The following is a 144,179-nucleotide window of genomic DNA, read 5'->3' as shown; positions in this document are numbered from 1 at the left end:
TGAGTTTTAGTGTTAAAGGCCTAACCAAAAAAGACCTTAGCACTTGAGGTTTTAATGAGAAACCAAAAGGACCTTAATACTTGGGGTCTTAAAGGAGAAACCAAACTGGCCCTAAGGCCCAACTTGAATTAAATGGATTCTTAAGTTTAAGGACCTAGGCAAATGGACCCTAAGGTCCATTTTAATTATAAAAGGAGGAAGCTCTTAAGCTTTTCCTCATTTCTCCAAAGAGCAAAAACGTGGGATGGAGAGGAGAAAAGGAAGAGAAGAAGAAGAAGAAGGAGAAGGGGGGGGGAAGGGAACTCCCTCACTCACACTCTCTCCCTCCCCTCTTACTGTCCGGACAAGGAAAGAAAGGAAGAGAAGGAGGAAGGAGAAGAGGAAAAGGAAAGAAAAGTAGAGAAGAAGAGTAAAGAGGACTCACCTAGCCTTGTCCTTGCTGCCTCCATTGAAGGTAAGTCATCTATCCTTCTCCATTTCTCTATTTATTAGCTTAGGGTTTTGGATTTTGGGGTTGGGGATGACCTTGGATTCCACTTGGGACTCAATGCTCTTGTGTGGGGCTTGCTCTTATTCCCTTTGGGTGCCATTGCACACCCTTACTCATCCCATTGAGGTACCATATGACCCAATCCATGAAAACTTATGTTTCCACCTAAAAACCCAAGGTTTAGGTGGGTGAATGGGATTGAACCTTAGGTGCTTTGTTCTCTTGTGCCATTAGGGTTAATAGGACCCTAATGAACTTTAGAAACCATCCCTACAAGTCCTTGAAGCCATTGAGGGCTTTGGGATCGACTTGGATGAAGTTCGGAGTTGAAAACTCATTTCTGCTGCGAACAGACTCAGCGACGGACTCACCATCATGCCTATGTTCATGCCTCCGTCGGCCTCTGTTCATTACATCTGAGAATGGAGCCACGGATGGATTCACATGAGTGCCTCCGTTCGTGAATCCGTCGGCTGTTGACAGCTTGACTGCTACTTAGTATTTTGGACATAACTTTGTCTATACATATCGTATCGATGCAATTCAAGTTGTGTTGTAAAATAGACTCAAAGGGCTATATTTTTTATGAAAGATACTTAGACCCAATAGAAATGAAATACCCTCAAAAGTGGGCCCAAACCTATCTGATGTGTTTTGATAGCAACGTTAGAACATAACTTTAATCCGGTGACCTCACCCAAGTCGTGGCTGCTTGTGTAAGACTTGATAAATTGTATTGGGGGTTAAGTACCACCTAAACTATCCCCTCAGTATACTAATTAAGTGACCTTTTGTGGTGCCAAGGTCTACCCTTGATACCCTCGAAACCCCCCTTGCTGTCCTAAGGGACTTGTGACCTCAACTTAGAAATGGAAAACCCTAAGGTGAGACCAATCCATGGGATCTCTAAAGACCAATGAATGATATGAGACATTATGCCCTTAGGAAGGTTTAGAACACCCCGTAGCTCTTGAGGCTGTTGGACCTCAAGGAAGAAGGCTGGGAATCAGACTGACTTAACGATTTCATGTTTAGAATTACTTGTCTATAACACTTGGGGCTCCTCTTGGGACCCGTTCACAATTTCTAACTTTATGTTTCACGTATCACCAGGCTACCTAACCAGTATGGGAGAGCGTATTTCAAGATAATCCATACCAAACACATCGAACGATATCCGAATTATTGTGAGTGGGTTTTGGGTGATTGTTTGGGTTTGCTATTTATTAAATATTCATTATCATTCTATCTATATAATTATTGAGCATTTTGCACAATTGCATTATTTATCTAAATTGTCAACTGATTGAAAGTGGATATGTGTACTGATTCATTATTGTATCGGGTTACGGTGCTGGGTGTACCGGTACCAAAACCCTATAAATGTTTATGAACTCTTATTGATTGTCATATTGACCTGTATGCGCCATGTCGTGCTGGTAGCTAGGTGCTAGATGGAATGGGACGTTGATGCACCCAGAATACCTCTCGAGATGATAGGATTTGGATGTAATATATCTGTGGTTAAGATTCTTGTTCCCTTATGCTACGACCCTTAGCAACAGGGGTTTATGTATTGGGTAGTTAGAGCACCTGTTGCCTGTGGGGGAGAGAGGCCAGGTCAGAGGTAGTGATGGCTATCAAGGTCTGCCACTGGGTGGCCTTGATGGCTTCGACCGGCGTAGGTTCCCTTGTGATAATTGAGGTTTCACTGTGGCGATAAGTTAAGTGACCCACAATGTCTCCCAAGTTATCATAGTAGCATATACCTGACTTAGATTTGTGTGATAGGTGGAGAATGAATTTAACATGTGCATGCATTATAAATAGATTTCAAATTGTGTGTTTATGTGTATGTGCATTCCCCTTTGCTCTCTCACTAGCTTGTGGAGCTAAACCCGTTGTGCAACCTCTTTTAGTTGATATGTAGGTAATCTCTTGATGTGCTCCTTTTGATGCGAATCGAGTGGATCTAGTGGCTGGACTTGGATGTTGATGTACATTCAAGGGTGATGCCCTTGTGGCATAATCTTACTCTTTATTTTATGTTTATCATTTGTCGTGTACAAACTCAGTGTAAATCTTGGAGTAATTATTTGATGGTTATAGGAAATTTGTACCTACTGTATATGCTATCATTAGCCAATGAACACCTTACAACTATTTGATTTTAATTGATTTACGCTTCAGCTGACTTCGATCTATCTTGGAATGTGTCATTCCATTGGTTTTTGTACTCTGATATTATTATGTTTTTAATATTGGTTATAGACTATGGATTGAGACTCTATATCTGTGATCTTGATAGTTTTGGGATGATACTTGTCGTCCTAGTCACCCCTTTTCTTGTACTTTATCCTTTATTGAGATGGGGTCATGACAACATGGTATCAGAGCGTGATGCTCTACACCAACTACAGTCTAGCAGAAACAATTGATTTACTCTATACAACTAGGTTCTAACTTAAAAACTTTCAAGAGAATAACTGGCTTGTGTGTGAACTTAGGGAGAAGACACTGTTGTGGAAAAATAGCCGACAAACAATAGCATATAATCGGAGAACAGTGTACTTTAACCAAAAAAAAAAAGAAAAAAGAGATAGGTTCTATTAATAGTTCAATTGTTGCTACATAAACCTCCCCTTGCCCTCTAGTGTGCAGCAAAAATGATTATGTTATTCTATTGCATATTAAGCAATGGGCCTAACACAAAGTGGTTAAAGGTTTTGCCATGCACTCCAACCTAGGGAGAGTCATTAGAATAGATTTTCATAAAACTTAGCATGTTGGGTGTAATGTTTCTTACTAAGAAAAATAGTAAAGTAAGAGTCATTACAACTAGAAGACTAGTTAGTTAAAGAGAGAACATTTATTTCAACCCCACTTATAACCCAAGGACATAAGACATACCAAGCTAGTGGTACAAGTCATGAGGTGATCATGAGTAAGCCAAAGCAGCAAAATTTGGAGAATCTCAAGTCTAATTGGTGATCCTTGTACACCATAACTTTAAGAAACAGTTGGGTATGATTTGATATAACTTTAGACACAATAGAAATCCTATTTTATGCAAGGCATGATGGAATCACAACATGGGATATTTACCACTATAAATCCAATCCAAGAAGACAGGTATAACAGTTGTATAGTGGTATGCCTGAATGAAGCTCGGATGATTGAGTCGAATAATACATTCCAATGATGTCTATGAAAGAAGTATAACTGTGATTAATTGAAATGAAGGCTGAACCCCAACATTGAAACCTAGTAATGGGCTGTAATGAGTAGACAAAAGTATGAATGCTATCACACTTTTGGTTCAAAAAAAAAATAAAAAAATACAGCAATGAGAAGTGCTATGTCTCCTAAGTGCAGTGTGAAGAGAAAAGAGGGGGTTTGTTGTTAAATCCGTGCCCAAAATCCAGTTTAAAACTCGGTCTGACCACCGGTCTGGTTTGAACCTTTTATGTAGAACCGGGAGCGGAGTACGCTTGTGAACTGTGGACCATGATACTCAAGCCATCCCACAAGATTGTTGACCGTGACTTTGGAGAAGTCATCGAGGATAGGTACATCGACAGAGGTAGGGGAAAGTTTGTCTTCGAGGGTGCATTCCTAGCATTTTCTTATTTCGAGGATCCGCCCGGCCCTCGCCCGGTGTACCCGTTCCCACTTACAGATGATTGGGAGTAAGTTAATATCCTAATAACTCATGAGTATAAATACTAGAATGGGCTTAGGACCTGATGTTCATTCTAATCATATTATGGGCATAGTAGTATAATGGGCCCAATAACTTAAAATTGACCTAAAGACCTAAGACAACCAAACATGACTTAAGACTAAAGTGAGGTAAATAGGGGTCAATCCACTATTCACCTCACAATAGAAAACCTAAATCGTGGAGAGGAAAGGAGAGAAGGAAAGAAAGAAGAAGAAGAAAAAGAAGAAGAAAAAGAAGAAGAAGAAGAAGGAAGAAGGAACGAAAGAAGAAGAAGAAGAAGGAAGAGAGGTGGAACCCAAGCTTGCTCTCCTACATTGGTGAGCATTCTCTCTCTCTCTCTCTCTCTCTCTCTCTCTCTCACCTCCTAATTTATAGACCTAGGGTTTGGACTTATGAGCCATGAGTGCTTCATCTACCCTAATGGAAAGGCCATTAATGGCTAATCTTTGAAGCTTAGTTATAAAGACACCTAATCCTACCTTGAACCCCCTTTCACCCTTTCTCCATTTATGAACCCTAAGTTGGGGATTCACCTCCATTTATGGGTTTCACCAACCCTTATGGAAGACCATAGAGGTGTGGTTTGTGGGTTGTTAAATAACATTGATTAAAGACCCTTTGAAAACCCCAATACCCAAACCCATGAGTTTCCTTTCCATATGTATTTAATGGAGGAAAACCTAATCGATCATGGGGTTTACAAACCCATGTTGGGTGTGTGCTATGGCACCTTGGTTGGGGTTGTTCTCATGGCCAAAGAGACCCCTAAAAACCCCTAAGAATACCCCATTTTAGCCCAAGACTTTGGGGCTGCAAAACCATTCTCGGAATGGCATGAACAGTAAGACTGGCACATGGACAGGCACATGCAAGTGCCAGTCCCTGAGAAACTAGATCTGCCGGTGGGAAGTCCGAGAGGGACAGGCACATGGACAGGCACATGCAAGTGCCAGTCCCTGAGAAAGATCTACCGGTGTGAGGTCCGAGAGGGACAGGCACATGGACAGGCACATGCAAGTGCCAGTCCCTGAGAACCTAGATCTGCCGGTGGGAAAGTCCGAGAGGGACAGGCACATGGACAGGCACATGATATAGCCTTGCTGTATGTGCCGGTCCCCTATTTTAGCCTTGTTTGATAACTTATGGGGCCCAACTCTTCTAGCCCTGAGGCACTAATCTCTCCCCACGTTGTACACTCTCTTTAGGTTGACTGACCCGGCTCGGGGGCATATTAGTACGTGGGACAGTGTACTTGGCATCGAACGCCGATTTGAAGAGCTCCGTACTGACGATTGACTGAGAATCAAGGTGAGTGAGTTAAGCAAACGTCTTAATTTATGGAATGTTTGTGTGTCGTGTCTTGCGAATGTCATTCATGCATGTGTGCTATAATATATAATTATTAGTAAGATATAGGACGATATAAATGTTTAGATGTTGATAGGACTTTACATTCTTGTCTTGCGATATTATTTATTTTACTGCACTATGGTGCGAATGGTGTTGGATTTAGTTATGGGACTCGGGTGCCGGTTGGTGCTGGACCTGAGGATTCCATAATATGGACTCACTCATGGCATGTAGATCTAGGGCTTCGGAAGCGGGATCCAAGTGCCGGTGGGTGCTGGGCTTGAGATTGCCGTACTTGAAATTGCATTAGAGTTGTCCATTGCATTAGGTGGAAACGGGATGGTGACCGACCGACTGCCTTCGGTATTCACATCTCGTACTTGTATACGTACGTATGGGCTAGAGGGGCGAGAGGATAGCCGGCCGACCGTATTTCGGTATCTATGGACTCGGCCTCTGGCCTATGCACATGCGTACCTCACTCATACAATAGGTGAATACTGGCTAGGATAAATGTTTACCCAGTACTATGACCCTTACCGACGGGGTTAGGTGTCGGTCAAATCCGTGGGTTCCGACCGTTATTCGGGTATACCCACCTGGGAAGTTCGGGCGCCAACCGTATTTTGGGACGAACGCCGGGCGGGATTTGACTCGGGGTTTGCGTATATCTCTTGGTGGAGACCGTGCAAGAGGCTTCGGTAGCGACTCGGGTTTGTCATCGCCGGTATACCATCCGTTTATGGTACCGATGTCGGGATGCTACCTAAGGTGTTGCTATAGTACTATACCTGACTTAGTTGTGTGTTAGGTGGATAACAATAAAACTATACATCATCATTCATTCATGTAGCATGATTGTAAATTGTATGTGATGTACGGTCTACCTTGGTGGTATGGGACACCTTGGTATCCGTCCATCATGTATAGTTTGCGATCAACCCCATTCATTATTATTATTGTGTATGCTTGTGTGGCTTAGCCACTCATTGGGCTCGATTGGAGCTCACTCCTCGAGGAAACATATTTTTTAGTTGATGCAGGTACATTCGAGCATGACGGCACGGAGTTCAAGACTCGATGAAGGTCATGAAGAGTGGTGGACTTCGGAGTATGCGGATCATGGACCGGAGTGCTCTTGTGAGATGTGTTCCACGAGGGAACAGTGATTCTTGGCTGGTGGCCATCTTTTGTTACACTTTGATAAACTATTTTCCGATTCAAAGGTGTATTCTTTTATTCCTTTCTTGATAAGTGTATTTATTATACAGTGATAATACATAGATCCTGATTAGAACCCATTGATATGAAGGGGTAAATTTGAATAGACAATATTTTATATGCTATCACCTAGCTTCTGCTAACTCTGATGTTATTAATATTAATCCTTTCCTTTTACCTATTATTTGTCGTTGTGAATGAGTTAGTCTTGGGTACTGCATCAGTGATTCTGGTGGTTAGAGAGCGTATTGGTATGCTCCAGTTGCATTCCCCGTGGTTCAGGGATGGGGGTGTGACAGCTTGGTATCAGAGCGCGATGCTCTACCTCCTAGACTAACTCAGTGTTCACACGACCCGATTTACTCTAAATTAGGGTTAAATATTAAAAACCTTATCCACAAACAAGAATTGATAGAACAAGGGAGAATATATAAATTTTACTGATAGAACATAAACCAGTTTAGAAATGAAGAAATGATGAGAAACTACATACTAAACCCTAGGAGTAAAAAATAAAAATAAAAATAAAAAAAATAAAAAAAAGGATATACACTTAAGTTTATGAGGGTAAAGTCATGAACAATGATGTAAAATATAATGATAATTGGGATTAGCCTAACCATAAAGAGCTATTGTATATATTAGGAAAATTTATACATCATAGGATTGTTGTTGCATAAGCCCAACGACTTCAAGATACACCAATACCAATCAAGAACTGGGGCTCTTGGTCTACCAAAAAAAAAAAATGTTGTGGTTAGGCACATTACGAATAACATTTTGAATAGAGAATCATACCATAAGCAAGTGTAGGAACGGGAAGAAGCTTACACATTGAGATGGATTAGCAAATAGCTAATTTATACAAAAGAAAAGCTCACCTGAGCCTTTTCACAAACACCTCAAACCCATCACCTAGGCATTCGTTGCTACAACTGCAACAAGCGGGGGCATATGTCCAAGACTTGCTCGTACAGTAAGCCCGTGTATGTGTCAAACCTGCAGGCCATCGGTCCCATGCAACCCTAGGGGAGTGTATTCAACATGCCTGCAGATGAGGCGAGAGTCATCATCGGCGCAGGGCAAGTACCTTACCTAACTCACTAACGCTTAGCATTCATTATTTTTCTTACATTGTTAGCATGACAATAAGGTAAATTTCATTGCATCAGGTACCTTATGTCTATACCTATCACCTGTGCATGTATTATTGATTTTAGAGTTGATGACTCAATTTAGTCACCCACAGTTGTTAGTTGTAATTCCAACTTGCGTAAGCTAGCTGTCGGTGAGAGACTCTTCGCAGGACTTGTTACGTAGGCTAATGATTAGGTGGAAATTATCTTTCATTTTTCTCGTGGCCTCGATGGTGCCCGGGCTTTCTTTGGGAACCACCTAGAAATTTTGAGTATTGGTCCTAAGTACCCTTGGGTAAGCCTATGTCCCTACATGTCTCTCAGGAGAGCCATTTTTAGGACTTGTTGGTAAATCTACCGGGAATGCTGGGATTGGCTTGGTGTATGGGCCTGGTACGTTCAGGGACCTTGTCCAGTAGGAAACCCCAGAATTGTGTCTAGATTCTGAAGGGACGGTGAAAAAAATATATATATAGGCACGTAGTTAAATCTCGATATGTCTATACACCCACGAACCGATGGATATCTAGAAAGGATAATTTAGGACGGATGCTAGGAGGTATGGATTATATCATGTAGTTGGAAGAGAATGATAGATCTAGCAATTTAAGTTGATGAACAGTACTATATCGGGTGTTAGTGTAGCCAAGTGCAGTCAAGAACAAAAAGGAATTGGAACTGAATGATTCAATAAAACTTTGCTCAATAATAGATATGAGTGGAGTAATGGGTCCCTGAATGTCCCCTCCGTTATTGGGAGTGAACAGTAGGGATTCCATCAATATTCCAATTCATTCTAAAGCTGAGTTAGGTATTGGAGGATCGAAAGTGAAAGTCCTCATAGAAAAAGCCAGGTAAGCAAAGTAGTACAGCCTTGTGTCATTCAACCCAAAATTTTAGGAGTACAGATATTGGACGAAGTATATGGAAATAGTTGCATCTCTCTATTTCTAGAAGTATAAGCTCAAAGTTTGATTTTCACTGGGTCCTTATATACACTAGACTTTATATTAACTAAACCGGAATTGATTTATACCATTATGTAAGGTGGATACTATTAGAGGACAAATCAATACAACTTAGTTTAAGCTAAATAACTAAGCAGTCCCGGAGCGGAAGTTGAGCATAGTTTTAACCCCTCTATCCGGCACTATCCAATACCATTTAAGCAAAGCCAGTGTGGTGGCAGATGCACTTAGTAGGAAATCACAAACCCTTCCTTGCCAGCTCTAACAGTCAATGAGAGGCTTATAGAGGAAGCCAGAAGAATGGGGCTGGAAGTGTTGATTGATGATGCTACTATGTTATTTGCCGCTCTGACAGTACAACCCTCATTGGCGGAGAAGATTAAGGAAGTCAACATACCGATGCGGAGTTACAGAAATTGATAGATGACATTCAGGAAGAGATGCAGGAGGAATCAGATTTTACCTTATACGGAAATAACATCCTTCGGTTCAGGGATAGGTTATGTGTACCCAATGGTGAGCGAGTTAAGGTGGCATGGAGAGGCAATGACCATATGGACTATTGTAATCACTTCCTATTCCCGAACGAGAGTGGAAATACATCATTATGGATTTTGTCACTAAATTGCCCGGTATAGCTAAATGTATTGAGGCTGTTTGGGTCATTGTTGACCGGCTTAGCAAGTTAGCACATTTATCCTAATAAAGGAGATCTATCCAATGGACAAGTTGAATAAGCTATACATGGATAATGTGACTCACTTACATGGAGATCCAGTGGATATCATTTCTAATCGTGATCCTGAGTTTGCATTGAAGTCCTGTGGCGGTTTTCAGAAGGCTATGGGTACACTGCTGAATTTTAGCACGGTTCTCCATCCACAAACTAATGGTAAGTCAGAGAGGACTATTCGGACCCTAGAGGACGTGCTCAGGGCTTGTGTCATTGATATGAAGGGTAGTCGGGATGAGCACATCTCACTCGTAGTGTTTGTTTACAACAACGGCTACCAAACTACTATAGGTATGACACCGTTCAAAGCACAGTACAATAGAAATTTCCGAACACCACTATATTGGGAGGAAGCTGATTAGCAAAGAATATTAGGGTCTGAATTGATACAAGCCACTTGTGGAAAAGTAGATTTGATAAGGGACCGAATCATGGCAGCTTAATCTAAATGGAAGAGCTATGCCGATTATGTTTTCTTACAAGTATCGCCAACTAAGGGAGTAATTTGCTTCGACAAAGAGGGCAAAGGTGTTAATGTATTTTACGTAATGACGTGAGAAAGTACACCCCTACATTGATATTGTCAAGACTAAAAAGCCACATCAGCTTGTCATGGACTGACACATAAAGAGCTACCTGAAGAGAACTTTGATTATAAGGACAGCAATCCTCACAATCGAACTGTAACTTTTGATAAAGTTCGGTCGGGCAATCTCATTGATTAAAGGGGCATCTCGTTAATGAGAAGGTGAAGTGCAGTCGAAGTATCCTCACCTATGCAGATACCTAGGTACGTCTCAATTTCGAGGACGAAATTCTTATAAGGTGGGGAGGATGTTAAATCCGTGCCCAAAATCCAGTTTAAAACTCGGTCTGACCACCGGTCTGGTTTGAACCTTTTATGTAGAACCGGGAGCGGAGTACGCTTGTGAACTGTGGACCATGATACTCAAGCCATCCCACAAGATTGTTGACCGTGACTTTGGAGAAGTCATCGAGGATAGGTACATCGACAGAGGTAGGGGAAAGTTTGTCTTCGAGGGTGCATTCCTAGCATTTTCTTATTTCGAGGATCCGCCCGGCCCTCGCCCGGTGTACCCGTTCCCACTTACAGATGATTGGGAGTAAGTTAATATCCTAATAACTCATGAGTATAAATACTAGAATGGGCTTAGGACCTGATGTTCATTCTAATCATATTATGGGCATAGTAGTATAATGGGCCCAATAACTTAAAATTGACCTAAAGACCTAAGACAACCAAACATGACTTAAGACTAAAGTGAGGTAAATAGGGGTCAATCCACTATTCACCTCACAATAGAAAACCTAAATCGTGGAGAGGAAAGGAGAGAAGGAAAGAAAGAAGAAGAAGAAAAAGAAGAAGAAAAAGAAGAAGAAGAAGAAGGAAGAAGGAACGAAAGAAGAAGAAGAAGAAGGAACCCAAGCTTGCTCTCCTACATTGGTGAGCATTCTCTCTCTCTCTCTCTCTCTCTCTCTCTCTCTCTCACCTCCTAATTTATAGACCTAGGGTTTGGACTTATGAGCCATGAGTGCTTCATCTACCCTAATGGAAAGGCCATTAATGGCTAATCTTTGAAGCTTAGTTATAAAGACACCTAATCCTACCTTGAACCCCCTTTCACCCTTTCTCCATTTATGAACCCTAAGTTGGGGATTCACCTCCATTTATGGGTTTCACCAACCCTTATGGAAGACCATAGAGGTGTGGTTTGTGGGTTGTTAAATAACATTGATTAAAGACCCTTTGAAAACCCCAATACCCAAACCCATGAGTTTCCTTTCCATATGTATTTAATGGAGGAAAACCTAATCGATCATGGGGTTTACAAACCCATGTTGGGTGTGTGCTATGGCACCTTGGTTGGGGTTGTTCTCATGGCCAAAGAGACCCCTAAAAACCCCTAAGAATACCCCATTTTAGCCCAAGACTTTGGGGCTGCAAAACCATTCTCGGAATGGCATGAACAATGAAGACGGCACATGGACAGGCACATGCAAGTGCCACCCCCGAGAAACTAGATCTGCGGTGGGAAGTCCGAGAGGGACAGGCACATGGACAGGCACATGCAAGTGCCGGTCCCGAGAAAGATCTACCGGTGTGAGGTCCGAGAGGGACAGGCACATGGACAGGCACATGCAAGTGCCGCCCCCGAGAACCTAGATCTGCGGTGGGAAAGTCCGAGAGGGACAGGCACATGGACAGGCACATGATATAGCCTTGCTGTATGTGCCGGTCCCCTATTTTAGCCTTGTTTGATAACTTATGGGGCCCAACTCTTCTAGCCCTGAGGCACTAATCTCTCCCCACGTTGTACACTCTCTTTAGGTTGACTGACCTGGCTCGGGGGCGTATTAGTACGTGGGACAGTGTACTTGGCATCGAACGCCGATTTGAAGAGCTCCGTACTGACGATTGACTGAGAATCAAGGTGAGTGAGTTAAGCAAACGTCTTAATTTATGGAATGTTTGTGTGTCGTGTCTTGCGAATGTCATTCATGCATGTGTGCTATAATATATAATTATTAGTAAGATATAGGACGATATAAATGTTTAGATGTTGATAGGACTTTACATTCTTGTCTTGCGATATTATTTATTTTACTGCACTATGGTGCGAATGGTGTTGGATTTAGTTATGGGACTCGGGTGCCGGTTGGTGCTGGACTGAGGATTCCATAATATGGACTCACTCATGGCATGTAGATCTAGGGCTTCGAAGCGGGATCCAAGTGCCGGTGGGTCTTGGGCTTGAGATTGCCGTACTTGAAATTGCATTAGAGTTGTCCATTGCATTAGGTGGAAACGGGATGGTGACCGACCGACGCCTTCGGTATTCACATCTCGTACTTGTATACGTGCGTATGGGCTAGAGGGGCGAGAGGATAGCCGGCCGACCGTATTTCGGTATCTATGGACTCGGCCTCTGGCCTATGCACATGCGTACCTCACTCATACAATAGGTGAATACTGGCTAGGATAAATGTTTACCCGATTACTATGACCCTTACCGACGGGGGTTAGGTGTCGGTCAAATCCGTGGGTTCCGACCGTTATTCGGGTATACCCACCCGGGAAGTTCGGCGCCAACCGTATTTTGGGCCGAACGCCAGGGCGGGATTTGACTCGGGGTTTGCGTATATCTCTTGGTGGAGACCGATGCAGAAGCTTCCGTAGCGACTCGGGTTTGTCATCGCCGTATACCATCCGTTTATGGTACCGATGTCGGGATGCTACCTAAGGTGTTGCTATAGTACTATACCGACTTAGTTGTGTGTTAGGTGGATAACAATAAAACTATACATCATCATTCATTCATGTAGCATGATTGTAAATTGTATGTGATGTACGGTCTACCTTGGTGGTATGGGACACCTTGGTATCCGTCCATCATGTATAGTTTGCAGTCAACCCCATTCATTATTATTATTGTGTATGCTTGTGTGGCTTAGCCACTCATTGGGCTCAGTTGGAGCTCACTCCTCGAGGAAACATATTTTTTTAGTTGATGCAGGTACATTCGAGCATGACGGCACGGAGTTCAAGACTCCTGATGAAGGTCATGAAGAGTGGTGGACTTCGGAGTATGCGGATCATGGACCGGAGTGCTACTGTGAGATGTGTTCCACGAGGGAACAGTGATTCTTGGCTGGTGGCCATCTTTTGTTACACTTTGATAAACTATTTTCTGATTCAAAGGTGTATTCTTTTATTCCTTTCTTGATAAGTGTATTTATTATACAGTGATAATACATAGATCCTGATTAGAACCCATTGATATGAAGGGGTAAATTTGAATAGACAATATTTTATATGCTATCACCTAGCTTCTGCTAACTCTGATGTTATTAATATTAATCCTTTCCTTTTACCTATTATTTGTCGTTGTGAATGAGTTAGTCTTGGGTACTGCATCAGTGATTCTGGTGGTTAGAGAGCGTATTGGTATGCTCCAGTTGCATTCCCCGTGGTTCAGGGATGGGGGTGTGACATTTGTTCCCTTTGAAATATCAAACTAATACACTTAAGAATAATAGATTGAAAGCAAATTGAGATGCAATCCGATGAACTATCTTTCGCTCACCTTAACTCAGAAGAATTGGAAAGGATCCACTCTAGAGAGAGATTTTACTTCCAAGCATTCCTCTAGGAACCTATCTAAATTGCCCAAAGCATGTGTAGATGGATCTAAACAGCAAGTATATGAGATATAAATGGTGGATGTAGGCATAAGCTTGAGGATATAGAGACAATCAAATCAAATAAACCACAGGTTGGTGTTACACAGTGATTATTGCACACATGGTCCAAGTAATATGTAAAAATCTCAGTCAAGGGTTGGAAGTTTTCCCAAAACAGAGCACAAAATCTAGAATAGTTGACCAGTGCATGATTGAAGTATTAGACAACTTAAATATCTAGTAGTCTATGGAAAGATGGCCTCATACATGCCTTGTGAAATGTGAAACTTGATTGTACATTGATTTGTACACAATGAAGAGATTACAATGAGTAATTTATATATAAAAAGATCACATGAAAATATAAGAAAATCCTTAATACAAAAACATTACAAAAGCTTTAGTGGGAAGATGGGAAGGATATAGCCTGATATTGAGGTTTTTCATTCTAAACCCAACTCAGAACTCATGTAAACAACCAAGAAAACAAACAGGAGAAAATGGAGTATAAATTAGATAACCATCTAGACTATAATAGTAGAAGTTATCTCACATTTGGGGGATTATAATTCCCAAACCCTAATGCATTTTTCCTTTTTTCCCCTTTCCTATAAAAAAATAATAATAAATATAAAGGGAATTTTTTCCCCTTACTAAGACTAAAGGAATTGGGGAAAATATGCCAAAGATTTTACACTTTTCCCTCATGTTCAATTGAAAGCACAACTTGGGATAGGTGGTATAAGTGTTTGCTTGAGTGAAGCTAAGCCTTATAGACGAATGAACTTAAACTAATCAAGAACCATGAACACAGTCCAATACACTTGAATAAAATGGGATCATTAAGCTCTCAGTCTAAGATTGAAATCTTTCCCCAAATCCAAGTATGAGATGTAGAATAATTGATCAAGTACAGGGTGGAGATATTATGCAACCCATCTAATTAGTAAACAGTGGAAAAACAAAATTTATGCATGCTCCATTACGTTTTCCCCAAAACAGTGGATAAATTTTACTAGAATAGATATAGAATCTAAAATTAATGGCATATATGGTGTTTTAAACTTCTAAGTTTAAGCAACCAATGGAAACATTGTGCAAGTGAAAGCCTACTCACGTAATTCCCCAAATCAGTAACAATTTGTATTTCATTTTGGGCTTGGTTTTTTCCAAACCCTTGCCTAGGTTCATGAATGGGAATGCTAGAATGTGTTTGGAACTTATAAATAACCTTAATCACGCGAGCAATAAAACTATCAATGATAATGTGTGAATGATTTCAAACAAATTCCCAAACAAGAGAGGAGAACTAATCATAGGTTTCCCCGTTTCTATGAAATTCATTGGACCCACGCCCGAGTTCTGATCCGTACTTACATCCGATCCATCTGTGTTTGATATCTTTCGGTCCAGATCCTCCTAACACTTTTGTACCTTGTTGTTGACCTTTCTTCATGAATTAGCTTTGTTTAGCGAGTGCATCAATTATGGATGTGATCATATTCTTTTGAATTTATCTTATGATTTAATGTTTTGACGAAATTAAATTGAAACAGGAACCTTTTATAACTCTTTAATGCTTGACATGTATTGTTTCTTTATGTTGCTAGTGTGGCTTTAGTGTAAATCTTATTGTGGTAGGTATCATAAGCACCAACCTTTGACTTACATTTGTTTTGGTAACTCTTGGGGTTTAGTACCCAATCCAGTTGTTCACTGCCATTGGATGTAATCTCTTAGTTCTTAGTCTAGTTGTCGGTGAGGTACTCACCAAAGTGCTTCTTGTAGTCTAGTGTGGGAAGAATCGCATCGTCCCCGTTTATTTTGGTCCTTATGGGTGTGATCCCAGGTTTCCTTGGGGAAAACACCTGGAGCATCTAACTTTTGGTCCCACGAATCCTCGGAGAGTGAGTGTTGTTTAGGGAGGTCTAGTGGCATTGTATCGAGTGTTAGTGTAACCTAGTGCAGCCAATAGGATGTGAGACTTAAACGGAAGGATTTGACAAAACTTTACTCAACAATAGGTATGAGTGGAGTAATGGGTCACCGAATGTCCCCTCCGTTATTGGGAGCGAACAGTAGGGATTCCATCAATATTCTAATTCATTCTAAAGTTTAGTTAGGTATTGGAGAATCAGAAGTGAGAGCCTTCAGAGCAAAAGATGGTAGAAAAAAGGGTAGTACAGACTTATACCTTACAACCCAAAACCTCAGGAATATAGACATTGGGCATGTTATATAGAGATAGTTAGATCTGTTAATTCTCGAGGATTGTTCGAAGTTCAATCCTCATAGAGCCTTGGATGTGTTGAACATAGATCAATCGAACTCAAAAATTTTCAGGTCACCGGTGTAAGGATGGATATTATTAAAGAGAGGATTTTTGGACTATTGATAGAAGGTACTGCTAGGTCATTTACAACTTTAGTGGTACAATCGTCATTGATGGAGAAGATCACAGAAGCCTGACCTACTGATGCAGCGTTACTAAAGTCGATAGATGTATTCGAGAAGAGAAATAGTAGGAGTGAAGCCAAAATGTACGGGTTGGTACTGTCACCATCCTTGACAGGTAATTATGATGTGTTCCATGTATCGATGTTGAGAGAGTACACTCCCAGCCCGACGCTTATCTTAACTCGTGAGCCACATTAGCTTGTTATGGACTTAACAATGAAGAGTTTTATCCCTACGGAAAGGGAGGACCTGGAGTTTGCCATAGGAGACGATGTGTTACTTCGGGTATCCCCAACCAAATGGGTGATGAGGTTCAGTAAGAATGAGAGTTGAGAAGATCACTAACCAAAGGCGTACAGATTGGCACTACCTCTAATTGGCAAGAGTCCATGATGTATTCCATACATTGATACTGAGGAGGTACATCCCAGACTCAGCTAATGTTTTGATTTGGGAACCACCTAAACTTGTTGCCGTCTTGACCTATGGTGAGAACCTGAAGAGAACCTGGGGTGCAACAAGCTCAATCTCCACGACCATACTATCTCATTGTGAAGGTATCGTATAGTAAGCACTTGATCAAGGAGCGTTTGGGTGATGAGAAGATGAAAGGCGGTCGGAGTACCCTCATCTATTCGAATCCCCAGACACGTCAAATTTTGAGGACAAAATTTCTTATAAGGTTGAGAGAATGTTACACCCGTGCCCAAAATACACCCTAATATCCTGGGCCAAATTGATTTTTTGCTGACGGGTGTCGCCACGATGTCAACGGTCAACACCTGTGACCTTGGAATAACAGTCAAATGGAAAGCTCAAACACAAGGATTGTATTCATACCTTGATGGGCGAGTGGACCACACAATGGGTAAGCTTTGAACCCTAAATGTTTGGTGTACATACTCCCCTTGAAGTCCTTGATGTGTGGGCCCCACATCCCCTACTGTTGATTTCAGCCTTGACAGTAGGAATGGAACCACGGACGGATCCACTGCTGGTGAATCTGTCCGATAATCTGTCTATGCTGTCATGCTGGTTCTATGTGTTTTCTCGTGTAGGGCCCATGTGCCAGTGTTTCGGACACCATGGCTAGGTCCCTGGACATGGTGGACCCCCACCCTTATCCTCTTTTGCGTTGTTGGACCTTGTTTGTGGGTCCACAAGGCCTAAATCTGATTTTACTGAGTTTTAGTGTTAAAGGCCTAACCAAAAAAGACCTTAGCACTTGAGGTTTAAATGAGAAACCAAATGGACCTTAATACTTAGGGTCTTAAAGGAGAAACCAATCTGGCCCTAAGGCCCAACTTGAATTAAGTGGATTCTTAAGTTTAAAGACCTAGGCAAATGGACCCTAAGGTCCATTTTAATTATAAAAGGAGGAAGCTCTCAAGCTTTTCCTCATTTCTCCAAAGAGAAAAAACGTGGGAAGGAGAGGAGAAAAGGAAAAGAAGAAGAAGAAGAAAAAGAAGAAGAAGAAATGGGGGAAAGGGAACTCCCTCACTCACACTCTCTCCCTCCCCGCTTGCTGTCTGGACAAGGAAAGAAAGGAAGAGAAGGAAGAAGGAGAAGAGGAAAAGGAAAGAAAAGTAGAGAAGAAGGAGAAGTAGAAGGGAAGAGTAAAGAGGACTCACCTAGCCTTGTCCTTGCTGCCTCCATTGAAGGTAAGCCATCTATCCTTCTCCATTTCTCTATTTATTAGCTTAGGGTTTTGGATTTTGGGGTTGGGGATGACCTTGGATTCCACTTGGGACTCAATGCCCTTGTGTGGGGCTTGCTCTTAGTCCCTTTGGGTGCCATTGCACACCCTTACTCATCCCATTGAGGTACCATATGACCCAATCCATGAAAACTTATATTTCCACCCAAAAACCCAAGGTTTAAGTGGGTAAATGGGATTGGACCTTAGGTGCTTTGATCTCTTGTGCCATTAGAGTTAATAGGACCCTAATGAACTTTAGAAACCATCCCTACAAGCCCTTGAGGCCATTGAGGGCCTTAGGGATCGATTTGGATGAAGTTCGGAATTGAAAACTTTTTTTTGCTGTGAATGGACTCAGCGATGGACTTACCATTGTGCCTCCATTCGTGCCTCTGTCGGGCTTTGTTCATTACATCTGAGGACAGAGCCACCGATGGATTCACATGAGTGCCTCCGTTTGTGAATCCGTCGGTTGTTGACAGCTTGAATGCTGCTCAATATTTTGGACATAACTTTGTCTATACACATCGTATCGATGTGATTCAAGTTGCATTGTAAAATAGACTCAAAGGGATATAATTCATATGAAGGAACCTTAGATCCAATACAAATTAAATACCATCAAAAGAGGGCCCAAACCTAGCTTATGTGTTTTGACAACAACGTTAGAACATAACTTTAATCCGGTGACCTCACCCGTGTCGTGGAATAAATTTTATTGGGGGTTAAGTATCACCTAAATTGCCCCCTTAGTATACTAATTAAGTGACCTATTGTGGTGCCAAGGTCTACCCTTAATACCCTCAAAATCCCCCTTGCTGTCCTAAGGGACTTATGACCTCAACCTAGAAATGGAAAATCCTAACGTGAGACCAATCTATAGGATCTCCCAAGACAAATGAATGATATGAGACATTATGCCCTTAGAAAGGTTTAGGACACTCCCCTAGCTCTTGAGGCTATTGGACCTCAAGGAAGAAGGCTGGGAATCAGACTGACTTAAGGATTTCATGTTTGAAATTACTTGTCTATAACACTTGGGGCTCCTCTTGGGACCCATCCACACTTTCTACCTTTATGTTTCACGTATCATTAGGCTTCCTAACCAGTGCGGGAGAGCGTATTTCAAGGCAATCCATACCAAACACATCAAACAATATCTGAATTATTGTGAGTGGGTTTTGAGTGATTGTTTGGGTTAGCTATTTATTAAATATTCATTATCATTCTATCTATATGATTATTGAGCGTTTTGCACAATTGCATTATTTATCTAAATTGTTAACTGATTGAAAGTGGATATGTGAACTAATTCATTATTGTATTGGGTTACGGTGCCAGGTGTACCAGTACCGGAACCCCAGAAATGTTTATGAAATCTTATTAATTGTCATATTGGCATGTATGCGCCGTGTCGTGCTAGTACCTGGGTGCTAGATGGAATGGGACGTTGATGCACCTGGAATACCTCTCGAGACAATAGGATTTGCATGTAGTATATCTGTGGTTAGGATTCTTATTCCCTTATGCAACGACCCTTACCAACAGGGGTTTATGTGTTGGGTAGTCAGAGCACTTGTTGCTTGTGGGGGAGAGAGGTCAGGTCAGGGGTAGTGATGGCTATCGGGGTTTGCCACTGGGTGGTCTTGGTGGCTTCGACCGGCGTAGGTTCCCTTGTGATAATTGAGGTTTCACTGTGGCGATAAATTAAGTGACCCACAGTGTCTCTCGAGTTATCATAGTAACATATACCTGACTTAGATTTGTGTGCTAGGTGAAAAATGAATTTAACATGTGCATGCATCATAAATTGATTTGAAATTATGTGTTTGTGTGTATGCGCATTCCCCTTTACTCTCTCACTAGCCTGTGGAGCTAACCCCGTTGAGCAACCTCTTTTGGTTGATATGCAGGTAATCTCTTAATGTGCTCCTTTTGATGCGAATTGAGTGGAGCTAGTGGCTGGACTTGGGTGTTGATGTACATTTAAGGGTGATGCCCTTGTGGCATAATCTTACTCTTTATTTTATGTTTATCATTTGTCGTGTACCAACTCCGTGTATATCTTGGAGTAATTATTTGATGGTTATAGGAAATTTGTAACTACTGTATACACTATCATTAGCCAATGAACACCTTGCAACTATTTGATTTTAACTGATTTACGCTTTCGCTGACTTCGATCTATTTTGGAATGTGTCATTCCGTTGGTTTTCGCACTTTGAAATTATTATGTTTATAACATTGGTTATAGACTTTGGATTGGGACACTGTATCTGTGATCCTGATAGTTTTGGGATGACACTTGTCATCCTAGTCACCCCTTTTCTTGTACTTTATCCTTTATTAGGATGGGGACGTGACATGTGGTCCTAGCCGCCGTACCATTTGGATGTGTTGGCTGGCTGGACGAACTAGCACAACCAACCTGACTAAAAATGCCACCGCCTGAGCAAACGACAGACTGATTTCGGTCCCTACCGCACTACCCACCTATACAACTGGGGTCTGGCCTATCCAGAGTTGGGTGGCCTACAATGGTCACTGTTGGGCCAAAAACAATGTGACTAACTCTTCAAACCGGGCCTGGGTGCCATTATAGACTTGGGCCATGGAGGCAACAATTGCTTTCATGTCCTCCACTCCCGTTTGCAAGTACCCTTGCGTTTCGGCGGCCATACGGGCCTGTCCCTATAGCAGCATTGTCACGAAAGGGGGAACCTGGGTAACCACCTTCTTTCTCTGTGGGATAAATACCATATCTACTGGGTCTTGGTTCTTGATGATGGAACCTTTGAAGTCTCCTTCCCTCACTCTTCTGATTGTGACTTAATGCTAAAGAAAGCTGCATGGTGGTTAAATAACTTTCTTCTCTATGTTTTCAAAGAAAAACCCTCCAGTGATAAATCCCCAAAAAATTGTCATTCTTTTCCTCTATGGATCCAACTCATCTCCATTCCCACAGAATGCTTCTCGGAGCAAATAATCCTTAAAGCGGCCTCTGCTATTGGTCCACCCATTATGGTCAACCTGAATTGGAAACACTTTAACCTCCCACCATACTCAGCCCGTGTAAAAATCTCCCTCCCAACCAAACGACCCATATCTCAATACACTGCTATTGTTAGCCCTGATGGATTGTTCTACAAAGCCCAGATCAAATATGAAGTCTTTCTGTTCTATTTCTGCTGCGGCCGCCTTACACACAGCCTTCCCAATTGCCCGGGCAATGCTGCGGTTTTTCGGACACCTAAAACTGAAGAAAATTTTAAAGCAATGGCTACGTTCCCGGATTGGCCTGATGCAAAGGTTAATGGCATCACCACCACCCCCTTCAAGGATGATGTGGCCACTGAGGGCATTTTAAACAATGGCCCGCCTATCACTTCCTGTGAGCTTGCTCCCTCGGCCTCTACTGCAACTGCAGCCTCTATCACACGACCTACAAGAGACAAGATTCCTGTTAATCCTCAACCTGAGCCAAACCAGGACAATAATGCTGGAGTACCTACATCCGTCTCTAAACCTTTGGACAACCACAACCAACCACCACACCACCACCGTACAGACAACTCCTTTCTCCCAACCCTACAAGAAGGGGACTTCCCAGCTTCCCCGGACCTTATTAACCTGGAAAATATCTGGACCGAGGATTTCTGTCAAGAAATATCCAGCATTCTAGACCCTCTCCCCAGTACCCCCAGCTACTCCCCCTTAACCCAAAACTACCTACCCTCTCCTTCCCATGGGGTTAACTTGAACAAGCTAGATAATGGGACCCACTACTTACATGACCTTCACACCTTGGAAACTTCCCCCTTTTACAACTTGAACTTCTTACCCACCCCATCATCACAAGACACCACCCCAGAACAATACAACCTAGCACCACCTACTATACCACCTATCGAGCCACCTAACATGCCCACGCCACCTATCCCATACCCCTGTGGTAATTTCCACCCTTACTCCCACTATATACCCTTCACATACCTCTACCCCTTTTACCCCTACTATACCCCACCACCCCTACTGTCTGAACCTCCACTTCACCACCATTTAAATACCCCCTCAAGCCATTGCCCAACTCAACAATCTCCATCTCCATACACCACTAAAAACCTACCAGAGCACCCCACCCTCTGTAACCCACAACCCCTCCCTTGCGAATCACCCAAACCTCTAAAACATAAGAAAAAACTGAGGTTGCGGGTACTCCCCCTGGTAAAGGGGCTCAACAAACTCCGTCGAAAAAACATGTGGTGGGATTCCCTTTCCATTAAAGATCTGCATCGAATGGCAGGATATACAAAGCAGCAGAATTCGACTGAGGTGGAGCAACCCAACCTTGCACCCACTAGGAAAGAGGAACCTATGGCTTCTGCTATGGCAGGAACGACAGGAACCGGAAAAAGGAAAAGAAATGAGACCAACTCCAATGATGAGCAGGTTGATAACCCTTCTGAGCTTGATATCTTCCAAAAACTCTAATCAAACCTTATTACTCTTTCTCAAATCCCGAGTATCCTACCCACTCAGATGAAAACCTGGTTTGTGAGTTAAGATCTGAAGAAAAGCACCATGGATCTTCCCAAAAGAAAAGATTCATCTGCATTGGAGAAGACAATGGGACGGGTAGTGAGCACAGGGAGCTAGCAAACCCCGACAAACCGGTAACCTCTCACCTTTTTATCTCTCAAGCTGCCATACTATTTGTATTTTTTATTCTTGTATTGTCCTTTTGATTTCATATTTTTACTTTCTCCAACCGTTACAACAAGCGTGTTTCCTTTTCTTCTGTTAAGCATGATCATCTTTAGTTAGAATGTACGAGGTCTTAAGAATAAACTTACAAAATGTTCACTTAGCTCCCATATTATCAAATTTAACCTGGATTTTATTACATGAGACTAAATTAACATCTCCTAATTTCAGTGTCTTATCGGGTGCCTGCAAATTTTATTCCTCTATTGCCTATATATCTGGGACTAGCTCCAGAGGGTTTAGTGGTGGACTTTGGTTATTAGGTAAACCTAATATTTTGGTACAAAATGTGAACCCTTACGACCATTTTATTTGTGTCACTATCCGTGATCTGAGCACCAACACTAACTGGTGTCTTGTTTGCATTTACTCACCGCCTCAAGCCTTAGACAAATTTTCTGGGATTCTTTGCACTCCACGTTAACCATCCTATTGCTACCTTTTGCCCTTAGTGGGGACTTCAATGAAATTCTAGTACCGAAGGATAAATTTAGTGGGAGGGATACACCCATTAACAAGGCTTCATTTGAAGCATTAACCCAATTGATATCCTCCCTCGAGCTTAAGAAATTATGCCCCTCTGGATCTTGGTTTACCTGGACCAACAAGCAAAACCCCCCAACACTATCCTGGAACACCTTGATAGATGCCTAGGCTCCAATAACTGGCTAACCGTCTGGTCCAATGTGACCCTGTGCACTCTACCCTCCACTGGGTTTGATCATAAACCTCTACTCCTCAATACATCCCCTAGCCTTAAATCATACAAAAAACTCTTCCATTACCAAGCTGCCAGGTCTAAACACCCCGAAATTCTCTCATTCTTCAACTCAAATTGGGATACATCGAAGTATGTTAACCTGGCCACAAAACTTGCTGGGATGATGAACCTTCTCAAAGCTTAGAACAAGCACACTTTCAATAGTATCCCAGCATTGAAACAATCACTGTTTGATCTTATTCTTCACCTTGAATCTATCGCCCCCCTCGACGCTTCGGCCTTATGCCTACGTGAGGCTGAATCTAAACTAAACACCTTACTGGAAGCTGATGAGATTTTCTGGATGCCAAAATCTAGACTGTCCTATGTTGCTGATGGGGATCAAAACACCAAATTCTATCATTCCATTGCAAAAGGAAACATTTGATTTAATAATTCTTTCTTCCTTGTGGATGAGCATGGGGAAAAGATAATGGACCCCCCCTTTAATGGCTAAAAAATTCACTGAATATTTCCAACAAATCTATTCCTGCTCCAACCCCCTCGATCCTGATTTCGTGTCTAGCCTATTCTCAGGGTGAACTCCTAACTTCTATACCATCTGAGGATGAAATCCGTGATGCTGTTTTCTGCTTAGGGGCATTCAAAGCTCCTAGAATTGACGGGTTTCCAGCTTTCTTCTATTAGTTCCATTGGGAGCTAATAAAAGCTTATGTAGTCAAATTGGTTTGTGATTTCTTCCAAACCCAAATTCTACCCCCAGGAATTAACCATACTCTTCTCACCCTAATCCCTAAAAAGGCCAATGCTTGCATAGTCGAGGATTTTCTCCCCATAAGCCTTTGTAATGTCTCTTACAAGATAATCGCGAAAATTCTTGCTCTCCGTCTCAAGCCACTTCTTACCTCCTTCATCTCCCCTCATCAATCAACATTTGTGAAAGGTCAACAGATCACCGACAATATCATCATTACCCAAGAGATCTTCCATTACCTAAAAAATAAGAAAAAGGGGAAAACAGGATATATTGCTCTTAAGCTCGACATGTCAAAGGCTTATAATAGAATTGAGTGGGGCCTCATTCAGGAAATTTTTAAGTTCCTTGGATTCCTGGATCTCTGGAGTGATCTTATAGGTAAACTCTTTGCATGTACTTTCTCCATCAAAATCCAGGGCAGCTGCTTCAATAATTTCAAACCTAGCAGGGGGTTATGACAGGGATGTCCTCTTAGCCCCTATCTCTTTATCACGGCCATGGAATGCTTCTCAAGGCTAATCCAGACCTATAGGGATCTCAACATGTTTGGGGGTATTAAAATTGCAAGAAGGGCCCCTGAAATCACACACCTCTTCTTCGCCGATGATACTCTTTTATTCTGTCGATCGATGCCTGAAGATATCTCCACTCTGCAATCAATCATTGCATTGTTTGAAGACATTTTTGGGCAACAAATCAACCTAGCTAAAAGCAGTATCTTCTTCAGCAATAACATCCCTTTGTCGCAAAAGCTTGCCATTACCAAACAATTGGGGATTAAGGAAATGGAAGTGGGTGCAAAATATCTGGGAACCATCATTCTGCACCCCTCACCTCGAACTCTAAACTTCAATAGCATTGTTTCCAGAGTTCCCACAAAACTTACCTGCTGGCATAGTCACCTCCTATGCCAGGCAGGAAGAACAACCCTCATTAAATCTATGCTAAACTCCATTCCCTCTTACTTAATGTCTTGCTTCCCCTTCCCCAACTCAGTTTGCAAAAAGTTAGACACAATTAATGCACAGTTCTGGAGAGGATTACATGATGACAAAAAGGGTTTGTCGCTGATCTCTTGGTCAACTATATGCTCTTCATAATGGTTTGGAGGACTCCGACTCAGAACCTCCAAAACCCACAACAAGGCTCTTCTCATGAAATTGGGCTAGAAACTCATGACTGAATCTCACCCCCTAAGGATCCAGATCCTCAAAGCCAAATACTTCCCTAACTCTTCCCTCCTCAGTAAAACTAAACTGAGAAGAACAAACACTTCTTGGGTATGGAAAAGTATATGCTCAATTATACCAGATCTTCAACAACTTTGTTGTTGGAAAATAGGAAATGGGAAGGAGACTCTAATCTGGGAATCACCATGGATCTCGACCTTACCCTATCACTACATACTAGACTCTATCCCCCCCCAATCCCTGCTATAACAAAGTCTGCGATCTCATGATTGACCAAACATGGAACAGCCCTCTAATCTCTACACTTTTCCCAACATCATTAGCCCAAGCCATCCTCAAATTTCCCTTACCACACAATCCCCACCCTGACTATCTACTCACAACCCTAACCAAATTAGGGAAATTCACTACCAAGTCAGCAGCCAATTATCTCAACCATCCTGAGCCAGGCCATTCCGTGGTATGGAAAGCAATTTGGAACCTCAAGACACATCCAAAATTCAAACTCTTCAAACTCTTTGCTTGGAAAGTACTGCAGAATGGCTTACCAACCAGACATAGAATCAAATCTTTCCTCTCAATTGAAACCCTTTGCCCGATATGCAACTAGTATGAGGAGACGAAGTGGCACTTATTCATAGCATGTGAATTCTCAAAACGGATATGGGCATCAGGCACTCTCGACCTTCGAACAGCTTATTTCCAAGCCCCAGATATCAAACACCTCCTCCTATCACTCATTCAACAAAAGGAAATATCCAAGGCACAGAGAAGCTTCATTCTAAATGTGGCATGCATCACAGGATACTTCATATGGCAGGCAAGGAATCAAGTACTGTTTCAAGGAACAAGAGTTGATCCACTAAACTTAGTAAACACTATCCAAAGATGGGAAAGGGATCTCAACATTTTAGCCAATCCAAAGGAACAGGAGGAAGCTATGGAAAAACAAACTCCAATCACCAAAGCTACATCCATCGGGGGATGGGCAGCAGTTCTATTTTATAATCATAAACTCATATCTGCATCAATGGACTTCGGATGTATAGGTACAACGCAGGAAGCAGAGACAAGAGGAATCCAACAGGAAATCCAAAGTGCAATTTCATTGGGAAGAAGGAGTATAGAGATTTGGACAGACTCGACAGAGATACCCGGGTGGCTACAGAACCAGCAGGACGATCCATGGCCATGGAAACTTTTTACATTACTCTTTGACATTAAGTCTTCTTCAGTTCAATTTGATGAGGTTTCTATAATTAAAAAACCAAGACAGGATGTTCACATTGCACACCAACTAGCACGTTCTGCTCGATCACTGTGCTATCAAGGGAATGTAACTGAAGACATCAATCTTTTCTTTTAATAAAGGTTTTAAGTTTCATAAAAAATAAAAAAAAAAACAAGGTCAGGTTGGGTTGGGCTTTATAAAACCCTAGCCCAACCTTGAGTCCCCTTATCTGGGCCCAGGCCCGACTTGCCCCTAACTTAGGGCCTGAAAAATCCAACCCTAAATTGCCCTCAGGGTCGGTCCGGGTTGACCCTGATTGATCCTGATCATGGGGAGGGGTAAGCGAGATGCATGGGTTGGACTAGGCCGGGGAGAAAATTATCAATTTTAGGTAAAATAACACTAATAAAATGTTTATCTTACTTGTTATCTACATATATAATATATTATATTACAAAATGTGGTTGACATTTAACATTTATAATATGTATATTGTATCAATATATTTTTTATAGTATAACTTAAAATAGGGTTTGACCGGGCTGGGCCAGTCTCAGTCCGAAGCCTCAATCTTGACCCGTCTCGACCCTAACTCAGGGTTAGAAATTTTCAGCCCTGACCCGCCCTCAGGGCCAAGATATCTCAATCCAAGCCCTGTTCGGGCTCAGGGCGGACCAGGATGGGTTCGGACTGATAGGACCAAATGTGCACCCCTAGTAAGAAGAAAGTGTCAGTGTGGAATCCATTGGTCAGAAGGTGAGACAACATCATGGGGTTCTTTTTTCTTTAGGCTTTGTTTGGCTGTCAAGAAAGGAAAAGAAAAGATTAAAAAAAAAAAAAAAAGAATTTAAAGGAGAGAGATAGACCACATAAATTAATTATTGCATTATCATGACTTTTGTCTCATTATGTTTTTTTTTCTTTTCTTGACATCCAAACGTAACCTTAAAGAAAAAAAAAAAAAAGTTACATTGAAAATTCAATCAATTCTCCATGGGTATTTCAATTTTCTCTTTTAGAGCCTTTTTTTTTCCCCCCCCCCCTCGGTTGAAGGAGGTGGTAGTTAGGTTTGCTACTTTATGGACCAATTTTATAGTGGGCCCATGTAAATATGTAATACTTCTACATGACAACATGATAAAGAGAATATTTGCAGTTTAGCACTGCCCACATCATTCTACTCTCAAACTCCCAAGCATGTCTATTTACTTTAAAGAAAAAAAGTTCTCTGTGGGACTGCGTACCGCCCATGCCGACAAGGGGATGAAATGACTGTGCCCCATCCCCCATGAAAGGTGGAAACCCCACCCCCTCCCATGAGGCCAACACGCACACTCTCATTGGCTCCCATGCTCGCGCAGGGCCACATTCCCCCACAGAGAACACCAACCCATAGTTAATTTGTCCATGTATTGTCATGTACCCTGTTATATTCTTAGATTTTGAAAGCTTTAATAAAAAAATTTTACCACCTGGCCAATTCCAAAAGGCTTAAAACTCAGGTTGATAGGGGAACTTGGGGTCTACAGCTACAAACCTATGTTAATCATATAAAGGATTGATTCCACATCGGTTACAAAAGAGATTTGGCATGAATTGATATGGCCTTGGGGTTGCTTCACTGTATAAGCTGATTTATGGGGTTGAGTTTTCTAAAGGTTCGAAATTGAAATTGTTTAATTGCATTCATTAAAAATAGTTTTAAGTTGACAAAATATGATTTTCATGGCCACAATTGGAGAACCAGGTAGAACATTGAACTGACATACCTATTCCAAATCACAACCCTTGATTCCCCTTTTTTTTAAACTGATCACAACCATTTTTTATCAACACAACTCTTGGTTTCAGAGAGGGAGGAAGAGGGAACCCTAGCAATCTCCATCGGAATTGTAGAAACCTGCGACGTCTAACCCCAGAGGATTCTTCGACTGCAAGTCCACCATTGGCTTTGATCAATAATTCCATCCCCATCTTCCCCTTCAACGATTTCACCAACTGCAACATTTCAGCCTAATGCAATTCCCCCATCAGACTACCCTGTTATTGCCACCACCACCATTGAGTGGTGCCCCCCCCCCCCCCCTGCCCCACACCCCATATGAATCCTATTCTAATTGCAAAGATAAATTTTCAAGCAAGAAAAGAGGATACCGATTAATTTGTTGCCATTGTGTATGCTTTCTCTGCCGCTCCTAAAACATTAAACCAATGTTGTGTTTGGTATGCATTCTTGGAATAGATACTGAACCTAGAAGACATTCTGAAACAAGAAAACAGAGACGAACCAGGTTTCAAAATGCATTATAGAGCCAGAATCTATTCTGAGAATGTACCACACAGCCTCAAGTTCTCACCAATATGGGGAGCCAAAATCCACAACAACAATAACAGGAATGTAATTGCAACCCCAATCAGGTAAAGGGAAAGACATCCTTGACAGAAATGTACTGGCCAGTCAAGAGTCAGAGTCAAACAGCATTTCTCCAAAGAATGATGCTTTTTTTTCATTTTGTCTGGTTGCCAATAAAAGTATAATCTTCCAGCAATGATGCTATTTTCGTTTGTCACTAATATCCACACCTCAAGATTTCAAGTTTGAAACCTCATCATATTAAATGTTAATTGTTCTTACCCGTCAATTTACAAGTCTACCCAGTTCATATAATGTTACAAAAAGTTGGCAGCCCTCAGCAATTCAACGAGGGAGAAACCAAAGGGAAAGGAATCCCCATGAAAAAAATATATAACTATAAAAATAACAGAAATGGGTACCTGAAGTTGATCAGAACACAGAGACCGTTGTTACAACCAAAACTGCAGCTGCCATTGTCAGTGGCTAATATTGTCACAGCACTGCTATTGTCATCTTCTAGCCATTTGCCTGTCATATTGTTAGTGGCTACATCTGCTTAGAGCTGACAGCTACTGGACTGCCTCCTATGCTTTGCAATAATCAAAGGCGCTTCTTCTGTTGGATAGTTGCCGCTTGTTGCCGCTTCTTCCATGCTGGCATTCTACCAGGGAAAACCCACCTCAACACTCTCTCCCACATGTAGCAGGTGCAGAACATGAGGAATGCCCAAATTATAAGTTTACCCCGTAATGCCTCCGGAAGTGGCACCAGCTTCAGCCAATCATTCAGGTCCCTGAACAGATCTGACGTGAGGATGGTGAAAAACCCAACAGCAGCCAACAACGCATACATGAACGGTTTGTTCTCTGGGATGCTCTGATTAAATGGATGGCCCATGTAGTTCACAGCAAAAGTGGCAACCTGGATCATCATGTTAACTATGTATGAGACCGTGTTCACCAGGTTTGGGTGGAAATCTGAGTCTGGTTCTATGCATTCCTCTGGCATGTACTTGCTAGCTTCATTGACAGAAGAAATCAAGAAAAGGAGGTGAACCGCAAACTGGCCCAGGAGGGAAAGAAAGACATATGCACAGAAGATGTTTGGATGAGGTCGTGCAGCTGAGAGGGTTGGGAGGGGGCGAGCATGAGAAATAAAGAGGAAAAAAGCTGCTGTGAAGATTCCACTAATTGTGGCCTGCACGTCCCCAAGCTTGACACCATCTAAGTTCATTACACTCAGCACATACGCTGTTGCAAGGCAGTTCAGACCAAGGATCTTGAACATCTGGAGAGTGGTGACTAGTGTACTGCGACCTTGCCGGATTATATCTGTAGTGGGGGCAACAGATGCATGTTTTGCTGTGAAGGGTGATGCCATAGATGCATCACCAAGCTTGACAATGGGTGGGGAGTGACCATCACCTTCCTCATTCATCTCATCCATGAGATGCTTCAATTTTTGCCTTGGCTTCTCAGCAGCTGTCAGACGGCGATTACTTCCTGAGGCACTAGAGTCTAACCGGGGGACAGTTTTGCTGTCCCCATTTAACTCTGACCCAGACTTGAGCTTTTTTGACTTGAATGACTTTGATTTGGATTTGGATGTTTGTGAGGACGATGTATCTCCAGATTGAGCCGGCGGCACTGCATTGAGTAAAGCAACTCCTACATGGGCCTGAAAAGTGTATGAGACATATTTTCATTGTTTTGCTGGGTCAGGGAAACAAAATTGGTAACCAAGACCTTAATAATTCAAACGAAAAATGGTGCCAAGGCAGAAGCGGAGGTTAATGAGCGGCCTCTAACAAGAATTTTTCCAATCTTGAGAACTAAGGATGGAATAAAAGCTGGGAAGGGGAAATAGACAGAAGGCAATCAATAATATATGAAACAAAACCAAAAACCTAATAACACGTGAAACCATACAACAAAAATTTACAGCCCTTGAAGACTAATGAAAAAGATGTTTTAGTCAAAGACAAGTCAACTAAAGCCCTAAAAGCAAAGGTTTAGCACCATAAAACAACTGACTTAAAATTTAGATAGAATACTGGTAGAACAAAGAAAAGCGCTCAACTCAGAAAGGACATCCCACCTGAAGAGAAGATTTCAAAAGCTAATCCAGAAAACTAGTGTCCTTAAACTTGCACCTCATGAAACAATGTGAGTAAACACAATCTACTTCCTAGGCACAACAAAACCCTGGACTGCCCTGCATGCAGAAGATTTAGTTCTACACAACAACAGCAACTCAGCCTTATTCCAACTAAATGGGGTCAGCTACACGGATCCTTACACACACACATACAAAAGAGAGAGAGAGAGAGGAAACACACCAGCCCCAACTACGAATCAGTCTGAAAGACACAGTTCTCATTAGGCAGGACTAACATAAGACCTTAAAAAGACGGGCCCTTGAAAAGATGGGTAATAGAGTTATCAAAGTCAAGATGCTAGATCAATGAGTTTGCAGAAAGCTTGGTTATGTATGAACCTAAATATTGGATAGAAATTTATTTGATAACCAAAAAAAACAAAAACACCAAAGGATTATGAGAATGTCAAGTTCAATAGTTTTTCACCCTAGTACTGGTAATGGTATTATTGCTAACATTCTTCTTGTTGTAGCTGATGATGTCGTTATTATATTATTATTTAAATTTGTGTCTATATGTATGTATTTATTTATCAGTAACACCAAGAATTTTATTAATACGAGAATGATAAATCAACAGAATCAAGACTCCACGGTGCAAGCCAACATATATTGAATCTATTCACATAGATTATGCATCATCTCATATTTTTAACCCCCCCCCCCCCCCAAAGATTTTTTGACACCAATATAGACAGGCTGATCTGATAGGCTTATCAGGTTAGCTCCAATTTTTAGCCATGTGGCAGGATGATGTTTGGAAAGATTCTAGGCTTGGATTAGCCACATGTCAAATTTCAGAACCTAATTCAGTCAAATAGCCTCCCGTGTATTGGCATCCATCCTTGTATGCCCATGCACCTCTTGATGTAGATCCAAGCCTCCTCGAATTGAGGAAGCCACCCTAAACCTAGGGTTTTAGTAGGAGCCTTAGGATAGTTTATTTCAGTTCTATACTTAGTTTTATTTTCTATTTTGTAATTGAACCGGCTCAAATTGGTTGCATCCAATTGGTTCAATTTGGTCCAAATTAAGTGAAGGGTTCCTATTGGCTAGTAGGATCTTATATCCTATTGGTTACTTAGGAATCTCAGCTATTTAAAGTGTTTTAAGTTGTTAGGGTAAATAGGTCTTTTTGTTTTAAGTTGTTTATTAAACTCACACTCCTTCCACGATTTTGGAAGAGAAAGAATTTAAATTGTATTAGGATTTGGCCCTTAGGCCCTTATTATTAACAGAAAACATGGGAAGCTCCCCCACATAATTTTTGAGTTTAAAAAAATACAATTTCGTTGCTGCTTTGCTGCTGCTGCCATTGCTCCCTTGTGTGAGTGTTGCCTTGTGAATCTCAAGGTGAAAGGTTAGTGGACTCTCATGACTCCTTGCGTCTGTTCAATACCGGGAGGTTCTTCTTCTTCTTCAATCGAGCTTCTTCAAGCTGCTGTTGCTGCCTTTGAAGGAGATCAAACCAGTAAGTAATTTTAGTTTCCTGCATTTATCCTTCCCCTCTTCATCTTCTAACCTAATCCATCCTTTCCCATCAACCCAACCAGATCACTACAGCCAGCCTTCCATCCCCTCCATTAAACCTACAACTATTCCTTCGAATTTTAGCTTGATCCCCAAGCATTCACCTTCCAACCATCAGATCTGTGCCAAACTTCCAGCAAACATCCCTCCCTCTCCCTCCTACACTCATCCCAATTTGAGTCCCATCTGACCATCTAAACCCTAGTTTTCAGCCTAGATCCTTAAACCTAAAACCCGAAACCCTAACCCTAATTCTGCAGATTTTTCAAACTTAACCAAATCCAATTATTTTTATCCCATAATAACCCCCTAGACCTGCATATTAAACCCATATAAGACCCATTCCCAAATTCCCATCCTAAACCCTAGAATTAACCCAAAACCTAGTGCTGTCCATTCAAACCAGCAACCCTTTTTGCTATTGATCCTGTTATCTGGCTCCTAGTAGGTCTCCTACCTATCTAGGACAACATTACCTCTTGTAGTCCCTAGATTTCCAAAGCTTTATTTTGCCCCTTGGTCAACTTTGTCTACGCTGAAACTCAACACAGGCTGGGGACCTTGAGTTCTACCTGTCCACAAAATGGGGCCCCATCAAACTTGGGCCATTCTGAGGAACATTTTGGGACGGCCCCATCCTGGGTAACTTAACCCATTTATTTTTGCTTATGGAACTTGTTTTTGCAAAATTTCTCAATTGATTAAAATTTCATAGATTTTCATTGCAAATGGTACATAAAAACTAGGGATAAGCCTGGCTTTCCCTGATTAAGCTGTACTAGCCATTCTCAAAGGCACAATGCTAAAAAGCTTTTAGGAGAGGGTTCTCTGAGCAAGCGGCAAAGGGGGAGTGCACCAATGAGGTGCGATAAAATGGTATCTTATATAGGATGGCAGCAATGTCATTTTCTACGAGAACAGAGATTGACACAGTTGCTAGCATATTCTACCCCAGCGGCTCAGAGCCATTTCTCAAAGTAATATTTTTTTAAGTCATTTTCACCTGCTTGAGAGCTCCAACATCATTTGTTCCATCTCCACACATCAGGGTCATCCTTCCCACAGTTTTAAAAGTAGTCATGATAAGTTCCTTCTGTTCAGGAGCAACCCTTGCAAAAACCTGAAAGGAGTTGCTGTGGCATGTGAGCAAGAAGAAACAATTCTCCAATATAGCTTAAACAGATACAATGGAATACCACCTTCACATATGGGATGACTTGGAGAACAGCGTTAGTCTGCTGTAACATTTCAAAGCAGTCGCCTCCAATACAGAGATCATAGGAGTCCGACAAAGTTTCCACCTCTTTGTCACTGTAAGCAGAACCGCACAAGTAAAACATAGCAGATAGAAAATACCATTGGTTTGATTCATTAAAAAGGAAAGAAAGAAAGTATAAGAAAAGATGTTCTCTAGCCTTCCAGGGAGAAGAATCCAATACCAGCCTCCATACTGATTATTATTAGTGCTTTACCTATAAGTAATAACATCAGTTTCATCAGGAGAAATCCATGCAAAACCATCATCATTCCTTGCTGGACATAAAATCAGTGTTTGTTTGGAAATAATATTAACTTGGCCAGCAACATGGCAAGCTGTCAAAGCTTGATCTCCGGTAATCATCACCTAACATCAAAGAACCTTGTCTTTGTTAAAATATTCAAGAAACTATGCAAACTATTTATTAAACTGGTTCTAATACTATAGAGTAACCAGAAAAGAATAGAGACACAAGGAACACAGCCACCAACTCAAACTTCTCATCGTTGCACCATGCACCAAATATATCACCCAATTAACTCAATAGAGGCATACTGTGGATCCTTCCAAAAAAACTGGCCACATTGAGAAGATTCCACTCTGATTAAGTAAGGCATTGGTAGATATGTGCAACATACCAAGTCATGTGAAGATCCTCTTAGTTCAGACAAAACAGAAGCTGAGTCTGTTCTAATAGGACAGTTAAAGACCTGAAATGCAGACAACAAATTGAAGTCATCAATAAATATTTCATTTCCCTACTGATACCATAGTTGCAAGGCAACCCACAGTGTCGGGTGGGGCATCTAGCGCCCTAGACATGCAGTATATGTAATACAGCAATGATACGACAATAACAAACTCAGCCTTATCCCAACTTAATGGGGTCGGCTACATGGATCCAACAAAACACAGTAGGGAAAACTAAGGTCTAAACAAGAAAAGGGGGATGAAGGCATGAGAAAGAGGGATGAGGAATGAGATGAGAAAGAAAAAAAAGAAAATGCAAAATGAAAGATGGAAAATAAGAGCGAAATGAAAGTTGAAAGATGAAAGTAGATGAAAGGAAGCACAGCCCAGCAAGTCGGGACAATCTCAGCTAAATGGGGTTTGCAACATGGATCCTTGCCCTCCAACAGGCTCTATCCGAGGTCATACTTGGTACCAGACCTAGGCAACGCATGATAATTTTAGATAATTATGCTTGTATACAACATAGAAGCCATATCAATGCAATATTGCACTATGATATAATTATGCTTATATACAACATAGAAGTTGTATCAATGCAATATGATATAATTAAGCCACTAATGACCTAATAAAAGAAAACCAACATATAACAAATGGATAATAGAAGCATATTCAAAAAAACAAAGCAATAAACATACATAAACTTATGAAGTGTCAAAAAACTAATATAATATAAGGTATTGTTAACAGGAATAAAACTGATGCTTGGATGTCTAAGGCAGACCCCAAGCAATATATTTATAATGAATAGAAAATATTCCATGGACAGAATTGTCCCTATCAAAGCCGACATGGCTGTACATGAAATAAAAGAAGTAAAAAGTCCAAAATACCCCCACGGTATTCTGGCCCATACAATCCACCATTCCCCCTCAAGTTGGAGCATATATATCATGCATGCCCAACTTGACTAAGATAGGAAGAAACACTTTGCCACTTAGTTCCTCAGTGAACACATCGGCTAATTGATCAGCAGACTTCACAAAGGGAACACAGATGAGTCCGGCTTCGAGCTTCTCCTTGATGAAATGTCAGTCAACCTCCACATGCTTAGTACGATCATGCTGGACAGAGTTATGAGCAATGCTAATGGCTGCTTTATTATCACAATAAAACATCATGGGAAGATGGACAACAATACCAATATCCTGCAACAATCCCCTAAGCCACAAAAGTTCACAGATTCCATGCGTCATGGCACGGAACTCTGCTTCAGCATTGGACCTTGCCACAACATTTTGCTTCTTGCTACGCCATGTGACAAGGTTTCCACCTACAAAGGAAAAATAGCCAGAAATGGATTTTCTATCAGTAAAGCCAGCCCAATCGGCATCAGTATAAGCTTCAACCTTCAGATGACCATTGGGAGATAAAAGGATTCTTTTTCCTGGAGCAGACTTCAAATATCGCAAAATACGAAGGACTGCCTCCATGTGAGAGGAATAATGATTGTGCATAAACGGGCTCACTAAACTTACAGCAATGGCTATGTCTGGTCGTGTGTGGGAGAGGTAGATTAGTTTGCCCGCTAATCGCTGATAACAACCTTTGCCAACAGGTACACCTTCTTTCTCCTTAAGTCTTGTAGTAGCTTCCATAGGAGTATCTGAAAGATGACAACCTAGTAACCCAGTCTCCGTCAACAGATTTAGGATATATTTTCTTTGAGAAAGAAAGATGTCCTTTGAAGATCAAGCAACCTCTATCCCTAGAAAGTATTTTAGAGTACCCAGATCCTTTACTTCCAACTCACGGCCAAGGAAGTGCTTCAATTTCTTAATAGCATCACCATCATCACTAGTGACCATAATATCATCAACGTAGACTAAGAGAATAGCTACCTTGTCACCAACTCGTCTAATGAACAAAGTATGATCATCATTGCTTTCCTTATATCCTGCTGAAATCATAGCCTTATGAAATTTGCCGAACCAAGCTCTAGGTGACTGCTTCAACCCACAGAAAGCACGCTTCAATTTACAGACCTTGCCCTTGGTCCTATCATTAGAGAAGCCTGGTGGAATATCCATATATACCTCTTCCTCAAGCTCCCCATGGAGGAAGGCATTCTTTACATCCAACTGCTGAAGATCCCACCTAAGGTTTACAGCGTAGGACAATAACACTCTTACAGTGTTGAGTTTTGCCACTGGTGCGAAGTTCTATTGATAGTCAACTCCATAAGTTTGAGTGAAGCCCTTTGCAACCAGATGTGCCTTATATCGATCCACTGTCCCATCTGCCTTCGATTTGACCACAAACACCCATTTACATCCAACTGGTTTTTTCCCTGGAGGAAGAGCCACAAGATCCCACGTATTATTTTTGTGCAGTGCTCTCATTTCTTCCAACATTGCTGCCTTCCACTTTCCATCTGTAGATGCCTCCTGCTAACTTTTAGGAATGGAAGCAAAAGCAAGAGAATATACAAATGCACGAAAAGAGGGAGAAAGAGAGCTAAAGAAAAAAAATGAGATATAGGATGCAAAGTGCAAGTCCTAGTACCTTTGCGATGAGCAATAGGTAGGTCAGAAGAAGAGGGCTTACCAGGAGAGGAAGGATCTGGATCTTGAGCCGGCAACTAGATGGGTATTGATGGTACAGTAGATTGAAGCTGCCCCCTTTTATAGGTGATCGTATTGGAGTTGTCAATCCTCTTTTGAAATTTACCAATAGTTCTCTGGACTGGAGTCAGCTCCCCCTCAATAGGAACATCAACAACACTCTTTTCTATGGTCTCCCCCTGTAAAGGATTCCCTTCGGATGAGGAGGAATAGCCACAGAGGCTGGACTGCAGTAAAAGGAGGCTGGGCAGCAACTATGGGAGGCTGGACAGCAGCCGTAGGGGGCTGGACAACAGCCGTAGGGGCTAGCAGAGGAACCTTAAAGGACAACACATCTTCACTAGAACTCTCCCCCTGAAGAGGTGGTGAAGAATAATAGGAAAGGGTCTCATGAAAAATAACATACATACTAACCAAAATACGGCGGGAAGGGAGATGGTAACACTTATAACCCTTCTAGGTTGGAGAATAACCCAAGAAAATACAACGTAAACCCCTAGGTTCAAGTTTGCTTGGAGATTTTGTATCTCTAGCATAACACACACAACCAAACACTTTGGGAGTGATAACAAAGGAGGAATTCCCCATTAAAACTTCAGCTGGACTATGGGAGTCAAGAACCCGAGAAGGTAACCTATTGATGAGATAGGCTGCAGTGAGGATAGCATCTCCCCAATATTGAGATGGGACATGTCTAGTAAACATCAAAGCCCTGACCACCTCTAACAAGTGGTGGTTTTTTCTTTCGACCACACCATTCTGGGCAGGGGTATCAACATAACTAGTCTGGTGAATAATACCATGGTCAACTAGATATTTTTGAAATTGAGATTCTTTATACTCGGTTCCATTATCACTTCTCAATATTTTGAGAGTAGCCTAGAACTGAGTTTGGACCATTTTATGAAAATGCTGAAAACATTCAAAAACTTGATTTTTTGTGTGTAAAAGATACACCCACGTGTTCCTCGAGTGACAGTCAATAAAAGAAATAAACCAACGATGACCAGAAAGAGATGTTTTACGACTAGGACCCCAAACATCAGAATGCACCAATTGGAAGCAAGAAGAACTCATTTTGTTTGATAAAGAATAAGTTGAATGTGTCTGTTTGGCCAGAACACAAGCCTCACAAAAAAAGTCATCCTTACTACATTAGGTGACCAAACCAGAAAATAAATGCGCTAAAATTCCTAATGGAGGGTGACCTAACCTAGAATGCCATTGGTAAAGTTCAGAAGAGACCAAGGAGTTCTGGTGTAGCGGAGAAGGTAATGGTGGTGGAGAGGGAAGACCATCTTCAAGCAGGTACAATCCACCGTGTACTTTACCCAATCCAATTGTCTTCCTAGAGCAAATCCTGAAAAACACAATTGGAAGGAAAAAAAGCTACTTTGCAACTAAGATCACGAGTAATACTACTAATGGAAAGAAGGCTTATAGTAAAATTAGGAATATGTAAAACCGAGGACAAAGGAAGAGAGGAAGCACAGTTGATGATTCCTTTTCCAAATATGGAAGAAAGAGAACCATCTGCTACTTTGACCTTGCTTTCCTAGAAATGGGAGAATAACGATGGAACAAGCTAGAGGAACCGGTCATGTGATCTATAGTTCCAGAATCTATGATCCAAGGATGGGAAGCTGCAGAACAGTAACCACTAAATGGAATAACTGATTGGGCAAACTGTGAACCTGAAGGAGCGGAAGAGTTGGCAGTAGCAACAGATGTAGTAGAGGCAGCAGCAGCGGAAGTCCCTAGCACACAGAGGAATGCCTGTAGATCGTCCTGGGATAGATCAGTGTCACTAGCAGGGGCTGTGGTAACAGACTCAGTATGATTAGCTTTGTTCTTTGGCTTTTTCTTGGCAGCCCTCTTAGCTTCAAAGTCAGCCAGTTTCCCATGAAGTTTCCAGCACTTTTCTTTGGTGTGGTAAAGTTTGTGACAGTGCTCACAAACAACAATGCCAGCAGTAGAATCACCAGGAGGGGTGCCAACAGGTGCAAGAGTAGCCGGGGCAGCAGTCTGGAGGGTTGATCTATTAGTAATAGGAGGATGCAACATAGCAGCCCTGCAGTTTTCTTCAGAGGAGACCAAACCATAGGATTGTTCAAGTGTGGGAAAAGGTTTATGGCCCAACACCTGAACCCGAATCTGGTCATACTCGACATTCAAACCAGCCAAAAAATCATAAACTTTGATCTTGTCCACATGCTTCTTGTATGAAGTAATATCAGTAGCTGTAGTAGGGAAATAATCAGAGAAGTGGTCCAATTGCTGCCAAAGGCTACGCAAAGTAGCATAATATTTGGAGACATAATTCTCCCTAAGTAGTGTGAAGAACCTTCTTTCGTAGTTCATACACCTGGGCAATCCCGTAAGTCTCCTTGTAAGCAGCCCAAATCTGAGAGGCTGTATCAAGGAGAAGAAACCTATATGCAAGGTCTGAAGTCATGGAACCAATGAAGTAGGACATGAGCACTCCATTGTTTGCAAACCATCTATCATGAGCAGCACTAGTCTCAGTTGGCATAACACTGGTGCCATTAATATGGCCAGTAAGGCCACGGCCAGCAATGGCAAAGGAAGCAGACCGAGACCAAAGCAAGTAATTAGAACCATCCAATTTGATTGGATTAGGAGGAAAGGTATGATAATCTGATGTGCCTTGGCCATCACCAATAGAAGTAGCAGTTTAAGTAATTGAGTCACCCATACTTACAGTAGAGAAACCCAAATCGCAGAGAGGGGCTGTGGTAAGGGAAAAGCCAGTAAAAACCTCCAAGAGAAGTGCCAAAAATTGAGCGAGAGACTTCTTTATATGCAGCAGTAGGTGTCCCAAAAAATCAGTAGCAACAAAGATTGCGATCCCCTAGATCGACTTTTGCAGGGTTTTTGGAAAAAACCTTGATTTGGTGAGATCGATGTAGGGCAAAAGCAAGCAAAAACTCAGCAAAAGGGGCTGAATTTGGATCGAGTGGTCTTCTAATGGTGCTGGATCACTCCTCCAAAGATCAGCTTCAATGGAAATCTGAAACCCCCAGATCGATAATTGTCGGGGTTTTGAGAAAACCCTTATGTTGGGAAGAATCGATCTGAGAAAACCTTCAAAGAATGGAGACAGGAACTTGGAAAAATCTGCTGCAGGACTTGATCTTCAATAAGGGAGATTGATTTCTTATTGGGAGATGAAATCAATCCAAAAAAACTTGAAGCTTCAAATATCGCAGGCAGGGAGGCTGGTTCCTATCGAGCAGAATTTTTTGTCATTGAATGAGGTGATGGAGGGCAGCAACTGGATCTAGTGATCACCTCATCAGTGCTGCCCTATGGGAGAATGGAGAACAAAAGAGAGGAGAAGAGAAGGTGAAGAAAGAAGGAAAAGAAATGAAGAAGAAGAAAAGAGATCGAGAATGGGGCTGTGAAGAACCCTAGTTCGAAACTTGCACTGATAACATGTTAACAGGAATAAAACTAGAGCTGAATGCTTGGATGTCTAAGGCAGACCCCTAGCAATATATTTATAATGAATAGAAAATATTAGATGGACAGAATTGTCCCTATCAAAGCCGACATGGCTGTACATATCATAAAAGAAGTAAAAAGTCCAGAATACCCCCACGGTTATCTGGCCCATACAATCCAACAGGTATGCCGTTAGAAGGCCACAAGGTGACGCCTAGGCATCCAAGGCGGTTGCTTTTCTTGCATCAAACAAGGCGTGATGTCGCTTTGAACCCAAGAAGGTGGCTGGAAGCCTAGGTGACATGCCTGACAACTATGGCTGATACATTGAATGGAAAATGGAAATAGACCACAGATACAAAGATGAGTTTAGTTAGAAACCAAAGCTAAAAAGACAAAACTATGGTAGATTTTGGCCACTTACTGCAAAGCCAGCAAAAGTAAGACCACTCTCTACTAAATCTCTGTCCAAGCTTCTAGCTTCACCAACCTGTCATGCAATGGAAAAAACAAAGATAAAAAATAAATATATATGTACTTATCGACAGAAGTAGTTGTGAACTGTAAAGGACTGAAGTGATGCCTACAGCGAAAACTGGAAATATAGGTCAAGGGTACATGAAAATACATGATGCTTTCTTTCCATTCCATCAAGAAGGAATTTTTTTTGGAGGGGGAGGGGGAGTTTGTTAGGGGAAAATATACATAAATAAATAAAATACATAATATTTTTTTCCTGGGAGTGTACACCTAGTTGTGCCACTTGGAACTTGGAAGGATTATGTGGCAAATCCGATCATCAGATATCTAGGGAGTGGTTTGGATTGGCAATATGTCATATTTCAGACTCATAAACAACATACACCCATATATTGGCAAGCACTCTATTGGTGTCCTGCATTTTTTAATGATTTATTTTGTCAGTTGGCCAGCTCAGTTTGGGCTAAAACTTGATACATGAGCAGGGATCTTGGGATCCAATATGTCCAGAAAATTTCAGCCACATCCAACTTGCCATGTAGCAGAACTAGGTGCACATCCATACATTCCATAATGGACAAGCAGTCCAGGAAAACAACTCCCAAATAGACAATTGTAGCTTATTCTAGTTTTGGATATGCTTATGTGATATCTCACTGCCTGTAATGCAATATAATGAGTAAACATCGCGCAATCAACCCTCTATCATGAACAATACATCACTAGAATAAGTAGAATCTGATTAGAAGCCTCCACCTATAAATAGTCTACCCTTTCAAAAAATATAATGTTTCGTGGTGTGATTCAGCTGACCAATAGATGCATCATGTATGCGGATGTTGGGCTTGCCCTGCTTCCCCATTGCAATGTCCTGGTTTGAAGTTCTTTGGGCTACTTTGCAAGGTTTTGGAATTTTTTGCGACTGCATCATGGACTGAGATACCATATAGCAACTGTGTCCTGTTTTCATATAAGATGCTACTGTTCACTATATAAGATACTTTGTTGAGGTTTTGGGAAGGCGTGAAATAGTTTTTTTTATTATATAAATCATTGACTGTAAAGTATGTGCTAGTGTCGTCAATACTGGTTCAATGCAGATTCTCATCGGCTCATGTGGGGACTTCACTGGTGTTAACCAGCTATGCATCTGACAGAATTGCAGATATATCATATGGGAGAGACTCCGGAGATTGTACAGGCCACTGTTTTTTGGGCTTTCTGGTGCTCTGCTTTGCTTTGTTAGGTAGTGAACTAGACAAGGAAGATTGTTTTCCCCCTCATCTGTCGTGCATGGATAAGCTTAAAACCTACCTATAGAAAAATGGAGAGGTCCAAGGGACGGTCTGGGTGACTCTCAGGTGTCCCAGCATCCTGAACAGAGTCCCGGATGTCCCAGAATGTCCCAGCCCAAAAGAATACATAAGGTAATTAGTTTCAATCTGTTTTTTTTTCTGTACCTCATTATGCTTTATGTATAGGTTCTATACCTCAGGAAAACCCCCTTATGCTTTGTGTATACACCCCCCACAGTGACCCAAATGACTGACAGACTTTGATTTTAAAGACACAATATAACAATAACAAAAAGGAGAGCGGTTACGATCACCACCATGGCAGCTGCTGCAAACTGCAAGTAGCTTCCGGAAAAATGAAGAAAAAGAGAGTTGCAAAGGTTAAAGAGAGAGAGAGAGAATTTAATGAAATAACGATGGAAGATGTGATCATCAAGGTTCAAAATCGGTTGCTAGCCGAAATGAATAAAAGGGTCAAGGTCCAAATCAAATAATGTAAGCGACAATAGGGTTGCCACCAACCATCCCAAACTTCCTGGACGTATCCTGGACAGTGTCCCAGATGTCCCTTCCAAACATTGCTTACAACATATTAATATGTATTCATAAGGTGTTTCTGTGTACAAGGGAAATAGTGGTACTAACGAGAAGATGAATGTAAATTATTATAAGAACACCATATACATCGGCTTATCTTAATGAGTTATCTTTGGAGTTTAGATGACTGGTAGTCCAGATGAAGCAAAAAATGCATTAAAGAATTGCTTGATCCATTGAAAATAAAGGAATGAAAAACAGATGATGAAGTAAGACAATAATCATATAGAATCCATACCGCCATAGCTGGAAGAGGTTTGTATGCAAGGGCCAAGACTCGAGATCCCTGACGTGTGTATTTTTTGTAGGTATGGACATATGATGATGGCAAATCAATCAGCCTATCCTGGATAGTTTCTGGGGCACCCTGGAAAAAAGGAACATTTTTCTGTTTATCAGAAAATAAATAACAAAAGGTTCAGTGTGAAGCAATGCTGAATCGCAGTTTCATTTGGTCCATCCTCCTCGCTTTGTTAAGACCATATATAGATGTGCTGATGAAGATATTGATAATTTCATAAATATCGGTGCCTAGATTGGTCTCACACCCATTACTAGTGCATAAAGCCCAATAAACAGAATCAATTAATGATAGAAGATTCTATCCCATCATGAAAATCTAAATAGTCAACCTTCTAATGAACACATGCACCATGAATTCAAGTTCTGTACCGTTGCAAACATGTATTCAAACTGCATAGTCTGAGAGAAACAAAATTCAACCAACACACCTTCACAAAAGCGAAAAATTCCTCCTGAACACGAACAACAACTGACATTCTTTTTAAGTGGGAAGCAAAATGATGTCTTTGAATGATCTGCACAGCATGACCACTCCCCCTGCAATTCCAGAAAAGGAGACGAGTGAGATAACAAATACTGACCTTGTACGAAGCACTAGAAAATTCCATAAGGAATAACTGTTAAGAGTATCAAGATAATAAGAAGCACTAGAAAATGTTCCAAGAAAAAGGTCAGCAGCGATAGTAAAAGCATGTAGTGGATTCATTCATGAATTCAGCACATATCCTACGAACCACACGATACTTCCAGGGGATTAACAGTTTAACACTTAAATTTAGAGGAAGCAAAACTAATGCTTACAACGCATACACTTGGGTCAGTTATAGAGTCCTGTCATAACAGAGAGAGAAACATGATGCAAGAGTTGTATATTGGTTTACTTATTTTATTTAATCTAAACATGTTTAGAAAAAAGAGGGGGGGGGGAAATTAAAGAAAAGAAACTTAACTTGCTACAGGAAATATGCCCACCCTCCATTTGTATGCGTGTGAAACTTTATGCAAATGCTTTTCAAGTTTTTTGAGACCGAAATGCTTTTGTTGTGTGTTGATACACATTGTTGTAGCACTTACTTAACAGATCGAGCTTTTGGGATAAACGGTTGTAACATGATTCAGAACCAGGTCAGATGTTCAATCCCTGGTATGTGTGTTGAGCCCTTATGCTTTGTGCCAATTGGTGCCACATGATGGCACCACCACTTGATGGTGTCACGTGCAGAGCCATTTGCATGTGTGTGTGTGTGCACGTGCAGGGGGGTGTTTTTGTTTGTTAATATACATTGTTATGGCCCTTAACAGCTCGAGCTTTTGGGATAAGTAGTTGTAACAGCTTATTGTAGTTTTCTTTCCCAAAAATTCCATCATTCTTTTCCCAAGAGTTTCCTTAGTTTCCAAGCTTCCATTAGGCTCCAGCAAGATTCGTACAACTTCCCAGGCAAACATATGGTCTGAAGTAAAAATGATAAACCATCAAGACAAGGAAGCAAACAATAACTTGATTATGCTAGCTACTACTTTTGCTGGTTATGGGCGTACCAAGGTTTAAAATCCGCATATTACTAATAACTTTGTTACGAGTCATGGAAATTTCATGAAGATTCCACTATAGTTATCAAGGTGTTGCCTAGGTGAAAAGGTGTCAAGACATGTCCAAGAGCAATAATGCAATCTGAAAGTCCAGATTATGGATCTCAGATGCAAGCAGGCCCAATAATCAAATTGTAATCAGATCTAAGATAAAAGAAACAACTGTGTTGTAAAGGGAAGAAATCAGATTGATAGAAGGGGAGGGAAAAGAGATGGATCGATCTTCTTGGGAGGAAGAAAAGAGAACGGAAGATAAGAGAAGAAAACAGGTATGGGATACCAATCCCATATGCACTGCTCAATAGCACCAAAACTCTTAAAGAAAAACTCATATTCTTTACTGAAATCATCTATAATTTATGGGAGTGTTATTACATATATAAAGACCTTCTAAAATTCATGATTTGACTCATAAAAGGACTCTTAATCACACTCACACACTCAATAAAGTAAATAAACTCAAAACATAACTCTACTAGCTATTTAGTATTCTAATCTAACTCAAAACACATAACTACTAATCCCGTGTACTAACTTTACCCCCCTTTTTTGGGCTTATAAATTAGACCCATTACATCAATAAACCAACAAGGATGGGCCATGGCACAATGGTAAGGTTGCTCCATTGCGACCTAGTGGTCACAGGTTCGAGTAGGGAAACAGCCTCTCCACAAAACAGCGGTAAGGCTGCATACATGATGACCCTCTCCAGACTCCGCGGTGGTAGGAGCCTCGTGCACTAGGTACGTCTTTTTAAACATCAATAAACCCAAAATAAGAAGCTCAAGGTCCATAGAACCCAACCATGGGCCAAAATAAAGTCTTCTAAGGCCCGATTGACCCAATTGAACAATTTTAACCGCATCAGGCGACCAGTTGCCTTATGTTGAAAATAGGGAAAATAAGAGAGAGAGGGGGTTGGGAGGGTGAAAATGGAAAGAAGAAGAAGTATAAAAGAGAAATAAGGGGTAAAAAAAGATAAATGAGTAAGAAAATATACCTAGAACTGAAATCAGCACATGGAAAGCAACATATTTTCCTGAAATATGGTGCTAGACTTGGGATCGCCAAGGCATCTGGCAATTGCCATGGCCCGTGGCTCACCTTGCCACCATTACAACCATGGATGTCCCAAGGTTAAGGATGGAATTTTTTGAGAAATTGGATAATATATGAAAAGTAAAAAATCCTCCTGGTTTGCAGACTAGAAACAAATACCTGGTCTAGAGCACCTTTTTGTCCACATGAAATGGTGATATGGCCATTGACCGTTAAACGTAGAGGGCATGGTCTGGATTAGGCACATGTCAAATTCCAGATCCTAATTAATCAAATAGCTCCCCATGCATTGGCATGCATCCCCGTGTATGTACATGCATGGCTATTGGTACTCCAACCACTACTGGATCTCCCCCATTTTTTCAATGCTTCATTTTGTCACTAGGGAAACTCTGTTTGGCCTGAAACTTAACATGTGAGCAGGGGACTTTGGGATCTACCTGTCCACAGAATTTCAACCTCATTCAACTTGCCAAGTGGCAAATATAGGCATGCAGACCAGGAAATTTGTTGAGAGATTGGATAATATATGAAAAGTAAAAAATCCTCCCGGTCTGCTGACTAGAAACAAATACCTGGTCTAGAGCATCTTTTTGTGCCACATGGAATGGTGATATGGCCATTGACCGTTAAATGCAGAGGTCATGGTCTGGATTAGGCACATGCCAAATTCCAGATCCTAATTAATCAAATAACTTCTGGTGCATTGGCATGCATCCCCGTGTATGTCCATGCATGGCTACTGGTACTTCAACCACTACTGGATCTCCCCCATTTTTTCAATGCTTCATTTTGTGACTAGGGAAACTCTCTTTGGCCTGAAACTTAACATGTGAGCAGGTGACTTTGGGATCTACTTGTCCACAGAATTTCAACCCCATTCAACCTGCCAAGTGGCAAATATAGGCATGCAGACCAGGAATTTGTTTATAGTCCGCCAATCCAAGAACCTTGCGCTCAAAAAAGAATTTTGAAGTTTCAGTGTATGGCATGTCAAAATATGTAGGTTTATATACTTTCTTTAGAAAAAATGCATGTTTACATGCATCAAACAGTAAACTACAAAGGAGATGTTGAGATTGACTACTTTACCCGATAGGGGTAATTTAGTCCTTATTAGTTTAGTTATTTTATGCTTTAATTCTTCCTTTTTTCTGTTTTTTATCCCTTCTATCCAATCTCTGTTTGGGAGTCCTAGTTGTACTAGGAATTCCGAATAGGAATAGGATTGGGGATTCATACTTTGATTGTAACTTGATATTATTATAAAAAAGGGGCTGGTTGATCGATCTATGACACTCAAGCATTCATATTCAAAGCTGCTTACATGGTATCAGAGCCTCATCTGATCTGAAGAGCAGCCCCCCCCCCCCCCCATTTTTTTTGGTTTTCTTCTCAACTCTCTCGGCTACTGGTTTTCTTCTTCTCCACCTCTCTCGGACTCTCTATCTCATTCAGGGCAGCAACTTTGAGGTGATCCAATAAAGATTTAGCTGCTGCCCTCAATGACACCTCACTAAAGCTTCTATAAATTGGTGTGATCAGAATCTGCCGCAGGTTTCTTCCAAACCTTGGAGATCGAGCTGCTGTCTTTTACAAGCTGGATTTCTGTGTTTTTTTTGGAGATTGTGTTAGAAGTCATGTAGTAGGGGTAGTTTAGGAACTAGTTCTATTACTAGTTGCCTTATTATGTAATTCTGCTTTTTTCTCTTTATTTCCCTTATACCTCCCTAGGGAGGTGAATGTAATTCTCTATTAGTTATGATTGAATGAATATATGGTGTATGGAGAAGCCTCTCCAACACAATCGATTACAACCAAAATATTCTCTCCTCTCTTCTCTTTTCTCTTGCTATCTTCTTCCTCCTCCAACTTCTTCCTTCTCTCTTCTTATCTCCTAACCCTAGAATCTAACTTGGTATCAAAGCAGGTTCAAGGTTTGAGAGTCGGTTCAGTCCCTGTTTTCATTCTTTCTCTTCTCTTTGAAATCCTTTGTGTCTAAGGATTCCAAAGAGGAGATTTCTGTGTACAGCTTTGCTTCAAGAGTATGGAATAGGCTTATGCTAGCCTCTTTTGATGATTGAAGGACAAACCTGAGCTGTTTTGAAGCTCCCTTGAAGGCTTGGACCTCATACAGCTGCTGCTACCATTTCCGCCAAGTTCAGGTTCAGGTTGCAGCAGCTGCTGCTCTCGGATTACTTTTGTGCCTTGGTCTAGCCTATTTGCATCGCCCAAGGACACTTATGAGAGTGGCCATGATCTCCCTTGCTGACTGAAGAAGCCATATGAGCAGACTTCTTTTTTGTGTGGGATCCTCTGTTCTGCCCAGGTAAACCCGATAGTGTTTACACCTTTTTTGCTTGCTTTGAGCAGCAGTTTGATGCTCTTGGTTGAGAGATATGTCTGCACAACCTTTTTTGAAGCTTTTTTACTTGTTTGAAGTTGTTACTACTCCTTGCAAGCCTTTGTGAAGCCTCCTTTTTAGGGACTGCCTGCTGGCCTGATATTTTAATGCACTCGAAGTGCTTGATTTAAGTCCTCTTAGAATTTTGCTGCTAGGATTGCTTCGACAATGTGTTATCCTAGGTTGCTTATTGGACTCCTTGCTTGTTTGGGTTGAGTGTGTACTCCCCCTTGCCTTTTTTGGTCTTGTTTATTGTCTTTACCAATGGCTGATTCAGATGCATCTGTGCTGGGCACTGCTGATTCACAGCTTCCCACTGTTGTCCCTCAGTTGACTTATGAGAGTACTCATCAACAGATTTCTTTTGTTAAGCTTGATGGTACTAATTACCTAGATTGGTCACATTTTGTGAGACTTTCCCTTCGGAGTAAGGGCAAACTTGGATATATCACAGGTGCTTTCAAGGCTCCCATAGCTGGTTCACCTACCTTTGATAAATGGGAGACTGAAAATTCTACAGTTATGACATGGTTGATCTTCTCTATGAAGCCCGAGATTGGGAGAAGGTTTATAAGGAAGGAAATAGCCAAAGCCATTTGGGATAGTCTCTGTGGCCTTTGACAGAGTAGGTGACACTGCCAAGGTCTATCAGCTCCATCAAAGAATCCACACATTGAAACAGGGTGACAACACTATTTTTTAGTACTACAGTGCGTTCCTTAGTCTTGTGGAAGAGTATGATCACTACAGAGACCTTCATTTGACCAACCTAGAGGATGAAGCCAAGGTGTATCTGACCCTTGAAAAGGAGAGTGTCTTCTCTTTGCTTGGTGGTCTGAACTCTGACTATGAGCCAGTTAGACTCCAGCTGTTAGGCCGGTCTCGCCTTCCCTCTCTTAGTGAAGTCTATAGTTACTTACAGAGTGAAGAGACCAGGCAATTTACTATGGCACCACCACCAGCATCATCTGAGAGGTCAGCCCTCAATTCTAGTTCTGTTCGAGACACCCGTGGAGGTGGTAGAGGTCCAGGGCCTAACCGTGAGGAAGCTAGTACTGTGGAGACAATTGGTGTCAGTGGCGTTGGGCGAGACAGATTTAAATGTGATCATTGTGGATGCACTGAATACACCAAGGATAGGTGTTGGTCTCTCCATGGTCGTCCTCCTGGTATGCGTGGTCGTGGTGGCCGTAGAGGGGGAGCTCGAGCTCATTCCGCAACGGCGACTGATGCTGATGCCCCACAGGATGACTCTACCTTTATGGATGCAGTGGTTCGCAGGGTTGTGTCACAGTTGAGCACATCTTCTACATCTAGTATGGTTGGATCCTCATCATCCTCAGCTTTACAGGTCTCCACCTCATCTTCCACTGCTGCCCAGTCTTGGGTCATTAACTCGGGTGCCACAGACCACATGACTGGTACGTCTCATTATTATGATTCCTATACCATTTGCTCTGGCAAGGACAAGGTTAGGGTAGCTGATGGCTCCCTTTCTACCATCTCTGGTAAGGGTAATATCCCTGTGACATCCTCTATTTCCCTCTCTTCGGTTCGTCATGTCCCTAACCTTACACTGAATCTTTTATCTGTGAGTCATTTGACTAAATCTCTCAACTGTTGTGTCACTTTTTTTCCTTCTCACTGTCTTTTTCAGGATTTGGTGACGAAGAGGATTATTGGTAGTAGACGTGAGGAGCATGGCCTCTACTTTTTTGATCCGTTGTTGCCCACAGCTCATTCCTATGTGTGTGGTCGAAATGATAGTAGTTCTGTGGATTCTGTTATGTTATGGCATCGCCGTCTTGGCCATCCATCTTTTGTAGTAATGAGGAAACAATTGCCTCATTTATTTTCATCTATTGCCTCTTCTCATGTTTTTCAATGTGAACCATATATGTTTGCCAAACATTGTCGATCTTCATATCCTTATCATGGTAATAGAACTGTTGCTCCTTTTCATATTGTGCATACTGATGTTTGGGGGCCTTCCCCTACTACTTCTTTATTTGGCTTTCGCTACTTTGTGTCCTTTGTTGATGATTTTTCCCGTGCCACATGGATTGTACTTTTGAAGCATAAGAGTGATGTTTGTGATGCCTTTAAGAATTTTAACCAAATGATCCTCACTCAATTTGAGACCCGCATCAAAATTGTGCGATCTGATAAAGGGGGGAGAGTACATGTTTGGTGGCCTTCAAACGTTCTTTACTACTCATGGCATTATCCATCAGCTAGCATGTGTTGACACGCCCCAACAAAATGGGGTTGCTAAGAGGAAAAATCGCCATCTACTGGAGGTCACCCGTAGTCTATTGTTTGGCATGCATGTCCCCAAGACCTTCTGGTCTGCAGCTCTTCTTACTACTTCCTTTCTCATCAATCGTATGCCTACCAAGCTTCTTAATTTCAAATCTCCCTTGGACATCTTATCTCCCAAGGCCTCTGCTTTTTCTCTTCCTCCTAGAGTCTTTGGCTGTGTGTGTTATGTGCATATTAACAAATCTGCCCGCACTAAACTTGACCTCAGAGCTCTCAAGTGTCTCTTCCTTGGGTACTCTTCTACTACCAAGGGGTACAAGTGTTATCATCCTTCTTCCCGCCCATGTATCATTTCCAAGGATGTTACCTTTCATGAGTCAATTCCTTTTTTTATTCCTTCTCAGCATCCTCTTCAGGGGGAGAATTGTGGGAGTGAACAGGCTACTGATGATTTCTTTCTTTCTTCTCTCCCTACATCTCCTTTTATGCTTGACATTGGGAAACACAAGACTGTAGATGTGGTTGAGGTTGGTGACCAATCCCCAGGGGGGAATACAGATTTGGTTGTGGAAAGTGGTTCTGGTAAGGAGAAGGATTACCACATTACATACAAAAAAGGTGAAGGCGTGCATAATACAAGAAAGAAGACCTACCAAGAGTCCTCTTCAGATCCAGATCCACATCCTGAGATTCATCCTTCTCAATCAGGTGACACTTCTTCTCCTCCATCTGATTGACCTTCCTATTGCTATTAGGAAAGGGAAAAGGACTTGTACTAATCCTATATCCCAATTTGTTTCCTATGATGCAATTTCTCCTACAGGCCTTGCCTTTATTACTGCTCTCTCTACTGCTTCCATTCCCAAGAATGTCATTGATGCTATGTCTGACCAAAAGTGGAGACAAGCCATGTCGGAGGAGATGATGGCACTTGAGAAGAATGGTACTTGGCAACTTGTTGACCTCCCCAAGGGGCGTGTCCCAGTTGGATGCAAATGGGTCTATACGATCAAGTATAAATCCGATGGCAGTATTGAGCGATACAAAGCAAGGTTGGTGGCCAAGGGGTACAGTCAAGTCTATGGAATTGACTACCAGGAGACATTTTCTCCTGTGGCCAAGCATAACTCGATAAGAGTTCTTTTATCCTTGGCTGCCAATAAAGATTGGCCTTTATATCAGTTGGATGTGAAGAATGCCTTCCTTCATGGTGATTTGGAAGAGGAAGTGTACATGCACACTCCACCAGGCTTCAAGATGCCTTCAGCTGAAGGGAAAGTGTGCCTCCTTAAGAAAGCCCTAAATGGTCTCAAACAGTCACCAAAGGCATGGTTTGAGCGCTTCCGACAGGCTATTCTAAAGAATGGTTACTCCCAAAGCCAAGCTGATCATACTCTCTTTACCAAACGAAGTAATGGTACTATCACAGCCCTAATTGTCTATGTTGATGATATTGTGATCACAGGAGATGATACAGCAGAGATAGGTAGATTGAAGAGCTACTTGGCACAGCAATTTGAGATCAAAGATCTGGGTCCCTTGAAGTACTTCTTAGGAATAGAAGTATCAAGGACCAAGAAAGGGATCAACATATGTCAGAGGAGGTTTATTCTTGACCTGTTGACAGAGACAGGGATGTTAGGCTGCAAACCAGCAAACTCTCCTTTGATGCGGGAAAGTATCAAAGGCTAGTGGGGAAGCTCATCTATCTCTCTTTGACTCGGCCAGATATCTCTTATGCAGTGGGAGTTGTCAGTCAATTCATGCATGCTCCCAAGAGTGGCCATTTGGATGCTGTGTATCGCATTCTCAGGTATTTGAAGTCCTCTCCAGGGAAAGGACTGCTGTATGCAAGGCACAACCACTTGAGAGTGGAAGGTTTCACAGATGGCGATTGGGCTGGTTCCATTACAGACAGGAGATCTACCTCCGGCTATTATACCTTTGTGGGAGGTAACTCAGTCACATGGAGGAGTAAGAAACAGCATGTTGTGGCCAGATCTCGTGCCGAGGCAGAATTTAGAGCTATGGCACATGGAGTGTGTGAGCTCATCTGACTGAAAAGACTGGTTCAGGAACTGGGATTTACCACTGAAGGACCCATGAGACTGTACTGTGATAACAAGGCTGCCATCAGTATTGCTCACAACCCCGTTCAACATGACCGGACTAAGCACATTGAGGTTGATAGGCACTTCATTAAGGAGAAGATAGACTCTGGCTGTATTTGCACTACTTGTGTGAAGATTGGTGATCAACTGGCAGATATCTTCACCAAAGCTCTTGGCTCTCCTCAGTTTAGCTCTTTCCTAAGCAAGCTGGGAATGCATGATATATATTCTCTAGCTTGAGGGGGAGTGTTAGAAGTCATGTAGTAGGGGTAGTTTAGGAATTAGTTCTATTACTAGTTGCCTTATTATGGAATTCTGTTTTTTTATCTTTATTTCCCTTATACCTCCCTAGGGAGGTGGATGTAATTCTCTATTAGTTATGATTGAATGAATATATGGTGTACGGAGAAGCCTCTCCAACACAATCGATTACAACCAAAATATTCTCTCCTCGCTTCTCTTTTCTCTTGCTATCTTCTTCCTCCTCCAACTTCTTCCTTCTCTCTTCTTATCTCCTAACCCTAGAATCTAACTGATTGATCCCTGCCCTTATTGATCTATACCTTACTCACTTTCAAGACTGCAGATTTGAATCCAAACTACATCAGATTCAAACCTGCAAGTCCTTTGCATTCAACTATTCCGAAATTTCTTCAAATTTAGGGCTTCTTATTGGCTCATCAAAAGGGGTCAATTTTTGGAGGGTACCTTCTCCACTACAAGGGAACTATTCGATCACTGTTGCAGCCTGTTCTGAAGACTTATTGCTCTATACCTTACTCACTTTCAAGACTGCAGATTTGAATCCAAACTACCATCAGATTCAAACCAGCAAGTCCTTTGCATTCAACTATTCCTAAATTTCTTCAAATTTAGGGCTTCTTATTGGCTCATCAGAAGACTTAAGTTGCATGGGATTCTCCCTACCATACATAGGGATTTCCTATTTTGCTTATTTCCATGAAGTAATAAATAAAGAGTAGGGGATCATACCCACTACCGTTGATTTGAGAAATAATTTAGCTTTGAGCTTGTGAGCTCTGTGAGAGACGGAGCATGGGTTTGTCGGATTCAAAACTGCTCTACTGTGTGATGCCATAGGGAAACCTTGGTGGGATGCCAAGGCTGGAGTTGGTGGGAATCCTCCTCCACAGTTAGGTGAGAGGACTAACATATCTTTTGTTCTTCTATTAAAGGTCATAACTCTATTCTTCCACTCTGCATTTTAGTTTTACCTATTCTGTTTCGCCTGAAGTTCTTATATTAATCACTTATCCTTGACAGTTTTCTGCAAGTCTTCAGATCAAATTTCTTAGCTATACAACCCACCAATCTGCCTCATAGTTTCCTGGCTGTGTAGGCAGGTGCTACCCAATCAAACTTCTGTTACTGCACTGCTTCCTTTCATACTTTCCATTTTCCTGCAAGATACTAATTCTGATTCTCTGCAACCTGAAAGTTACAATTTCTGGAATCTAAGATTGGTAGTTACTAAATCTGTTTCTGGTGCTTGTTTGCTGCCTTAAACACATCCTGGTTGGTTTGACTAATCCTGCCGGCATCAGTTTCTATTTCTATATCCACTTTCACTTGTTATTCCATGGTTTAATAGCTGTTTCTGAACTTTCTCCCTTAGTTTCTAATTTTGGTTCCAGTTTCTATTTCAATTTTTCTACTATTTTCTAATTCTGGAAGTTTCAAATCTGGTTAATATTTTGGGAGTTACTATTTGGGAAGTTGTTAAAAAATGGTTTCAGTTTTGAGTAACTAATCCCTACGATCCTGGATTATATGACGTATTCGAGCCCTAATCTTTATGTGATTAGAATACCCCACCAAGGGGAGGTTGTTAAATTCTGGTTTCAATTTGAGTCCCCAATCCCTACAATCCTGGATTACACGAGGTTTTTTTAAACCCTAATCCTTAGGTGATTAAAATACCCCACAAAGGGGATGTCACAACTTACAAATTCCCCATTGCCCAGAAGAATCATATTAGACCTTTTAAGAAGATGACTTCAGAATTACTGATACTGAGTAAGACGGATACAAAGCAAAAGAATCATCAGAACTACATATTTTCAGCATCGCAAGATAACAATTTCTGAAGTTCGAATAATGGGATATAATTGGAGCCACACCCGTCAATATCACAGAGGTAACAACCACATACCTAAAAGGCAGGCAATAATAAGTATGGAATAATCAGCACGACGAAAAGAGGAAAGGGATAAAGTACAAATTTTAGGAGAAAATCAGATAAATATCTCAAGAAGAAAAGCACAAAAAATTCTGAAGTGGAGTGGTTCAAAAGAATAATACTAGAATCTGATGTCAATTAGTATTATAGCTTACTTTTTGGGCATAGCCTTCTCATCAAATGTATAAGACCAATCTACTCCTTTGAGTGCTGCCTTTTCAAGAGGATCACCAACCTACAAGACAATTATGATTTAAAAGAAGATTGTTGAAGAAATAAACATATGAAGCTTATTTATGAGTCTCTCCCAGTACAGTAGATGTAATCTGCAGTACAATGAAATAGGGACTCAGAGAAGTGCCACAACTATCATAATTCAGTCGATATCTTTCTGTAGTGACAGTTTCCAGAGCCAAATTTCCACCCCTTCGAATTCAGCATTAAAAAGTAAAATCTTCCAGTTTTAGCAGAATGGCATCCCGCATAGGAGAGTTCAATGGGTTTCATCTCTGGATAAGTTGCAAACAGATATGAAGCTTGTAAACATTGTTTCATCTCTAGAAATTACATTCTAGCATACCATCTTGTTGTCAACAAAAACCAAGGCGTGACAAGCTGCAAGAATTTCCAGTGTTCGAACAGGCACATTAGTCATATCTGACCGTAAATCGAGACTGTCTTCCAGTCCAACCACACCCCGGAACTCCTGAAAAAGACCCAACCAAAAGAGCATGAAGTACATCAAAGAAAGACAACAAATGAACAGAAAAGCACGCCCATTCTTGCAACCAGCATACCATATCATCTGATGTAAGAGTTCCCGTCTTATCAAAACAACATATGTCAACCTGCAGAGAAGAGTGCTTCACAGTGTAAGATGAATAGCTTCTGGATGGACTTGACGCTACGTAGTGAGAAATACCATGCACTTAACATGGTATCATATAAGCACCACACACTTCTCTATCATCTTAAAACAAGAAGATCAAAGTCAAGAGGGGTCATTGATAGGATAGCTCCAGAATCTTGGCATTATCATATCATACAATTTATTGGTTATTCTTGCATCTAAGAAGTGGCAGTTTGAGCAGTAAAGATCATTTTCTAGGTGTATATGGATTCCTGGAAGCCTAAAGTCACTAAGTTCAAAAATTCAATGAACCAGAATCACAGTGATAAGTTTAGAAACCAGATTTCAGGAAAATTGTAACAGAAGATCAGAGGACTGATTTAGCCATAGCTGTCATGGCATCTAGGCGTTGAAGCAGGGGAAAAATCAAGGTGACACCAACAAGGCGCCTAGGCGACGGTTAGGCACCCTTCCAACAAAGAGCTCATGGATGCCTAGGTGTCAGCTTGACCATGGTTCGAAAACTCATGAGATCTCAGCGAGATCTCGCCGAGTTTCTCGGTTTCGTGAGATCCCGAGACGAGATGCCATACGCATTCTAAAATTACACTTTCTCGGCAAGATCTCGATCTCGGTATTGTCTCGGTACACATTTTTTCCAGTTTTTTTTTTTGTTTTAAAAGTTCAATATCTCGCCGAGATCTCGGTATCGGGTTAGAACATGGTTTTTTACCCATTTGAATTGCCCATTTGACCCATGTGCCCATTTTTATTAAAAGAGGGCAATGGACCGAACTCGGAAATCTCAATAGTTCTGTCCATAGCTCTCTAAACAAAGGGGAAAACACTCAAACAGCTCTCTCCCTCAAATTTCTTCCTCTTTCTTTCAAATCTTGGGTGGATTGCATTGTTTGAAGTGAGATTCAAGTGCTAAAGTGAAGATTCAACTCCAACAGTCCAAGAATCATCACCTATTTGTAGGATTCCAAAGTAAAACTCATATTTGGACTTGTTTTTTGGCAAATCTGGGCATGCCATTGTGTTTAAATGGGCTGAAATAGGCTGGATACCAAGTTTCAGACCCAAAATATGTGTAAAACCCACCGAGTTGGGGGTCCGAGTCAAAAAAAAAAGAAGCAACAACTCGCCGAGATCTCGGCTCGACTCGGTTTTTGGCTTGGCCGAGATGCCACCGAGACCTGAGTCTTAGAACCTTGAGCTTGACAACTATGGATTTAGCTGAAACTCAGTTCAAGTGCTTTGTCTGGGTAGAATATAATAGTACAATACAGGCCCGATCCAACGGTCAGATTCTTAAGATCTGAAGATCCTACTTGCATAAGGAATTCTCAAATCTGATAATTGATGGGGAATCTAGACAATCCATTAAAAATTCAGATTTAACACAATTAAACAGATGTTTTGATATGCAGAAATCTGAAATCAGAAGTAGAAACAGGACCTGAACTTGAAATCCAATTTGAATCAGGAAAACCAGAAAACGATTCAAAGATGAAATTTTGGATCAGTAGGACTGTTCAAAACAGTGACCAATTGGTGGTATGTATGGAAGCAGAATTGAAATCAAACGATTAGATGTTAAGTTTCAGAGAATTCCTTGTTGGAGTAGTAATGTAGTCCTAGATTGGTAGGGGACCAACTAGGAGCTAGTAAACCAAGATCTGTTATGAATAGGTGAATCGGGTAGGTCAAAAATTAGGTTTTTGGTGAAATTAGGGTTAGGGTTTGATGTTGGGTAATGTCAAGTCAAGGTAGGGGAGTCTAACAGTGAAGGTCCTAAGATGTATTTTTTTTTTGGTAAATAAATATATTACCGAACCCCAGGAGGGGGTAGGGAGAAAAAAAAGGGGGGGAATATACAAGAAAACAAGAGAAAGGGGGAGAGGAGGGGGGGAAGAACAATCAACCTGACCTACGCAGAGGTTGGAGACTGCAAAAGATACAAATCAAGACCCCACGATACAACAATATGCCTGTTCCTTGGGGTATCCAAAAGATGCCTATGACGAATGCAATTGAGCTTAGAGGACACATCAAAGGAGATGGCTTTCCAAATCAAATCAAAAGATCGAGAGTTTGAAGTCCATCTCCTGAGGTTCCTTTCCATCCAGATATGGTAAAGAGCGGCGCCAAAAACAAGCTTACCAATAGTGTCACAGATAAAGGTCCTAGCGAAAGTCATGTCCAGCCAGAGCCATTCTCGTTCGAAGGCAAGGATTCTCTTGCTACGAGGCCAGATCGAGGAAAGGGCTTTTTTCCAGATGGGGGAGGAAAAAGGGCAAGCAAAGAAGAGGTGGGGGAGGTCTTCATGGCCATTCCAACAAAGGGTACAAGAAGGGGAGAGAGGGATATTGCGGTGGATGAGGAAAGCTTGGGTGAGCAAGCATTGTCTAAGGGTTCTCTAGACTATGAAGCTATGGCTAGGGATATGGCCTTTGAATCAAATTAAATTGTGCCAAGGGACATTAGGGCTAGGGTCACGGGTAAAATTCTTGGCTGAACTGGAGGAGAAGAGGCCATTGGAGGAAGGGAGCCAAATAACCTTATCCACATGAGGGGGGAGGGGGAAGGATGAAGGGGAGGGACGGAAGACCAGATTTGGGAGAGGATAGCGGGATTGAGAGAGGCGGAGTCCAAGAGCCTCGAGAAATAAGGGAGGAGAGAGGGGTGGCTTTTGGGAGGTCTGAAGAGTAGATCGATTGGGACCAAAGATGTTGTAGAGGACCCTAAAGGGTGCCAAGGGTCAAGCCAAAGAGAGGTGGCAATACCATCAACAATAGAGGTAGAGATACAGCGGAGGGCGAGGGGACGGAGTAAAAGAATCTTACGCTAGATCCAAGAGGAGCCAGATGGGATAGAGATAGTCCAGATGGAGTTCGTCTTGAGGAGGTGGGAGTAAACCCAATTGACCCAGATGGAATCCTGACGGGATGAGATTTTCCAGATAAGCTTTAGAATGCCCGCAGTATTGGAGTCGCGAATGCGACGAATGCCGAGACCTCCCTCACATTTGGGGAGATAGATGGACTTCCAACTGGTAGGGTGGAGGAATTTAGAGGTGTCAGTCCCTTTCCAGTGGAAAGCGCATACGATGAGCTCCATAGCCTTGATGATGGCTTTAGGGATACTGAAGATACCACTCCAATAGATATAGGAAGCTTAAAGGACCGAACGAATGCACTCAAGTCTGCCAGCATAGGATAGAAATTTGCGAGACCTGGCGGATGTTATCTAGCATGGGGAAGCAGTGATGGCTAGACAGCCTGGCAGGGATTAAGGGGAGGCCTAGATATTTAACAGGAAGAGATCCGATGGAGAAGCCAGTCAGACGCAGAAGGGTCTCTTTGTCTGAGTTTGGGATGCCAGAGAGAAAGATTTTGGATTTGAGGAGATTGATGCGGAGACCCGAGAGAGATTCAAAGAGATGGAGGGAATCCATGATGGCAGAGCTAGAGGATGGGGAGGCCTTAGAGAAAATCATCAGGTCATCTACAAAGGCCAGATGGGTGAGGTTGACATGCTTGCATTTGGGGATAAGGGAGATGAGATGGAGGTCAGTTTTAGATTGGAGGCTCCTAGAGAGGACCTCCAAAGCCAGGGAGAAAAGAAAGGGGGAGAGAGGGCAACCTTGACAGATGCCGACTTTAGAGTGGAAAAAGCCGGCGGGGGAGCCATTGACAAGAACAGAGGAGGAGGGGGAAGAGATACAGGTATAAATCCAACGAACAAAAGCAGCGGGGAAGCCCATTTGGGAAAGATTGAAAGAACATCACAAATGAAGTCCCAACGGAGGGAGTCAAAAGCTTTGTGAAGATCAATTTTCATTAGGGCCGCAAGAGAGTGAGATTTGTGGTCAAAACCTCGTACAATCTCAGAGCAGAGGATGATATTGTCTGCAATGCTTCTGCCAGAGATAAAGGCCGATTGATTGGGGCTGACAAGGGAGGGAATGACCGTTTGGATTCTATTGGCAAGGATCTTGGCAATGAACTTGTTAAGAAAATTGCGGAGGGAAATAGGTCTAAAATCAGACATAGAGGTAGCTACATCTTTTTTAGGGATGAGGCAGATGAATGTTTGATTGACCTGAGCGAGCTGGTTGGGCTTGAAGAAGAAGCTACGAATGGCTTTGAAGAGGTCTCCTTTAATTGAGCCAGCAGCTAAGAAAAAAACCCATGCTGAAGCCATCGAGACCAGGGGCTTTGTTGGATTTGTAGGAGAAAATAGCTTTAGAGATTTCCTCATCCAAGGGGATGGCAAGGAGGGAATCAGCTAAGAGAGGAGGGATAAACTTATTAATAAGGCCAGTGGGGAGGGGGGAGAGGGGGGATTGAAAAGAGAAGAGAAAAAGGAAATGGTTTCTGACTTGATTTCAAGGACAGAGGAGAGAGGAGTCCCATCGAAAGCATGTAGAAAGGTGATGGAGTTGTAGTTCTGCCTAGCTTTTATGGATCGGTGGAAATAGGCAGAATTGGAGTCTCTGAGATCCAACCACTTGATGAGGGATTTTTAGCACAAGAAATTTTCCTCAAGGGAAGAGAGAGAGGATAGTTCCTCAGAGAGTCTTTTCTCCCTATTGGCAAGATCAGGGTTGAGAGGGTCCGACTAGAGGCTGGATTGGACAAGGGAAAGATCAGTCCGGCAGGAGGATAGGCGGGAAGGGATGTTGCCAAAAGTGGATAGATTCCAACTTTTGAGGGCAGACTTGGTGTGGCGGAGTTCCCTAGCTAAGGCTATGAGAGGGAAGGAGGGGGAGGAGACAGGGATGCGCCAAGCTTTCAGGATGATGGGGAGGTAGAGAGGATGGGAGGTCCACATGTCAAAGAATTTGAAGGGTATGGGACCAAAGGAGGAATAGTACTGAGTAAGGATGTGGCAAGGACAGTGATCAGATAGACCTTGGAGAAGGAAAGAGGAGGCATGGGAATGGGAAAAGGAGGAGAGCCAAGCTTCATTGGAGAGGAATCTATCAAGTTTGCAAGCAATGCAATCAGGTCCACTCAGCAATTGTGCCAAGTGAGGGGGGAGCCTGACCAATAGAGATCCTCAATACCAAGATCCTCAATGCAATCGTTGAAAGGATTGACAGAAGAAGGATCAATGGGTCTACCCCCAATTTTCTCCGACTGGAACTTCACAACATTGAAGTCACCACCTACTCCCCTAGGGAGGGAATCCATCCCAGATTTGAGGAGAGAGAGATCAGTCCAAAGGGACACACGATCGGCAGCCTGGTTGCTAGCATAGATCACGGAAATAAAGAAGGAAGTGGGGGAGTTATGAATGGAGAAATGGAGATGGAGAAGTTGGGAAGAGGAGTGAGAGATGGTAATGCTAATTTTAGAGGGGTCCCAAAGGATCCAGATACGACCATTAGGGGAACGGTTGTAGTTGGACAGAAGAGACGGGCCGCATTCTCTTGGAGAACATGAGTTTCAAGAAGAGCGCAAAATGAGGAGTGGATGGACTTAATGAGGGATCTAATATCCTAATGCTTAGCCAGGGAGTTAACACCCCTAACATTCCAAATAAAACCAGCCAACATGGGAAACTAGAGGGAGAGGGGCAATGGTTTCTTAAGAGGGGGTACTCTTGTACCGTCTACTGGAGTAGGCAATAGCCGGGCTGCTAACGAAAGGCCAACGAGGGGGGAGAGTCAAAACCGCACCATGAAGAAAGGGGTGGAAATCAGCGGATAAGGTTGGATGGCCAAGACGGGGGGAGGGGGGATGGGGACACAAGAAACTAGGGGGAGATCCGGGGGGGTAGGCAAGAGGTAAGGGATAAGAGGGTCGGAAATGGATCGGGTCACGGTAGGAGTGGGTATGGGTGTGGGTGTGGGTGTGGGTGGGTTGGGGTAGTGTTTTTGATAAAGATGGGCTGGGGGTTGGAAAATGGGGAGGTTATAAGTGGAGAAGGATTGGGGATGGGTAGTAGGGGAATGGGCCAGGTTTGGGCGTGCATGGGTCTGAGGGATGGGCCCGGCGAAGGTAGGGGGTTTTGAGAAAGGGAAGGATGTGGAGGGGGCTGATGGGTTAAGTGAGAGGGTCCAAAGGGGGGTTGAAAGTGATGGGGTTTCGTGCGTAAAAGAGTGCACGTGGCAGGAGGGGGATAAAGTGGGAAAGGGAGAGTACAAAGGGATTGAGGGGAGAAAAATCTGAAAAATGTAAAAGGGGGATCAAAGCTTCTCGCAGGAAGCAAGGCCTTAGCATAGCAAAGGCAACTGGCGGCTAGACATGCCTGGGCATCGACAATGACAACGACTGGAGGAGCCAAAGGGCTAAGCAACCTGCAAGTCAACATATCAGGGGATGGGAGAGGCAGATCGGGTCTTCCAAGCTCAGAGTAAGCTTCATCGAGCATCTGCGAGGCGACCGCAGCAGATGCAGTGGAAGCCAGAAGCGACAGGGGCCTATCTCTTGACACTTCAAGGGAAGCAGGTGATTCAGAGGAGCTTCCATCAATAGTGATGGGGACATCTCGAGGCAACCGCTTTAGCAAAGGGTTTTTGCAGAGCCAAAAGTCGATTCAATCACCAAAGAAGGCGTCGGATTCAGAGGTAGTAGCGAAGATCTTCGAGATCGTAGAGCACAATCGGAGGGGGGTTGCAGGTCTGCAACTTGTCTAGATTGTCAAGCGAAGGTTGGTGCGGAGCGATTGGAGCATCGTTGGCAAGAGGGGCCTCGGGACCAGGGGACGAAAGCACCTCACCGCCTGGAAGAGGACCAACGGCGGAAGGCTCAAGGCGGCGGCGGTTGCGATGGTGGCGAGAGGCAGATCTTCCACGGCTTGGAGTTTAGGAGTGTCGTTGTCCTGAGATGTTTTAATAGAGGGAAGTATGCTGATTTGAATTAATAGCAATTTAGGGTTAGGGTTTCGGGTTTTGGAAAAGAGGAAAAGATGGATTTCTAGGATTTGGCTGGACAGAAGTTAATCAAACTTTAATAGTTTTCTTAGAAGGGTATGAGGGATAATCGGTCAGATTTGTAGACTGTTCTGACGGTTGGTTTGGGTGTTGTTGCAGAATTTCCTTGGCAGCACCTTGTTTGATTGAGAAACTTGAATAAAAATTGAATCTTGATCTTGAACTTGAAGGAGAGCTTGAGAGGAACTACTTGGGCTTCACACCGCAGAGTGTCGATTGGATCAAACACCAATCCCACCAACAAACCACCCAGGCTTCACACCGCAAGGTGTCAATTGGATCACACACCAATCCCACCAGCCACAAAACAGATCTTCAATAGAAGAAAGGTTGCAGTAGCTTGCAAGAGCAGATTTCATAAAACAGTGAGGTAAAGAGGAGCCCCACGGTTTGCCTTTATTTATAATGGCGAAAGGCCTAAATTCCTATGCAGCCTAGGAATAGGAAATCCCAGGCTGAGTCTAAATACAAAACACTCCCTCTCTAAAATTTGTGTAGAGGTGTGGACCATAAAATATGACTTAAGTTAAAAAGATTCTATTCTAAAAGAATATTCTAAAATCACTTAAATTGGACTAGTGGTTCAACCGGTTCAATTTAAAACATTAAAACAAAAAAATAAACTAAATATAGGGCTAATCCCATATGCAACTTATGTACCCCTACTTTAGGTCCATAAAAGTAACCAATTACATTGAAAACCCATGGGACCAAAGACCCAGTAACCCAACCCTAGACTTATTTCTAAGGAAAGAAGCCTAGTTTGGTGATAAAATTGCATCAAGTAGGAATCCGATAAACAGGGGGAAAATGGATTTTTATGCTGAAATCAAATCCAGAATCTTAGGAGAATATTACTCAGACAAGAATTAAACCAGAAGGATAGAACGCAGAAAATAGAAAGTAAATACTGACACATAGAAGAAGAAAAAAGAAGGAAATGACATGTGCTTCAGGAATCCCACCTGAATCACTAACTTAGAGCCCGCTTGATAACCTTCCCAGAAACTGTTTTTGGTGTTTTTCTGTTCTGAGAAACGGAAAACACCCTAAACACCGCTTGATAAACCTGTTTCGTTTTTAGTGTCTTTAGAAACATAAATTGAAATTTATGGGACATGGAACAGGTTTGGCGGAACATGTCTGACATTTTTATATGTTTCTTGGCACAAGTTGGACAAAACTGTGCCTCGATATTTTCACAAGGCCTTCATTTGACCTAACCCACTCTCTCGTCTTCACGAGCTCTCAAGTGAAAAAACAGCAAGGATAAAATTTGGCATCTCTCCCACAGCTTTGGATCGCCTTCTCCAGAGAAGCTCCATGGAAGCCATCTCCAAAGCCATATGAAAGCTCCATTCTCTTCCTCTCCAAGCAAGATCAAAAAGCCCTAAATCCAAAGGTAAAAACCCATTAATGCTTGGTCTGTGAGATCCTTCGGTGAACTCAGGTAAGCCCTTGTCTTCTTCTTCTTCCTCTGCTCAACATTGAATCTGCAACTCTAATATGTTACCGTCCTCTGCAACTCTCATATATTTGCTCGACCTTCTTCACAAATCTGCAACTCGAATCTTCTTCATGGCTTCCGCTGCGAATCGATTTCTTGCAATTCGCACAGGTATGCTCTATCTCGCCCTCTATTCCTCTCTCTTTCTCTCTCTGTTTTATGATGGGATTATGAAATCGTGGTTTAGGGTTTTTTTATGTTCTATATTATCTATAATTTCGACAAAATTTGTTGGAGTATTCCAATTTCTATAATGGAGATCCTTGTGTAATGTGGGTTTTGCAGTCTCGGTAATGTGATTGTAAATTTGTTGATGATTGATATCCTTTTTGGAGGAGTAAATCAGTAATACCTTGCTGTAGTGTATCTCTTCATCTCTTCCGCTCTTCCTCTTGTTGACTCTTCTCTGAAAAGTGAAATTTATGCTCAAAATCCCTAATGTGAAATTGATATGTTCCATTAAGATCGACCTCAAAAACTCATCCCTAATGTGATATTGAGCCTTTTATTTTGCATAATATGTTCTCCAAATGCTCTTACTTGCATCAGATTTGGTCAAATGGGATAGGTCCTTATGCAGATCCAGTGAACCCTTTAGTTTTAAATAAGAAAGCCTTAGAAAGACTATTATCTATATACCACAGCTGCCTATTTTGATCCTTTTAGTGGTAGAACCCAATTGCAGATTTCCAGGAAACTTGCCACTGATGCTGGAAGTCCAATGGTGTGATTTTCTAATGTATTGGATATTGATCATAAGACCAGATTCTGTTGGAAGTAATCAGTCCTTGTTGTATCTTTACAATTACACCTTTCAATTACACCTTTCAGTAGGCTAATTATTCATGAAATTATATGGATCTTGCATAAAGCTTAACATCTAATATTTGTATATCTAAAGATGGTTAGGATTTACCCATGTAGTAACTAATTTTGTTTGATTTGTATATCTAAAGATGGTTAGGAGGAGCTTGTTTGATCTGGATAATGTCCTCCAGAGTTGGGATCCGACACTTGTCAACCCTTGCACTTGGTTTCACATCATCTACAATCAGGACAATCGGGTTACTAGAGTGTAATCTCTTTTCTCAGTCTTTTTCATTTGTCCTTCAATTGATTTTGGTTTGGGAAATCATAGCTTTTGTTTCAAGATTCATTATGCAAACTTGTTGGAACCGCTTCCTCTAAAAGGCCAACCTTGTAGGAAAGGGAGGAAACAATATATATATCAAACAGGAGCTCTAGCACGGCGGACTATCCAAAGGGGGACACGGGTGGATAAATAATTTCAACACCTACCCGCTCCCAGGGGGACTCAATACCGTGACCCCTGCCTGCTCTGGTACCATGTTGGAACCGCTTCCTCTAAAAGGCCGACCTTGTAGGAAAGGAAGGAAACAATATGTATGTCATACAGGAGCTCTAACACGGCGGACTATCCAAAGGGGGACACGGGTGGATAAATAATTCAACACCTCCCCGCTCCCAAGAGGACTCGATACCGTGACCCCTGCCTACTCTGATACCATGGTGGAACCATAGTACTATATCTCGCGATATATCGGTATCTCGGGCCTACCGAGATATCCGAAATATCCGAAATTTGGTGAAATTTCGCCGAAATATTGCATTTTTTCTGCAATATTTTGGGAGTCCATCTCGGTGGGTATTTGGCCATATCTAGGCCTGATACTTCATGGACAACCTTATTTAAGCTAAATAAACACATTTAAACCTTCATATTACAAAAAAAAATGAACTCAAAGTGGTGTTTTGGGTTTGCACCTTTGATTGACTGTATATGGTCAGACACTGTTGTATAAAATAGTTAAATACATATTGTTTAAGTACTAAAAGACATAATAAGAAATTTAAACAAAGTAATGAAACAAAAATAAAGTCACATGTAGCCTTCAGTTTAAACTCATAAAGTCATAAGTGCAAAAGTCATAACTCATAAACTTCATAATAGTCAATAGTTCAATACTTACACAAAGTATTTCTACGAAATTTACCGAAATATACCGAAATGTACCGAAATTTTGGCGATATTTCGCGAAATTTTGTACCATGGTTGGAACCACTTCCTCTAAAAGGACGACCTTGTAGGAAAGGGAGAAAACAATATGTATATAATAGGAGCTCTAACACGGAGGCCTACCCAAAGGGAGACACAGATGGATAAATAATTCAACACCTGGGAGTGGGCAGGTGTTGAATTATTTATCCACCCATGTCCCCCTTTGGATAGTCCACTGTGTTAGAACTCCTGTATAATATACATATTGTTTTCTCCCTTTCCTACAAGGTCGGCCTTTTAGAGGAAGCGGTTCCAACATGGTATCAGAGCAGGCAGGGGTCACGGTATCGAGTCCCCCTAGGAGCAGGCAGGTGTTGAATTATTTATCCACCCGTGTCCCCCTTTGGATAGTCCGCCGTGTTAGAGCTCCTGTATGACACACACATTGTTTCCTTCCTTTCCTACAAGGTCAGTCTTTTAGAGGAAGCGGTTCCAACAAAGCTAAAACTGTTTAAAAGTTTAAACTAGGTTGGTTGGATTTTGAGTATGAACTGTGTTAATTATGTTAGTTTGGGGTTAGTATTCAGCATTAAAATTAGTCATTTGGAGATGTTTTGGGTGCTTTTTTACTTTCTGCTCTCTAAGCTTCTAGTTTTCTTCTGACGTTGAGTGTGGGGGTATTTGCTGCCAACTGTGCGAGATTGAATCAAGCCCATTAAGTCCTTTGGCGACTTCGTCAATAGCCAGATTTATCTGTTGGGTTACAGCTTTCCCATTCTTTTATCTTCTTTTGAACTATGACCTATGTAAGACCCCGCAGTATTATTTACCCTATTTTATTCTTGTGCTGACAGGTGCAGTGTAGGAATTGCCAATGGAAGCTAGTTTGGGATGAAGACTGTTGTTTGGTAAGTGTTTTGGACACTGTACTGTGATTATGTAGTGGTATGGGACACTACATAGTTGTTTTATGTTGTTTGGAATATTATTAATATTAATGTGAGTTATTGAAATAGAAGATTCCTAATGAAATGGTATTATTGGCTGAATGGATATATATGTATATATGTAATAATATATATGGTTCGGTATGGTTCGGTTCGGTTCGGTTCGGTTTGGCTTGGCTCATATGAATCATTGGTCCAACCATGGGTTCCTTTGGACCCAAGGGATGAGGATGGATTGAGTTAGCCTTGGGCTGCTGCCAAGTAACAAGGAGGAGGTGTATTAGTAGAAGCTGGAGGTGGCTACTAAGGCTGCCTAAGTTAAGCTAGTGGTGGCTAGGAGCTTTGACTAAGAGGCTGTCTAAGTGAAGCTGGTGGTGGAAAGTCACAAGCTGGAGGTGGCTAGGTGATTGACTAAGGAAAGAATAGGGAAGAGGGAGTCCTACGTTTGAGCTGGGAGGGTAGTTTGGGCTGCCTATATTGCTGTGGAGCTAAGGAAAAGAAGAAAAAGAGAAGGAGCTGGTTGTGCAAAGAAATTTGAAGGAGAAAGAGTTGGAGATTGAAAATAGTTGCTGGAATTCTGAGCAAGGAAAGAGGAAGAGAAGGAGTAGAGTCAGAAATAGAAGAGAAAGGCAAGAGAGAGGAGTTGCTGTTTATGTTGTTAAATTAGGAATTTGAGAAGAGGATTGAAGGAGAAGAAAATTGGGTTCTCTACAAGGTAAGTGAAGGTTTGATTATTTTCAATAAGAGATTCCATATGATTGGATGGATTTGAAATAGGTTTGATTTGCTGATATTATGGGAATCAGAGAGTGTTTTGCTGAATTAGAAAGAAAGAGGAAGAAGATAGAAGGAAAGGTTAAGAGTGTTGAAGGCGGCTTTGAAGAGAAGAAATGGTTTTTGAGGTAAGATTTAGGAAATAACGTGTATTGATTTTGAATGAGTTTTTGAAGGGTCTGTAATGAGCCAACTATATACATGTGTGTGTGTGATTATATGTGACTGAGAAGGGAAGAAATCCCAACTTACAGCCAGCAGAACAGAGCACAGAAGGCTCTGCAGAATTGTATTTTTTTCAGCGAGCCAGTAGACCGGTATGTGCAGGTCGACCAGAGATCGACCAGCAGCTCTCTATGAACAGGGTTTTGCAAAAACAAATGTGCTCTATTGCTGTAGGTCGACTGGCAAACCTTGGAGGTTGACCGGTAAACACCAGAATTGGGTTTTAAAGGGCCTTTTGCCCTAGGGCCTTGAAGTATGACTTAATGAACTGAATTACATTGTATAAGACTCTTATTTATGTTCTCTAATTTTGTATAGGCACACTTGTTGGAACTGTGAAATCTGCAATAAATTTAAACTTTTTGAAACTTGTGTGATTTCAGGTTCTAGCTCTGAGTCTATGGTGGCGTCGATGCTATGGGCTGCATCGGTCGAGGATACAGACGAATCTCTCGACACTCCTATGGAGGATTCCAGGGATTCGTCCCAACTTGCCCTTTTGGAGTCTGAGGACCCCTGTGAGACCCTGCACCGGAGTTACCTGTGTCAAATCTGCTGCCTGGAGGCTATGCAGAACCTCTCCCTTAATTAAACTCGATGTAAGTATAATTTAAATGTATCTTTATAGTGTTATGTATGACCAAATAGAGTTAGAGGGGTATTTTAGTCAAATTGCCTCTGTGGGACCCACATCCCCAGTGGGGAATCCTGTTCTTAACATTTACCCGTATTCGGATTACCCCTAATGTCATATGACATCATTCTATGGTTAGAATAGAATAATAGGTACAAAATTCTGGTTAAAATCAATTTTAGGAATTAGTTTTAAAAACTGATTTTTACTTAAATAGACCAAACAACCCTTAATGATTAAACCACTATAAATACAATTCCCATTTCACTATTCACTCATTCCTAAACTAAGAGAACCGAATTCAGACTTAGAAATTTGGAGAGAAAATAGAGAAAAGAGAAGGAAAGAAGGGAGAAGAAGAACTTACCTTGGGAAATTCGATCCTGGCTTTGATTTGGAAGCTTGGAAACCTCCATTGAAATCTTGGAGCAGAAATTCAAGGCTGCATCTTCTATCTCTGCTGCTGCACTTATAGGTAGGCCTCAATCCTTGCTGTTCTCATCTACTTCTTCCCTAATCTCTTCTCTAAATTCTCTCTAATTGAAGCCTCCCATTAATGCTTGCAAACCAAGCTTGGATGATCAAATTGGACCTAATTAATTACTGTTTTGAGCCAAACTATGGTTCAGCCATGGCTGCAACCCATAGAGACCCCCAATTCCTTGCTGAATTAGTTAATTTAGAGCCCTAATTTGATTAATTTGGGGTTAATTGTTCAAATCCCTAATTTAAATTAGACTTTGAAATTAAACCTTGAAATTAACAATTAAATAAGCTGACCCACCATAGAATTAGGTCAAATTATGAAATTCAGCTCATGCATGTAAAGATCCATGCAAGGAGAACAAAACCCCAGTTTGAATCGGATGCAGAACCAAGCCCTGAACCGGTCGACCGGTTCAGCCTGGGCCTGAATCCGATTCACCTATTTGATGCCCAATTTGCCCTCCAATGGTTGGATACTGTCTTGGACCTATTCCAGACCCTAATGCTTGCTATTTTTCTACTGTTCTAGGGTTGTCTCTGCTATTTTTCTTCTGTTGTTGTCTGGTCTGCTGGGAATCTTATTGCCTAGGCTAGCCTGACACTACAGGTAAGGGAATTTGACTTTAATTTCGGTGTGTTTATGACTTAATTTACTGTTGTTCTGATTGCCATGTCATGCATCATCAAAACTACTCAGATGCATATAGTTTCGTAACTTGTATTTATTGCACTAGAATCTGCATGTAAACTAGGCTACATTGGCATCTCGCATTGCATTGATATTTATTGTTATTGTGAATTTATTGATGGTAAAGTACTGTACTTTTATAATTCAACCATCCATACATGTGCCATCATGAATAGATTGCACTGGGCTAGGTTGTATATCATCACCCAGTACTACGTCCCTTACTAACAGGGGAAGAGGTGTTGGACAACCCGTAGTACAGCCGAAGGGTATGCTGGGGTACTATTCACTGTCCCATGTTAGCGTGTGTACTCCGCTGTGGGAATAAATAGTAGGGTTGGTCTTTGGGGGTCTGCTGTTTGGGCTGCCTGGTGACATGCCTGAACTAGTGGGTCCTCACCGTAGTAGAATCGTTTCGCTCGGATGACCGACGTCTGGTTATGTGTTTTCGGGACCGAGGCTAGCATCTACTACAGTAGTACGTATGCCTCATAAGACTTAGTATCCATGTTAGGAGCATGCTAGACTAAAACATACATCATGAATTATTGTGTTGTGTTTTGCATGCATTTCCTTATTGGGCTCAGTTGAGAGCTCACCCCTGTGGTATACCTTATTTTTCAAATGAGGCTACTCTCGGTGTTTCTAGTACTTCTGTGGGGACTCCTTCTGCTCAGGGTCCTCCTACTACTCATGGAGTTGATACTCCTCTACTGGTGGAGCACGAAGCTTCGTGCTCATGTGACAACTGCGCCTTCTCCTGATCTTCCTGATTGATCAGGCTATCTCTACCCTTTTTGTTATAACACTTTTGCAGTAAATACTATATATAGTCTTTTGGTAGTTAAGTTACTTCTTTTGTAGTCTATCGATGTAACTCAGATGTACTTAAATGTTCACAGATGTATATATAAAAGTTATCACTAGTCCTTCCTTTATTACTGTCTTATTGCTTTATTTAATTGCTTCCGCTGCATTTAAATTCTGATTATTATGAATGAAATTGCGAATAGAGTACTGCACTTGCGATCCTGGTGGGTTGATTGGATGTGAGACACATTCAATCACACTTGGCCCTTATAAACTGGGCCGGGGTGTGACAGGAACTATACTTGAAGCTTGCGTTTGACAACTACAGCTTAGGTGAGTTGATTTACATAATCGATGGATATTGTATATTGTGAAGTATGAATGGAATGTGTGTGATGGCTTGATATCAATAACAGATTGAATAGTACATTATGTATTGAGTTGTATATTCTCATATGAATGAACCGTTATTATATGAATAAATGATATGCATTGTGGTAATGCATGAAATGGAGATGTTGTATGATGTATGTTAGCTTGCAAGTTATTAATTGTAGTTAATAACTATGAGTGCATGTTAAATGAATGAAAGAATGCCTCTTGAAATGCTTGTATTGTTATAAGAGGTAAGTATTGAATTGCATTTGCATGTATTAAACCTCACTTAGCAGGGGGGAGAAGTGAGATGTATACTGAGTTGATATCTCATTTAGCAGGGGGGAGGAATGAGATACTTCTCAGAGAAAGTATGATGATGGAAGTCATGCATTATGCATATGATGCAATGTTTTGATTAATGATGCATTATGACATTGAAATTGTATCAATGAGTATGCATATGAAGATATGTTCTTGTGTTGAGTAGCATGATTATGAGTTGTCACTGATTGAGCTGTTAGCTCATTCCATATTGTATATCTTACATGCAGATAAAAAGTATGCGGACAAGGGCAAGGGAATTGCCAAGGAAGAACCATAGAAGTCTTAATTGTTTTATTTTTTGGGATCAAATGTATGTATATATACATGGAATGTCAATGTAAAGAACCAGACAGAAAATGTTACTTACTTTGTTAAGTAAGTTTTTAGTTTTTGCCATCAGATCTTACTCAGTTTTGTATGGATTGTACATAACCCTAATATAAACAATAAGTCTTCCACTTGTATTATGCTCTGATGTGTTATAGGTATGGATGTTAGATTCCTCTGTTTGTGTATAGCATGGTTTTACCCTGTGCGGTCCCAGCTATGTCTGGTCAGTTTGGGGTCGTTACAACCTGTCTTTTCATTTGGTTGTTGGAAGCTTTGTTTGTGGTCCTGCAATGAACACACACATATTTTGGAAGGACACTAGGCCTAATGGTATTCTGTTACAAAACAGGAATCGTTTGTTACTATTGATTCTGCCACTCTTCAAGTTTCATAGTGTCGGGGCTTCTCATACTTGTTTCAGATAATGGATTGATGTGTTGATTGAAATATATTTGTGGTTTGATATGATTTCATAAGATTTTTGTATTCTGCCTCTTTATTTGCAGCTGCTATCCTTGTGGGTCATTTGTGCCTTGTTTCTTTTAGTACTTTTATAAAGAAGTCATTTGTTAGTTTCTTTGAGCACTTGCACGGATTTATATGTTAGTTTTCTTTGATCACTTGCACTTCTTGTTGTCTTCCATTACTATAGCTTGTGAGAGACAGGTATTCCTGATGTTTTAATTTGGTTAATGTTTTATGGAATATTGTTGCAGGGACCTTCGCAATTCCAACCTATCTGGGCATCTGGTGTCTGAGATTGGGAAGCTTGAACATCTGCAATATTTGTAAGTGTCTTCCCATCTTTCTCTTCTAAGCTACTTAAAGATTTCTTTGTTATCAAATGACAGCCATCTAGGGCACTGGTTCCCTGATTACTATAGCCTTCTAGTGTCACCAGCAATAATAAAATTGGTGCTTAAAAGTGGCATTCGGAAAGATATTTGAATTTTGTAGAGATATTTACTTAAAATTGCAGCCAAAGTTCATTTTTCATGGCAGGCCATGGAGCTGCCGGTAAAGCTAATGGATTGATGAATTTTTGGTTATTTTTCTGAGGCAATTGGTGGTCTTTTGTTTCTTCTTTCTACTTTAGTCAATGCGGATGGTTTCTTCTTTCTTATGTATAGCTACACTGTGTGGCTTGGTGTAGTACATCAAGGGTTGCTTCTGGGAGCATCTTCCCTTTGAATAAATTTCTTATTTATTTCAGTTATGAAACCCACCCAAAAAAAAAGTGTATCTATGTACATGTTTTAACTCTGTAACTCTTTCTTTTCTCATTCTTGATAGAGAGCTCTACAAAAACAACATTCAAGGGACAATACCAGTTGAGCTTGGTAACCTGAAGAGCCTTATTAGTTTGGACTTGTATGACAACAACATTTCAGGAATCTTTCCTCTATCTTTGGGAAAGTTGAAGTCTCTAGTATTTTTGTGAGTTTGATGTAATTTCCTTCTTTTTTTTGGGATAAGCGATTCTAACTTGCTCTTGTCATTTAATGTGTGCGTAGTGTCACAGCCCACCCAATTATGGCCCAGGGCCAAGCTTGCAAGGCCCATGGACATGGACCTTGGGCCAAGGTAGAACCAAGCCTAGAACTCTCTACACTTGCAGAGAGTCTAGAAACCTTCTAGAACCTCTGGAAGCTAGGAAAGTTCTAGCAAGCTTCTAGAGAACACTTGTAAATATCTTAGAATGTTCTAGTCCCATTACTAGAAAGTTCTCCACCGTTGGATGGAGGACACTTGTATAGATCCTAACCACGCATTGTAGGTTGGGGTGCCTATAAATAGAGGTGGCCTCATTTGGTCAAGGTACCAAGCAAGTGAGCTATCAAGCTTTGTACTCAAGCTTTCTAGTGCAATACAAGTTCCATTCTCTCAAATTCTCTTGTGTTCTCTAAGTTCTCTTCCCAAGTCCCTTGCTAGAGTTGTGGAAAGGCTGACTTAGTGCTAGCGTGAGTGCTAAGTGCCGGCGCGGTTGCTTAGAAAGGTCTAAGACCGTGACAATTGTTGTATCAGAGCTTCGGTTGCGAGGGAGCATACTTGTGGAGATGTCTACTAATCCTTCAGAGGTCGTAGACATGTCAGTGAACGAGCAAACCGTGGAAGGGAGGCCATTCCCAACAAGGAGAGGCGAAGAGGCAAAGACAAGTCTGTTGACGTTGGTGGAGCTATGGAGCCACGCCTAGCTTGGGTGGAGCTAGCAACGGCCGAGGTGAAGGAGCGCCTTCATGTTGTAGAGCAAAGCGAGGAGGAGCTCGAAGGCCACATGGTGGAGCTCAAGGAGGAGCTTGTGAGCCAAATGGGGGAGCTCAAGGAGTCCCTACAAAGCACTCTCAACACCATAGTACAGCCCAACAGGAGGAGTTTGCCACCTTCAAGACTTATGTGTGGGAAGCATTGGCGAAGATGGATGCTCGCATCGATGAAATGCAAGCTGATTGGGCCATGTGTAGGAGGGCAGCGGCCGGGGGAGCCACTACCTCGCGTGAGGTGCCTAGGGTGGAGGCACCAAGGCCCAAGGCATTTGATGGGAAGAGAGATGCACGTGAAGTCGACAACTTCTTATGGCATATGGAGAGGTATTTCGAGGCGATGGCGCTTGACGATGAGGCAACAAAGGTGCGGACTGCAACACTCTACCTTACCGACACTGCGACTCTATGGTGGCGTAGGAGGCATGCTGATATTGAAAGAGGTACGTGCAGCATAGACACATGGGATGAGTTCAAGAAAGAACTAAAGAAGCAATTTTATCCAGAAAATGCTGTTTTCTTGGCTAGAAAGAGCCTCAAAAGGCTCAAGCACACAGGGTCTATTAGGGACTATGTCAAGGAATTCTCAACACTCATGCTTGAGGTCCCTAGTATGACTGATGAAGAACTTCTCTTCAACTTCATGGATTGCCTCCAAGGCTGCGCCGTGCAAGAACTATAACGCCGAGGCGTGAAAGATCATACATCGGCCATAGCAGCGGCGGAGTCATTGGTCGAGTTTAGGAGGGAAGACAACAACAAGGCCAAGAAAGGCAGCAATGGATGAAATGGTGGGGGAGAGAAGGGTCCCAAGAAATACCCTCCCAAAGAAGGAAATAACAAAACCCCTGCAAGCAAGGAGGGTATTAAGAGAAGGGTCCCAAGAAAGGGGTTTTGCTATTTCCTTCCTTGGGAGGGTATTTCTTGGGACCCTTCTCTCCCCCACCATTTCCTCCATTGCTGCCTTTCTTGGCCTTGGTGTTGTCTTACCTCCTAAACTCCACCAATGACTCCGCCGCTACTGTGGTCGATGCAAGATCTTGCACGCCTCGGCGTTGTAGTTCTTGCGCGGCCCAGCCTTGGAGGCCATCCATGAAGTTGAAGAGAAGTAATTCATCAGTCATACTAGGGACCTCAAGCATGAGTGTTGAGAATTCCTTGACATAGTCCCTAATAGACCCTGTGTGCTTGAGCCTTATGAGACTCTTTCTAGCCAAGAAAGCAGCATTTTCTGAATAAAATTGCTTCTTTAGTTATTTCTTGAACTCATCCCATGTGTCTATGGTGCACGTACCTCTTTCAATATCAGCAGCCTCCTACGCCACCATAGAGTCGCAGTGTCGGTAAGGTATAGTGTCGTAGTCCACACCTTTGTTGCCTCATCGTCAAGTGCCATCGCCTCGAAATACCTCTCCATGTGCCATAAGAAGTTGTCGACTTCACGTGCATCTCTCTTCCCATGAAATGCCTTGGGCCTTGGTGCCTCCACCCTAGGCATCTCACGCGAGGTAGTGGCTCCCCCGGCCGCTACCCTCCTACACATGACCCAATCAGCTTGCACTTCATCGATGCGAGCATCCATCTTCGCCAATGCCTCCCACACTTGAGTCGTGAAGGTGGCAAACTCCTCCTGTTGGGCGTGCACTATGGTGTTGAGAGTGCTTTATAGGGACTCCTTGAGCTCCCCCATTTGGCTCACAAGCTCCTCCTTGAGCTCCACCTCGCTTTGCTCTACAACATGAAGGCGCTCCTTCACCTCGGCCGTTGCTAGCCCCACCCAAGCTAGGCGTAGCTCTATAGCTCCACCAACGTCACCGGACTTGTCTTTGCCTCTTCGCCTCTCCTTGTTGGGAATGGCCTCCCTTCCACGGGTTCGCTCGCTCACCGACATGTCCACGACCTCTGAAAGGTTAGTAGACATCTCCACAAGTATGCTCCTCGCAACCAAAGCTCTGATACCACAATTGTCACGGTCTTAGACCTTTCTAAGCAACCGCGCCTGTACTTAGCACTCACGCTAGCACTAAGTCAGCCTTTCCACAACTCTAGCAAGGGACTTGGGAAGAGAACTTAGAGAACACAAGAGAATTTGAGAGAATGGAACTTGTATTGCACTAGAAAGCTTGAGTACAAAGCTTGATAGCTCACTTGCTTGGTGCCTTGGCCAAATGAGACCACCTCTATTTATAGGCACCCCAACCTACAATGAATGGTTAGGATCTATACAAGTGTCCTCCATCCAACGGTGGAGAACTTTCTAGTAATGGGACTAGAACATTCTAAGATATTTACAAATATTCTCTAGAAGCTTGCTAGAACTTACCTAGCTTCCAGAGGTTCTAGAAGGTTTATAGAATCTCTCCAAGTGTAGAGAGTTCTAGGCCTTAGTTCTACCTTTGCCCAAGGTCCTTGTCCGTGGGCCTTGCAAGCTTAGCCCTGGGCCTTAATTGGGCGGGCTGTGACATTAAGCTATGGTGTTCCCTGACTATTTCCTTTCATTGAATTGGTTTCTGTGTCTCCAATTTCCCAAGCTAAGCTTTATTTGTTGTTTGGCTAGTTGAGTTACTGTTTTATTTCTGATGTTCTTCAACTAATTTGATTCTTCATGAGTAAATTACTTCCTTTAGTGGTAGTTGTGCAATGCTCATAGATTCTTCTGTGTCCATGCCAAAACACTGGCTTCTGGTTTGGTGACTCCTTGCCTCTTCTTTCTTATTCTTTTTTCTGTTTATTACTCTTCACTTCCATTATCATTTGGTCAGTTTCCTTATTCTAATGCTGTAGCACCCTTGTTTTAAACTGATTCAAAGATGTAAGTACTGTTCTTAACCAGCTTTATGAGATGAACCCAACACAATACCGGTGGGTTTTTATAGGCTCACAACACTTTGAATCTTAATTTAAATTTAGAAACCCCATTGAGTATTCTCTTTGAAGCAAGGTTTGTGTCAATGTTTCAAGGTTACTTGTAAGTTCCAAACTCAACTTGATGGGTCTTTAGCTCAAGTTGGTAGAGCACTTGGAACATAAGCATGTTCCAAGGGATAGTGGTTCAAATCCACTAAGACCCTTTTTATTCAACCGTTCAAAGCATAGTCAGTTAAGGTAATTTTAGAATGACAACTCTCAGCCTTTTGTTTGAGGTCTTATAGCAAATTGATTGTTTTCATAGTAGGTGCAGCCAAGGATCACCCCTGTGTCTGTATCCATTATTAGAATTTAGAGATTATGTGTTATCCACTAGAAAAGTAGGAAATGGTGTTAGTTCTTGTTATTGATATTCACTAGTTTCCTCTTGATTAACTATCTATTCCAATTGCTTACTGACAGGTTATCAAATGGCATCTACCTCAAACCCTACTCCAACCACTTTTAATTTCGTTATTAATTTTTATTAGCTAAAGTACATTCTTAAAGACCAATGCATCATTAAATTTTAGAACTATTGATTGTAATATAAAAAATATGATTTTGATTTTAAAAAGTAGTAGGGAATTATGTATTATTGGTAACAGTATAAGAACCTGTTTCCGGACACAGATTTTATCAAACACCATTGGTGTTCCAATTGTGTTCTGGAAATGTTCCAGAACAGGTTTATCAAACGCTATAAAGACTGTTTCTCAGCACAGAAACGGAAAAAAACTGTTTTTGCTGTTTCTCAGCACAAAAACAGCAGAAAGGTTATCAAGCGAGCTCTTAGCCTCCCACCAAGCCTACCTTGGCATTCCACCAAGTGCTTCACTGCATCTCACGGCAAATAGGGGTTCTGAATCTCACAGAACTAAAAAGCTGAAAGCCAATTCCATTCATCAAATCCGTGTGCAAGGTTGTAGCCTCTTATAAACTTACATAAAAGACTCAAACTCAAAAAAGAAAAGGCCTAACCAATCCTGAACTGATAAAGTAACTTAAACTAATTAGGAAATGGGCCTGTAAATTCGTCCCTTTCGGCCCATCATTTTGACACTCCTCTCCTTGCCATCCCTAGTGTGGCCCATCCTATTGCCCCGCCTCCCCTTTGAGTCTTTCGTCGTCGCAACCCCAGCTCCCCTCCCTACCCTAAGAATCATCCCTACATAGCCTACTCCCTTCCTTGGCCGGAGAAGGTTTTGCCTCTAAGCTCGGATATTTGTGATCATGCTTTTTGCCGTGTGATTTTGGACCCGAGTTAGAGAGTGATCGCCGAGGCTGCCTGGGGTGTTGCTTGCTGTCCAAGAGTTTTCCCTTTCTTTAGCGAGTTGGTTTTTGTTGGGGTATTTGCCCTTCTTTTTGCTAGCTCTTGCCTTTTTTGGTAGAGTTTTGTAATTGGTTCGTGCTTCTTTGTATTCTTTCCCCCCCCCCTTTTTCTTTCCTTTGGTAATGAATTTTTTATTCACCCAAAAACAAAAACTAATTAGGAAACAACAATAATAAAGAAAACAGAATGAAATAAACCTGGACCCTTAGAGACCTATTTCAGCCCAAAGTTAAAACGGGAACGGGGAAAAAAACGATGTTCGGTACACGTACATGTTTTAAATGGATCAGAACTTGAACGGAACGGTCAAAAATGCAGTCAAACATTCCAAAAAGGGCAAAATAAGAAAAAGAAAAAAGGACAGTATGGGTTTAAAATGTTTAGATTTGAAAAATACAAGATCAAAAAAGGCAATATACATACACAATACAATGAAGTTGACACCATATTAGGATAATGGGATCCGATTGGTAAATACCTTGTTTGTTTATTAGGAAAATAGGCGGAAAATCCAATAAGCATAGGCTTTACCATCTTATCCGTTCAAACTCCAGGGAACTGTAGTCCTTACTCTTTACCCGTATAGGGTAGGGTCATGACCCTAGATTGGCCTTACCCAAAGGCACCCTAGCCATTTACAGACCTATGTATCTACCGACCACTATGATCAGATGGGTCTTAGGATTTCCTCTCTTTGGTTCAGTTTTCAGCAATTCATGTGTCGCTTTCACTTCACATTAGGTGAGAATTGTCAGTTGAGTAGCTTTAGGACCACATCAGGGAGCGAATGAAAGTGGACAAAGACACGTTACATGTGCACGATAACAGCCCAAAGTGCTTTGATCATGTGTTGTGCTTGAGCATGAGCCATATTCTGGAATGGGATCATCCCTGCCCAAAATTTTATTAAATCAAAATTTATAGAGGATTTTTTTCACTTTTAAAAAATGCAAATGTGTATTAAACGCGTTTTACACGGTTAGTGGAGCAGGACCCTTATTTACCATCTCTTTGAACGCACTTTGGGAGTTCGCGTATAATATGGGAAAACTCGGTGACAAACCCAAAATCACACCGGCCAATCGTGAGCAGCCATGTGTCCTGGCCTAAGTAGGAAGACCATCCCGAGGCCGGCCACCTTACACCTCACTTGATTAGCCCGGATGGGAAAGGACCAACATGGAAGTCCAGGTACTACGGGCTACTACCATCAACGACCAAGTCCAGGTACTACACTCAGACTACTACCGCCAACAACAAGACATACATCATCTCATGGGTACAAGGCACCGACTACCAGCAACATGGTCCCAGATGGACTCATGCACCAAGGACCTAATCCAACACACAAAGACGTACGAATGTCTATCTACCAGGAACATCCTCCCTACTGGGACTCTATCCCCCGTAGGGGAACAACCAACCAAGAGAAGAATCCTACTACCTAGGAACGTCTATCTACTACGAGGGTTACTCGTCATCAACTGGGACTCTCCACACCGCCACACTCTACTATAAATGCGAAGGTACTCTACCCCATCAACCCATCTTGAATTCTAACTATTCATCTGTTTGCTCAGAGAGATCTAACTTAGGCATTGAAGAGTCCTAGGCCGGAGCTACACCGGTTCTCCTTTGTCACCGAGGTCCTTTTGCAGGTTACAGCACTCGAAGGGACCACCAGGTGATTTCTTGACACAACAAATTTGCGCCGTCTATAGGAACAACGCTAGCCAACGTATCTACTAGCTTGATTCCTCAACTACTCAATGGCACCACGGGGTAAGAAGACCGCTCCCTCCACCAACAACGCTGTGAGGGAGAGGACTGGGTCACCTCCACCAGAGAGCTCGCGTCGCAAAGTCAATGACCATGTCTCTCAGAAGAGGGAGATCCCAGAGAACGACCAGGTTGAGGTAGTCAACCTCAACAACGAAGTAGCCGTGGAGCCAGTACCTGACCCTAATGCACCAGCGACTGTGGGTCAGGTCAATGACTTGCAACGACAGATCATCAATGACCAACGACTCTTTCGAGGCTATCTGAGGCAGCGGGCGATGTCCCACCGCCGTAGGGCATTGCCACCACCAAGAACAGAGCCCATCCCTCGACAAGAGCCAAATCCTAGGAGGTGACCTCCTAGGGGTGAAAGATCAGAGAGACTCGCAAGGCGTGCAAGGAGATCCTTCGCATCATCCCAGGAGAACGGCGGACCTGCCAATACGTTCGGGACGTGGGGCGACACCAACACATAGGTCGGTGGTACTTAGTCTAGAAGGTTCGATCAGGAGGTCAGTGTTCCAAGGGCGACTAGGAGGAAGTCACACACCAAGGCGAAGCCAGACCTACCGAGAAGAAAGTCCCTCACGTTCGCGCCAAGATTCGTCGCGTCGTGACCACTCACCATCCCGTCAGAACTCACGGCGGGAGGGAACTTCAAGGAGAGATCAAGAGCAAGGTCGCAGCGAACGTCCTGCCAAGCATGACGGACAGTCACGAGAAGAGGAGCTAGACAAAAGACTCCGAGATTTGGACGAGAAGCTGAAAGGGCTAAAGAAGCAGAGAAAGGGCGAGACAAACTCGGTACCAGGACAACACCCATTCTCGGCAGAGATCATGGCAGCTACACTCCCCTCCCGGTTCAAGTTACCCGCCTTTGAACTCTACAGTGGTACCACAAACCCTAATGACCATATCAACTACTTCAATGGGATGATGACCCTCTACGGGGGATCGGACGTGGTCTCCTGCCAAGCATTCCCTGCATCCCTCAAGGGTGCAACCACTTCATGGTTTTCCAAGCTATGACCTAGATCTATAAGTTTGTTCGCGGACCTCTGCGAGCAATTTGTCACCCGCTTCCAAAGCAGCGTCAAGCAGAAGAAGACCACGGTCAATCTATTGAACATGGTACAGAACCCTGGGGAGTCCCTCAGGGAGTACATCACCAGGTTCACTAAGGAGTCCTTGGAGGTCTGAGACTTAGACAACCAGACCCAGCATGCAGCCTTGGCTGGGGGCATCAGAGACCTGGACTTGATCAAGGACCTGGCCCGACACGAGACCAGGACAATGAAGGAACTTCTGGAGTGGTGCAACGAGTTTGCCAATATGGCCGAGGTACTATAGGCTCAGAAGAAAGTAATTGAGGCCAAGCCACAGGACAACAAGAGGTCGGCGCCGGATGACCGTAAAGAAAGCAAAAGATCGAGGACCTAGCACCGATAGGAGAAGGGCGACCGCCAGTCAGGAAGGACGGACTGTTGCCCAAAGAGGAGTGACCGAGCAAGCAGCCCCGAGTTCACACCCCTGAATACCACCAGGTCTTAGATCCACATGCAGATCCAAGACCGTGACCTACTCCATTGGCCACGACCCACACTAGCAGGACCTGAGAAGCGCAACCCCAACAAGTACAGTCTCTTCCACAAGGACATTGGGCATTACACAGAAGACTGCATCCAACTGAAGTGGGAGATAGAGCAACTTGTAAAGGTGGGGAGCTTACACAAGTACGTGAAAGGAGGACGTGACGACCGTTCGGGCTAAGGAGGCAAAGGCCGTGACCGAGAAAGAGAAAAGCTGCAGCGGGAAGAAAGAAGAACAGACCGAGATAGGGGGAGAGACCGCCCGGAAGAGAGGAAAGATGGAGCAGAACCAAGCGGCACCAAAGGAGCCCCCATCCTCACCATACTGGGAGGACCGGGGCAGGAGTCTACTAGGAAGGCCAAAGCCCATGCCAGGTTCGTGGGAGTAGCAGAGAAACCAAGCAAGGTAACTAAGACCGAGACGGTAATCTTCTTCTCGGATGCAGACCTGGAAGGACTGAGCTTTCCACATGAGGATGCCCTGGTAGCACAAGTGGAGGTACCCAACCAACCCGTGCATAGGATGTTAGTAGACACTGGGGCGTCCGTGGACGTGCTCTCACTAGAAGCCTACAGAAAATTCGGATTCGGAGACGACCAACTCAAACCAGAGCTCACCTACCTCCACGGGTTCTCGGGCCTACCGCCTCCATCAGAGGAACAATAGAGTTGCCTGTCACCTTTGAAGAGCACCCTCGACAGATGACACTTATGGTGAAGTTCATGATCGTCAAGTCCGTGGTATCTTTCAACGGCCTCCTAGGGCAACCATCTCTAATGGCCCTTCGAGGAATTGTATCACCCATCCACCTGAAGATGAAGTTCCCAATAGAGAATGGGGTGGGCGAGGTCCGAGGAGACCAAAAGAAAGCCAGGAAGTGCCATGCGACCTTCGTCAAGAAGAACGGCAATACCCATGGAATGGCGCTATGCGTGGAGAACCTTGTCAGTAACCAAAGAGACGAACTGATAGAGAGAAGAGGAAGGCCAGTGGAGGACCTCGTCCCATATCCCCTTAGCGAGGACAACCCCACCAAGGTAGTACAAGCTGGGGGATTCCTTAAAGAGGACTATAGTTACCCAGTCATGCCATTCGGGCTAAAAAACGCCGGGGCGACCTATTAGAGAATGGTCAACAAGACGTTCGAGGAACAGATCGAGTGCAAAATGGAGATGTTCGCGGACGGGTCGAGTGAGGAGCATGATCGAGGGTCGTGGGAGATGTTCGTGGACGGATCGAGTAATGCGGCAAAGAGCAAGGCTAGATTCATGACCACCAGCCCTAAAAGTTTCCACGCATCTAACAATGAGGCCGAGTCCAAGGCATTACTTGCCGAACTGCAAACTGCAAGGCCATCCAGGTCACCCACCTAGTCGTACAAAGTGACTCCCAGCCCATGGTAAATCAAATAAACGAGGAGTACGAGGCAAAGGATGAACGTAAGGCGTCATACTTGACGCGAGCTCGAGGTTTAGAGGTAGAGTCTGAGAAGTTCGAGAAGTTCGAGGAGCTCGAGAAGTTCAAAGAGTTCAAGAAGTTCAAGGAGTTCAAGAAGTTCGAGGAGATAGAGATGGTTCGATATGGTTCCACCAAGGAGACCTAGGGCAACTGAGAAGGACCCTACATAATTTCCAAGCAGATACGCTCAGGGATGTACCGCTCCGTGGGGCAAGAAGATAAATCGTGCCTGGAACTCAGAGCATCTGAAGAAGTACTATCAGTAGAGTAGAGTAGCAGTAGTCGGCTTTCAGCCACAGTAGTTCGCATTACAGCATCACAGTACAGTATTCCGTTTTCAAGGATGATTTGAAATTTTTTTTAAGTTTGAAGTAAATAGTTTGTTCTGGGCTACATCCGTCTACTTTTGTCGTCTACTTTTCGGCCGTCGGTCGAGCACTTTTAAGCACCAAGTTCTAACGACCACCGGGGCGTAAGGCCACCAAGGTCCAAGGACCACCGAGACGTAAGGCCACTAAGGTCCAAGGACCATCGAGTCGTAAGGCCACCAAGGTCTAATGACCCCCAAGGCTTAAAGCCACCAAGGTCTACTGACTACCAAGACTTAAAGCCACCAAGGTCTACTGACCACCAAGGCGTAAGGCCACCAAGGTCCAAGGACCACCGAGGCGTACGGCCACCAAGGTCTAATGACCACCAAGGCTTAAAGCCACCAAGGTCTAATGACCACCGAGGCGCAAGGCCACCGAGGTCTAATGACCACCGAGGCATAAAGCCACTAAAGTCCAAGGACCACCGAGGCGTAAGACCACCGAGACCTAATGACCACCAAGGCATAAACCCACCAAGGTCCAGGGATCACCAAGGCATAAGGCCACCACGGTCCACGGACCACCGAGTCATAAGGCCACCGAGGTCAAATGACCACCAAGGCATAATGCCACCAAGGTCCACAGCATAGTTATCACGGCGTCACAGCGATCCAAGTCGGTGGAGGGGTGTCACGTCGATATATCAACATGGCGAGCATGTCGACCATGTTTTATTTTTTATTTTCTCTACTTTTAATGTGTTAATAGATGTATACTCAAGCCATGTTTTATTTTTTCTCTATTATTTCTCAAGTTTTAAGAAGAAAATTCAGAAATCGAAGAAGAAATCGAAGAGGGAAAGAAGAAATCGAAGAGGGAAGAAGAGATCGAAGACAGGAAGAAGAAATCAAAGAGGGACGCCATGGCGTAGGTCGCCATGCAACCCTCTCCAGCGCCATGACAACTATGGTCCACAGACCACCAAGGCGTAAGGCCACCAAAGTCCACGGATCACAAAAGCGTAAGGCCACCGAGGTCAAATGAACACCAAGGCATAATGCCACCAAAGTCCACGGACCACCAAGGTGTAAGGCCACTAAGGCCCCCAGACCACCGAGGCGTAAGGCCACCGAGGTCAAATAACCAACAAGGCGTAAGGCCACCAAGGACCCCAGACCACCGAGGCGTAAGGCCATCGAGGTCAAATAACCACCAAGGTCCACGGATCACCAAGGCGTAAGGCCACCAAGGTCCACGAACCACCGAGGCGTAAGGCCACCGAGGTCAAATGACCACCAAGGTTTAAGGACCACCCAGGCTCAAGGCCACCAAGGTTCAATGACTACCAAGGCTTATAGGCGATATACGAGTGACAAGCAACAACACACACAAGAGGCGAGAACTCAATCACAAATATCAAAAGTAAGAGGCAACAATAATTACAAGCCAGGTTTGAAAGTTCCAAGTTCAACACGCACGAGAAAAAATACAAAGTCAAGGAACCTCTGCACTCTCCCCTAGGGAAGTCACATCCTCCTCCTCCGGAGAAGCCATATCAGCCTCTGGAGGGCGAGTCACACCCTCCTCGGGCAGAGCAGCGCCCTCCTCAGGCAGAAAAGCACCCTCAGGAACATCTGCTACCCTCGCAAGCACTGTGATCGACAGTATATAGCCCGAAAATCGAGAGAGGTAGTAATCAGGAGTCTCCCCGAGCACGTAGGCCGCCATGTCATAGACCCTCGAATCGTACACATCCTGGTTGTGCTCATAGAATAGATCAATGATGGCTCGAGATTTTCAAAACTCTGCCATAGCTCACTCACCAGCCTGGATCAGCTCTGCCTCATGACCCCGCCTCACGATCCGGACCTCCTCCTCCAAGGCACGAACCCTGGCACTCGAAGTTAAGCACTGGGCCTCCAAAGTAGCACTCCTGGAGGACAAGGTGCTGATCTCCTCAACCATCCTACTCTCCCGGGCGACACCCTCCTCACGAGCGGCCCTCTGCTCTTGAAGATCCCTCTCCAAACTCTGTAGCTTCGAAGCTTGCTGAATCTCCTGGAAGGCGAATCGCTCCGGGCGGAGTACCGCCTCAGTAGTGCGGTGCTAGACCTGCAACCAAAGTCATCGTCAATAAGCCTCCAATGTACGAAGTACCAAATAGCAAGAAATCAGAAGGTACCACTTACCGAAGCAAGATCCCCATAGAGGGACCGCAGTAGCTCTGTATGGCTCATCTCCTATAGAGCCAAACACTCAGTAGGGAGCCGACCCTTATCCAGCCACTCCCGCGGGACGCCGCCACCGAACAAGAAAGCACCCTCCTAGAGATCCCAGGGAAGAATCAGAGGAGATAAAGTGGGCGGGTCCGCCGCTGTACTAGAAGAAGAATCCACCCCTTGCCTCTGGAGGAGGGTGGAATGGAAGCGCCAGGCGCAGTAGTAGCAGCAGGGATTGATCGTGGAAGCCTAACCCGAGGAGAGGTCCTCACAGTGGTAGGAGGGTCAGGACCCCCTTCCTCTTGGCACCCACAGCCACGACCACAGTAAGAGGAGTAGGGGCCGCAGCGTCCCCTACCCCAGCAGAAGAGTCATCCACGGGAACTGCGTCCTCAGCCGTCCTCCATGAATTAGCCCGAAAAACGGCAGGGTACAGTCGCAGATCCACTAAACAACAAACAGCAGACAAGAACAAGAAGCAAGTCAGCAGCAGATAAATAAAAAAGAAAAGTCTAGACACAAGTACCAAATACAAGCACGAGAACAAAAATCTTATTAGGACTCAGCTTCCAAAGGAATAGGAAATACTCCGAGTCCAACTCTCGGACGTTGAACGGACCACATCCCAAACACCGCTGGAGGGAGTCACTCTCGAAGTCATTCAACTCAAAGGGACGGTTCACACTCTTGAGGTCAATAACCTCCCAGGTGGTCCGCAGCAAACATCGGGGGACCGTAGGCAAAGAAAAATCGATCTCTCCAATACTTCACCGAACTGGTAAGCCCGTCAATGAACTCAAAGTCGGCAAAGGGCCCCTTGAGGACACGACGAATGAAATGATACCACTCGTCATCTCCCTTCCTCAACGAATAGAAGTGCGAGAACAGAGGAACAGTGGCGGCACGCCCCATCCCAGCAAAGAATGCATAGAAGCCCAAGATAACCCTCCAGGAGTTGGGCGTTAGCTGCCCAGTGATGGGGTGTCAGTGGTCCAAGACCAACTCAACAAAGCGTAGGACGGGGAGGCGAAGGCCATAAGCAAAGAAAACTCTGTAAAGATAAATCTCGTCTGCGCTGTGGGAGAAAGCACGGTGGTCGACCCCGGGGGGCGCGAAGGACAACCTCGGGAGGTATATAGTATTCCTGGCGCAGGGATACAAGGTCCAAGGCCGTCAGGAAGCCAAAAAACTGAGCCATCCTACTAGCAGGGTTAACAACCGAGGGCACCACCCCAGAGGTACTTGGACCCCTGCTAGGATCAGAGTCACCAGAGACCCCCTCCTCATCGCTGACAATAGCTCTAGGAGAAGGCAATAGAGGGAGAGTATCTACAGATGAAAACGACCCTGAAGAAGGCCCATCAGAGGATCCCATCACCTCAGTGGCGGAGTCAGAGTCGCTGGACGTCATGAACAAAGACGAGGAAGGCTACTTACTTAGGCGGTAGTCCCCCAATGCTAAGCTGCCAACCCAAGAGAAGGAAAAGAACTGCAACGAACAACAAAGAAATCCGTCAAGCACCATAGAAAAAAAATATATATCTCCGGCCGAGGCGATACTTGAAAGGCCGCAGTTGCGAGCAATGAGGCTGAACACACAAGGGCCCCAGAGACGCTGACGGGCGTGAGGCCAAGGACGCGAGGCATGACAGGCGTGAGGCCAACGGGCCTAGATGGGCGTGAGGCCAACAGGACAAACTGGGCATGAGGCCGAGGGCACGAGGCCAATAGGCACGAAGGGCGTGAGGCCGAGAGCGCGAGGCCAACGGGCATGAAACGGGCGTGAGGCCGAGGGCGCGAGGCACGACGAGCGTGAGGCCGAGGATGCGAGGCACGAGGCCAATTGGTGCGAGACAGGAATGAGGCAGAGGGCACGAGGCCAACGGGCGGGAGATGGGCGTAAGGCCGAAGATGCGAGGCACAAAGGGGCCGAAGCACGAGACGGGCGTGAAGCGCGTGACAGGTATGAGACGCTAACGGTCGTGAGGCCGAAGGCGGGAGGCCAACTGGCGCGAGACGGGCGTGAGGCCAATGGGCGCGAGGCCAACGAGCCCGAGACAGGCGTGAGGCCAAGGCACGAAACCCGACGGTCGTGAGGCACGAGACGGGTGTAAGGCCGAACGGGCGAGACGTACGCGAGGCCACGAATGGGCACGAGGCACGATTGTGTGAGGAAAAAGGGTGCGAGATAGGTGCGAGACCAAGACGGGCGCAAGGCGACGAGGACGTAAGGACGACAGGCACCGTAGACGTGATCAAGGTGAATGGACCAGGCTAGGCAAGCTAGCAGATGGACCAAGGGCTAATGGCCAAGGGAAGGAGAAACTATGGCAAAGCAAGAAAGCAAGAAAGAGGCCACATTGTTCATTGTGACCCAAGAGCAAACACTTGAGGGGCACAAGGAATGGCAACAAAGTCCAAAGCAAGGAAGAAAAAGCCTCCAAGCAAAAGAAAAAGCAAAAAAGTATGAAAGAGATGAGAGAAATGAAAAGTGAAGAATGAGGAGAGAGGAAAGGAGATATAACCAAAAAGAAAAGAAAAAGGGAAGGAAAAGGAAAAAAGTGCAGTGGGAGGGATTAGAACCCTTAACCTCTCCCATTTCACTAAAAGATTCTAGGAACACCCTCCGAAAAGAGTTTATTTACAGCAAGCCCCTCACTATTGCAAAAATGGGAAAACTACACTCTTAGACACTCCGTTCCAAGAGAGTGGGGGGCAAGTGATAAACCCAAAATCACACCGGCCAATCGTGAGCCACCATGTGTCCCGGCCCAAGTAGGAAGACCATCCCGAGGCCGGCCACCTTACACCTCACTTGATTAGCCCTGATGGGAAAGGACCAACACGGAAGTCCAAGTACTACGGGCTACTACCATCAACGACCAAGTCCAGGTACTACACGCAAGCTACTACAGCCAACAACAAGATATACATCATCTCATGGGTATAGGGCAACGCCTACCAACAACATGGTCCCAGATGGACTCATGCACCAAGGACCTTATCCAACACACAAAGACGTACGAATGGCTATCTACCAGGAACATCCTCCCTATTGGGACTCTATCCCCTGTAGGGGAACAACCAACCAAGAGAAGAATCCTACTACCTAGGAACGTCTATCTACTACGAGGGTTACTCGTCATCAACTGGGACTCTCCACACCGCCACACTCTACTATAAATGTGAAGGTACTCTACCCCATCAACCCATCTTGAATTCTAACTATTCATCTGTTTACTCAGAGAGATCTAACTTAGGCATCGGAGAGTCCTAGGCCGGAACCACACCGGTTCTCCTTTGTCACCCAGGTCCTTTTGTAGGTTACGGCACTTGAAGGGACCGCCAGGCAATTTCTTGATGCAACACTCAGTACGCCCGTATTATGTGTTTTAAACGCGTTTTAACTAACAAAGTTTTAGCCTAACTAAAACACTTAATAACAATAAAGAAATAACAGTCTAAACTAAGTAGATAATAAAGTAAATCCTGATTCATTCCTCCTACCCATAATTTTAGGCCCATTAAAGTGGCCTATCACAAAGGAAATCCATTGGACCAAAGGCCCAACACATATAGAACCCAACCCAAGGGTTATTGCCTTATTTCCACTATAATAAACCACTTTTGTAGATTTATCTGGATATGTATTCTAAGCATAACTAATCAAATGGAAAATAATATCCATGTACTCTGTAAGATTGAGTGCAGGGTCCACAGGTATTAGCATCAAACAAACTGAGGGCTGTTCTCACAGTTGGTATTACTAACCTTTCCAGCAAAGGGAATTCGAAATGGTTCTGTGCAGAATATCCCACGCCGTGCCAATGCAATTAAAGATGTATTAACAGCTATTGATAGCTCCATTGGCAGCTCAGGTGGGATAACAGAAGTAATAATTAAGGAACAACTCAAGAAAAGCTTGTATCTGCTCCTTGTTGGATCTTCAAACCCCTGCATTTAAGATGTCATCATTGTCATGCAAAAGGAGAAGAGGGAAACGAAAAAGACAAGCTCACAGAATCATTGCCAATATCTGGCAGCTATTTCTACCACAATGAGGTCTGATCGGTCATTGTAGCATTGGATGGATGGGACTCTTATGGACAGGCCACAAATCAAATTGCATGACCCATTTAAATTTTATTGTTGAACCATTTATTGGACTCTTCTCTGTGTACTTTTAGCATTCCAAAATTTTTCAAATTCTGCCATGTTGCAAGGAACTGTGAACCTTGTGATGAAAAGAAAGTCCATAAAGGCTTGTGACATCTAGTTTTTCCTTAAAAAAGATAATGTAATAGAAACCAAGAAATGGGAAAATCCCATGGAGAAAGAAGATACCTTTTTAAGTACATAACCAGCAGCAATAATCGCAAATATAAGTAAGAACAAAATGAACAACCCACTTTCCCAGCTATTAGCTGTAACCTGAAAAACCATATGTGAATGAGAAAGATGAAATTCCTTATTCTAAATTAGTAACTCTAGGGATTAGAAATCATGTACCCTTTCAGTAGAAAACAAAATTGTACGCATCAGTTGGCCTTGACTAGTCTCAAATCCAGTTCGTAGCACAATTGCCAAGCATCCTCCATTAGGAGTTTTTAGATGAAAGGACTAGATCCAAAAAATGATAGCAGTAAGAATTTGAGTGTTTCCAAAACAAGCATAACTATAAAATCAATACTGACAGTAATGATGATGACAGATGATGATAGATGATGATTATCATTTAATAAGAGAGCATCCTAGTGCATGAGGCTCCCACTACTGCAGGGTCTGGGAGGGACAAACGTACGCACCCTTACCCCCACTTCGGAGAGAGGTTGTTTCCATGTTTCGAACCCACAACCTGATGGTTGTGATAATTAATTAGTTAAAGCAAACTACCTTATCTGGGGTATGCTGCAATATCTTTGTCCCACCAAAAAGAATATGGGTTTTGTCTCGCTTAACTGATAACTTCTCTTCAGTTCCCCTACCTGAGATTGAAACCTGAAGAAAAAAACATTTGCACCAAATATAGAAATGAAATTAAAATATTCTGGGATGAAAACTAACTACCAAATAGGATATCCTTAAATGTTGATAATGCAGGGGGTCAAATTGGATTCCAGAGAAGTAACCCCCCCCCCAAAAAAAAGAAAAAAGGCAGGTGTCATGATGACATCATCATTATTAAGCTTTCTCCCAACTACTTGTTGTGAGGACTTAGGTTCTCTCCATCATACATATTGACAAGGATCCACATCAGGTGTGAAGAAGAATTCTGAAGCAAAATAAAGTCTGTCCAACAGTTTATAGGAGAAATATTGTAAAGATAATTTAGAAAAATGTAACATGGAGAACTACATATTGAATTCCCAATCTCAGTTGGGTTACACCAAGGATCCTTAAGCCCTTATTTGTTTGCACTTATCATGGACAACTTAATCAGAGGTATACAAGATGAGGTCCCATGGTGTTTGATATTTGCAAATGATATTGTTTTGCTAGATGAGACAAAAGCAGGAATTAACGCTAAAGTGGAACTATGGAGAACAACCTTGGAATCAAAAGGTATTAAGATAAGTAGAACTAATACCGAATATATGTTGCATAACTATAGCAGCTCTGGGACGGATAATGAAGTGGTGAATATTGATGAGAGGGAGATCCCGCAAAGTAATCACTTTAGATATCTGGGATCATAGTTATCAAGGCGTCACCTAAGCGTCCAGGCTCCTTGGTTGCCTTGCCGCCTTGTTGGTGTCGCCTTGATTTTGGACCCTCTCCAATGCCTTGGTCACCTTGCCACCTTGATTACTATGTCTGGGATCAATCATGAACAAGGAGGGAGACATAGATGACGATGTTGACAAAAGGGGAGTATATTCTCAACCCAAAAAATCTTGGGCAGGGACATGCATTTCAAACATCATGGACCAAGCCCCTCCAATAGATGGTGATTCTCCCGTTCAGCCACACCATTCTAAGCCGAAGTGTAAACATAGCTCGTCTGTGGAGGACACTGAAGGTGAGCTACCCAGCTGTGACATAACCCTGCGAAATGCTGCAATATCCTCCTTGGTGAGGGAGCTGGAATCGGCCTGTATGCTAGGTGGAAACTTCACAGCCTCGACAACCACCACGCGTACTAGTGGATCCACCACAGGTACCAGAAGGACGTCCATGAAGTACCCAACACCTCTCTCTAGTGTGCTCAGGTTTCCCACAATGGTTACATTTGAAACTATCTCTGTCATCTCCACGGGGTGGCCTTTGACCTCTACCACCACCACGCCAATCTCTATGGAAGCTTGAAGAAAGAGCAAACAGCTCAAGGGAAGAAGTAGGTTTCATGGCTACCCTCCGAGTCTCCTTACTCTGCTAATAACTACACACCTCATCCAGGGATGGAAGAAGAGTTCGGCCAAAGATTTGTAACCTGATGGGCTCATACTCCAGATTAAAGCCACCAAGAAGAATAAGAACACGCTCCTTCTCAAGGGTTCAGTAAATCGTATTCATCTTCCGAGTCGAATAGCTGAAGGTCCCTATAATGATCATAATCCTCCCAGAGACCGATGTCAATATTATTAAATTCAGAAATAGGTTTATCTCCTTACTTTATGGTAATGACCTTCTGGAGAAGTTAATAAACCTTAGCCGAATCACCCACTCGGTCAAAAGTTTTGGAAACACTATCCCAGATATCCTTGGCAGTTTCCTGTCGCATAAATCTCCTCCCAATCTCAGGCTTCATAGAGAAGATGACCCAAGTCATAACCGTAGTGTTCTTAGTCTCCCATTTTGGATACATTGGGTCATTTGGATTGGGGGCTTTTATGTTGCCTATAACATACCCTAGCTTCCCCCTACTATGAAGGGAAAGCTTCACAGAATGCGCCAGTCCAAGAAGTTGGTATTGTCCAACTTCACAATGGAAATCTGGGTATTTGGGTTGTCAAACACCATCTGAGTAGGAGCACTACTCAAAACAACCTCTGTCGATTCACTAATCTCAGACATGATGAAGAAACACACTTACAAAGTAGGGGTAACACCCAAAGTCAAATGGGGAGTACATTCTCAACCCAAAAAATCTTTTCCAACACTGGGAAACAAAGTCCAGTAAGCAAACAGGGCAAACAACTCAAAGAAATTCAACTTAACCACATTCTTCAAGGTATAGCTTCATCACACAACAACTTGAGAGGCTTAAACAACATACCTAACCAACACAAAGCAACTGGAAGCATCACATACACACATAACAGGAAAAACAGAGAAAAACAAGGACTGACGGTACCATATTATCCAAGAGAGTTGTGGAGGAACAACTCTTAAAATCACGGAACAAGACCATGGGGAGATTGAAGTATACCCTAGGGCAATCCAAAAGAGCCCAACTCCAGCTCCAATACTATCAGGATGAGAGAGAGAGAGGGAGAGAGAGGAAACACCAAAAAGCTGGCGGTAACTTGGTACTTGGCTGGTTTTGCTTGATTTGAGCTCCAAGTGCCTATTTCTTCAAATGAGATCTTCTCTTGGTGTCTCCATGGTCTTCATTCATGCTCCTTACAAGATTTCTTCAAACATTTCACATAATAGTGCCTTCCTTGGAACCCCTTTGTAACCTAGGGTTCCAAAGAGAGGGGAAAAAAGGAACAAGAAAGTAACTCGACTCTCAAACCAACAAAGTATGCTCTAATACCAAGTTGGAAGTTAAAATGTAAGAGAACAAGGAGAGAGATGAGAGTGGAAGGTTGAAGAAGAAGAAGAGAGATGATGGTAGAATGTTGTGTTAGCGAAATGATCTCTACCGCAACTATATTACTTCACTAACACAACATATAGAATTACATACAACTTCCTAGGGAGGTGAAAAGTAAAAAATGACAAATACAATGTAAGACAGTAAGTAACTAAACTAGTTCCCAAAGTACCCTTAAAACATTAAAAAAAAATAGGCAACACAAAAAAAAACTGGTTAAACAACCATATTCTAGACCTCGAAACCTAAGTTTCAATTGGCCCAAACAAATCCCAGGTTTCCACCAAAACCTGGTCAAAACCCGAGAAATCTTGGTGGCCTCAAAACCGAAACCTCGATCCTTGATATGAAGTAACCATAACGGAAACATCGGGCATGGAACTAAAACTCGTGAGATCTCACAAGATCTCGGTTTTTTCCAAGGTCGAGACGAGATAACAGTCGAGTTAAAAAATTACAATATCTCAGTCGAAATCTCAATTGAGTCAAGATCTCGATCCGACCCATATTTTGACCCATTTTGCCTTTTAAGAGTACCAGAACTCGCGAGTTCTTCGTCAAATTTAAGATTTCAGCCATTTTTCTCCCCTGTGAGCTGCTGCCTGCTGTTGCCTCATTTTGCACCTGGATTTCAACATACAACCTTTTGGAGACAACATTCAGCTACAAAACTGAAGGATTTGCATCATATTTGTGATTCTTTATCTCAAATTTGAAGATTTTTTGAAAAGTAAACAATTCTTCCCCAAATCTATGTGCAACACTACAGCAACACTATGACATGGGAAGACTATGTGGCACGAGTTGGGACTGAATGCATTAATCAATCACATTTTATGTAACATTGTTAAACAGATTGATGTATTGTACACTTTAACATTTCTAATGCTTATTTAAATTGTTTTACATTAATTGAATGCTTTGATTGCTTTCTATTACTAAATTATGTGTAGAGTAGGGTATTTTAGTAGGCAACAATTATGTGTAGAGTAGGGTATTTTAGTATGTTGTTGCCTACCAACCTAGGGTCTGAAGTGAAACTCCTACTTGGACTTTGTTTTTGCAAAATCTGATAGTACCATTGTGTTTAAATGGCCTAAAATAGGCTGAGTACCAAGTTTCAGTCCCAAAATAGATCTAAAACCCATCGAAACCAGCCTTCGAGTTGAAAAAAAAATTACCCCAACTCAAAACCTGAGTTTTAGTTCCTTGACATCAGATGGATACCAAGTAGAAGATATTATACCTCCATGACCAGAACTTGTTTCAGCGGGAGAATCTCTCAACCTTAATCAACCAATAACGAGTAATCAAATGAATGAAATAACAATGAGCAGTTCGTAATTCAAACTAAAAGGGAAAAAAAAGTTACCAACACCAATTCCAGTGGAAGCGGATATCTGCAAATTCATAGCATTTGACTTACCAAAACAAGGTGTAAAGTGACCAAGATTATCAATTGAGAACAGTTGACCTTTATGGGGATGTAGTTTGTGCCTCTTGCTGTTTTTTGTGTTTCTTGTGCAAGAGCCTTGGCTCTTTCGATTCCAACAATTCGTTATCAACAAAAAGGTTTTTACATGTTCTCCAAAATTTACTTGGGAATCCATGAATATAATTTTTATGGGTCCTTCCACATGCCACGATGAAGAGTGAAATCAACTCGTTTCACTATTCTTTTATTAACCCTTATGAAGTCTATTGTTGAGTTTAAATGAAGGGGCAAAATTTGTAAATTCACTTTTATGCTATCTTATGGAGAACCACATACAGAGGGGGTAAAAGGGGGGAAATTTCTAATTGCTGCCTGACGGAAATGGTGCATTTGCTTCCTTTACCGCACTGAATTGAATTGTTACTTTAAAAAATGCTTGCCAAAAGAAAGAAGGTTCATTTTCCCACATAGTTAGTCAATCAAACCAATGATTCTAAGCTGCACCTCCACCACTCACCACCATCGGTGCTGCATCTCTCTCTTCACTCTGTTGCAGCCCTCTCTGCATTTTTCTCCGCCCTGTCTACCCCTGCTGGTGTAATCTTCCCTCTCCCCTTGTCCTTCCCTTCTCAGGTGATGAGGACACCATCCACTACCTCATTACCTCAATCAGCCATGTCAATTTGAAGTGGACAAAGTTGTAAGGTGTTGAAGGTTTATAAATGCACCCAGCTGTATGATGAAAAACCAGAATAATACAGACCTTCAACGATGGAAATTTAGGGATTTTGAAAGAATTCAATTGAGCAGTTCAAATGGATACCAATGTAAGTAATGCGAGGAGTAGTTTATCTGCCAAACTTTGGTAACTCCGAGCCTGCAACGGACTTGTCGAGGTCTCCATCCCAGAAACCAGAGCAACAATTATTTTCCTAAAATCTCTGATCAAACCCTATTGCTCGTTTGTCTTTTCTCCTCTTATTTATTTTCTAACACTGAAAGGAGTTGAATTGAAGAACCTGGGCTTCAATCTCTCTTTCCATTGCGTCCCGCTCCTTGCCCATCGTTAACAGATCTGACCGCACTGTAGATTTCATCTTTAACTATGCTCTCATGAGCCAAAACACTGGAAAAACGAGAACATGCCAGAATTAGGTTTGTTGCCCTCCGTCGTCGGATACAGAAACCTCATGGTTCAGGAGTTCACAAACCCCGCACTAACACCACCACCACCACCATAGACCACCCAAGATTCAGCTCCACCGCTCCACCACACCATGAGTAAACACGCCAATCACCAGTGCCTTCAAAAACAATGATGTTGTGTCGCAGAAAGCTGGATCCATAATCAACAGGTCGGAGGTTGGAGGTGGGCCGGGGTTATGCAGCGGCGTTGAGATGCCGCTTGCAGAGGATGCAACGCTGTAGGGAGAAACAGAGATGCTGTTTTTTTCTCTATTTTACCCCTTAGGATGCCATTCCTTCACAGGATTCCATAAGAAAATGAATTTACAAACCATATCCCAATTTTTATTTAGTTAATTGCTTAAAAACAGTTTTTTTGGGGGGTTGGGTAAGGCCAGATCCAAGTGTAAAGTCATCATGCACGAAGTGTAAGAAGAAAGTAAATGCTATGTATCAAAAAAAAAAAAAAAAAAAAAAAAAGCCTAAAGAAACAGATGATGATAAATAAGGATATAAAGAAGATTAAAGCATATTGAAACAGAGCACCACCTTCCACTGAGGAGTAGACTCGCCTGTCAGAATAGCTTCATTGACAATTGCACTTCCAGCTAATATAAGCATGTCTGCTGGAACAGATTTATCTTCACCAGAAGAGCGCCCAATTGAGACAATTTCTCCAGGAAGAAGTTCAGTTCCAGAGAGCTCCACCCACCTAAAACCAAAAGTAAATACCAAAATTAATGACTCAAATGATTCTGAAACAGAAATAATGGAGTTCAGATGGCAAACCTCCCACAGCGATACACCATTAGGGTCTGTGCATCCACTGTCACACGTCTAAGCTCAGTTAATGTCTTCAACCGACTTTTTGCCATTGTTGACTCAAACAGGAATAGCATGAACAAGGTAAACAAGCTGTAATACCAATATTCATCCAAACACCAGAGACCCACACAGAAGACCTACAAACATCAAGTGCCATTTCAATGCTATCGCAAAATAAAAGAGAACTGAGAGCTGAACAAAAAACCAGTGTATTTAAAACTGATCTGTATCAGAAATTTCACTCTGGTGGCCAATCGTTGTCTTTTAATACTAGTGTATTTAAAAAAAACTGGGAACTGAATGGTAAGAACTTTAACCGACCTGTTTGACCAATTTTGTCAGACATGGATAAAACTGGGTGCGGACAATAAATCATAGTTGTCAAGAGGCGACCAAGGTGTTGGAGGGGGGTCTAAGTAACAAGGTGACTGCCTAGGCACCCTAAGCATGCAGTATATGACTGACTATATGTAATTAAAAAATAAATAAATAAATAAAAAAGAACGGCCCAGTGCACTAGGCTCCCGCTACTGCAGGGTCTGGGAGGAGTAAATGTACGCAGCCTTACTCCCGCTTCAAAGAGAGGCTGTGATACTAATAGGAAACTGAAACTTGGTTTTTTTTTTTTTTTAACTTGTACAATGAGAGGCCATATTTATAGCCAAACAACCAAACCAAACCATAGTAACTTTTACAACAAACCATAGTTACTTTTACAATCCTTATCTCTTCACTAATCGGTGTCCGGTCCACTGTCACTGGAATAAGGCACATAGTCCAAAGCGTGATCAATCTCAAATTCCACATGGTGACGCATGAGATGATGAATGACAGGATGCTGGAGCTGATTATTGACTTGCCAGGCTATATCAGTGGAAGTAATAATGGAGGTTGGTAGGGTGGCTGGGTCCACATCATTATGAATGCACATGGTGCGCATGAAGTCCAACCAAGCTACTTTAGTGGAGTCATCGTCATCACGATGGATAAAAATGTCATTCTGGCTGGTTCCATTTAGGATGTACGAGGGATCATAAGCTACTAGGTGATGGTCCAAGATAGGAGGGATGACAAGGTCATGGTGGATGAAGTCCGAAGGACGATGGAAGATGTAGGTGACAAAGAAATCATCACTAGAAAGGTCTTGGAGCATAGAGATCCATTGCGGAATGAGGGAAAAAAGACATAAGAAACAAGCCAAATACTAGGGACGCCGGAGACGGAAGAAGTAGGTGCCAGTAGGGTTAGCAAAAACAGACGAAACAATGCGGAGATAGTGTAGGAGGCTGGGTTTGCTGAAGGTTATAGCAATCTTGTGGACTGCTAGGAGATGCCAGAAGAATACAACACAGTCTTGGTCAAACATGGTTGGGACTCGGATAGTAAAAGGGGTAAGAAATGGGTAATCCGGATGACAAACAACCCAGTCAAATTGGAGGCCATTTTTGTGGATTATGGCTGCAAGAGTAGATTGGTAAGTCTGAATGTTGTTACTCTGCAAAGTGCGAAGAGAAATATCACAATAAAGTGGGGGAGGAAGGGCTGGGAGTAAGGAAGTTAAAGGGTCTATAGGTGGTCCTGAGGAGGAAGAAGATGCACCAAGATAGAGAGGCATACATAGAACTGGGATGGATGACGGAATAGGGTTTTTGGTCCTTGACAGGAAGTTGGCCAGAATGTTATCTTTGCCTTTGATGTGCTTGACTTTGAAAGACCACTGGGAGAACCATCGTGCCCATCAGAGAAGTTGGGGCTCAGGAAGAATCTTTTGCGAATTGGAGCATCTTTGGAAAAGAAGTCACGTCCATTTCGACCTGGAAAGTATGGCCAATGAGGAAGAATTGGAATTTCTCAATGCCTCGTCGAACTGCCAGAATTTCTTTGAAAGTAGAATGATAGTGTTGTTCAGAGACTTTGAATTGGCCACTGCGATAGCCACAAACTTTCCTGGATTTGTCTGGGGCTTCTTCAAGGAGGACGGCTGCCCACTGAGTGTCGCTTGCATCAGTTTGGAGAATGCGAAGACCAGTGGATGGAATCTGCAAAGATGGGAGAGACTGTGCCATGGACTTGAGAGACTGAATAGCCTTAGTATGAACTAGAGACCACGGTGGGGGATCTTTCTTGAGAAGATTATGAAGAGAGCTGGTGTATTGGATTTGCTTTGGGAGGAACTCAGTCATGTAATTAACAATGCCAAGAAACTGCTGCAGCTGTTGCCGTGTGAAAGGACCATCGAAAAATTTAAGGAGAGATTGGCCAATGTGAGGCTGGAGATCAAATTTTCCTTTGTCAATGATGATTCCCAATAAATGAACTTTGGAGACTGCAACTTCTATTTTGCTGGGAGAAAGCATGATGCCATATCGAAGAGTTATGTCGAGGAACTGTTGAAGGAGCTGGTAGTGTGCTGCTTCTGTCTCAAAGAATAGGAGAATATCATCAATGTAAATAAGTGCCTGAGATTGTATGGGCTCATAGATCCGTAGCATGGCCTTCTAAAAAAGGGATGGTGCCACTTTGAGGCCAAAAGGCATGACTGTCCATTGGAAGTGGTATCCTGGGATGCAAAAACCTGTTTTAGGACGGTCATCTGGATGTATTCCGAGCTGCCAAAAACCTGCCTTGAGATCAAACTTGCTGAAAATAGTCGCTTTAGAGCTTTAGAGAGTTGAAGCAGGAGTGTTGGACGAGTGGGTAACGGAAACTTATCATCTGCTAGGAAAGCATTGAGGGGCTGATAATTGATAACAAGTCTGAATTTACCACGAGTCTGTTCAGCACGCTTGTTCACATAAAAAGCTTCACATGCCCAAGGAGAGGATGTATGTTCAAGGAGATTCTGTGCTTAGAGAAGGGCAACTTCCTGGCGAGCCAATGTAAGATGGTCAGGCTTCATTCCAGAATGGCTGGCTTTGGTGGGATTGGCATCTTCATTTTTCTTGAAAGGAAGCCGGATGAAGAATTGGGGATTTTGCCACAAAGGATGATCACACTTTGTCAGGAACTCTGTGTGGGAGCTTGCACTGCACTGAGAAATTAACTGTTGCTTGATATCTGCAAGAGGGGTTGTTAGTAAAAGAGTGGAAACATTTGTCTAGGGGAGGAACTGCTGCTTGTAACTAAGACCATGGACGCTCCATCGGAGATGAGGAAGTCGACAAAGAAGGTCGAATCCAATAAGAACATCACGACCGGGGAGAGAAGATCCTAGAACTGTATGGCTGAGGGTGAGAGTTGGGAATAACTTGAAACGAACTGGGCCTTTAGAGATGAGGTCAACAGAGAAGGTTTTTCCATCTGCAGCAGTGAAATACTGCTTATGGGGTTTCCAGTAGTAGGATGGTAAAACATGAGGGGCTAAGATGGTCATGGTACAGCCAGTGTCGAAATAGCCAATTACCTTGATTGGACGATCCCAAGAAGTGGCTGAGATATACAGGGGGGCTTGAGGAAGAGGGGTTGTGGTGACAGGTAACATAGGTTTAACAACTGGATGAGAATGGGGAAGAGATGGGGGATCTCTGGGTGTAATCGGGTAGAAAAGGTCAAATCCATCGGACTCAGATTCGGAAGAGGGGTCAGAGTCATCATGGTTCTCAACAGCAAATAGCAAGTTCGGGGAAAAATCATCATCCATAGAATACAAAGATTCTATGTCTACATCCTTATCATCTTGGAGAGAGAACTGGGTCAACATATGCATGAGATTTGCCTTCTTCTTCTGATCAGGACAATTTTTTGCAAAGTGTCTGGTTTTGCCACAAGCTTAGCACTTGGTAGAAGTTTGCCACGAAACTTCTTTCGCTTGAAGTACTTATACTTCTGAGGAAAATGATTCTGCCTTTTGGGATGCCTATGCCTGGAGTGTCTATAGCGAGCATCATGGGACGGAGTGCTAAACTTGGAAAAATGAGACTTCTTCTTCGAGGGACACATGCAGCCTTTCTCTTTGCACTTGATCTTGAGATAGGACGTATCACAGGCGTCGGTGATCTTATGTGTGGTTTTCTCCCATTGTTTGAAAAACTGCTGCTGATCACACAACTTCTGGAGAGCACTCAATATCTCTTGATAGAGCCTGCCAATGGGGGCTTGATCTAGCCGGAGTCCTAGCTGCTGTAGTGATTTCAATGCATCTTTTCCTAATGGTTCAGGGAAAGAGTTGAGAAAGACTTGCTTCATGTTTGGATCATCAAGTCCTCCGAGGATGTAAAATCTGTCTAACATCCTGGTGTAATGCTTGGCAAGGTCTGTCTTCTAAAAAGAACAGCACTTCATTTGGAAGTATTCTTCTCGGGCCTTTATCCTGCCATTTTCAATTGGTCCAATCATTTCATTATAAAGTTGAGTTATGAAGACATCAACCGGAAGTTGAGACCATTGGAGTTGCCTATAACCACCAAGGGCCATAAACCATTCACGAAGAGTACCATGAGTCCTAGCAAGGAACTTTGTAATGACACGTGCATCAGTGGTCCCTTCTTAAAGCAATTCAGCTGTTAACCAAGCATGGAATTCAGAGATTTTGTCAGGCCACTTGTGAAAAAGAATGCCATCAAGAGTGAACAATTGCTTTGGATCCTGATTTGAAAATGGAGTAGCCAGTGGAGGTTGTGGCGGCGGGGGCCACTGGGGCACATGCTCATCTGCATGAACTGATTCATGATCGCTTTCACTGTCAACAATTGGATGAGTGGCTCCCGTATTGGCGCCAGTATTACTGGGGCCTTGTGTGGTGGTCCGAGTTTGAAAAACTGGAGGAGGTTCCTCATATGTATCGCAAGTACTGGAGGTATCTGATGAGAATTCCTTGGTCATGGAGAGAACAGGGATTGGATCCGGGAGGGGATCTTGCATGGTCAGCTGGGTGAGGTATGTGCTTAAAGAATTGGAGTTTTGAGCTGGAGGAAGAGTTGAATAAGCCGGTTTTGTGGGAGGAGGTTTACTTGGGGGGGCCTGGGTTAGAGGAGCAACCCATGGAACAAATGGCGGGGGACCAGGTAGGGTGTGACCAGGGATGGTCTGAAAAGTAGGCTGAGAGGTAGGTGTGAACGGGGGGGTGAGGTAAGATGATGGTAAAGAAACTATAGGAGGTTGGGAAGATTGGAACTTCTGTTGTTTTGGGTTCTTGTGACGGCCAAGGTTTCTTTGTCTTTCCTGAACTTCTTTTAACATCGCAATGGGAAAGCTGTGAGGAATATCCGGGGAAGGATGAGGGACTGAAAAAGACTCAGAGAAAAAGGGGTAACTATATAAGGGTGGACTTGTTGGTGTTGGATGTTGGAGGTAAAGATGCCTGCGCATACCTCAACTGTTCCTCAAGTTGTCTCTTTTCCTTTTCTCGGACAGAGATAAGGGCAGACGCATAAGCGACGTCCTTAATTGTAGTTGCAATGTGCAGGATTTCTTGGTGAAGAGCTTCAATCCTTGTTTTAAGGTACCTCACATCAATTTCGTTCTGTTGAAGTGCAAGGATATGGCGCTCTTGGTAGGAGACCAACTTTTATAGATATTGGTTTTGAACCAAGGCGTTTTCTGCTTGCCAGTTAAGCTGGGCTTCAACGGAAGAATTGACTGGCATCTGGCCAAGATTATCAACAACATTAGGTGGAGTGGCTTTCCACCGATGGTGATGACGATCAGCATCTTCATAATCTGCTGTGCCAGGGAAATTTCTGTTGATTCCTTCAAAACCAGAGGCCATAAAACAAGGGATAGGGTGTTGTGCCTGTTGCTGCCAAAGCATCAATGGTGGTGATGCCGGTGGAGTAGGTGGTGCTGGGGGTAGATCTGGCTTGCATGTGAGTTGAGCCGGGGCTTGAAATGGTGGTTTTGGGGGATCTGGGGAGCAACACCCTAGTGAGCAGGGTTTACTAGTCCCGTATTCAACGATGAACTGGTAGCGACCTCGATCTTCTCCTAAAGGGCCAACATTAGGACAACCGGCTTGGTACCTTTGCCAGAGAGGATCAAGGCCTTTGCTCTTCTTTTTCCTAGGCTTTCTTGATCTGGGAAAGTCAGCTTCATCGTCAGAATGATTGCAGTCAGAACAGTTGCAGATATCAAACCAAGTATGACCTGTTGGACCAGAGAACTGGTAGATAGGTACGCCGGTACTATCAAAAGCTTCAATAGGAACATGGGGTAACCGCTCAGGGAGATCCTGAGGATAAATAGGAACAGCGGTGCAGAGATCAGCTGGTTGAGGGTAGGTGACCATAGTCTTTCCACCATCCAACCGGGTATACACAGGATCTGTAGCTGTGATTGAAGGAGTAGCAGGAGCAGCATGAGTGGATTCATAAGCAGTGATCCATGACTCGGGAATCAACTTAATCAGCTCAACACGACTGATTTGGCGGGGTACATGAGTAATGGTAGGTATCCTGTCATCATTGATCTGAACAAACAGGGCTGAATCATTACTAGAATAGCCTGTGTTGAGATTCATCGCATGGTTCTGGAGCCGGTAGCAGATCTGGTAGTGAAGGGTTGCTGCTATTGCAGACTCCTTCTGAGGAGCACCTGTGAGCTGTACAAGAAACTGCCAGGCATCTGGAAGGTTGGGATCTAACAAGGAGATATTATAATTGGGGTATACTGTATAGAACACAGTTCCATCATTCAGGGTGGTCTGGACATCAGTGATGGTAGCGTGAGGGAAATTCCTGAAACGGGTGTCAAGAAGGTTAAGCCTCAAAGCTAGAGGGAGTCCTTTTCAACCATGGAAGGTGATGGTAATCTTTACCGCCCCAAGGTGGAGATGGGTGTATCCACGTACGATCCATTGCCTGATGAGATCTAGACTGATCTAGACCGGAAAATATTGTTCTTTGCCTGAAGCTGTGATTTGATTCTGAGAGAATGGAGGAGCTTGAACATACTCTTTCAGACCAGGGGTCTTTTTGGGGGGAAAGGATGGTTTTGAATTTTTTTATGATGGAGGATGTCGTCTTGGGGAAGACATCGTATGGATTAATGATCGGGAAATTTGTGGGATGAATCTGCTGGTCGGACGGGATGTAGCTAAGTTCATAGAGGTAATCAACCTTAGCTGCATAAGACTTGGGGAGAGAAAGGCTAGACGAAAGAGGTTGTAAAGCCATATATTTGGGAGAGGGTGTCTTATCCGTAAGAGATGCGCTTCATGAGTATCTTGATATGGGTTAGGTCAGAAATAAATTCAGATAGGTTACACAAGAATACACACCAATACTCAGGCCGAAGGTATTCCGAGCGTGCCGGGATTTATAGCGGTCACTGCCTGCAACCCACACCTTGCTCAAGGATCTGTTATCTGCCTGGGTTCTGGTATGTCATGGAAACCTTATAACGACATTTCTGATGCAGAGGATCCGCCAGGGCGACAACTGCAGAGCATACTTAGTCGGAAAGATGAACCGTCACACCATATTAAAAATCAAAAAGTGCAGAGCTCCGAAGACAAGACACAAGGAGAAACTTTAGAAAACCATGGCTCTGATACCAATACTATACTAATAGGAAACTGAAAGAGCAATACTAATAGGAAACTGAAACTTGGTTTTTTTTCAAACCCGCAACCTGATGGTTGCAATAAAGCAACCTAACCGTTGTAATATAAAAATAATAATTTCATAATTATGTTTATATGCAACATAGAAGCCATATCAATGCATATGATATAAATATGCAAGTAATGGCCTAATATGAGAAAACAAACATATAATAAATAAATAAAGCAATAAAAATAAATAAACATAAACTCATGAACTGTCAACAAGGCATGCCATCGCCTTGGACCCAAGAAAGAGCCTGGAAGCCTAGGCGACGCCTTGACAAATATGCAATAAATTTAAAACTGGTTCAGATCTAAGTTTCACGACCTGGACAAGCAAACCTAGTTTGTCCAAATTTTAAACATTTAAGACATGACCATGGGACCAGTGTGGGTGGCCCAAAGAATCCAACCACCCATCCCAACAGTGTCCAAAAACACTACAGATAACCCTAATTTGCTACTGTAAGGAATATTTTTTTTTAAGGGTGGTAAGGGTGGGAATGACAAACCTGAAACACAAAAAATGGCTCCATACAGTGTTCTTTCATTAACTTCCGGAATGTGGGTTGGGGGTATTCAAATCTGCACAACCAAGTAAGATCCAGTAAGTTAAAAAAATCAGTCATCATCGCAGCCTCATACTTATGGATATCTATCTATAGCATATGGCTTCTTTTTCATACTGATTAATAGCCTAAGTTTATAGATGATGTTGGGTGTGGAAGCCAAAAATTTTCAAGGTTTACAAGTTAAAAAAAGAAATAGAAAGGCTGGGAGATCAGCGACATACAAAATATATGACTGCTTTTGCCCAGGTCCTACATTAAACCAATCCATTCTTCTCAGCAAATATTCTGATAAATTCTAGCTCAGGGAGATCATACAGAGACTTTGAAAATGTTGACAAAAGGTAAGGTAAGCTGGAAACCAAATTCCAATTGTTGAAGGGCATAAGACATGCACTTGATGATAGTTCCACTTAATGAACCAATAATTTTGTTCATGCATTCTAAAATCCTTAATATATATCTATGGGGTTCTTGGATGATTAGAGAAACAGTTCCTTCTTCCTGGTCAAAGGCCAGTCTGGATTTAACAACCATTCATTCCAGGACTAGGAAAATACGTGAAGTATAGATATTTGCAAGCAATAGCATATGCTATATCTAAACGGGTGCTAAATGGAGCACAACCGTCTACTAAATCCTCCCAACCCAAAAAAAAAAAGCACCATACAAGGTCCACATATTAACAACAATCTCAAGTCAACTGTACAATATAACTTAAACCTAGGGTGACGCAGATAAGTCACCTAGAGGGTTGATTTTATTCGAAATAAGCCTTGGGTTGGGTTATGTAGGTGTTGGGCCTTTGATCCCATGGGTTTTCTTCGTAATGGGCCTCAAATATGGGTAGAAAGTAGGAAAATGAGATTTACTTCATTAATTTAGTTAAAGTCCTGTTTTGAGTCTGTTTCTTTCATTATTTTAGTTTCCTAAATAGTTTATGTTACCTTATTAGTTAAGGATTGGGTTAGGCTTTTCTTTTTTAGTTTTGAGTCTGTTTTTGGGTCTTCTATATAAGTTTATAAGGGGCTACAACCTTGTACACGAATTTGATTAATGAGATTTTGACTTGAGCCTTTTCTTTATTGTGTGAGACACTGAGACTCAGATGGCTGTGAGATGTGGGGCTATGTGGTGGGATACCATTAATGGCTAGTGGGATTCCAGTCGAGGCTAGGTGGGATGCTTAGTCATAGCTTCTTTTTCTTCATTTTTCTTCTCCATCAATACTCAAGTAAGTAATCCTTTGTTTTCTGTCATTGTTGCTGCCGGTGATTTGTCAGTCTTGTCACTACTAAGATTGCTGAGTTGGAAGGTGAATCTCTACTCTGATCTTTGTTCTAATTTCTGATTTCTCTTCTTGACATTATTGTCTCTCAAAATCTGTTTACACAACCTGAATCTGTTGGCTAATTATTGGAGTCCCATTCATACTAGGAATGCTTGATTTTTCAGAGTTTTATATTGCTGCTTCCGATTCTGACTTCAGGATTATTCTGTCGACATTATTAGCTTTCATATTCTGTAATCAATTTCAGATTCTGCTCAGTATTCGATACAAGCCTAGTCCAAGTACGATTGCATATAGGGGCCTTGAACCTGAAATTGATTTATCTATTCTGCTGGTTTGTTTGATCTGAAATTAACACTGTTTATTGGTATTCTGCTGGATAAACTAAATCTGTAATCTGTTCTTTGATCAGACTCATAGTTTAACAGATTTGCCCGACCTAGTGTCACTAGGATTCCTTGTTATTTTCTGATCTACTCATTGGATCAGTCTGATTTTCAGCAAAGGTTTCCCTTTTTGAGAAGAGAACTCGACCAGAATTTTTGGTCCATCTGATTGTCTGATTTTATCATATGAGTTTTCTCCTATTGCTGGACTTTTTGTTCACTGTTTTGGTACTGTTTTGATTACTCCAATTCAGTATTACATTACAGGGTTTATGACCTTTAAATGTGACGCGGACTGGCAGAGAATACAGCTTTATAAATAATAACCAGTTCTGCACTTCAATAGTTCATGGAAATTTCTTATCAACGTGTTGAGCAACACATGGTTTTGTCACTGGTGTCAACGCAAGAGCAAATGAATGGTAAATGAACCATAAATATAATTCAGTTTTGGTTCAGTTGATTGGTTTCATGGTTCATTTGAGTTGATGGGTGGTTCAATGGTTCATTGCATTGACCAAAGAGTTCCATTTCAGTTCATTTTTTCAAGTGGATAAATTACATGATTCAAGATTTGGGTAGCAAGTTTGATGCAAACCCGAGAGGGTAAGCAAGCCAAGATCGAATCTGGAAGAGAATAGGTAAGTATGAAAATAGATAGCTAGATTATAAAGCTGGAGTCCCACCTAGGCCAATCTGCAGGAGTCCTCCCACCTAGGTTGCTGAGTCTCACAGCTCTTGTTTCTCACAAGGGTTCTCACAAGAGGATTTTTGTTTTCAAAATTCCGGGTTGCCTTCGAGAGCAGCCAGTACTTGCATTATATAGAGATGGAAATGTTGAGTACAACATAACAACATTAAGAGACTCTTAGAATTCCAAAACCCCTTTGGAATTCCCCATACATAGAGAACAATTTCTAGACATTGAAACTATCCCCATGACCTAGAAAGTTGTTCCGAAGACATAGGAACTACAAACAAGATATAATAACTACTAAGCAAGGAAAACTAAAAGACTAATTAATACTAATTAGGAAAGTAAAACCGACAACATTAATTAACCTAGGAACATGAAAAGACAAACTAAGAATACAAAGTCTTCTCCAGCAGCTGTTCCAAAATGATGGACCCAAATGGACCCAAAAAAAAACTATTTAAAATAAACTCAGCAGGGCCATGTTGGGACTTGGGACGGCAAGGACCTGCCTGCGGCTTGGGCTGGTACTGGCCTTTGGACCAGCATTTGCCCCAGGTTCTGGAAAAGAACCTTGTGAGCCAATTTCTCCATGCATCAAAGTTGTATTGGGTTAGATATAAAAATAGAAAGCCCAGTCCACTTTATTGTTTAATATAATTAGGTCTTGGTCCACATGATTCAGCAGCTACAGGTGACCTGGAAATCAATAATCTCAGCTGCATATATTCGGCCAGCAGTCCTAGAAGAGGTATGTCTCTTGCTGATTATCATGTTATATTAAAAGAAATTGATGACTTAGACAAGCTACAGCCACATGTCATCTATATTATACATTTAAGTTCATATGAGTTGGACAGCTCCCCAATTGAAGTGGATGATGAGATCAGCAAGATGACTTTGAGTTGGAGTGTATATATTAAAAAAAAAAAAGGGGGCAAAAACTTGCTGCTAACTAAATGCAAAGGAGTCGGAGTTTCAGCCAGCTGTTTTCAAGCCTCCTTATCTTACATGTTCAGTCCTCATTATTGAGGTATTGATTAAAAAATAATTATATATTAGGAAGAGTTGCTGCCCAATAGAAAGAAGACAAAGAAGCAGCATGTGATAAAAACAATGCTTCCTAGCTCAAGTTCAAAGATTATAGGACTCTACTAAACTGTCGTGGAGTCTTTGACAATAGAGGGCTAAAATAATGGAGGTTGCTGCTAATTTGAGTTGAACAAGGACTTCTCTCATGCATGACCTGCAAGTTTGATGATTACATTTGATGAGGCAAAGTTGTGATTATCTCTTGAGTATTTCTCTTCTTGATTATTAAGATACTTTCTGTCTTATGGGATTCTATTTGTGCAATAAATACCCATTGTCCGAGGTTGGACAAGAGGATATCTTGCAGCTTGTATTGCTGAAATTGAAAGGAGTGGTTGGGATAAGATTAAAGGATAATTCAGAGGATTGATGCAGTTGACATGCGATAATAGAAGTCTTCATATCTGAGATAGAGGATTACCTTTATTTTTCCCAACTGATTCGAAGAGTCTGAGAGTTTTATCTTTACAAACTCTTTGCGGCAAGAGTTTGATTTGATCAAGGATTCTCTTTATGGACGGAATATCGTAAGAAAGCTTTATAAGAGGTTGGGTTTATGTGGACTTTAAAAGGATAAACAACACAGGATAAAGGAACTCTTCGGAAATTCAAGGACAGCAAGATTGGGTTATGTGGTCGAGTTTAAAATATATGGACTAGTTTATTGGGCAGCAAAGTACTCGGACAGCAAGAAAGTTGAATCCTACTCTTCTATGAACTCTTAAGGTGCGGATCAAGATGTCTTTGTTGTACGTGGACAGAATCGCAGCAATAGATTGAAAGTCTTTGGGAGTTGTTGCCGACCATTATTTTCCTTGTGACATACAATATAAAAGCTATCTTCGGAAGAATCAAAGCACCTACTCCTAGAGCAGCAGAATTTCAAGAGACTGAGACTCAAGTTTTAAAAGTAGCAAAATGATGCTGCTACTGTCTCTATGAAATTCTGAGATCAGATTTGAAGAGGAAGGACCAAAAGAATTAGAGAGCGTTTGAGAACTGTTGCTGCTGCACCTTACTGTCTACTCTTTGATGATATGTTATCTTCTTTTCATAATGATGTGAAGAAGATATTCGGTTGCTGCAATTGCTCGATGAAGATCTAAAGAGAGAGCTGCTGCTACTATAACTGCTGCTGATTAAAAAGATAAAGAGGAGAAGATATGCTACTGTCGTTGCCTTTCTATTGAGCATTCTGGTTACTCTTTGAGAGTAATTAATGGCAGCCAAGACAACTTGCTTGGGTTATATATATACTTGCTGAACTATTGAAGAAGCTATTGTTGCTGCTACTGTCCGAGTATGAAAAACTGAAGTAATGAATGAGATCATGGCTGCCACTAATGTTACTGTATATGACTTCTGCATTTTGCTTTGAAGATGGAAGAAGTTGAAGTCAGTTACAGCAAGAGAATCAAATCTGAATTACACTGTTCTGATTTGAATTCAAATTAAAGGATCTATATCAAGGTGATGTTTCAAAAGCCTAAATTCTTTATTTTATGTGAGTTGGGTTCATTTTTCAGTAAAGCTAAATCTGGTCTGTGATTTGTTTTTCTCTTCGAATCTGAGTTGAGTGTAATAGAATTATCGGTAGTTTGTGAGGCTATAAAGAGATCAGGTTGAAGTAACCCACATCACTGTATGAGTTAATTTATGAGGAAGGCAACAGGTTAAATTTCAACAGGACTGATTGGAAGGCAGTGATTTGGTTGTGATCGATACACCTTGTCTGAGAAGGTGTGAATTGACTGAAGGCGAATAACTCAGAGTGGGTACAAAGTGTTTATTTATTGCTGAATTTTTATCTGTCATTGAATGTAAGTTTACCCTGGGGGTAGGTAGACTGAATGTTTAGGTTTTCACTGTAAACCTAATTTTTATTTATTCATTGTAAACATTGTTGTGTGGGTGCTTAACAAGTGTATTTGGGGTTGTAGCTCCAAACACAGTGGGTGCTGCGTTGAACTTGTAAGAGGGTCGGTGCTCCTGACTCTGGGTGCAGTTGAATTACTCTATTGTGCATTATACTGAGGCTGGATTTGAATTGTAACTCAAATAGTCATTTGCACCGTGGCTGTAGGCACACTGCTGAACCATGTGTTGCTTTGTGTTGTAGTTTGTTATTTGCTTTCAGGTACTGATTGACAAGCATGCATGTGAGGCAAGTTGTGAGGATGATTTTAGGCATCACTGATTCACCCACCCCCTCCTCAGTGATACATTGGGTATAACAATATTTAGGAAAAATACAGACCAAACTAGCACCTGAAGAGTGAAGATGAAGTAGACAAGCATTACCACAAGTACTACAGCTGCAGCCTGCAGGCTTAAGAAGAACCAGGACCATGCTTACGCTCATGATTCTTAACTGGACCTTTTGGCTCAGGCCAGGGGTATTACTGGTCCATTAAAAACTAGAATCGTGGGGATGGTTCAGTAGTTTCTAATTTGATTCTTTAATAGATACTACTTACATATTATTGTATCTTTCTTTTTCTTTTTTTTTTCAGTTTCTTATTATACAAGGCATCCACTACATCTGTGGGCCCCTTCTTAGAGGTTGCTACAACGTAAGGACCTCAGTGCCCACCCCCGCGATTTTGATGAATGAAGTATTGATTGGTTTTATGCCCTAGTTGCTGTGAGAAGCAGTGGTGGTGTGGTGGTGAGATTCTATTGTGGTTAGTGAGAGATCAACCAAGGCCATAGGAGAGAGGCCTTCGTCATAATCCACCCTCTATTCCTTCCTTCTCTCTTCCTCCTTTGTTTCTATTTTTCATTGCTGCTACAATCTATGTTCTGAGGCATCAATCCTTGCAACATCAGTGCTGTTGTCTGCTGTTCAAAGAGTTGAACTACGGATCACATCCAGCCAGCACCAGATCAAAGAGTTTGGCTTCATCCTGTACCTGTGGCATCTATACTGCAGCAATCTCGGACCACATCAACTCTTCTGGCTGACAGAATCAGCTAATATTTTGAGAGTGTAGTCCCACCATTGTGACCTTCCTACAGTATCAGCTTCAGCCACATTCAGTGGCTCGATTTCCTTCTAGTCTGTGAGTGGCTATTTCTCTCTTAGTTTTTAATTTCAGACGTGGGGTGTTATCACCACATCTGGCCATCAAACCATGAAGATATTATGGAGTATTAGACTACATATTAATCCCTTCCTTCGAACTGAGTTGTGGTTTTATCCACTGGTCCAACTTGGGCTGTAAGCCTTAATTTTAGTAGCCACTTCCTATTTTCTGGTGTGGCTTGTAACTCTTGATTCAACCATCGTTGGCTGTTATCTCTTGTGCCTAAGGCCTACATCTGATCCAAGTTTGAGAGTACTCTACCCTAATGTTTGTGAGTTACCCCTAGGCCATAGTTACTATTTCTCAAATTTCATAGTTACTAATTTCTTTAACCTACTGTAATTATTAATTCAACCATTGGATTTCCATATTCCTTGGGGGTATAGCACGGTCGAAATTTCACAAAATATTTCGGTTTTAACCGAAATCAAAACGAAATGATTGCCAAAATTGCAGTGTCAAAATGGAACAAAATTTGCGAAATGGACCAAAATGGAACAAAACTTCACTGAAATATTTCGATTTCAAAAAAAAATCGAAACGGGGTCAAAATCCGAAATGTAGAATTCCGTGAATATTGGCTTGAGTCAAAGAGACTACAACCATCTTTATTTATAATAAACAAAAGAACATTCTGAAATGAGTACAAGGACAGAAATACCCTTATGACTATTCTACCCCTGAACCCATATTACAACACTCCCCCTCAAGTTGGTGCATACATATCAAACATGCCCAACTTGCTAACAATAGGAAAAAATAACTTATTGCTGATCCGTAAGGATATCAACCAACTATTCACTAGACTGGATAAACAGAATACAAATTGTTCCATGTTCCAATTTCTCTTTGATGAAGTGTCGGTCAATCTCATCATGTTCGGTACGATCATGTTGGACCGGGTTTGAGCAATGCTGATTGCTGACTTGCTATCACAGTAGAGCCGCATTGGAAGATCAGCATTCATCCCCAAGTCTTGAAGACTCCCCTTGAGCCAAAGAAGTTCACAAATACCCTGTGCCATAACTCAAAATTCAGCTTCAGTACCAGATCGAGCTACAACAGCTTGTTTTTTGCTCCTCCAAGCAGTTAGGTTCCCTCCAACAAATGTGCAATATCCAGATGTGGACTTCCTATCATCAGGACTGCCAGCCCAATCTGCATTAGTGTATGCTTCTATCCAGAGATGATTATGTGAAGAATACAAGACTCCCTTTCCAGGAGAGGGCTTGAGGTAACGGAGTATTCTGTATGTTGCTTCCAAATGAGAAGAGTGAGGATCATGCATGTATTGACTGACAACACTCACAGCAAATGTGATGTTTGGTCAAGTATGTGAGAGGTATATCAATCGGTCAACTAACCTCTGATAGCTACCCTTGTCCACTGGTTCACCTTCCTTACTCTTCAAATGTGTGTTGGGCTCAAGAGGGGTGTCTGCTGGTTTACACCCAAGCATTCCTGTTTCACTCAATAGATCTAGGGTATATTTTCTTTGGGAAAGAGATATGCCCTTAGCTGAATAGGCAACCTCAATCCCTAGAAAATATCATAATCTCCCCAAATCTTTGACTTCAAATTCAATGCCCAAATATGTCTTCAGCTTCTGGATTTCATGTGCATCACTACTCGTGATCACTATGTCATCAACATAGACAATCAGAATGGTCACTTGCTGCCAAACCAAGCCCTTGGTGACTGCTTCAGACCGTAAAGAGCCTTCTTTAACTTACACACCTTTCCCTGAGTCTCTGAAGCAGTAAAGCCAGGAGGTATCTCCATGCAAACATCTTCTTCCAAATCTCCATGTAGGAATGCATTTTTCACATCAAGTTGTTGGAGTTCCCATCCTCGATTCACAGCACAAGAGATGATAACCTGCACAATATTCATCTTTGCTACAGGAGCAAAGGTCTCTTGATAGTCAATTCCTTGGGTTTGGGTAAAACCTTTGGCTTTGAGTATTGCTTTGTATCTTTCCACTGAGCCATCAGCCTTGTGTTTGACAACAAAGACCCATTTACAACCAACCGGTTTCTTTCCTAGTGGAGGACTTACCAAATCCCAGGTCTGATTCTTCTCAAGGGCAAGCATTTCTTCATTCATCGTATCCTTCCATTTCTGTTTGGCTATTGCTTCCTGCCAATTGTTAGGGATGGAAACAAAGGATAAAGAAGATACGACAGCATGGAAAGCAGGAGTTAGAGAGTTGTATGACACAAAGTTGGAAATAGGATGTTGAGTACAACTCCTTTTTTGTTTCCGAATAGCAATGGGTAAATCAAGACTGGGATCAGGAGGTGTCTTACCAAAAACATGACTAGGATCAAGACTTAGAGCAGGAATACGTGCCGATTGTGAAGGGTTGGTGGTGGTGGTCTCTTTGTACCAAAGGCCGTCCAAAGGAAAATCAATTCCCCGAGTGTAAGTCTGCACATTAGTCTTTACATTATTCTCCCCCTGCACTTGTTGTTGTTGCTCAATCTAGCCCACTTCTTGTTCCTGACTTGTAACTCCATCTTCTAGTTCAACAGAGACATCCTCTATAGTCGGTATCTCAATGTCCAGAGGCGCAATCAGCGGGACCTCTTCACCACTTAGAATCTCCCCCTGCAGAGGTACCGGCTGTTTAAAGTAAGCCTCAAACTCCCGGAAGATGGCATCCATAGTGACAAACACCTTGCGTGTAGGAGGATGATAGCATCTATACCCTTTCTGGGTAGCTGAGTAACCCAAAAAAACACACCGCAGTCCTTTGGGATCAAACTTGCCGTGTACATGGTGATTCCTGGCAAACACGACACAGCCAAAGACCTCTGGAGGCATAACAAAAGTGGATTTTCCAACCAATATGTCCAAGGGACAGTGGCCACCTAAGACTCGAGAGGGAAGCCGATTGATAAGATAGGTGGCTGTAAGGACAACATCACCCCAGAAGCGTGGAGGAACAGCCATAGTAAACATAAGAGAACGAGCAACCTCCAAGAGATGTTTGTTCTTGCGTTCAACCACTCCATTCTGAGCAGGAGTGTCAACACAAGAAGTCTAGTGTATGATTCCATGGCTGTCCAAATAGGATCCATAATCTGAGCGGAGAATCTTCATATTGGGATCGAACTGGGTCTAGACCATTTTATGGAATAGAGTGAAACAAGTGAAGACATCACTTTTACTATGCATCAAACAAATCCAAGTTGTCCGGCTAAAACAGTCAATGAAAGTGACAAACCATCTAAATCCAGAAGTACAAATACATCGAGCAGGGCCCCACACATCAGAATGTATCAAACCAAAAGGCACATTGCTTCTATTATCAGAAATAGGAAAAATATTTTTAGTTTGCTTTGCCAAAGTGCAATCATCACAAGAAATATTATGTTTATTACACCGTTTCACTAGACTAGGAAATAAAGCAGATAAAACTCTCATAGGAGGATGGCCCAAACGACGATGCCCATTATTCAACTCAAACAGTGCAGAATCAAAATCAGAAGATGCCGGTTAAGATGTCAAAGCTGCCCGGGAACTGTCAAGCACGTATAGGCCACCAACCACTTTACCACATGCAATCGTACTGTCTGTTGCCAAGTCCTGAAACAAATAATAGGTTGGAAAAAAGGTTACTTTGCAGTTTAAATCCTTAGTTAGGCTACTAATGGAAAGCAAATTAGTAATAAACTTTGGAACATGTAAGACAGAGGAAAGGCTAAGAGAGGAAGTGCATTGGATAGATCCCTTCCCCGAGATAGGAGAAATTGACCCATCAGCAACACGAACTTTGTTATGATCAGAAAGAGGAAAATATTTGGAAAAAACAAATGAAGAAACTGTCATATGGTCGGTTGCCGCTGAGTCAATTACCCAAGAATCGGGCAGGACCGAGATGCAGTTCCCACCAAATGAAATACCTGTGGAAGAAGATGAATTTGAGTTGGTGGGCAGAGACAAAGCTGAGGCAGCCATGGAAGGAGATATTGATGCCGAAGAAGATGTGTCCACCGATTCACCATATCCCGAAGATTTTGCAATTCAGCCACAACTTGGGAAAGAGATTGATCAGGCTGTTCGTCAGAAGTTGCCTGATGAGCATGGGTGTTACTAGTCCGATTGGAACCACCCTTCCCACGCCCGTGAGTATTTGCAGGGCGACCATGAAGCTTCCAACTGCGGTCTTTGGTATGCCACTCCTTCCCACAGTGATCGCATTTAATAGCAGAGCGATCACCAGATGTCCAATCAATACTAGCAAACCGGGAAGAATTTCCTCAGGAAGCCTGTGAACCAAAGATAAGAGCTGATCGTTCCTGAGTAATAGGATAAACCATGGCTGTACACCTACTGTCCTCAGCCGAGAGAATCGCATAGACCTGCTCTAGAGATGGAAGTGGGTCGCGATTCAAAATATTGGCACTAATCTGATCAAACTCAATATTGAGGCCCGCCAAAAAATCAAAAACACATAAGCCATCCTCCCACTTACGGAAGGTCGTGGAATCAACATCGCAGGTGGTGGTGAATGTGCCCAAAAAGTCCAACTGCTGCCACATAGTACACAAGGTATTGTAATACTGAGACAGAGACAACTCCAACTGCTTGGTAGAGTGAATTTTCTGACAAAGCTCATAACATTGGGCAGCATTCCCAACCTTGAGAATAGGTGTCCTTGGGCTGTTTTCCAAATCTTCGTAGCTAAACCAAGAAGGAGATAGCGCCCCGCAATATCTTGGTCCATAGAATTAACCAGATATGACATAACCAAGAAATTGAAATTCATCCATCGATCCTGTGCAGAACCAGTCTCTTCAGGCCTAACCTGAGTATCCGTGATGTAGCCAGAGAGGCCACGGGAACCAATCGCAAATAAACAGGAGCGAGACCATAACAAATAATTACCACCATTCAACTTGATGGGATTCACTGGAAACGGAATGAAGTCACGTTACGACGAACCATCAGAACCAGATGAGGCAGAATTGATCTCAGAGTTGTCAGGTATGATGACTGGTAAAAAACATAAATAAATCCCCCAAAAAAAATTTAGAACATAAGGAGTGAAGGTGAAAAACCCTCGGTGGGAGTCAAATCACCACCAAGGGTGGGTAATAAATCTCGGCAAGGAGGGAAAAAGCCTCTCGCGAGAGGAAAAAGAGAGGACGAGAGGCCTGCGGGCTGGAGGGGGTGGCAGAAGGTGGTGGAGAGGCTGGCGGTGGTGGTGGAGGGGCTGTCAAGGCCTGGCGGAGGTGGCGGGGGTGGAGGAGGTGGCGGTGGAGGGCCTGACGGAAGGTGGAAGAGGGCCTGCTGCTTGCGGTGTTGGCTGGCCTTTGGGCAGAATCACGATGGAGAAGAGAGACAAGAGAAAAAAAAAAAAAAAAAGAAAAAAACTCAATTCCCATATCCCCGAAATATTTTTGGCTCTGATACCAAGTAGAATTCCGTGAATACTGGCTTGAGTCAGAGAGACTACAGCCATCTTTATTTATAATAAAGAGAAGAACATTCTGGAATGAGTACAAGTACAGAAATACCCTTGTGACTATTCTACCCCTGAACCCATATTACAACCCGAAATTTCAAACCTTGGGGTACAGTACTGTTGCTGTAACCACACAATTGGCCTGATTTTAGGTCTAATCCTAGTCCTGTTTCTGCAGCTATTAAGCTACCTATATTGCTGTAAAATCTTAGCTGACAGTCCTACTTGTGGGTTGGGAATATCACTTACTGTTTAGTGAGTCTAACCCTATTAGAAGAAAAGCACTACTAATCAACATCATACAAATAAATCCTTAGAGCATTAAGTTAGATTAATCTAGCACATCAACCCATGATCAATAATTGACTGGTCCAGCCATTAAAATGTCAACAAACAGTCGAAAGAGTACATACACATTGCGTCCCCACTTCTCAGTGGCAATAGCCACTTTAGGTTCTGACCCATGGCCTGTACTTTTGAGATAGTATCTAAATGTTTCTTTTGCAGGGTAAGGAAGCTTCCTAAAGGTCTCCCTTTCCTTTGAAAAAATGAAACGTTGCTTTCTGAAATCAAAGTAAATTTCTTCTGCATCCAACGGAAGTGATGCCGAACCTGCTGACTGTGCAAGAGAAGAATAACTCATCCAGCAGAGAGACAAATTGATTACCAGTATCATCAAATGAAACATAAAAGCAAAAATCATTAACAATTTGTTGAACATAGAAACTACAACTTCTCCAAGATAGAAACTTAAACTGACAAAACAGGACAAGAATAATATATGAAAATTCATGTCTGTGCACCAATTCTATAAAATACTGTACAATAACTAAATGTATTATGATAAAAACAAGAAGAATAAAAATTACAAGGGGGGGAAAGAGAAGGAAAAGCAAGAATGGCATTAAATAATTGGCATAGCCTATATATACACACTAATATGACCTATTCCACACAATCATCAGTATTAGAACACATATAATTCAAGTAGAAAAACCATGGTTCGAGAACTCGGCTTCGGTATTGGTCTCGCCAATCTCGATCTGTTGTGAAGGGAAAACCCAACTTTGGTGGACTTTTTTAGCAAATCTCACCTCTAAGTGAAGATTAAAGCCCGTGGATTCAACATTCAAGCTTCAACATCAAGATTGGGAGTTGGCTTGCTTCCCAAGAACACTGTTACATAACTATTCATCTAAAAAATAATTTCTTTCATAGAATCATGATCAATGCTTGTTTGTGATTATGTACTTATTATATGTGATACAATGTGCACCAATCATTTTTTTCATAGAAACATGATCAAAATAGTGAAAAATATCTGTTTTACCTTCAGCCACTCGTTTCAGTAATAGCTACTCTCAAATGGTAGGAATTGTTACACACTTATACTTGTATGTTTAACCTGTGTCTCTTACTTTCTTTCCAAGTTTGTAACAATTATTAACAAACAGTCGAACCATCACCATATATGATTATGAAATATGAATATGATGCTAATGCTTAAATGGTTTATGGTTTGATGTATTATAATTCCTAACGCTTTTTTAAGTTGTTTTACACCTCTATTTTAATTATACGAGTTCTAAATATTGTGTGGCTTAGCCTAGGCTAGACTTCACATATGCCGCAGACTATCAACCTAGGGTCCGAAGTCAAAGTACCATTTTGGGTTTGGGTTTGAGTTTGTAAAAACTAATGTTTCCATTGTGTTTAAAAGGCCTAAAATAGGGTGGATGTCAAGTTTCAAGACCTATCTTGGCCATATGGCCATCGAAACCCACCTTGGAGTTGAGAAGAGAAAAAATGCAAGATCTCACCGAGATCTCAGTATTTCTCGGTTTCGTGGCCTGACAAAACCGAGTTCTAAAACCTTGGAAACCAGGGCAGACACTTATTTATGCCAAAAACCAGTACAGACACTTATTTATGCCTAATATCATTAAAATAAATGAAATAATATTGTTATTTCATTTACTTAAGATATCATTCATAAATAAGTAAATACCCCCTATTTGAATCCATAAAAATAGTTAAAAAATAAAATTCCAAAAGGATAAAAAGTCAACTCCCCGGTTCAAAAACAAAAACTGGATTTTCGACAGTAAGTGCAATTTTCAACTTTTAAATGTTGGGGTTTTCTCAAATCTAAAAATTCCATAAATCTTAGTATGATAAAACATAGCTAAAAACCAAAAGTGCGGTAAAATATTCATTTATTTTTATATGTAAAAAAAAAAATTTCATTCAAAGCGATTTTGACAGCATTCGTGCACACCAAATAAGGTTTGAGCGGAACATAACTCTTAATAAGTGTCCTGTCCTAGTTTCTAGCATAAATAAGTGTCTGTATACCAAAATTTCCCACCGAGATCTCGGTGGTCTTGGTCGAGACAATGCAGTTCTCCTATCTCGCCTATCATCTCATCTCAATATTTCAAAATACCGACATATTACGAGGCGATTTCTTGTTCCATGAGAACAACTTAAATAAGCAATAGGAATGAAAAGACATCAAATTATGAACCATTCATAAATCATACATCTAACATTATTTATTATAGAGAATCAAATATATTTTGAGTCAACATTTAACACTACAAGCCAACAACTACCAAGTACCAAGTCACCCCTATCCCTATATGCTCAGCAGAATATTGAACGAGTGTCAGGCCTTCAAGTTCAAATCTCCTCCAAGGTTGTTGGGCAGCAAATCTCCTCCAAATGTTGTTCTTGAGCATCAAATCCAAGTGTTCCAAGCTTATTTTTGGTAAGATTGGGAGCTGTTTTCTTCACAAAACCAGTCGAGTTTACCCAGAATAGGTCAAAATTTCAACCGACAAAAGTCGAAATATGGTACTCATATAACTGACAGTGTGACATTTTGGCAAGAACCCAAAATTTCGGCAAAGAAAATGCATTCTTCTTATTTCACACCCTATCTTGACCCGACTCGACTCTTGTCGAAAATCGAGACAATTGCCTAGATCTCGCCCCGATATCGCCCGACCTTGAACCATGGTCGTTAAAGAGGTTGTTTTACTCCTTTGATGAATCTTTTTGGTAGTTTTGTACTTCACTCCTTTCATCTCTTATAAAGTCTTATTCTTAGTGATAGAAACTAAGAAAATCAAAAAGAAAAATCATGGGAATATATCCCTTTATCATGCTTTCTTTTAATAATGTCCCCCATAATTAGAAGAAACAGACCAAATGACAAAAGGATGGGAATGGGGATAATGGGATACAAACAGGGCTATTTAGAATCATGTGTTTATTGGACTTTAGTTGAAAATGGTAAATGGGCCTTCATAATTTCTGGTGAGTAGGCCTACTTTGGGGTTTGGTTTAAAGGGTTCCCTCCTCCTCTAATACCATTTTTTTTTTTTTGGGGGTCATTACCCATCATTTTGTTGTTTGGTTATCTAGGACACTTCTAGGAAATATTTCCAGCTCCTTCTTACTTAAATAAATATTTCCATGCATCAAAATTGGATTGAATCATGCAATGCTGATATGGAAATGACTTCGATTATTGGGGAAGATGGCTTCAGGGCTTTAGATTCTGGCTTATTGTCTATTTCGTGACTTTAGATTTGTAAATCGAGAGATATAGGGATGAATACATGGAAGGTATTACCAATAATATGCTTGACCTTCTTAAAATTTTTTAAATTATTTTCATAAAAATATAAAAAGTATTAAGAAAAGAAATTTAAAAAAAAAAAAAAAAGAAAGGCAAAATGCACACAACCAAACTGGAGAGAGGAACTTATCTCTAAAGGGTTCAGCGTGGGACGGGAGCAAGTGGAGGTATAAGATATCTCACCTCCATTTTGCTGATGACACCATTGTGTTTTGTGAGCATGGTTCAAGATTCCGGTTGTTTCGAAACGAAACTGCAAGCGACTCTAAAGGCATGCAATGTTCCAACCAAACTTTCAAGTTTCGGTCGAAATTTCGTACCGTTTCGGTATTTGGTTTCATACTGTCGAAATAGTACGCTCATTTGATTTAAATACCAAATCTTGATCAAGATGCGCCGTTGTTTCAACCCATTTCGACATATTTCGACCGAAACCGGCAAATTCGACTTCAAACCCTTGCTTTTGAGTTTTTTGGCCATTCCACTTGCAAATCTTGGTGGAACAACGTGTTGGAAGCTTCTACAACACATCTAGAGCGAAGATTTGGTGCATTTGAGTTAGATTAAAGATTCATAGTTTGAGGTACACCCTTTTTCCCTAAAGTTAATTTTTGCAAAAAAAAAAAAAACATAGGGGAAATATGTAGTGGTTAAGCTTCAGTGTTTTTATATGTTAGGTATCATAGGTCAATCTACAACTTCACGGAGTTGGATTTAATTTTCTGTTTGTAAATTATTTTCCAATTTGCTGATTTAAAAAAAATGATTTTCTTGCAACAAATTTTTGAAGAAAAAAAAAATAGGGTTAATACTTGGTGGTTAACTATTCACTAATGGAGTAATAGTTTTAATACTTGTACGGATATGATATACTTGTAGTCGTAATTTGTAACTTCTTGACATTTAATAATACTAAATGATTTTTCTCCATCTATAAATTGCAATTACATATTTTAATTGCTTTCATTTACTTTTGTATACTATAGTACTAAATTATGTGTAACATAGGCTATATTTGAGACTATACAGTCAAGGTACACCGTACACTACCAACCCATGGTACAAAATCAAACTAACATTTTGAGTGTGTTTTTTAACAATCTAAAGGTTCCATTCTATTTAGGGATGCCTAATTAGGATCTCCATGAAGTTTCGAGCTAAATATGGCCATTTGACCACCGAAATGATCAAACGAGACCAACAACCGAAATGTGCAGAGTTTCGACCAAAATCCGGTGGTTTCACGAAATATTTCAGTTTCAAAGACTTCTTGAACCTTGTTTGTGAGGCAGAAGAGGAAAACATAAGGGTGCTGGAGGGATTGACAAATGCTTTGAATGGATTTCTGGTTTGAAAGTAAATCTAGAAAAAGCAAGGTTGCAGGAATCATTATAGCGGTAGGGTTACACGGTTAAAAACAGTCGTGCAAAGTTTGACAGTGTACTACATTTCCTTGTTTAAGCCCCTGTTAAGATTTGTAACAAGTTGGAAAAATTGCAATGGGACTTCTTGTGGGAACCAAAAGATAGAAGACATCACCCGGTAAAGTGGAAACAGTATGCCAAGAACAAAAAAATAAGTGGTAGGGCACTGGAAAAAAAGATAAGTATTGTTGGCTAAATCCTAAATAGTTGTGGAGGGTTTCCAGAAAATAAGTCTGACATTGTCATTAAATCGAAATATGGCTTTGGTGAGAATAGATGGGATTCAGGGATCACCAGCAAGTTAAACTTAGCTTGCTGAGTTGGGATTTGGATTAGGGAAGCAAGAGAGAAAAGGAGATGTTGGAGAAGGAAGAAGAAGAAGAAGAGTGTATTTCGGTAGAATGAGTTGTGTGTGAGAGAGAGCTCTCCACACCTATATTACTTCATTAATAGACTTTGAGAATATTACATACACCTCCCTAGGGAGGTAAAAGATATAAAAGGTAAAAAATAGAAACTACACAATAGGGCAACTAGATATAAGACTAGTTCCCAAACTACCCTTATCACATGTGTTCTAACAACTCTAACACTCCCCCCTCAAGCTGGAGAATAAATGGCATGCATTCCCAGCTTGCACAGGAGAGTACCAAACTGAACAGAGGTCAGAGCCTTGGTGAAGATATCCGTTACTTGGTTACCAGTATTCACAAAAGGAGTACAAATGCAGCCTGAGTCTTATCTTTTCCTTGATATCCACTTCAATGTGCTTGGTCCTGTCATGTTGCACTGGATTGTGGGCAATACTGATGGCTGCCTTGTTATCACAGTAGAGTCTCATAGGCAGGGCTGTAAATGGATAACCGAAAATCCGAATTCGATCCGCATTTGTATCCGTTTAGGGGCATCCGTATTCGTTTAGAGATATCTGGAAAAAAATCCGAATAGTCCGATAGAAATCCGAATCCGAATACTTAATTATAAAAAATTAAGTAAATAACGATCTTTGGGGTTTTTGAAGATTCAACAGGTTCTAGAATATGAGGAAAAGAGAATCATGATCTAACACTATGGATTGAGAGTGAATTGTGTCCACTAGGGGGAGGAAGGTTCGAGTTACACAAAGCAGAGGTGTAAACAAATGGCCAAAAATCTGAATTCGATCCACATCCGAATCCATCCGAATCCGTTTAGAGGTATCCGTATGCGACCAGGAAATATCCGAATCCGATTACATCCAATCCGTATCCGAGCCGAATCCGATCCGTTTACAGGCCTACTCATAGGGCCTTCAGTGTCAAATCCCAGTTCCTGAACAAGCCTTTTCAACCATATGAGTTCACACACTCCATGAGCCATAGCTCTAAATTCAGCCTCTACACTGGATCGGGCTACAACATGTTGTGTTTTGCTTCTCCATGTAACCAAATTACTTCCCACAAAGGTACAATAGCCTGAGGTAGATCTCCTGTCTATAATGGATCCAGCCCAATCGGCATCAATGAAGCCTTCCACTCTCAAGTGATTGTGTCTTGCATACAACAATCCTTTTCCTGGAGAAGACTTTAATATCTGAGAATGCGATACACAGCATCCAAGTGGCCACTCTTGGGGCATGCATAAATTGGCTCACCACTCCCACAGCATAAGAGATATCAGGACGTGTCGTAGAGAGGTAAATAAGCTTTCCCACAAGTCTTTGGTACTTTCAGGCATCAACAAGAGAAGGACCACAATCTTCTTCTAGTTTGTGATTCTGCTCAATAGGAGAACTTGCGGGTTTGCAGCCTAACATCCTTGTCTCTGTCAGCAAATCAAGCACAAACTTTCGTTGACATATTTTGATTCCTCTCTTGGTCCTTGATGCTTCAATGCCTAAGAAATATTTCAAGGAACCCAGATCTTTGATTTCAAACTGTTGAGCCAAGTAGATTTTCAGTTTATCTATCTCAGCCATATCATCTCCAATGACTACAATATCATCAACATAGACATTGAGAGCTGTGATGGTACCATTGCCTTGCTTGGTAAAGAGTGTGTGGTCAGCTTAACTCTGGGAATATCCATTCTTTAGCATAGTTGTCACGGCGGCTAGGCGATCCAAGGCGCCGGAGAGGATCCAAAATAACGGCGACACCAATTAGGCAAGCAAGGCGTCCAAGGCGCCCGCCTAGGCGACCAAGGCACCCAAGTCGACCAAGGCACCTAGACGCCTAGGCGACGCCTTGACAACTATGTTCTTCAGAATAGCCTGTCGGAAGCACTCAGACCATGCCTTGGGTGACTGTTTGAGTCCATATAGTGCCTTCTTGAGGAGACACACCTTCCCTTTAGCTGAAGGTATTTTGAAGCCTAGTGGGGTTTTCATGTACACTTCCTCTTCCAAGTCACCATGAAGAAAGGCATTCTTCACATCTAACTGATATAATGGCCAATCTATATTCGCAGCAAATGATAAAAGAACTCTTATAGAGTTATGCTTAGACACTGGAGCAAATGTCTCCTGATAGTCAATCCCATAAACTTGACTGTATCCCTTAGCCACCAATCTTGCTTTGTTTCTCTCAATAGTACCATCAGATTTATACTTGATTGTATAGACCCATCTACATCCAACTGGGACATATCCCTTGGGAATAACCACCAATTGTCAAGTACCATTCTTTTCAAGAGCCATCATCTCCTCAGACATAGCTTGTCTCCACTTTGGGTCAGACATAGCATCAATAATATTCCTGGGAATAGAAGCTGTAGCGAGAACAACAATAAAGGCAAGACTTGTAGGAGAACGAGCATCATAGGAAACAAACTGGGCTATAGGATTAGTACAAGCTCTTTTCCCGTTTCTAACAGCAATAGGAAGGTCTAAATCAGATGGAGGAGAAGGGATATCACCTGATTGAGGAGAATGAATCTCAGGATGTGGATCTGGATCCAAAGAGGACTCTTGGTAGGTCTTCTTTCCTTTATTATGCAAGCCTTCACCTCTCTTGTATTTAATGTGGTAATCCTTCTCCGTACCAGAACCACTGTCAACAATCAAATCTGCATTCACATCCACATCCACAGCTCTGTGCTTTTCAATGTCAAGCAAAAAGGAAGAGATAGGTAGAGGATAATGAAGGACTTCAGTAGCCTGTTCACTTCCACAATTTTTCCCCTGAAGAGGATGCTGAGATGGTGCAAAGAAAGGGACAGACTCAAGAAAAGTGACATCTTTGGAGGTGAGGCACCTGCGAGAAGATGGGTGATAGCACATGTAACCTTTGGTAGTAGAAGAGTACCTAAGAAAGAGACACTTGAGAGCTTTGGGATCAAGTTTAGTACGATGTGATTTGTTAACATGCACATAACAATGAATCATGATTTGTCCCGACTTCTAGCGACTGAGTTGCATTCTTCTAAGCTCCCTCAATGAATCTTGGCATCGTATGGAATACTCGGGGTCTTAATTCCCCTTGTAAACATGCTGCAGTTTGCTCCCTTCTTTGGCATCATCAAGCCACTTTCTGCTGCTTGCTTGAAACCCATGTCAAAGAACCAAACTCATCGAGGATCTACTCCTCCATTGCTCCACACTGGTCCTTCTTATCGAATTTTTCCCACCACCCTGATGGTCGTATATGGGTGTTATGGGACCCCTCTAAAATCAAAATTTCAATGGTCTCCTCCTCAGTCCAATTTATCCACTTAAACTTCTCTGATTGTCTTAACCACTTTTCCTTCTTCTTCACTGTCAGTTATGCTTTCAATTGCCCTATTCTGAGGCAAGCTCTTTGGTCTGATCTCCGCAACCTTGCTGGTCCCATTGGCTCTCTACCTTGGGGTATTGGTGGTGATTTTAACGTCATCAGATTTGGGTTTGAAAAACAGGGAGGAGACCATTTGGGCCCTCAACCTATTTCTGATTTCAATGATTGCATTGAAGATTTGGGCCTGGATGATCTCAGGTGGACAAGTCTCCCCTTCTCCTGGAGCAACAAAAGGGCTGGTACTTCCAAAATTGACTGCAAATTGGATCGGGTTCTGGTGAATGAAACATGGCTGTCCTCCTTCCCTTCACCCTTTGCCAATTTTGACACTCCGGGTATATCTGATCACAACCCCATTCTCTTATCCATTCAATCTTATAACTCTTTTGGTCCAAAGCCTTTTAAATATTTTGACATGTGGTCCTCTCACCCCACTTTCCTGACCACTGTGAAGGATGCTTGGGATGTGCCTGTCCAAGCTTTCCCCTCCCCTCTCCTAGCTTTGGCAAGGAAGCTTAGGAATGTGAAATCTGCCCTCAAAGTTTGGAACACCAGTACCTTTGGAAATGTCTCTCAAAATGTACAGGACTGTAAAGACAAGCTTGCAAACATCCAGCTGCAAATCCAAAGGGACAATCTCAATATCCAATTAGCTGCTGATGAAAAAGCTGCTGGCCTTGAACTAGCCATGCTCCTCAATCAAGAAGAAAATTTCCTGAAACAAAAGTCAAGGATCAAGTGGCTGGAATTAGGGGATTCTAACTCAGCCTATGTTCATCGCTCCTTGAAGTCCAGAACCAATTACAACTCCATTCTTCAGTTGGAAGCTCCAGATGGTTCCCCAGCAACAAATGTGAAAGATATCAAAGATATGGCAGTGAATTACTTCATGAATCTCTTCTCGGGTCATTCAGATGAGGCTGATCAAATCCCTGATAATGTGCTTAACAAATACATCCCTGATGATCTCATTCAGTCTTTCAGTGCGATTCCTAATGAGGATGAAATTATTGCCGCTATTCATTCCATTAAACTGAACCGGGCACCTGGACCTGATGGTTTTAGCATGGGCTTCTTTTTAGCAGCTTGGGACATCATAAAGGAGGATCTCATCAAAGCCATTAGAAGCTTCTTTTTCAACCCCAGCCAAATCTCTGAGGTGAACCATACTTTTCTCTGTCTCATTCCTAAGAACGAGGGTGCTTCTGTGATGACAGACTTCAGGCCCATCTCCCTTTGCAACCTCATCTACAAGTTCATAGCTAAGATCCTTGCTTTTAGGCTCAAGACTGTGGTGGATCTTCTTGTCAGTCAGAATCAGCCCGCCTTCATCCCTGGTAGAAGTATTTCTGACAATATCCTCCTTTGTAATGAGATTGTCCGAGGTTTTGAAAGGAAAAATCACTTCCCTATGGTATTCATCCATTGGATTCACTGCTGCATTTCCACCCCAGGTTCTCAGTGCTAATTAATGGTAGCCCAGCTGGTTACTTTGCCTCTACTGTTGGTGTGCGTCAAGGCTGCCCCCTTTCTCCATACCTCTTCACCTTAGCTTTGGAAGTTCTATCCAGGGAAATCCAATTATGCACTGATCAGCAGTTCATCTCCCCTATTCCCAAATGCAAAGCCCTCAACCTTTCTCACTTAGCTTTCGCTGATGATCTCATGATCGTCTCCAAGGCTTCCATAGCCTCCTTTGAGTCCATCATGAACTGTTTGCAGCACTTTCAAGGCTTATCGGGGCTTCAAATCAACCCCCTCAAGCCTCTTCTCTTCCTTGCTGGAGTTCCTGATGAGGTAAAAGAAGTTCTGAAGAGTATATGTGGTTTCAGTATTGGTCAGCTTCCTGTGAAATATCTGGGCCTTCCTTTGATCCCAGCAAGACTTTCGGATCATCACTGCACTCCTATGCTGGATCTTATCAGGAAACGGCTCCAACTCTGGAAGGGCAAGCTTCTATCTTATGCAGGTCGTTTGGTGCTGTCTGTCCTCCAAGCCTCCTACATTTACTGGTCAGGTTTCTATGGGCTACCTCAATCCATCATCATGTCTCTGGAATCTCTCATGTCTTCTTTCCTTTGGAAAGGCTCTGATGCTACTAGATTCCTTCGGCTTATTAGTTGGGACTCTGTGTGTCACCCTTTTGCGGAAGGAGGTTTGGGTATCAGAAGGATAAAGGATGTGAACCAAGCCGGCATTATCAAATTGTTGTGGAAGATTGTGTCTAAGGCTAAAAGTATTTGGGTAGAGTGGATATATTTGGGCCTTCTCCGTTCTGACTCTATTTGGATTGTCCATTTATCTTCGGATGCTTCTTGGACCTGGCGCAAAATTATGGATATCCAGCCCTTGGTTCTTGGCCCTATCCAAGCTCACATTGGTAATGGGAACTCCACTTAGCTATGGTTAGATCACTGGCATCCTTTGGGAGTCCTGCTTCACCATGTCAGCCCTAGATTAATCTATGGTTCTGGGCTGCCTAGAAATGCCTTGGTGGCTGATATTCTTAATGCTGACGGATGGGACCCCCCTGATTCCTTTACTCCAGCTCTAACCTCTATCTAAAACTTATTACCTTCTATTTCCAGAAGACCCTTCATAAGGGATGACTGTGTTTCTTGGCTGCCTAGTTCTTTGGGTAAGTTCAGCTCCAAATCTACTTGGGATCTTGTTAGAACTCGTCTCCAGCTTGTTCCATGGAGGAAACTCGTCTTGTTCAAGCACCACATCCCTAGACACAGCTTTAAGGCTTGGAGAGTCTTCTTCAACTGCCTCCCAACGCAAGCTTTCCTCAGACATTGCCACATTATGGTCTCTCCCAGTTGTGACCTATGTTGGAATGGGATCCAAGATACTAACCATCTCTTCTTTGAGTGCCCCTTCTCCTGCTCTATCTGGAAAGGGATTCTCTCTAAATGCTGACCAAGAAACAGGAGGATCCTCCCTTTTGACCATGAATGGATTTGGGTGGACACGACCTTTGGTGGTTCTACTCTTTGTGACGTTATTGGGAAGATGGCTTTCTCTGCTGCCATCAACCACATTTGGATGGAGCGCAATCTTCGGAAATGGACCTCCAAATCCAGATCTGCTAATCAGATTTGGGAGTCCATCTCTTTTGAAATCAAATCTAAGCTTAGTTTGGTTACTCCTATTTCTTGTAATGACACCCTAAGGAACAGACTAATTGTTGTATCCTGGGGTCTTTCTACTCTCTCCCTTGTCCCAGCAGGCTCCCCTGTTTGAGCTTCTGCTGCTGGTTCTTGCTTTCCTCCCTCCTATTTGAGGGTTGTTTCCTTTTAGTAACGAAATTTTTATTCACCCAAAAAAAAAAAAAAAGCATGCACATAACAAACATAGCCAAAGACTTTAGGAGGAAGAGAGAAAGCAGAAACCTGGGGAGATAAGATTTCTAAGGGAGATTTGAAATCAAGAAGTTTGGTAGGCATGCGATTAATAAAAAAGGAAGCAGTGAGAAGAGCTGCAAACCAGAAGATCTTGGGAACATGCATGCCAAACAAGAGACTACGAGTGCCCTGCAATAAATGGCGATTTTTCCTCTCAGCAACCCCATTTTGTTGGGGTGTGTCAACACACGCGAGCTGATGGATAATGCCATTATTAGTAAAAAAGACTTGGAGGCCACCAAACATGTATTCTCCTCCTTTATCAGACTGAACAATTTTGATACGAGTATCAAACTGAGTAAGAATCATCTGATAAAAATTCTAAAATGCATCACAAACATCACTTGTATTTTCATACGAACAGTCCAAGTAGCACGAGAAAAATCATCAACAAATGACACAAAGTAATGATAGCCAAATAAAGAGGTAGTAGGGGAAGGTCCCCAAACATCAGTATGCACAATATAGAAAGGAGCAGCAGTTCTATTACCATGATATGGATAAGAAGAACGACAATGTTTCGCAAACATTCATGGTTCTCATAGAAAAACATGAGAAGAAGCAATAGAAGAAAATAAGTGAGGCAACTGTTTCCTCATTACAACAAAAGATAGATGGCCAAGACGACGATGTCATAACATAACAGACTCCACAGAACTACTATCATTATGTCCACACACATAGGACTGAGTTGTGGGCAAAAAAGGGTCAAAATGGTAAAGGCCTTACTCCTCACGTCCACTACCAATAATCCTCTTCGTCACCAAATCCAGAAAAAGATAGTGAAAAGAATAAAAGGTGACACAACAGTTTAGAGATTTAGTCAAATGACTCACAGATAAAAGATTAAGAGTAAGATTAGGGACATGAAGAACAAAAGTAAGAGAAATAAATGATGTAACAAGGATACTGCCCTTGCCAGAAATGGAGGAAAGGGAACCATCAGCTACCCTAACCTTATCCTTACCAGAACAAATGGCATAGGAATCATAATAATGGGACGCACCAGTCATGTGGTCAGTGGCCCCAGAGTCAATGACTCAAGACTGGGCTGCAATAGAAGCTGAGGTGGAGACCTGTAGAGCTAAGGATGAAGATGAGCTAGCCACAAAAGGAGTAGAAGATGTGCTCAGCTGTGACATGACCTGGCGAACCACAGCATCCACCAAAGTGGAGTCATCATGTGTAGCATCTGCCTCAGTCATCACGAAGTGAGCTCGAGCTCCCCCTCTACGGCCACCACGAGTACCAGGAGGGCAGCCATGAAGAGTCCAGCATCTATCCTTAGTATGTCTAGATTTCCCACAATGATCACATTTAAACCTGTCTCTACCAACTCCACTGGCACCAACTGTCTCCACTGCTCTGTCTTCCTCACGGTTAGGCCCTTGGCCTCTACCACCTCTACGGGTGTCTCGGAAAGAACTTGAATTGAGAGCTGACCTCTCAAGAGATGATGCTGGTGTTGGTTCCATAGTAACACGCCGAGTCTCCAAGCTCTATAAATAACTACAAACCTCACTAAGTGATGGAAGAAGGGACCGGCCTAAAATCTGGAGCCTGATTGGCTCATAGTCAGGGTTCAAACCACCAAGTAAAGTGAAGACATGCTCCTTTTCAAGAGTCCGAAACACCTTTGCTTCACCCTCTAGGTTGGTCAAATAAAGATCCCTGAAGTGGTCATACTACTCCAAAAGACTAAGAAAAGCATTATAGTATTCAGAAATGGTCTTGTCACCCTACCTCATTGAGTTAATCTTTTGGTGAAGCTGATAGACCTTGGCAAAGTCACCCACTCTATCAAAGGTTTGGGAGACACTATCCCAGCTTGCCTTGGCAGTTTCTTTCCGTATAAATCTTCTCCCAATCTTGGGCTTCATGGAAAAGATTAACCATGTCATGATTGTAGAATTTTCGGTCTCCCATTTCTCATAGGTAGGTGAACCAGGTTCTGGGGCTTAGATAGCACCTATAATGTACCCAAGTTTCCCTTTGCTCCTAAGAGAAAGCCTCACAGAGTGTGATCAGTCCAAGTAATTTGTGCCATCAAGCTTCACAAAGGAAATCTGTAGATGTGTGTTCTCATAAACCAACTGAGGGGCTGTTGGAGTGGGCAGTGAATCAGCCGAACCAAGCCCAGATGTGGGTGAATCAACCATATTGTAAGGGAAACAGAACTTGAACATAAACAAGAACACCAAAGACAAGTGGGGAGTACACACTCAACCCAAAAACAGATTTCAGCAGAGAAGAAACAAGCACAACCTTGATAACACTTCACTCTAATACTCTCCAATGAGCAACATTCACTTTAAACAAGTTCAAAGACTTCACAAGAGCTGTCCACAAGCATTTCTCAACCAAGGAAGCAGCATATGGCAGTCCAAAAACAAGAAAGACAGAAACAGAGCATTCTCAGCTTTACCTGGGCAGCAAATGGAATCCCACGAAAAAGAGTTATGGTCATGGAGTTCCTTCAATAAGCAAGGAGTGACATAGGGGTTATTACAAGGACTCTTGGGCGATTCTAGTAGTCCAGGCCAACACCCAAACACATGCCGAGAGAGAGAGGTAGAGGATCTGCAACTTGAAGCTGGCGGAAATCCTGGCAGCAGCTGGGTGAGCTCCAAATCTTCAAAAGAGCTTCAGCATAGCACAAGTAGAACTTCCAATCTTCTAAATAGGTTATAGGAGACCTATTTCATACTCTTTCAACAAATCTTTACATAGGAATCTCCTCCTTGAAACCCTTGAACCCTTGATGCCCTAGGATTTCAAAGAGAAGAAAAAAAATAGGAACCAGGAACTAACACGACTCTCAAACCTGGTTTAGCTCTGATACCAAGTTGGGATTTGGATTAGGGAAGCAAGAGAGAAAGGAAGGAGATGTTGGAGAAGGAAGAAGAAGAGTGTATTTCGGTAGAATGAGTTGTGTGTGAGAGAGAGCTCTCCACACCTATATTACTTCATTCATAGACTTTGTGAATAATACATACACCTCCCTAGGGAGGTAAAAGATAAAAAAGGTAAAAAATAGAAAATACACAATAGAGCAACTAGATATAAGACTAGTTCCCAAACTACCCTTATCACATGTGTTCTAACAACTCTAACATGCTGATGGAAGAGAATTTCTAATATTAAACCACAGTTTTTGAGATTCTTCCCATGTGAGGTTGGTTAAGGGGATGGCGTAAGGTTGTGGAAGGATATAGATGGTTGGAGAAGAACCTTTCCAGATAAGATTTCCTAGGTTGTATCCATTGCTTACAGAGAAATGGAAAAGGGTCAAGTGTCAGAGTTTAGGATAGGGAGGAACAAAATGGGACTTGGGTTTGAGTTTGATGGAAATACAATGGGAGGAAATTACTGGCTTCTTGATTGTTTACAAGATCCTATTTTTTATGGTGATGAACTGGACAAGAGAATTAGGGCCTTAACTAGCAATGAAATTTCCCTACGAGCTCTTTTCTTAAAGCCTATTTGCCCTCCCAACAGTAGGAAGATGAGCAAAGAACCAATAGACCTTTTGAAAAATCCCCATTCAATCTGAACTCCACCAATTTATAAGATCCTGATGTAGGAATATTGCAGATTGGGCCTTAGTTTTTAGGTTTTACCATTGTAATGGACAGTGGACTGAATTATAAAGCCCAAAAGTGGGGGTTAGGGGAGTGCACGAAAATTATTATTTTATTAGTGGGCGCCTTGTTTAGTTTAGGATAGTAAGAGTTTTATTAATTTTGGTTGTTAGTTTAGAATAGGAAGAATTTTTAGTGGGTCGAGTCTATTTTTGGTTTTGACTATATATATATATATGTAACCACCCCTCCCACCATTGATGATGTTTTTTGAATGCAATGAATTCATTTTGGTTTAGAATATTGGCTGTTGCCAACCTACTTCTTTCCTATCTTATCTTATCCAAATTTCAAATTGATTATTCTTCCTCTCCCTTATCAAATTCAAAGATTAGATTATTTTATAACTGGTTTTTTTATTTTGAAAATCAATTATTCAGATCTGATATCTATTCACTTAAGATCTAACCATTAGATCTGAGATCAGATCTCATCCAAATCTTGCCTACAGATTACAATCTTCTTCCTCCAACCTTAAGTGAGCCCATTAGTTGCAGATCCAACAATCAACATGCATCAGGAGATTTCCTTAAAATGGTTAATACAGGAGATATACTACACAGACAACGACCAAACAGATCCCTCTAACCTCAGAGTTTCCAGTTATGGAAAAATGATGAGGAGTCTGTCAAACACTTAATCATCGTAACTTTGTGAAGGAGGTATGACACCACTCACCACTTCGGGGCTTGATGTTTGATTGACCAGTCCCCTAGGCATATCAGATCTAGCTTGTTTCTGGAGTTTGTTTATCGATTTGGCACTAGGGGAAAGATTTTTGGAATCACCATTATGGAAATTCCGTGTGTGTTTGGGAAGCACGAAAAAACCAAATTTGCAGGGAGAAAAGATGGCCTGCTTGCAAGGCATGTGAGACAATAAGGTTAGAGCAGCACGTTGGGCACCGTAAAGGATATAGACTTTCACTGTATGCATCCCAACCATGGACCCATCGCATAATTGAGGGGATTCAGTGTGGGTATTAAAATGGTTGTCAAGGAAGTAGAAACCCCACGGAAGTTGTCACACCTAATTCAGACAGCTAGATCAGTATGCAACCAGAAGACCTAGAAGTACTAACTCCATGACAAATACTCTAGCAAGAGAGGGGTAGGGAGAGAGACACTATATAGGGCCATATCCAACTATTGCAGACCTTTTTGGTTTTCTTTGTGCTTCCACCCTCGGGGGCAGTATTTGTTTATGACACTCTCTTGCACATCATGTACATCAGTCTATATTGTACAGTTTTTTTCCAAATGAAATGATATTCACTATTCTAAAATTTCCTTTTTATATATTTGTCGATAAGTGAGGGAAAAGACATTCTTTATTCTAGCATACCAACCAATCTTTCATTTCAAATTGTGAACCAGAGGCCCCAATTTCAGGCCCTGCACCTGGCTCCTAGTCGTAGCCATAGTATTAAATCTCATTTCGGAAGGCAATTTCGGCCAGACCGAAATTTCCGATATACCAAAAAATTTCGGCGAAATATTGTATTTTTTCTATGAGTTTTGCTTGGCCATTTCTGGGTGTAAAATGCCGAAACGAAATGTCCGAAATTTTTTAAACAAGATGACAGAAATATTGCATTTTTTTCATTTTGACATAGCATCTCGTTTCAGCCTGGCCGAAATTTCGGCGAGATTTTGAACTATGATCGTAGCCATAGTTCAAAATTTCGCTAGTTTCGACATGGCCGAGACAAAACAGGAGGCAAAACCCAGAAGCAGCATAATTTCGGTCAAAATTTCGTTAATTTGGTCATTACGATCGAAATTTTGCTAATTTCGGTCACAAAAATGCACTGTTTCACCAAAATTTCAATCATTTCGGTCATTCGGTCATTTGCCCCCCATGAAATGACCAAGCGAATCTCATGGAAAAATGCACTGTTTCAGTCGAAATTTCGGTAATTTCGGTCATTTTGGTCTGACCAAAACGAAACAGAAATACGAGTTTTTGAACTATGGTCCTAGTTCATATCTTTTTAACCCTCTGACATTTAATTATGGCTTCTCACTATGTGGGTCCTTTCTGTGAGAGGATAGTCAGATGGTACTTTTGTCACTTCAGTAATGATTTTGGCCACGTAAGCAATTTTTCTCATATACTACTGATGCAGATTGAAGAAGGAAGAAGAAGAGAAGAGCTGCCTACGTTAGTCTTTGGTCCAATCCACACCCAATTTCCATATGGGTCAGGTTTTGGTACAACTCATCAATCCAGGTCATGGGAGAGAAGTTTGAGGCTCACGGTTTCTATTTTCCTAAATTTCAGGAATCCAGTCTTTAGTCTATAGCAGCCTGCATATTGAGATAATTCTGTTCCTTGAAATCAGCACATGGTGAGGCCCAGTTGTGGAGATCATAAATCTTATGGTTGCTATATCTTCTAGATTCCTAAAAAGTAAAAACTAGGAATCTTATCAAATCGTGTAAGGGGTCTTATTAAGTTGCATTTAGTTGCTTCTAGAAGGCTGGATAGGCGTCCTTTTAATTCCAGCTACTTTTAATTAAGTTAATAGTTAGTTTCTACTTCTCTAAGTTTCTATTTGGTTTTAATCCCTCATGATTTTGACAAAATGGCTCTTTGCTGTTATTTGCTCATTTGCTGTGAGAAGCAATGCTACCTTGGTGGGAAGCCAAGGCCTTGATGAGAAGCCTGGTCATACCCCATTTCCTATTCTTTTTCCGATCTTCTCTTCTTACTTTCTCAAAGGTCAGTTTTCTGTTTTCCCTCTTCTGCCCATACAATCTCTCTTCTCTGTTTGCTTACTTGAATGCTAGTCTGTCCATACACTGTTTCTTAAGTTTCTTATTAAGTTTTGATCAGGTTTTGGGCTTTAGTAGACCCTCAAGTTAACCCACTGGTTCCAACATCTGTTGACAGTTTTCTGCCCTTCTTTAAAGCCTGAGACAGTCCATATGTAAATGGATTCTAATTCTGTTTTGCTAGTTCCTATTCGTTATATTCCTTAACTATTTTTTTTTTCACTGGTTACTAATTCCATTCTCTAGTTTCTATTTTGGTTTCCTTTGTTATTCTACACATTAGTTGCTATCTTCTCTGCTGGTTACTAATTATGGATTCCAATTTCAGCAAGTTTAAATTGGTATGCTTCTAATATATTCCAATCTGGCCATCAGATGGTCGTCAACCTTTGCTGAAATACTCATCCCATCTCCTATGTCAGTCAACCAGACTTCGGTCTACATCAGACCCTTCCTGACCAGGATGCTCAAACTTCTCTTATTTGAGTTAAACTTGACCTACGGTTCTAGGTCATTGCTGGTTATTCTAAACCCAGCCATTGGGTAATTGGAAAGCCACCAACCTGCCCCTCAGCTTCCTCATATTGGATACATTTATGCGTAGGCAGTAAAGGAACTTTTATACCTGGACTATACATTAATGTATCCAGTTCTCTCTTCTTCTTCATCTTAATATAGCATTTCTTATGTTGCCAATTCAGGGGGGAGGGATTTAAGAGCATTAAATCCATTAGGATATTGACCAATATAATTATATAGAACAAAAGACCTAACCTCACTAAGATGTTGGACAACTAAAGGCTAAATCTCCACATAAGCAAAGACAACAGTCACCTTGAAACTAAAATCCTATCAACAACTTATCAGTTATTACTAATCACCGACTAAATGCAGCACCTAAGAAATCCATCTCACAGTTACAAACCCAGAGATTAATAGAAACATAAAATCATGATATCAGGAATCAAAATGGAAAAAGGAACTTACTGATCTACGAAAATGAAGTGGCACAATTTCTTTAGAACCAGAGAACTTTGATGGAGTTACTTTGCATGCATCTGCATGGTGGATGTCTTTCACCTGTAAAACCAGAACAAGCAACAACCATACCATGAAATTGCAGCAACAAATAATGAAGACAAATTTAAATGCTCTCCACCCAAAGTGAACAGCAATAAACCTATTCCAAATTTTTCCTACCCTTGATTCATTCTATGAGAGAATCAGATGTAATGGAATGATGTGCCTGTGAAAAGGCAAATCAAGATTAAAGAAAACAAACACTAATAATGTGAAAGAACTTAATTATATAATATATATAACCACTCATAACTACTTAAAATAAATAACAAACTTCGCAAGTATGATTACACAGAGAGAATCGCATACTCGATCTCCAAGCTCCAATACCATGTTACAACCATGGTTCGAAATTTCGGTGGAGTCTACTAAATTTTCATGACTAAAATCAGTTTCGACATGGCTCGAAATGAAATTGAAAGCAATCCACTAGGCATTCCCAGTTTCGACCGAAACTTACATGTTGCGGTCAAAATTCATAAGGTTTCAGCAACTCCATTTTGTTTCACCGAAATGTTACAGAGCCCTTTTTTAAAGTCCATATTTCATCCGAAATGGGTACTGTTTGGACCCATTTCAAAACTGATATCCATAGGTTTCGACTGAAATCTTGTGCTTCAACACTGAACTTGGATTTTTGCTCAATTTTGGCCATTCCAATTGAAATTTTGATGGAACTTGTTAAAAGCTTGCACAAGTCATCTCCAACTAACATTTGGTGGATGTGAGGGAGATTTCTTGAATATTCACAGTTTGAAATAACAACCTTTTTCCTTAAAGTAATTGTTTTTGCAAAAAATAGGGTAAATGTGTAGTGGTTAGGCATCAATCTTTTATATATATTAGCCGATCTACGACTTCACGGAGTCGGATTTAATTTTCTGCTTTTAAATAAGGTCAATGCTTAGTGGTTGGAGCTCAATTTTATATATGTTAGACACCGTTAAGCAATCTAACAGCCTCACGGTGTCGCTTTTTTTCTACCAAAAAATATTATTTTAAAATTTTCTAAAATTAGAAAAATATTTTAAATTTTCAAAAAAAATTACGAAAAATATGGAAAATATTGTGTTTTAGTTTGAAAATTAGTTATACATTATAAAAATTAGTTTTAAGCAAGGAAAATATATAAGACTTAGGTAGAATTAGGAAATAGCTTTCTTATTGCCATAGGAATTCTAATTGATGTATAAAATTTAATAATGTGACACTTTTGTGTTGCAACAGTGTACTCTTCTTACATCATGGCTGCTCAGGGAGAAGATGGGGGTCTTTTGCTAATTTACACCTTTGATGTAGGTTGACTGATTGTACACTCATGATGCAATATTTTGAAATTTAATAATATTAAATGATTTTTCTCCGTTTGTCACTTGCAATTGCATATTTTAGTTGATTTCACTTATTTCTGAATGTTATAGTAATAAATCATGCGTAAAATAGGCTAGCTTTGATAAATATACAGGCACGGTATAGCGTACAGTGTGCACTGCCAACCTAAGGTACGAAACCAAACTAAAATTTTGAGTGTGTTATTCAACAATCCAAGTGTTCCATTGTGTTTAGGGATGCTAAATTAGGATCTCTACCAAGTTTCAGCCAAAATATGGTCGTTTGACCACTGAAATGGTCAAACGAAACCTTGCACTAAAACTTGCAGACCCCAGATACAGGATTGTTGTCTATAGAAGACTTTAGATACAGGCCTACTTGCATCCTTTCTCCTTTCTCCTTTCTCTTTCTCACCTTTATTATCAAATTTCCTCAAATATTATCAATATGTATCACAGCAGTTCGCTACCACACAGACAGCTGGAGATTCAGTATTGGAATAGTTGCTAGTTATCAATGATTCAATTGCAAGCATTTAAAACCACTATCCTGGCCTGCAGCTCAGTTATTACTCTCTTTAATTCTCTTAATTATTGTGAGTTGTTTCCTGTAGTAGCCAGCTGCCAGATTCTCACAATTTGTTATGAGAATGCAAAACCCCCTACCACCGCAGGTCTCTTAGTGAGTTGGCTTAGTCAGTAGCTCCACCCCTGTGACTCACAGGCTAACTACTACCATAGACAGCCCTTGCTGTCCTACATCATATTCTTCCCTAAGATTGCAAAATACGACTGCACAGAAACTAAAAGCAAAGTCATCATATTTTTCTCGATACATTGAACTACTCTTGCTATCAACAAATATTACTCTTTATGGAAGTTGTTGGTCTCACAATCTTAGATATTCCAAGAAGCAAGGTAAGTTAGGGGATCACCTGGTCTACATTCGAATTAAAAACTATATGCTAGTAGACAAGAAGAACAATACAAAGATACTGGTACAAGAGAAAAAATAAACTTCTCAAATTAGAACATACCTTGCCATACTGGACAAAACATCTGAAATCCACAGACCAAGCCGTGAAAAGTAATACCAGAATGTGAAGAATGACCAGGCCACCAAAAACTATCCAGGCATCAAAGAAATCTATGCTAGGAACAATGGTAAGAAGCCAAACAGCATAAAGAATAACAAACGGCCACACGTCCAAACGCCATGGCCAATGTCTTTTCTTCAACAAGTCCACCCACTCTACCACTTTCCCATTGACATGGAACCTCGACATCTCCCTCTCTCTCCCTATGCGGAAGCTCAAAGTCAATCAGAATACATAAGGAAGCCTTCTTCGGCAGATTGTACTATAATAAATCGGAAAAAAAATAATAAAAATAAAATCTTGGTCACACTTGCATAAACCATAAACCCTTTCCAAATCTTTGATAAACAAATTTATTTCTATGAAAACTGTTCATCGCAAAATCACCGAACAAATTCCCCTCAATCAATCACCCAGAAAGCTCTTTGCACTGAAAATTAATTAGAGATCAATATAAAGCGCAAAAAACTATAAAAAAATTAGCGGAAATTTGCTTTCAATAAATAACTGCTCAAAGGAAGATCAATTGAAGAGAAGAAATCATGAAGTATTTTTCAACGAGTAATCGCAGAAGAAACAAAAGAGAAAAGCTCGAATTAGACGAAGAGTTCGACAGAGAATAAGAGTAAGAACTCACTGGGTGGAAGTGATTGATAGAATATAGATCGATCGATCAATGAATCAATCAAATAGACAAACGATGAATGAAGAAGATCACTGTTGCTCTGACACCCTACTCTTCAAGTCACGGTCCGGGTAAGTGTGTCAATCGGTCTGGTTATGATTATTCGGTCCGGTCTGATTATTTGGTTCGGTGTGGTTTGACAAGGTGCAAATCAAAACCGAATCGACAGGAATCAATCAAAATCAGATTCATTGTGCATTCGATTTGGTTTTATTGGTTTCCATTGGATTTTTATTATCCAGTTCACAATCAATTTATATGCGATTTGTAGTACTGTTTATGAAAAAAGTAAGAAGAAACAAACCCATTTTGAGAAGGCATATTAATGCCTAAAAGATGGCATTCAATTTTTATAATCTTTATTATCTGAGAAGGGAAAGATATAGACAATCAATTTACATGCGATTTGTAGTATCGTTTATGAAAAAAGTAAGAGGAAACAAACCCAATTTGAGAAGGTATTTTAATGCCTAAGAGATGGCATTCAATTTTTATAATCTTTATTATCTGAGAAGGGAAAGATATAGATAATCAATTTACATGCGATTTGTAGTACCGTTTATGAAAAAAGTAAGAGGAAACAAACCCAATTTGAGAAGGTATTTTAATGCCTAAGAGATGGCATTCAATTTTTATAATCTTTATTAACTGAGAAAGGAAAGATATAGACAATCGTATATTTACCCGTCTTTTATGGTTACACTACTTACATGTTACATTACACTCTTTTCTCTGTTCTGTACTGTTTGGAGAGTCAACAGCCACTCGATCCAACCATTAATAATACTTTTAATGTGTATGGGGGTTTGGAATAGGAAATACATTCTTATTTTGTTATTTATCTCTTTCTAGAACCCACTAATATACCTCGTCCATTACTACAAAAATTGTAAAATCGTGAGCAACGTGTAGTTACTACTACTAAACCAAAAGTATATGTGTTCATCCGATACAAATGGTTCTTATTAGGTTTTCATGTTCTGAACCAAATCACACCGAATAGAGAATCTGGGAAATCATAATTGGATCATTTCTTTGCGGTTCAATTTAGTTTAATCATCGATGGTATGGTGCAATTCCGGCATTCGATTTCGATTCCATTTTGACACCCGTACCAGCCGATGTAAGATACCATGTTATTCATAAGAACTGCTAAAATGTCATCATGTTGAGGTGGTCTTTTTAGTGTCAAATTGAAATTTTGTCCAATACAATCCCTTTACGTACTAAACGTCTTATTGGAATCACTTCTTTCATGACATCGTAAGGGTGTCAATTTGGATTCTACCCCCCCCCCTCACAAAAAAAAAAAGATTGTAACAAATTGAAACCAGAACCCAAAATAAAAATCAAACCACATATGTTCAGTCCAATTCGGTTATGAAACATGGGTTTTAAACTCGGTTCAGTTTCAATTTATGAACCGTCATTTCCAACCAAAATTGAACCGAAGTACTCATTTAATCCCCTAGTCTTTAACGCTAATCCCTTCGATAGTTCGACCTCGCATATTGTTTAATGGTTCAGTTTATAGTTAATATCAAAGCCCAATATCTTTGCTAGGATGCCATTGGTCGGTATAAATTGGTTTTAGTTCAATTTTGTCGGTTTTGGTGTAAGAATGAGTGAGCCCAAAACATAACCCAATAAGGGACACCGGTTTTGGTTTCTTATCGGTTTCCCTTATCAATGTGTTCTTAAGTTGGTTTCGGTTTCAGTCTTGTCTGGTTCAGTTTACTATACATTTTGTATACACAATTAAGGAAAAATTTAGGTTTTTTTTCATATTATCTATCACAAATTTAAGTTGTTTTACACAAGATTTAGCCATTTTATTTTGGTAAACAGTCATCTATAATTTATCAATAAATAAAACAACAATCATATATATACTTAGTAAGCTATGTGTCACATACGTTCACACAATGTAAACCAAAAGTTCAACCTTGGTTATTTATTTGTTGAGTAGAAATTTGCTTGAATATAAATGGTAGCAATAAATTTCCTATAGACTTTTTTTTTCTAACCACAGTTCTCTGATTTTCCACCTTTGGCTCTTTATGTCTACAAATTAATATTTAATAATAGAGGTGTCGTTGTCAAAAAGAATCAACAACTGAACACTTTATATTAGATTTAGCCATTTTATTTTGGTAAACAGTCATACATAATTTACCAATAAATAAAAAAACAATCATATATATACTCAGTAAGCTATATGTCACATACGTTCACACAATGTAAACCAAAAGTTCAACCTTGGTTATTTATTTGTTGAGTAGAAACTTGTTTAAAGATAGATAGCAACAATAAATTTCTTATAGACTTAATTTTCAACCATAATTCTCTAGTTTTCCATCTTTGGCTCTTTATATCTACAAATTAATATTTAATAATAGAGGTGTAGTTGTCAAAGAGAATCAGTAACTGAACACTTTATATTAGATTTAGTAATTTTATTTTGGTAAACTGTCATATATAATTTACCAATAAATAAAAATATAATCATATATATACTCAGTAAGCTATGTGTCACATACGTTCACATAATGTAAACCAAAAGTTCAACCTTGGTTATTTATTTATTGAGTAGAAACTTGCTTAAAGATAGATCGCAATAATAAATTTTCTATAGACTTCTTTTCCAACCACAATTCTCTGGTTTTTCATTTTTGGCTCTTTATGTCTACAAATTAATATTTAATAATAGAGGTGTAGTTTTCAAAGAGAATCAGCAACTAAACACTTAATGCTAGAGTACCGTAAAAAAGCTTTAGTAAATACAAAAAAAAAAAAAAAAACTTAATTTAAAAATACCCGAACCCAACCCCTCACCTTGCATGAGAGATGCCTCCCTTTAGAGCTCCATCCCGTTGGTTCCAATCCCTACTTATAAACATGAGTGAACTTTCTCTCACTTTCAATGTGGGACTAAAAAACACACACTTTTTTGCTTTGCTCACACACACTACCAGACAAAACAAAGAATTCAATAACTAAACAAAGAAGGGAATGTTTTAAAACTTTAAATCATGTATTACAATCCCCCACAAATTTTGAAATATCAATAAAACATGAATGAATTTAGTAAGCGTATTAGACACAATAGGACACATCATTGCAGGTGTCTATCGGACTTGAACCTACACTAGGTATTTGCTTGTTAGAGGGATCAATCAAGGTTAAGTGTAGATGTCACACCCGTAACCCACCCCTGGGAGGATTTAGCTAGTGACCTGAATACCCGAAGTATTCGAAGACCTCCAGGATTTAGATACAATATTTATACGTCACAAGCACAACACAATATCGAGATAACAAGTGTTTCATTGACAAAGTGCACGAAAAGTAAATGCCTACAAATTTATATATATTATTTACATTGAAAGTCCCAACAGCCCGATATCCCTAAGTTCACAATCATCGGGCCCACATACAACCATTCTAAAATACATACATTGAAAACTCTTCCACAAAAAAGGATAGTAATAAACAAAAGAAATAAAAAAGATAACACCACATCATCAATCCTTGTTCTCGAAGTAATCGTCTCCGCCACCATCACATCCACCTGCAAGATCATCTAAAAGAAGGATTCTACGAGTGCGAGCTCCACCGAACCCCATGAATGAAGAATAAATCATGCATGCAGATGCAACACAAAACATGATCTTATATGCATGGGATTCATTTTTATTACTAATCCATCTAACAACAAAACTAAGTCCAGGAAAGAAGGTACTACTACAATCCTCAATACATTTATCCCTGGTGCAGGCTTCTAATCCCTTCTTGTGATACACCCATTAAGTTGTTGGAGAAAACTAGTCAGCTCCAGCATCCCTTCCCAAGATCAGCCGGACCAGCCCTCTAAGTTACCACTGTACTACCACCATCCCTATTGACTGATGGAACAACCGATACCACCTGTCCTAATGATCCGATGAGTCTACTGAACGACCAATGCCTTTTCAGGATATTGACCTAACACAATTGTGGTATCCAACACCTTAACCCCTGTTGGCAAGGGTTTGTAGTAACAAGTGATGTTAATCCTTAGTCATATGCCATTCTATACGAACATAGTATAAAGTGTACAGTGGCTTCCGCATTCCATACTATGGCACATCATATCTTTCATTTTCAAGCCGACTACGGCATCTATTCTAACAATCATATGCAAGCATGTCAACAATAAT

At 41.8% G+C, this 144,179-nt stretch overlaps 1 protein-coding gene and 1 long non-coding RNA gene across 2 annotated transcripts; both read right to left on the bottom strand.

Moving 5' to 3' along the window:
• Nucleotides 1-29,218: 29,218 nt before the first annotated feature.
• Nucleotides 29,219-139,989, bottom strand: LOC122671346 (probable manganese-transporting ATPase PDR2). Its single transcript, XM_043868506.1, has 22 exons — nucleotides 139,933-139,989; nucleotides 139,236-139,498; nucleotides 136,775-136,867; nucleotides 117,554-117,759; nucleotides 105,062-105,134; nucleotides 96,974-97,146; nucleotides 96,734-96,896; nucleotides 90,699-90,803; nucleotides 90,315-90,425; nucleotides 90,150-90,236; nucleotides 89,577-89,759; nucleotides 55,826-55,876; nucleotides 55,609-55,734; nucleotides 55,184-55,263; nucleotides 43,831-43,939; nucleotides 43,338-43,466; nucleotides 41,152-41,217; nucleotides 34,584-34,655; nucleotides 34,160-34,311; nucleotides 33,887-33,998; nucleotides 33,691-33,807; nucleotides 29,219-30,677 (listed from the first exon to the last, which is right to left on the bottom strand). Exons 2-22 carry the CDS (start codon nucleotides 139,482-139,484, stop codon nucleotides 29,601-29,603), a joined length of 3,534 nt encoding a protein of 1,177 aa, XP_043724441.1. The 5' UTR covers nucleotides 139,485-139,498; nucleotides 139,933-139,989; the 3' UTR covers nucleotides 29,219-29,600.
• Nucleotides 66,982-72,238, bottom strand: LOC122671347. The gene is made up of 2 exons (XR_006334336.1): nucleotides 72,193-72,238; nucleotides 66,982-67,153 (listed from the first exon to the last, which is right to left on the bottom strand). It is a non-coding gene; the product is annotated as an uncharacterized LOC122671347 (long non-coding RNA).
• Nucleotides 139,990-144,179: the final 4,190 nt, after the last annotated feature.

The sequence above is a fragment of the Telopea speciosissima genome, chromosome 8, assembly GCF_018873765.1.
Source record: "Telopea speciosissima isolate NSW1024214 ecotype Mountain lineage chromosome 8, Tspe_v1, whole genome shotgun sequence".
Lineage (NCBI taxonomy): Eukaryota > Viridiplantae > Streptophyta > Magnoliopsida > Proteales > Proteaceae > Telopea > Telopea speciosissima.
The sequence above is the reverse complement of the archived record's forward strand: the minus strand, read 5'-3'. Positions and strand labels throughout refer to the sequence as shown.

What these genes read in the sequence shown, in the direction of transcription:
- LOC122671346 (XM_043868506.1), bottom strand. Translation starts at nt 139,484, where the DNA reads ATGTCGAGGTTCCATGTCAATGGGAAAGTGGTAGAGTGGGTGGACTTG. An exon ending in CTGGTTATGTACTTAAAAAG is followed by an intron (nt 89,760 to 90,149) that starts GTATCTTCTTTC and finishes TCTTAAATGCAG; the next exon opens with GGGTTTGAAGATCCAACAAG. An exon ending in GAGAAGGCTATGCCCAAAAA is followed by an intron (nt 43,940 to 55,183) that starts GTAAGCTATAAT and finishes CTGGAATTGCAG; the next exon opens with GGGGAGTGGTCATGCTGTGC.